Genomic DNA, 113,471 nt, shown 5'->3' with positions numbered 1-113,471 from the left:
CAGGAATTCATTATTAGCTTATTACTGGCAACAATCACCTTAAATTGTTGCATGTAATAAGCTGATACCGGTAATTAATTCCTGTCATTAAATTGTAAATTAAAATGTGTGTGTGTGTGTGTGTGTGTGTGTGTGTGTGTGTGTGTGTGTGTGTGTGTGTGTGTGTGTGTGTGTGTGTTTGCATGAGGATGTAATGGGTCACACCACTGCCCAGAACATTAGGCACCATAGTTAACTGACTGTGTGTAACCTGCTCATGTACTGTAGTGCTTCAATAGGATGAAAAAATTGCACTAATTAAGTGAGGGGCACCTCAGTTGAAAAATAATTGGCTTCGGGTTGAATTCTCTTCCTTTAGTCTTTCCCAGTGAGTGAATTACAGGGTGTGGATGTACGTATGTGGTACAGATAAACACTATACAGAGAGCCTCTGAACTGAATCACAGACGTGTGTGGTTTAACAGCGTGTTATCTGTGATGAGTTTAATGGCCAGACCAACCTTTGCACTTCTCTTTTCTCTCCTTGCCCTCCTTTCCCTAGGCTGTCTTCCAGAAATTTACAAGCTGTGTGTGTGTGTGTCTGTGTTTGCAGGTTGCCTGTCTCTGACACATACAGTGAAGACACTCACACAAACACACATACAGGGATGCTCCGTCTCGTTGGATGGACTCAGATTTTCCTCAGAGAAAAAAAAATTATTTATGATTTGGGGGGACACTGTCCCTTTAACCTAAACGTTGCAGAGTTACCTCCATGCTAAGGGTGCAGAAACAAAATTACATACAGATATATAGCTAGGTCCTGGTAAGGAACAAGTACATTTACCAAAATGTCAGTAGTGGCCAAACGGTGGAATCACAACTTCCATAACAGCACGTGATGCCATGGGGCCCCAAAATACTTTTTCCTTTGTCTATAAATCAGTAGATAATTTTTTTTTCCAGGATCACAACTCCCGTGAAATTACCTGTTTCACTGTCAGAATCTGATCCATTTGGCAAGATAACATTTGGGAAGTCTAGAAGAGCTGCAAATTTTAATTATTTAATCCCCATTCAAGTTAGCCAGAGCGCTAAACCAAAAGTAGCTGGCTCGGCTGGCGGAGGTCTCTAGTGTGCCTGCTCTATGGGCCCCTTAATGCTGAAGCAGTGCCGGTCATCCAGGTCATTTTATATGCAGAAGTTGAGTTTTTGGGGTGCACAGATAGCTCAGTTGGTAGAGAGGGCGCCCATATAGAGATTGTTTACTCCTCTATGCAGGGCCGAGGTTCGACTCTGACCTGCAGCCCTTTGCTGTATGTCACTCCACCTCTTTCTCCCGTTTAATTTCTTTAGCTGTCCTCTCAATAAAGGCCTAAAAATGCTCTTGATCTTTAAAAAAAAGAAGTTAAACTTTTAAGGCTTCAAGCATGAATAAGCAACTTTTATAGGAATGAACAGGGCTCCGCCTCCAATGCTGTATCCAGTTCTTATTATACACCCATGGTGGAGACGCATCGTCTTTCTTTACCATTCAGACCATTTTACAGTTGTGAACATAAATGGCCTAAATGGCCCCAAGTTGATTTACTGTTGCAATGTATGTGAATGACATCAACTGACAGGAAGTCAACCATAGCTATAAAACAACGAAATTAACAAGGGGCCAGGCTGTTGCCTAGAAATGAAATTCCATTGAAAAGGTCTATACAGATGTTGTGAATTCCTTCTGTGCTCACCAAGTAAAACATGATTTTAATAAGCTTTAGTGACAGGCGTGTTCAGGTGTACTCTGCACCTTAGGACTTACGTTATGTTCTCAATTCACAGCTAACACACTTGGCAATAATTTTGTTCCTTCATGTTTGCTGCCAATGTGAGTTTCAGGTCCATAAGCACACAGTATACCACAGGACTAGTTCCAGATACATTTCCAGAGGTGACGTGTGCAAGGCCTCACCATCACCCTGCTGTTGAAGGTCAGTGCAGCTTATTTTACATTACACTGACCTCAAATATCCAGTTACTTGCTGAACTGCTGTGAAGAATAAGATCATTATAGGTGTTTTTTTCCTTTAAAATGACCATTCTTTGTAAAATATATATGTATATTCCCAACAAGTTCATGACCAGCTACAATCTGTGCTCTGTGTGTTTATGTGTTTGAAGCTTGTAAATTACGCAGACCTTGGCACATTAATAGTGAGAATCTTATATGACCCGCCTATGGGTCTTTAAAGGTTGTATATTAACGACTTGATGCGGAAAGGACAGGTAAGCTGCCACTGAGAGGAACAGAGGGAGTGTCAATGTGAGAAGCAAACGACTCAGTGAAGACCACAGACAAGTGTACTTGATGTTGCTCTTGTAAATAATCTTTAGGTTCTGGAGCGGACGCTATTTCATTTCTGGAATTTACAACAACAATTAAGAGGCCGTTCTTGGAGTGTTTGGTGACTTTACTGCACCATAGTCACACTGGACTCTGGAGCAGGAGTAGTGACAAAACCAAACGCTGAAAGCCTTTACCAGATCACGGAATCAAAAAAAAGCTCAAAAATATAAATGCTCGTAACCTCCGAGCTGAAAATGGGACCAAGGTGGTGGTGGTTGTGTGTCTTGGGGATTCTTGCTGCTCCGTGTCGGGGCATCAGACAGTGTCTGGATAGTAATGCAATCAATGTGATCCTGCTGCAAGATGAAGAGTCTCCCTGGAGTCTGAATTTTGTGGAAGGACAAATAAAGAAGGCCTTAGAGACAGACGCAACCATTAATGCTGCAGAAGGTAATAAAGTACAAAATTACAACATAAAGACATAACATCATTTTGTGTACACATGCAGATCTGCATGTGTACACAAAATGATGTTACATTATGGGCTCAAAATTATTATTATTGTTACTGTTGATTCTGCTGTAGAAATTTGGGACACAAAGGTATAGTAAGTGATGTTAGTCAGATACACTTTTTGTCAAATTCAGCGAATATCTCCTCACGGTCACCTAGCTCTCTATTTTCTGTGTGTGCTGAAAAAATGTGTATTAATACACAGCCCTGGCTGTGAAAGGAACATAAAGGATTGCAAGAGCCACAAAACACTATTCCAGCCAATTGACAACAGGCGGCGACAGTTGATGTTGGGGGGGGAGGGGGGAGGCGGCCGGCCAGTATTTATCAGTCTGTTAATCTGGGGGGCAGAGCTTCTGAAGGGGGGGTTGTATTTGTTTGGCAGTTGAGTTCAAATATCAACAATCTTTGCACAACATCGCTTACTGCACCTTTAAAGATACATTGTGTAAGAATTTCTCCCATCTTGTGGTGAAATTGTATATGACAACCAACTGAATATTACTTTATAACCCCTCCCCCATTCCGAGCGCTGTGTAACTCCTATGGTGGCCGTATTATTCCAAGAAGTACGACTTTGTCTGTGAAAGTTCCTTCCAGTGTAATAATAGTTTTACGTTATTTTGGTACCATTTCATTCAACATCAGCTATCAGGTTCCCAAACATATGCAAGCTTATGTTAGTAAAGTATCAGTGCCATTGTTATTTTGTATATTGTACAAGATTAATAGTGTAAGGCAATGTTTACAACATAGGAGAGAAGCAACGGAGGTTTGTGTTTTTAATATATTTCTCTGAACAATGTCAATGGAACCAAAATGAGCTCTAAGTATCTCCATCGTTTACATGTAGCTGTTCTAGCTGTAGCTAGTCTGTGTTACAACTGCACATGACGTGAGTTGTCTGGCAGGGAAATCACGACGCATATGATTACATTTATGTTACAAGGTAGACTTAATTACCATCAGTGACGCGAGGAAAAGTATCCTAGACCTCGTTGCTAGAATACATTGGAGAGAGTCGCCCCAATGTATTCTGAATGATTCTGAATGCCAGATTCTACGCGTACGAGAATACTTTTATTAGTTGGTGGAAGTAGTTATACATGAATGAGCACATATTTGTGAAAGAACAAAGGCTAAGAATCAACTCAAAAAATTACACAATGGAGCTTTAAGTTTTGATTTACATAGACGTGGCTGGTGGCTGGATATTATCCTGGGCCACGTTCAGCCCCCGATAAAACGTAGCACTAGCAACACGTTTTTTTTAAACTGAAACGAGGGTGCGTTGAAAACCCTGTTGTGTGTGCAGCGCTCTGCCTTTTTATTAACATTAACATTATTATTATTATTATTATGTTACTAGTACAGACTAAATGACACAGATACAAATTAAACATACAAAGTAATCCATTCCCGTCCCCAGGACATTATGTATATGTATAACTATGAATGAAAATTAACTGTAAAATACATTTTATTATTAAGAAAAGTGTCCTGCACACTGATCTTACAGCAAATTTAAGATATATAATTTAAAACTACCGAGGAACACTGAAAAATGACATTTGATACATGTCCCTACTTCTAACACTACACTTTACTATAAAATATAATGATTAAAATCTTTTTTTTTTGCATTGTTGACTCCATATTCCATCTATGCTTTAAATCAGGGGTTCTCAACCTTTTGCAAGCTGGGCCCCCCCAAAGCTGGTTCATTGCAGTTTGCCCCCCCCCCCTCCAATTTCTTGGCGAAATGTCTAATAAACGTAGCCTCAAATCATCCTCGATTTGTGCACGATTGCGGTATTTCGTTTTGAGTGCAGTCATTTCTGAGAATCCTGCCTCACAAAAATATGCCGACGTGAAAGGGAGGAGGATCTTCAAGGTGACGTCACAGAGTTGAGAGTATTCCTGCATCAATGCCGCCCAGAATGACGAAAGAGGGCAGGAGGTCAGGGCGTAACTAGCCAACTCCGGGCCCCTATGCAGGATTATCAAGGCGGGCGCCCCCCCTACAGCACGTGATGACGGCGCAATATGTCCCGAGTAGGCTACCATGAATAGGACAGGACAGGATCATAGAGACACAGCATATACTGTAAGAGATGGGATGACTGACAAAATCAGGAGTAGCCTATGCGCACCACAGCAACAAAAAAACACTGGTGAATGCGCATCATAACACATGAAAAAACACACAAGGGCAGTCCCTCCAGGATTTCACTGCCTTTTTTTGAGATTGTTGCGGCCCAAAATGCCTGATTTCACGGGAGCTTTTGTTAAAAATTGCGATAAAAGTTGTGGTGTCTTTTGTATGTGTGTTGCAATTAAGTTGCAGAAGACAGTGAATTTTTTTTTATAGTTCTTTAAAAATAAAAAGGAAACTTGTTTTAGGGAGAATAATAATTATTACTATTAATTAATTACTCTGGGCTGAGATTTCCTAGGAACCTTAAAAGGCTCTGGATGCTGCAAATGTTGGTATAATAGGAAAATGGCTGGTGGATTTAAGACAAAAAATTATAATTCATTGAGTGAATCAAATATGAACATATCTGTCACTGTCAGTGGCTTGTTGATCTTTACATTGTTAGTTAATGGAAATGGGAGCAGCAGCCCCGCCCGCTGCAGAGAGCAGAAAGTACTGAAAGAGCAGCCGCTTCAGTGACTATATAATGAAAAAACGTTACAGCGTACATTGATGTTAAAATTTACACACGTTGGCAGTAGAGTCTGAAATGTTTTGCATGGTCTTTCGCTGTACTTTTTGTTGGTAAATGTGAGATGTTCGAGTCACACACACGATCATCTTCATAACAGAAACAAGGAAATTAATTTGACCCGTTCTCACTCCCGCTTGGTCAGTGGCTGTTTTCTCATTGCTGACAGGTGCTCAGACGGTGATTGAAATAGAGAGAAGTCGTGTGACGTGCCTGCATCAGCATAGGCGCGGGAAGTAGGGGTGCTGGGGTAGCTGCAGCACCACCTGTTGGTGGCAGCACTCCTTGTTGGCAAACTGCGATCAAGCCCGTATTACCCAATGGGCATTAATCATTATGGTGATAATTATCCAATCAGAATAAAATAAAAGTTGTTTAATGTAATGATTGGGAGAAGGCCGCATGCACTGTGTAGATTGGCTAAAGATAAAGGTGGGTGGGCATAGAGCAGGTTGTTTACATCGCACTGATCCAAGATCAGCTTTCTAAGAACGAGTTGAGATTGAAAGAGTGGAATTAATTTGTAACTGATCCACGGTCAGACTGGGTTGTATCAGCGAGTGAAAGTGTGGAAAACGGAGAGAAAGAAGCGGCTGCTAGAAAAATGTCCCGCGAATAAAAAGCGTTTTAAAAAGAGCTGGGAATGACGAAGAGGAGGATGTCGAGGAGCTAGCCAACGTTAGCTTGGAAGAATCGCTGCCTTCTACCAGCTACACTCAGCCACAGCTAACGGTGGCTAACGTTACCGTTAACTTTAGCGAAGTTGTTGTGGAAAAAGACAGAGATGAGGCCGGCGGTCATCAGCATTACAGAACAAGGTAATGGCCCCTCAGGTACCATCATCTCTGAAGACCCTGCACTACGGGGACCGATTACAGAGACCGTCCGGGAGGAAGTTATACCCAGAGGGATATTAGCCTTTCAGAATCGGGCGGCTAAATGTCCAGCATCTCGGTGGGGGGACGAGGCTGGCGGCAGAAAGACCCGCTCTCTCACTAACGAGACACTGACCCGACACCTTCACAACGGTGAAACGGTATCACGGGAGTGGATTCTAGATCACGGTCCACCGGAGACATTTGTTGCGTTGCCTGTAAAGTGCTCCCAACACACAGCAGCGCATGTGTAGTAGGGTTTAGCGAGCTGCTGAGAGAGCTGGACTTTGAGGATTTGATCTGCGACTTTGCGAAGAAAAAGACAAGAAATTAGAACTTTTAAAGGTAAGAGCTATTATGCTATCTGTAAATTGAGTATGTTAATATAATCTGTTGTGACCGTGTGACCAGATAATGCACATATTTTGTTTAGTTTATTGAAATGCCATGCATATCAGACGTATTGCATCATAATTTTGTGATGCTGCTATAGGCCTGTATGAGACAGTTGTCAAGTGCAGTAGCCTATATGTTGGCTTTTGCAGTTTGTGAAGTTGCAGCTGACTAAGTGACTGTTATTTTACAACCTGCGCTCAGCTGTGTTGTGTGATGGCATTGTTGTATCTTCAGTCAATCACGTTTCAGAATTACTGTTGTGCTTTCTGCTTGGGTGATTTTTAGTGAATACTATATCGCCATAGTCTTGAGCCATACAACGCTTTGGTATGATTTAATTAATTGTAACATTGTCTTGTGATGTGTGAGTCAGATGGCAGTACTTGGTTTATTGAACTGGAAAGGCATACTTGATGCCTGCTCAGCTGGACTAGTCATTCATCTTTTTTTTTTTTTTTTTTTAGTCGATAGTGACAGTGGATAGACAGGAAAGGGGGAGAGAGAGGGGATGACACGCAGCAAAGGGCCGCAGGTCGGATTAAAAACCGGGCCCCTGCAAAGGAATCTTTTGACCAGTAGTGATTGGCATGTGATTTAGTGCCCATTTAGTTTGCACCATATGTAGCGTACTTCATGGAGGGGGGGGGAGGCAGAAGTTGAGTCGTCTCCCCCCCTCTGACAGCTCCCCGCACCCCCTGCTGAAAATTACTTCCCGCGCCTCTGTGCATCAGTGATAAAGTCTGCAAGGCTGGGGAACATGTCGCTGTTCCCTCGACTGATGCGGCCGTGCCAGAAGTCAAGTTTTTGTGTGAAGGCGTCCACTCTGTCAGCAAGCAAAATCGGAGTTTATACGAGAAGTGGTGTGTGTCTCCTCTCTGCTCTGACTGCAGGCTTGGACTGCAGCGCGAGGCTACTGAGAGACTGACCGCCTGTGAGTGCTTTTGGACGGGGGCATACCCTATGTAGACCACACTCTATAATTTACCATATGGTTCAACCAAAGATCCTCTGTACTTAGCACCCCCGTTTCAGTTTAAAAAAACGTGATAAGTACATTTCGGGGCAGAACGTGGCACTTGTACCCTAACACATTCCCCCTATTGAAAAATTTGGAACATTCCAAAAGTGACATTTTCAACAGGAAGTAGCATAATTTGGATCTTCTGAAGGCCACAGGAAGACCAAAAGTATGTTCTCTCATTTTCTTTCCTGTATACTTCATGCCTTTGTAACTATGACTGAGAAGGTCAGTCTCAACGTTCTGTCCTGTTACCTAAATCATTTCTTTCTTCTTTTGTTTTTGGATATTTTTGGTAAAGCACTACAATGTGCTTAGTGTCCACATGCTATTAGCATGGATGCCATGTGGCTATATTTCATGTATTTGCCAGATGTATGTCTTTTATTTCAGTCCTGTTATCAATAAAGAGTAACATGACTGAGTATCAAAAACAGGAGTGTGCATATATATAATGTTTTTTAGTCAGAATAATCAATTATTTGAACATGTAACCAACCATTTCTTTAAAATAAACACAGTTGCTTGAGGGGATAACAAAGGAAATAGTGTCATGCTTTTAAACATGCTTTTCAAATGACACATGAGAAAGAAAAGAAAAATGGCATAGTGGACTGATTTTATTTTTTTAATTAATGAAATGTTTTTCTGCCTTTTCATTCTTTTTACAAACCACAAAAAGGTGCAAGGTTTAATCTCACGGCTAACTATAGAGGGTTCGACACAACCTTTTATAAACGTAAAGGCTGCCAGAGTAGCACCTGTGAGGGAGTGGAGGAGCTAAGGATGCTAATGGTAAGTACAGTTTTACATCCACCTCAGATTCATTATATACTTTTTAATAACATATAGGCATAATCTTGCCTGTGTGTGTGTGTGTGTGTGTGTGTGTGTGTGTGTGTGTGTGTGTGTGTGTGTGTGTGTGTGTGTGTATACAGTCTATGGCGTGTACCTTGAAAATAAAAAGCTATATCCACTAGGGAGCAGATCAGTGCTGCATCATTCTGATTTTGCTAGTGTTAATTTTATTGTTGTTTGTTTCAAGTCTGTTGCTCACTTCATTGCACCTTGTAATGTAGACACATAAAGTTAATTTGTGAACACACGTGTACAAGCAATGCTTCGAAGAAAGCATTCACAGGGTTCACAGGGGTAGCTATCACACGCATGTTAAAAGCGAGTACATCTGCAGATTCAGCACTCCTAAACTTAGCCATATAGCCACAGTGACAGACAGACAAGAACTCACACTCATTTGTATTCTCTCTCAGGAAACAGGCGATCTGGGATGTGCAGTGCTTGGGCCCACCTGCACCTACGCTACTTTCCAAGTGGTTGAGTAAGTGCATTTTTTCCAAGGTCATACCCACCTCTGTGTAGACACATAAAAAAAAAACAGGGGTTGACATAAATGTGGAAATGGTGTATGTGGGATCTGTAGCCTACCGGAAACTCGATTTTTCAGGGGATGGGACCTGAGCAATCAGGTTTCTGGTACGGATCGGGTAGTGACAGGATCTACTTCTAATCTGCGTCTATAGCAGACCTGCCAACATGTACGCATTTTGCGTACTTGGCACGCATTTTGACCCTTCAGTACGCTTGTACGATTCGCTACTCTCTAGGTAGGCTACGCATTTTGTTGCATCTCTCATTTCTCCGGTTTCAGTTTCTATGCAATCTAGCCTACATCTATGACGTTGATTCTGCCGCTGCGGAGTGGAGTGAAAAGCTTTCGGCCAATCAGAGCGCTGCATTTAATCGGTATACTACCGTCGGCTACTTTGATTCAATTTTAATTGGGTATTTTTCATTTTCTCCTACTTATTAGGCTACTTCTAGTCCACCACAATTCAGAGTCAAGTATGCTATTGAACTTTTTACTTAACTATTTATTTTATAGCTTTAGTTACTTTGCAGCGTCAGCTTAATAATACAAAATAATATGAATAAATTATGATGTATTTCATATTCACAAGCTACCTGCCAAGAATACTTCTGCTTCTATTTTGGTGAAAGTAGCCTAACTCAAAAGTAATGCAAAAGTAGTGTAGTCATTACAATTCAGAGACAATAATATTGTAATATAACTAATTACTCTCAAAGACAGTAACTAGTAATCAATAATGTATTACATTTTGGAATTAACTTGCCAACACTGGTGTCAATAGGCTAGCCTATCACACCGTCCATCCTTCCCATTAGTTGGGGGCAGTTAGAAAAGTGGTGGAATGGCTAGAAAACTAAAAGGTTTTAGAAAGGCCAGGTGCTGATTAACGTCAGATAAAGGTAACAGTTAGGCTATTTATGTGATGTGATGGCAACTGACATAATGCAATGTCACCTATGTCAAATTTGTAAAAGCGTATCTAAAATATCTGACCCATGTTATTTATTAGCCTATAATTGTGTCATAAAATTTCTTCAAGGCAGGTCTGCTATAGCTACATGGCTCCACGATCCATCTTACCATTTTTTCCATCCAAGTTTATGTCATGCTTATGTAGAGCTGGACAATATATCGATATTATATCGATATTGTGATATGAGACTAAATATCGTCTTAGATTTTGGATATCGTAATATCGTAATATGGCATATGTGTTGTCTTCTCCTGGTTTTAAAGGCTGCATTACAGTAAAGTGATTTACTTTTCTGAACTTACCAGACTGCCTTTTCCCCACTTAGTCATTATATCCACATTACTGATGATTATTTATCTAAAATCAAAGTGTGAAGATATTTTGTTAAAGCACCAATAGTCAACACTACAATATCGTTGCGGTATTTATATCAAGGTATTTGGTCAAAAATATAGTGATATTTGATTTTCTCCATATCGCCCAGCCCTATGCTTATGTATTTCTCTCTCTCTCTCTTTCCACCCCTTTCCACTTCTCTGTCTGTCAGTGTGGAACAAGGTCTGAAGCTCAGTACGCCAATCCTCTCGGCAGGAAGCTTCGGTCTCTCCTGCGACAACACTCTAAACCTGCAGCGCCTCCTACCGCCGGCACGCAAGATCTCTGACTTTTTTATAAGTTTCTGGAATGAAACCAACAAGATCAAATCTAATTGGAAGACTGCCTATGTTTACAAGAAACAGAGCAACACTGAGGATTGCTTTTGGTGAGTAACCTAGGACAGAGGTTCTCAATGTTTTTTCAGCCAAGGACCTCTTACAAAATAGAGAATATACCGGGACCCCCTTATGTATGTCCCTTGGAATAATTTGATGAAGCCTATTTTTTATATTTCTATAGTTTTAGTTATGTCAAAGAATAACACAAGATACGTATTACAAAGATATTAGACATGTATTTAACATATTTGCAGATTCTAAGAGTTATAGATTTAGGTTCAGATTAGAATGAAATCGATGAACCACTATAGATTCAAAAATGAAAATATTTGTTGAACTATGAAACCTTATGTAAAGAAAAGTCATAATTTAAATGAATGAGTCTCAAAACTTTTCAGGGATTGCGTGTATGTGTGTGTGTGTGTGTGTGTGTGTGTGTGTGTGTGTGTGTGTGTGTGTGTGTGTGTGTGTGTGTGTGTGTGTGTGTGTGTGTGTGTGTGTGTGTGTGTGTGTGTGTGTGTGTGTGTGTGTGTGTGTAAACCTATGACTGTCTTTTTCTTCAGTGGCTAAATAAATCTTGTTTTTTTTTACTTGAATTCTAAGTGATGTTCTTTTACAGGTATATAAATGCACTTGATACAGACTCGGGCGACTTTGCCCACAACATTATGAGAGAGGTGCTACGCGATCCAGGAGAAGTGAATAAAATACTATCATCACCCAAAAACATGACAAGCAACTGTAAGTATTTTCTTTGAAAAAAAAAAAAAAACACACAACACATGGATGAAGTGCATTTAATTATTGTATGATTTTGCAAGTTTTTACAAACTGTCAGGGAATCAACTCACAGCTCAATCAAACTCACAGTTTACAACATGGCATCAAGTGGACATGACAGCAGTATTACAGTAGAGTATTACTTGTACAAGAGTACAAAGGCCTGCAGTGTATTCAGACTGTACTTTTAAAAGCACTTGTAAGTTAGATTTTCAGAGGTCCATAATGAAAAGTTAGGACAAATTAGCTCAATAGAACTATTAACATTTGCAGAGGGTTGAACTTTGGGTTGGACTCTCCCCAATGCTACTATACTACAGTATATGCTAAAACTGCAATACTTGTCTGGTGTTACATACAGCTTCTCTTTTTGCAGTGTTCATCATGTGTGGATCGCCAATGGATCTAGAGGAGGTGAAAAATGGCTCCATAGTGGCAGACAGCAGGGATATTATCTTTATCCTTATTGATCTTTACAAGTCAGTGCTCTTTGATCATTTAATGTCTTTTTTTCTTTTTTCTCATCTTGGTATTTTCTGCATGTGTCTGTCCTGTAGACATCTTAACACTTTGACATATATAGTACACAGCAGTGATTTCCCAACAAGCCTTGCTTGTATCCTTTACAGCAGGAGTGTCAAACTCAATTCCACGAAGGGCCACGCTTGAAAATAAGGATCACATCCAGGGCCAGACATGTTTAGGTTTTTCACATGCTTTTATTTCATCGTTAAAGTCAAGCATCTTTTATTGTATTATTGCATGTCTCATATAATCTCCTCACTTACAGCTTGGTCGACATAAAGACCCCAAAAAGTCAGCAAAAAAGTAACTTAGCCATCAAAGAAAAGACGACAAAAAAAGTTGAAAAAAGCAACAAAAACATTGGGGAAAAAACGTCGTAAAACGGGCCAAAAAACATTGGAAAAAACGGGAAAAAAAGGTCCGGAAAAAAACATTGAAAAAAGCTACAAAAACTATGTGGGCCAAAGTCTAGTGTGAACCTAAATTGATTTGCGGGCCGGATCAAAATCTGCGAGGGGCCGGATTTGGCCCGCGGGCCTTGAGTTTGACACGTGTGCTTTACAGTCTATGCATCTATGCCAGGGGGTACTTCTGCAGTTGACAGGGGCAAGGACGAACCTGGAAAAAAAATGTGGAGTACTTCAAGTTATAAAAAAATAAATATAATATAATTTATAATAAAGACCTAAAGTGTATAAAAATAGATGGCAAGCGAGCAGAGAGGTAGTTAGCTTAGCTTCAATAATGTCCAGATAAAGCCAATTCAAACACATTTGTACCATGCTAGGTGTTGATGAAGGAGTACTTAGTTCATCTGACAGCTGTGGTGGGGGTATGTCTGACAAAACGTTTTTTGGGAACCAGTGGTATACACTACACAGCAACACATATGTAACTTCTCCATCCAACTTCATGCTAACATTTCACATTTTTCGTTGAGAATTCCTTTTGTCGCATATCGTCCATTATTTTTTTTTTCTGTAGGCTATCTCTAGAAATTTTGCTGCAACAAAATGTACAAAATGAAATGATTGAGTCAAAAGATTTGCCCAAATCTGCCAGCTTCAGATCCAGCACTTATAAGAACGCCTCTACTGCCTCCTCTCCACAGCGATCAATACTACACCAACACATCGTCACTGCCGTCCATGAGGAACGTGTTGGTGCTGACTATGCCAAACACCAGAAGCTACACTATCAACACAGACCTGAAGGACAACAACACAGTGAGGACACATTTCCAAATTACTCAACGTCCTTCTTCCTCAGACTGCTGTTTTACGGAATAGTTTGACATTGTGGGCAATGCAATTTCATTGCTTTTTTTTGCTGAGTTACAGTAATAAGTGAATAATCTAGAGTTCTTATAGGAACTGCATAAAGTAGTTACAACATCAATTGTTCTCTCTCTCTCTCTCTCTCTCTCTCTCTCTCTCTCTCTCTCTCTCTCTCTCTCTCTCAGATGAATGATTACATGGCGGCGTACCATGATTCCGTGCTGCTAGTAGGCCAGGTGATGAGGCGTATTGCTAAAGAAAATCAGTCGGAGATTCAGCAGATGGAGTTTGTCAATGCGAATTACTTCAGAAACATCTCCTTTAATGGTGAGGAAGGAGGAAGAGAGAGTGCGATGAGAAGAAATGGAACTCTAATGCACATTCATGCCAGCGGTCAAGTAGGGCCGTGATGCTGAACGAACCATTTTAGATCAGTTTCTGGGATGAGACACTTTGATAATAGAAAAAAAAAGAAATCCAAGAGGAAAAAAAAGAGTGAAAGAGATGTAGGCTACGTGGTGGAGAAACCAACAAAGTGATGACTGATGACATGACCTCAACGGCCCAGACAGCAGCCCTCAGCCCCCTACATTGCTTACTGTTTTGCTTGACGCCCGACAGACGCAAGCTGTCAACTGCTGTCACTGATTTGTATTTTCACTGACAAAATGAAGTGAGAAATATGAAGTGATATGAAGTGTTAAAGCTTGCAGGCAGCAGCTATAAGTAGCTTGTGTGTGTGATTGGGAGAACCGTTTCTTCTGTCAGGCTCTGTGTGTTTTTTCAGGAAAAAAAATCCCAATGCCAAATTAAATGAGTTAACACTACACAGTACACTAGTTTACAGTAGTCCCAACAGTAACTATTAAACGGTAAACAAACAACAGAGGCTGATTTCTGGCAAAGCTGTGGTGAACAAAGTGTCCACCATATTTTTTTGTGTAAAGACATTTCTACGCTTGTGCTCAGGAAGTGCTGGGAACTACAAGCTGGACAAGCATGGAGACCGAGACGTGAATCTCTCAATCATTTACACCACTACTGACGACAAGGTACCTTGTTCTCCTGTGTTAATTATTGTGCAGTTTAGCAGGGAATAGAATAAACACAGATCCCTTCTTCTTTGTGTTAGCAATGTCTCAAAAAGGTCTTTAGAAACAAAACCCCTATGTGGTCTTGCTGAAATGTGTACTTTTTCCTCCTCATGTGTTTCTCAGTACCAAATTTTATTCACATTCGACACCGAGACCGACGTAACCGAAGTGGTTGAGACACACCCTTCGTTTATCTGGGGAAAAACACTTCCTGATTTCACACCAGACCTAGGTCCAGGTAAAACACACACACACACACACACACACACACACACACACACACACACACATGACTAATGATCGTGTCAGATGGCTGTCACAACCTTTAGTCATAAACCATCGTTCTGCTCACTTTCATACCCATAAACCGACACATAGCACACCTGTTACAGTGTTAAGTGACCATCAGCTGTTTATTGCTGTCAATAAGATGAGTTATCTGCAGTGGAGTGTTCTGTGGCTAAACTCCAGATGTGGTTTTACTGTCTCGAAGGAGAAGTGGGAGATGTTCCAGATATATAGATATATATATATATATATATATATATATATATATATATATATATATATCTGGGTTAATATCTGGGTTAAAATCACATTGCATTTGTTACAATACAATCAAGTAAAGTTCAAATGTTTAGCATCTTAGAAGCATTTTCACACATGCACATGGGTTGAACCCAGGTTAGAGGTCACTGTGGAGTGTTCTTTTAAACCCACTGTGTGCATCTTTGAGGTTTAACCAATGTGTTGAATCCATATTCTTGCTTAAAAAACATTTGCAAAGCAGACTTTTCGCAGACTTTCTTTGCATATTACTGCCACCAAGAAACCGAAACATTTGAAAGAGGTTCTCATCACATAAAGATTCTACACATAGTGGCCTCAAGCTTGAGCACATAAGCACCATCAAGTCACACTATCTTTCATATTTGGTGGCACATGTAGACCTTTCTTGCAGGTCCTTTGAGACATAAACCTGGATGAGTCAGGGTTAACTAGAGAAAAATCCCTAAACTTGAACATGTAAGAGTTTTTCTTTTTTTGTGCTCTCTCTCTTTCAGGTTCATTTAATAACATCATTGTCAGTGTGTTGGCTGTGACAGTGGTTGTAGTGGCCACCATGGCCTTCATTTTCTACCGGTGAGTGATTAATCTACTTTAGTGCATTTGTTATCATTATCGAACCATAAAACAACTGTCACTATGCAGGCTTAGTATTTGAGATATTTATGGATGCTTTTTTATCTCATAGTACATAATGTGAAACATGATTTGTGATAACTTTCATATGTATAAATTCTATCTACTTCTGACTGTTCTATAGATAGATGTAAATAAAAGGCAGTTGCAATGCATGAGTATTGGGGTCATTTAAAATCATAACAGAAATAAAGCGGCAGTTTTCTGGATCTCTATTTTCTGGTCAGCTTGAAGCATTTCAAGTCAAATGATTTTTGTCTTTATTTCAGAGCCAGGTTTTGTGTAAAATGTACAAAATTGGAAGCTAAATAGGGGTGTGTAGATATTAAAAGTGCACGTCTCGGGTGACCAGGGATGAGGATCTCTGTACTATAATGTGTTTCATGATTGTATTTTTTCATGAGTAGACAGACCAGGAAAGCGCGGCGGGTCAGGAAGCGCTGGTCCCATATCGCCTCTGATCTTATCACACCGCTGGAGAACAACCAACTCAATGTCATCTCTCTTAAGGTAAATAAAGTGTAAACCTCTCAGTCAGCATGGAGGCTCTTCTTCAGGACTCTCTTACTTATTGACCCGAACAGGACAGTATACGGAAGCCCTGAGAGCTAGTGAGAGAAAAAAAAGCTTTCTGGTGATCCATTTTTCTAAATTATTCTAAATTGTTTCCTTTTGTGTGTTTATGACTTACAAACCCCAATTCCAATGAAGTTTGGACGTTACGTGTAAAACATAAATCAAAACAGAATAGAATTATTTGCAAATCCTTTTCAACCTATATTCAATTGAATACACTACAAAGACAAGATATTTAATGAAATTTAATTTTTGAATTGAATTAATGTTCAAACTTTGTTTTTTTTGCAAATATTCACTCATTTGGAATTTGATGCCTGCAACACGTTCCAAAAAAGCTGGGACATGGGCATGTTTACCACTGTGTTACATCACCTTTCCTTTTAACAACACTCAACAAGCGTTTGGGAACTGAGGAGACTAATTGTTGAAGCTTTGTTGGTGGAATTCTTTCCCATTCTTCCTTGATGTACGACTTCGGTAGCTCAACGGTCCAGGGTCTCTGTTGTCATATTTTGTTCTTCATACTGGCCACACATTTTAATGGGAGACAGGTCTGGACTGGAGACAGGTCTGGACTGGAAACAGGTCTGGACTGCAGGCAGGCCAGTCTAGTACTCTTTTATTATGAAGCCGCGCTGTTGTAACACGAGCAGGATGTGGCGTGGCATTTTCTTGCTGAAATAAGCAGGGACGTCCCTGAAAAAGGTTTGCTCCGAAACCTGTATTTACCTTTCAGCATTAATGGTGCCTTCACGGATGTGCAAGTTACCCATGCCATGGGCACTAACACACCCCCATACCATCACGGATGCTGGCTTTTGAATTTGTGCTGATGACAATCGGGATGGTCTCTTTGGCCCGGAGGACATGACATCCACAATTTCCAAAAACAATTTGAAATGTGGACTCGTCAGACCACAGCACACTTTTCCACTTTGCGTCAGTCCATCTCAGATGAGCTCGGGCCCAGAGAAGCCGACAGCGGGTGTTGTGGCTTTCGCTTTGCATGGTAGAGTTTTAACTTGCACTTACAGATGTAGCGACGAACTGTGTTAACTGACAATGGTTTTCCGAAGTGTTCCTGAGCCCACGTGGTAATATCCTTTACATAGGTTTTTAATGCAGTGCTGCATATGGGATTGAAGGTCACAGTAGGTTAGGGTTAGTCATTCAATGTTGGTTTTTGGCCATGAAATTCAAAATAAATGAATATTTGCAAAAGAAACAACACAAGTTTATCAGTTTGAACATTAAATATCTTGTCTTTGTAGTGTATTCAATTGAATATAGGTTGAAAAGGATTTGAAAAATCATTGTATTCTGTTTTTATTTATGTTTTACACAACATCCCAACTTCATTGGAATTGATGTTTGTAAAAACACGTGAAAAAAAAGGTTTTGCCAGGACAATCTCTCCAAGTTAAATTTATTTTTACTGTGAAACGGCTGGAAAAAAAGGTCTTGCCAGGTGAGAACATTTTGTTTTACCAGGATAATGTTTCTAGGTTACTTTTTTTCTGTGAAAATAGGGTTAGTGTTTGTTGTTGTAATACTCATTTTAGCCACAAGAGGCTGAAGTGCACCACTACTCCATTTTCTAAATAGGATTAAAAGCATTCATCTTTTCTTCCAGGTGAGTTTTCTTTCTTCTTTTGGCTAGAACTGTATTTTAATCAGAGAATCTGCCATTTTAGTCCTATTTAGAACATGGGGTAGTGGTGCACTTCAGCCTTGTGGCCGAAATGAGTATTAAACAGCAAACAAACAAACAAAAATGATCCTGGCAATACTTTTTTTACACCTGTTTTTTGAGTCATAAACAGGTTAGAAAAACAATTTAGATCAGACTTAGAAATAGATTTTTTTTTCTCACTTGCCTCTCAGGTCTTCCGTAGAACAGTGAAGCTTATCCTGCATTTAGAAATCTATGATCAAGTGAAAGGTTTCCACAGCTCTCACAAGCTTTCTAACCATTTGTCTCTATAAAGTGCTTACATTCACCTTGTTCCTAAACATGAATGCACTAGAGCAGTGGTCTTCAATGTTTTTTAAACCAAGGACCCCTTAACTGAGAGAGAGAGAGAGAGACGCAGCAGAGACCCCCTACTACATATTAAGTTGCCTATTAATCTGGGCCTACAATATCGTGTGGGCGGCCTAAAGCCTGTATACATTCCTTTTTAGTACATAGAATACTAAGCTATTAAAACAATAATTGTTGGAATGATTTAATGAATCATGTTTTAATGTTAAGAAATACTTGTGGCACAGTAAATCCCCAGGATTAACTGCATATATGGATGGCTTTCCTTACCTATAGGCTAATAATAGGCTGATTTATTTCTGCTATTAATATGTTGGATTCATGTTAAGACATTTAAAGTTTTGAAAAAACTTTTTTTTAAATTAACAATAATTTGGAGGACCCTCTTCAGTAAATCTAGAACCCCCTGTTGAAGCTCACTGCACTAGAGCACACATAAAAAAATGTCCTGATAAAATGTCCTCCTTCTGACCCATCAGATTGAAGACGAGAGCAAAAACATGAAAATCCAGATCCGCCGTGCGCTCTACGATAAGAAGGTAGCTGGACACAACAGTAGTTTTCAAATCTATCAACATGCTTTTCTGAACATGTAGATTTGGATTTCTAGTGTGACTGATGCTGCTGCAATTTTTTTAGATTGTGATTCTAAAGGAGCTGGAGCACTCGGATGGGAACTTTAACGAGACCCAGATGATAGAACTTAATGATGTAAGATGTCTTGACGCTTCCAGTCCTGTGTGTGCCTGTCCTTTTGCGTTCATGTTTTTCCAAGCTAGCCTCTGTGCCATTGAATAACTGCCACTGTTTCTTCTTTTCTCTGCAGCTCTTGCAAATCGACTACTACAACCTCACAAAGTTTTATGGCACAGTGAAGTTTGATGAGGGCGTGTTTGGGGTGTTTGAGTATGGAGAGAGGGGGTCACTCTGGGTACGTATGGCGATTGCTCACGTGCCGTTCAAGTCCATTCAGGTTTGAGTGGATGTTCAGTTTGCACATAAGAAGTCAATACTATCAGTAACTCAGTACAGAGCCAGCAAGAAGAGATCAAATATCCATTCATAATAAAATAATACAATCTACCAGATTTCATGTCCCTTTCTTCTTCTAGTATGTGCTGAGCGATAAGGTTTCTTACCCAGAGGAGACCTTCACGGACTGGGAGTTCAAGATCTCCGTCATGTACGACATTGCCAAGGTGAGAGAGAAACTCTGGGCTCTTCTGATGATGAGTCACGTAACTCTGAATTGCACCATATGGTCACCTTGACACAAATGCACATAAATGTGTTATGACATCACACGGTACTCAGACTCACAATATGAAAGACATACTCAATTTTGTATTATGTTCCTCTTATAAACTATAGTACTCAGATTTACTTTTTAGAATTAAAGGTCCCATATTGTAAGAAGTGATATGTCCATGTCTTTATTATAAAGCAGGTCTTGGTGCTATATCAATACTGTGGAATTATCATGACGCTCAATCCACAGAGAAATGCTCAAAGCCCATATTCAGAAATGGTGCCTTTAAATGAGCTGTCGGGACTTCCGTACGGTTGTGACGTCACAACTATACTATACGTATATAGATAGAAAGTGCCGCTACAGTGCCGTTACAGTCATTCCCCGGCTGCAGTGACGATGCAGAGAAGCCAAGAGTACAGATGTGGGAAACCTGGAAACGCTGACCAATCAGAAAAGACGGGAGGTTTAAAGGGACAGGCACTGCATTTTTTTTTTTATTATTAAAGCGTGTAAACATGCTCTAGTAGAAACCCAAAATACAAGTTTGAACCTGAAAATGAGCACAAATTTGCACCAACTTTTAATCAATTATTACCAGTTGTTTCTTTTCTTTTTTTGAATTTTGTTACCTTTGTATTTCCTACTGTGCATTTTGACATAAACCTGGATTTACAGTATTCAGAAAAGTGGACCTAACACAGACATTTACAGACATTTTAAGGAGCATCATGCAGTAGTGCTTCTGAAACTGTACACGGTATGTAACACAGCAACATTTTATTTATATGTAGGAGGGCTTTTAATAAGGTTCAAACCAAGCCGAATGTTTGGAAGGAATTGATGTTGCAGTTCTCCCTGGCAGCCAGTAGAGACCAGTAAAGATCTGATCTGAGATGACTTTTATCGTAACCCTGTGGTGTTTTAATCCTCTGTGCAGGGCATGTCCTATCTCCATGCCAGTCACATCCAGGTGCATGGTCGCCTCAAGTCCACCAACTGTGTGGTGGACAATCGCATGGTGGTGAAGATCACAGACTTTGGCTGCAACAGCTTTCTTAGGCCCGGCAGAGGTAAAACAACAGCCACGGTGTATGTCTCATACTAAGTCCTCCCTCACTGAGTTTATGTTTATTCCTTCACTTTCTTACATTCTCCCTTCTTTTGATTAGGAAAGTACTGGTTTTTTTTTGGACAGATTTTGTTGTGTGTTTTTTAAATTTTTTTTTTTATTTAGGATTTTCTTTTCTTGACTTGTTTAAAATTTTTGTGATTGTGTTTCTTCTTTGAAATTGGTCCAATAAAGGGACTTTTAAAAAAAAAAAAGACACTCTCCTCTCCTTTCAGACTTGTGGACTGCTCCGGAGCATCTGAGGAGACAGGGCACCTCTCAGAAAGGAGACGTCTACAGCTTTGCCATCATCGCTCAGGAGATTGTTCTCAGAAAGAGCACCTTCTACACCAAGAGCTGCTCCGACGGAGCAGGTGTGACCTCTTACAAAACCACCGTCCAAAATGAAAAAACACACACACACACACACACACACACACACACACACACACAGAGCCCTGAAAAAATCAAAGAGTGAAGAACATGATTAGTTCCAAAGGGACTGTATGGAAATCTCACTGGAGGGCATTGGGATTTGTTTGCGGTTTGCTGTAATACACACTCAGTAATATTGTGAATTAATGTCTGTGTGTCTCCTAACAGAAAAGCTTGCCAGGGTCATCATGTCTTACTTCAGACCCGATCTTAACTTTGAGACGGCTTCAGAGAAAGAATTGGAGGTGAGTTCATGCCAGTTGCACGCCTTTTATCTATGATTAGGTGTATATTGTGTGTCCGCTGGGTCTTTGAAGCTTTGTGTCCTCCGTCTCGCAGGTGTACATGTTGATAAAAAGCTGCTGGGATGAGGATCCAGAAAAAAGACCTGACTTTAAGAAGGTGGAAAACTGTCTCGGAAAAATCATCAGGTAGGTAATCGCTGTGTTTACTTCAATGGGTTGTTGTTGCCGTTTTAGCCTATAGAAGCTGAGTGATTCAATATTTGGAGCTGGTTTTAGTGAACGTTTGTGTTTTCTCACATTCCTTTTCTTCTCCTCCCCTTCCATTGCGCTTTAGTAAAATTCATAACCAGGACAATGAGAGCTACATGGATAACATGATCAGGCGGCTGCAGATGTATTCCAGAAACCTGGAGCACCTGGTGGAGGAGAGAACGGCCCTCTACAAAGCTGAGAGGGACAGAGCAGACTGCCTCAACTTCATGCTGCTTCCTCGGTCTGTTTACAATCAAAGGAGCACGCCGCCTTTTTAAGACACTGGCCTAAGAACACAGATAATATAATGCTAAACGCATGTTTACCTGAAAAGTAGCCCACATGGGCAAAAACTAGAGCCCGACCGGTAAAGGATTTTTAAGGCCGATGTCGATAACAAATATTTGGTGATTTAAAAATCCGATATTTCAATATATACAGGCCAAACAACAACAAGTACAGGCCAAAAGTTTGGACACACCCTCTCATTCAATGCACATTTTCATGACTATTTACATTGTAGATTCTCACTGAAGGCATCAAAACTATGAATGAACACATATGGAATTATGTACTTAACAAAAAAGTGTGAAATAACTGAAAACATGTCTTATATTTTAGATTCTTCAAAGTAGCCACCCTTTGCTTTTTTTATTAATAAGGGAAAAACTTCCACTAATTAACCCTGACAAAGCACACCTGTGAAGTGAAAACCATTTCAGGTGACTACCTTATGAAGCTCATTGAGAGAACACCAAGGGTTTGCAGAGTTATCAAAAAAAGCAAAGGGTGGCTACTTTGAAGAATCTAAAATATAAGACATGTTTTCAGTTATTTCACACTTTTTTGTTAAGTACATAATTCCATATGTGTTCATTCATAGTTTTGATGCCTTCAGTGAGAATCTACAATGTAAATAGTCATGAAAATAAACGCGTTCAATGAGAAGGTGTGTCTAAACATTTGGCCTGTAATGTGTACAGGTTATATATATATATATATATATATATATATATATATATATATATATATATATATATATATATATATATATATATATATATATATATATGTATATGTGTGTGTGTATATATATGTATATGTGTGTGTGTGTATGTATATGTGTGTGTGTATGTATATGTGTGTGTATGTATATGTGTGTGTGTGTATATATATATATATATATATGTGTGTGTGTGTGTATATATATATATATATATGTGTGTGTGTGTGTGTATATATATATATATGTGTGTGTGTGTATATATATATATATATGTGTGTGTGTGTATATATATATATATATATATATATATATAAAAAAAATCCAGAAATGCGTAACAAAACAAAAACAGATTTCCCTAACATTAATTATTTACGAGTCCTCACTAAAATAATATGATAATGCAGTTTAAAAATGAACTTGTTTTATTGTCAGAACAGAGGAACATCAAAATATATTGAAGTTCTGATAAATAAAATGTATAAAAATACAAACTTAAGATATGAAACTTAAAGCCCTTTGAACAAAAACACAATAACAACAAAAATCAAAGAGTGTTGCCAACAGGGACGTTGTAGAGCGCCCTCTAGTGGACAAACTATACAATGGCAACACTCACAACATGGTTGAAGGATATTTTGTCCGTTTTTATTTTATTTTTTAAGTATTTATTTATCGGCCATTATAGATGCCGATACCGATAGTTTGGAAAATACCTAATATCGGCCCGCCGATATATCGGTCGGGCTCTAGCAAAAACTCTCGATCTGGCAACACCTTGTGGGGGTAAATCTGATAAAAAAGCCACAGGTTTAGCTGATAAATAGTTTAACTAACAAAAGTGGCAAACTGTGGTTGCCAGATTTATGTACTCTTTTTGTGTTTCTGTAGTGAAAGCACAGGTGGACCCTCCTGTTTCATCTGTCTTTGTTTCTCTCTGTGCAGCCCGGTGGTGAAAAGCCTGAAGGAGACTGGTGTGGTGGAGCCAGAGCTGCACGAGGAAGTGACGATATACTTCAGCGACATTGTCGGTTTCACCACTCTGTGCCAGTACAGCACACCGATGGAAGTTGTGGACATGCTCAACGACATCTACAAGGGCTTTGACAGCATTGTTGACCACCACGACGTATACAAGGTATACACACGGGGGTGAATTTCAACAGAGAGACACACTTGACTGACTGACAGGCAGACCACAGACATCACCATTTCTTCCATCTGCCACTCAGGTGGAGACGATTGGGGACGCCTACATGGTGGCCTCTGGGCTTCCGAAGCGAAATGGGAACAGGCACGCGGTGGATATCTGCCGCATGGCGCTGGACATCTTGGCATTCATGGGAACCTTCCAGCTCCGACACCTGCCCGGTATCCCTGTGTGGATACGCATCGGCATTCACTCTGGTAGATGACACTAAACTCTGGGCTGTGCTCATTAGCTTATTTCTCAATTTTCCAATAACAAAATGACACATTGGTAAATGGAAGTGAACGCTCAAGAGCTAAGACGACAAGATTTTTAAATGCAGTGTGAAGCCACAACCTTCGAATTGTTTTAAAGGTCCCATGGCATTAAAATTTCACTTTATGAGGTTTTTTAACATTAATATGCGTTCCCCCAGCCTGCTTATGGTCCCCGAGTGGCTAGAAATGGTGATAGGTGTGAACCGAGCCCTGGGTATCCTGCTCTGCCTTTGAGAAAATGAAAGCTCAGATGGGCCGATCTGGAATCTTCCCTTTATGATGTCATAAGGGGAAAGGTTACCTCCCCTTTCTCTGCTTTGCCCGCCCAGAGAATTTGGCCCACCCATGAGAGAGAGAGAGACATCATGGCTTGCAAACGAGCAAAGTGGCAGTTGGTCAAGGCCACACCCCCACCCTCCACCTTGCCCTCCTCTCTCCTCCTCAATAGCATTTAAAGCTACAGACTCAGAAATGGCACATACTAAGGAAAGCTCATTGTGGGACTGACTCTAGTGGCTGTAATTCTGCATCAAGGCTGAATTTTGGGAAACAGGATACAGTATTAGGGGACCACTAAAGTCTATATAAAAGAGACTTCAGATACAGTATTAGGGGACCACTAAGGCCTATGTGAAAGCATCCAAAAAGCAGCATGTCATGGGACTTTTAAAGGTCCTTCATAGCCAAGTGCATTCTTTCCCCAATCATTTCTAAAACCTTTACGCAGCTGATTCATCTCCACGTATCTTGTAAACGGTTGCAATGATGGAAAACTGACAGACTATTTGTGTGTGCAGGTCCCTGTGCAGCGGGTGTCGTGGGGCTAAAGATGCCCAGATATTGTTTATTTGGGGACACGGTCAACACGGCGTCTCGTATGGAGTCTACAGGACACCGTGAGTAGAGGACTTAAAAACATGCATACCAAGAGACATTTAATGAGCAAAATGTTAGTGCTGCCAACTATTATGGTGCAGTTCTGTTCTGTTTATTACTTTTGTGCAATCACAGAAGCTACCAATCAACCTAACAAAAATTAATTTACCACAGGTAAGCTTTGGTAAAAAAAACCGGATGCCTGTTGTTTTATCTTTTTATATCCTCCAGCCCTGCGCATCCACGTCAGTCAGCCAACTATAAATATCCTGCAGAGGACAGACTATAAGTTTGAGTATGATATCAGAGGAGAAACATATCTGAAGGTAAAGCTGGGCCTCTTCATTTAATTTACTAAACATGTCAGACAAGTGGAACCATTTTGAAATAGAAGAACTAGAAACATTCAATTCTGCAGAAAGCACCAAACGTGGCAGTCTGCAGACTTCACTGCCACACATGGATGCAAAATGTTTGTAAAGGTGTTTGTTTTCCAAGGGTAAAGGCACGGAGACAACCTACTGGCTGACAGGCGAGACGGGCAAAGACTACGACCTCCCAGCTCCACCCACAACGTAAGCAAACCCTCCACCCGCTGAAACGTGCTCCTCACAAATGTCTGTCTTTCACGGAAGAGAATTAGGTGAAAAATGTATTTGAGTTCAGAATTCTGACTTTAAACTCAGAATTCTGACTTTATTCTCGGAATTCTGACTTTAATCTCAGAATTCAGAAAGTCAGAATTCTGACTTTAAACTCAGAATTCTGACTTTATTCGCAGAATTCTGAGTTTAAAGTCAGAATTCTGAGAATAAAGTCAGAATTCTGAACTCAAATACATTTTTCACCAGTGGCCCTATTCCTCTTCAGTAGTCATTCCTACTTTCACTACAAACCTTAGGTCATGAAGCTTTTTGTGCTGCTTTTGTGAGACTGATGAGGTCAGCAGGTTACAATTTTCTTGTTCTTTTTCTGAGATTTAAATACCCACTCTCAACAATGCCTGGTGTTTCTTTAAAGGGATACGCCACCGTTTGTTGAAATAGGGCTTATCACGGTCTCCCCTAGCTGTAGATACTGTAGGTGGGCCAACGCATTTTTTGTGCATGCATCGTTTTAGTCCGGTGCAACACCGGCAGCGTCGCCGCTAGTTAGCTTAGCGTAGTGAATGGAATCCTATGTTGCTGGTTAGCATGGTGTGAGTAAAAGTGAGCCAACAAAAGACAAAAAAACAACCTAATTACTTGCACTGAGACAAAAAATGCGTTGGCCCACCTATCTACAGCCAGGATAGACCGTGATAAGCCCTATTTCAACAAACGGTGGCGTATTCCTTTAAATCTGCATCAGGCATGATCTTTTTTCAAACATACAGTCTGTAAAATATGGGAAAGATGCTAATGCAAATATATGAAGCTACAGGCAGCAGCCGGTTAGCTTAGCTTAGCATAAAGACTGGAAGCACGTGGAAGCAGCGAGCCTGGCTGTGTCCGAAGGAAACAAAATCTGCCTACCAGCGCCTCTAAAGGCTCACTAATCAACACGTTATCTTATTTGTTTTAGTGTTGTAGATGCTAAACTGAAGATGTGACTCGAAAACATGTATTTGGTATTCTACTGCACATTTCCTGTAGCGTGACAGGCCACCTAGACTGGTTTAAACCAGTTCCTCTGTTCATGTACTGGTTCCTGCGCTTCCAGGGAGAACTTCCAGCGGCTCCAGCAGGACCTCGCCCACAGGATCCTGGCGTGTCTGGAGCGGCGCTCTCGAGGCTCCATCCGGAGGAAGAAGACGCTCTTGAGTCAGAGCAAGGAGGAAGACGACAAGGACGGGGAATCAGGGGTGGAGTCTGAGAGCGACCAACCTGAGTACCTGCATCTGGCCACGGTGGACAACACCCTCAGTACCTTCCTGTAGTACACACCTACTGTTGACTACATCACTGCACGCTATTACTTTATTTCTATGGTTATTACACTATTCAGTGAGACTGGGAAGGTAACCAGCAGGAGGCAGAGAGGGAAACTAAGGACTGTAGCACTGGTTAGAAGTACAACAGCAAGCAGAGAGATGTGAAGATGAACTGATCAGTTCCATCCATTTGATTAAAGTCCCGACTAAATCAAAGTACTGTTCATGTACATATGGACCTTTCTCCTGCATATTCTTCTCAGGTTCACTGATTGTTTAAATATGCAATTTATTCACTTTGCTTGGTCTAAAATGGGGTAATAAGGAGCTAAAAGGATCCTGGGTAAAATGACAAGACATAATAGTGCCAATATTCCTTAAATGTGTCTTTCACATATTTGAAAGGAACTAGTGTGTGCATCCCTGTTTATCAACCGGACAGTATGAGGGAAGAAGTAGAATAAAAATAAAGAGCAAAGATGTAAATGTAACTACAATGTGCCAGAAGTGACGAGATGCAACAGAACTCAACACAATGGCAGTGAAAGTATGAAGTAGTGACTTGGTAACCTGACTTCACTAACAAACATTAGATTGGGTTCAAATCTACAGATCCAGGCCTTCTATTTATCAAACAAAAAGTACACTTAGTGCTAACTAAAGAGACTCACAGCAAGGTACAGGAATAACTTCCAAGAGCTCTTCTCGTATTACATGATTAATCACATGTATGCTTTGAGGATTTAACCTATATCAGCTTTATTGTTCATTCTTAAAAACATCCTGACATTTTACCCAGATAAGTGTTATTTTAATTTTAAAAAGTTAATATTATGAAGACAACTGCTTTTGGAAATAACTTTAATGGAGCACTGGCTGTACACCACAACCACTGAGATTAACATGAGATGGTTTAGGATGGAACTAGTGCACATGCTGTATGCTACTGTTGGCTGTTCAACCACTTTTGTTATACCATCAACATGTGGGCTCGCTGTAACGTCTGCCTACAAACGACATTTTCAAACCTGTATTTTAAACCAAAGGAAAAAAGATTTATTTAGTTGAGAATGGTGACATTCATTTACATTAAATAAAAAATAAATTAAAAAAATCACCTCCTGTCACATTGTTGAAAATGTTGTATGTTGTTCAGGTGAAATACAGTTAAATGAAATCAAAACACACAGCGTTTCTTAAAGCCTGTACAGGGTGATTTGAGGCGCTACAATGCATGTGTCACATTGTTTTATGTATACAGACACGGAGGCTCTATGGACAGCAGAAGAAAAAATAAATAAACCTCCAGCATCAGATTACAATGTTTTTTTCTATCCACAGCTGCCTGGCAGATGTTTCTTTTTTGCACAGAATAATGAGAGAGCACTGCTAAGTAGACTTTTACACATTGAGTGTTATGTGAAAACGCACTCTACTGTACAGCAGAAACAATTCAACACAGTGTACAAATAAGAAAATGAAGTGTGGATCCAGCAAACACAAGACTACATACAAATGGAGATTTATAAAAGTGACCTAATGGCAACACATTTTCATTGGAGGGACAAACTCTGGTCTTGTGGAAGCAACAGCATTTATGTGAACTAAAACTGACTAAAAACTAGCATATTTAGGAAAACTGATGAATATATTTCTATATACTGTTGAAGATCATCATATTAGTCAAAAGTAAAAAAATAAAATGAAAGAAAAGCAAGTTACCCGAAGCTGACCGTAAACCCTCTGCCCCCAACAAAAAAATGTTATCGGTAACATTCAAAAAGAAACGTTGAGAATAAATTAGACAACCGAACGTACAAAATAAAAAAAAGGCATGAGATTTTATACAAAACAGTGGCCCTCTGCAAGAGTTGCATTAAAACAGCGTCACCTCATACACACAGCTGCACGTACTTCCTTTATCTTCTTGGAACACCTTATGAAAAATAAAAATCTCAGAACAAACAAGCACTGGAAGAAATGTTCATAAATACCAAACCTGGATTCTCAGTGAAATTGTAAACTACCCATTCAACAGTTGACTAAAATATAACAGCCATTTAAAAAATAAAAAAAAGCATGTAATAATAACCTATGATCATTTTGACAGTCAGCCTTTTGACGCGTCACATTTGCTGCTTGAACTCAAGGCACCGAATGATCCGAGTTAAAAGAGCCACAAGAGAAAGCTGAAGTGACAAAAACGATAAACAGTCTTCTCCCTCCTGCTGAAATCACGATTATGATTAGCATAAGCGTGATGAGTAACATCCCTATTCTAACGTGTATTGTATTCTGCTAATCCAGCGAATAATGTATTGCAAGGAACCTTAAAGGTCTAGGATAACGGTGTCTATTTTACACTTCAAATGGACGGGACAATTTATCTTATGGACGCCCACACAAACACACAATATTGTATTTGCAGACTATTTTTTTTTTCTCAGATTTAATTATCAAAATGTTATCAAAAAAGTCACCAAGCACGATCTTAATTCTTGATTGTCTCACTCTTAACTGCTTATTGCCTTCATAAAACAGCCCGAGTGTGTTAGTGTGTTTCCTAAAGCATGTTGCCTTTCAGTCAGTGTTACACAGGAGCTAAACAGCAGGGGACATAAGCTGCTGACAGCCAACGCTCAATATGGCTGCAGAAATCTTCAGAGGCAGAAGTAATCTCTCTGCTTGAGGTAAACCTCAGCCTCAGCAGCCGAGCCAAGGAACTGTAGCTTTTTTAGGGTCAGTGCGGGACAGCTAGAATGACAAACCTTAAAGGAAAAGTTTCATTTTGTTTCATTTTTATTTTTTTTCTAGTCAACAAAATCCATAAAAATGAACTATGAATTTATCAACCAAATGTGTTTTAATCTGTGGCTGAAATTAAACCTGAACAAATGCTATATTTACCCGTTGGGAGTCACGTTAGCTAAAAAACTACAGTGCCCAGCTGTTCTAGGGATTTCTTCATCATGCCATAAGAGGATGTTGGAGTGCTGTTAGACATCTTATCTAAACAGCTATTGGCTAGTATAACTAATTTAGCTAGTATGGCTAACTTCAAATTGGAATGTCGACTGGATTAACCAGCTAACATGGATAACTAAGTATAGTTACTACATGAAAGTTAATGAGAGTATAATGGTCATTTGACTAGTTCAAAAGAAAATGGCGCTCAGCACCGTGTGTTGGCCATAAAAAAAATAGAATGAGTTAGCCCGCTTCAACGGTCACAGCTCTTTGCAATGGCAACGCTACACAAAATAATGGCTGCTGCTCTGATCATCCTGCTATGTTGATTTGAATGGAATGTCCTACTATCATTCTATTTCTATGGCTTACCCTTTCTTCTTTTCCCTTTTGTGTTGTAATGTTTTAATGTTGTTTGGCTCCTACCACTGCAGATGAACTCTGGATGTTAGGTATTTATGCCTCCAGGAAATGAAAAATCTAAAGGGACCCGGAGTCCGGCCCAACTTCCACTAGCATCTGTTCAACAATGTATTTTCATTAAATGATAAGCTACGACATGACACTTGGTTATTGTAGATGTCTCCTAGGCTATATGCCTATTTACACATTTTATTACCTGCTGATAAAAACGGAACACCCTGTAATTTTAAGTTTATTTACCAACATTCAACAACTACGCCTCCAGCTAAAACCTTGTGGTGGGTGTATTTGCTGAATGATTATGATGGTATAATGATGATGAACATTCGAAATGAATTAATTTCAATACACAGCGTTATACAAATTTGATCTGTGGTGCAGTTCCCACAAGTTAGGAACAGAGGTTGTTAAAAGTCACGCATGATCTAACTACCTGCTTCAATCACACAGCTGCGCTGCGGCAGATCTGCTGTTCCTTGTACTAACAAAGATGATGACAGAGGACACTGTGTGACTATCACTATTACAAAACAAAGATACACCTCACCCTCCTGTCTCACCCTCTCCTCCTCAGTATGATTCCCCCCCCCTCTACCCTTCTCTGTTCCAGCCTCATGCCAACATCTCTCTGGCTCTGGATCCCAGCCAGGTGCGGCTGACTGAGACCACGCTGCTGCAGCTGAGCATGCACCGGCGTGAGGTGCTGCAGGTGTGTACCAGTGCACAACAGGGTGTTGGTGCAGGGGAAAATGTAGAGCAGTGTGTTTTTGTCGGTGCAGGGTGTGTGCGCTCTCTGCTTTCACTTTGAGCTCGGTTGGACAATGACTGTTTCCCTGTCTGACAGTCTGTAGCCAGATGGAACCTTTGTAAGGGGACCAGTAAATCATGCAGTGGTGATACAGTACATATCCCACAGCAAGCAGTTTCCATCTGTCAATTCAAAGCCAAATGAACCAAGAAATGGCTAAGCTAACAGCTAAGACCATGAGGTCAAACCAGCGTTAGCCCAGGATCACACTGAGAGCAAATAAGTAGACCTGCGAGCTGGTAGATCTGGGTCAACGCAGCGGACGCAACTCAGAACCGAAGGCTTCGCTGACTCGCGTATGAGCCGAGCACACTGCCAAGATCTGCTCTCGCCCTGACTCCACGGGCTGTGGAGCGTTCAACCCTTTTCACACTGACAGCAACAAATAAATAAAATGACCATCATTATTTCCTACAAGCTTAATAAGTAAAGTTGGTCCTGGCTGAAATGTTTGCAGTCAACAGCTGGTGGGGTCACTGTGGCGGTTTTGTTTCCCGGCCGGTTTTGTTTTTGTTCTCGAAACTTCTGCCTCAAGTGCAAAATAAAGGAGAAGACTATGGGAACAAAGGCCTTGTGTTAACATTAGGTAATGTAATAATCCGAAGATGCAACAACACAGATGTAATCCAATCCGTTCGCACCATTCGTCGTCTATCACATCATAGTGACGAAGATTTTGGGTCAGCACCCTGGTTCGGCCAGCTTTAAACTGGATCTTTGGTTAGAATTTACTAAGCTCCACTACAGCCCGTGGCAATATAACGCTTGCACACAGCAACACATGAAGATTTCTACTAATAAAATTTGTTTCACTGAAAAATTGTTTTGGAAGATATTGTTGTGCCCAACTGTGAGATTTAAGATTGAGAGAGATTGAGATTTTTTTTCCTTTTTGGTCATTTGGTAATCTTTCTAAGTGGCATTTTGTCAATGACCTGATGACAATGCTACAAATCTGTTTTGATGACTGCGTCTGTTGACGCACACATACAACAATATGTCATATTAAGCCTAGAAAAGAAATTACTTTTATAATTTTACACAAATTCTTGTGATTTCTACATCCGGGACCCATGGATCTGGAAGAGCTGTAAAGTAAAGAGAAAAAAAAAAGACATTAGGGATTGTAGATCCATAGCAATCTAATCTATAAACATTATATACAATCTATGCTATGCTTTGGCTGTGATGATGCTGATAATGATGATGCTGATAATGATGATGATGAGGAAAATAGTGATAGAACGAGAGCAAATTACTTTACTGACAAAAACAAACACAGCCATGTCTTAACCAATTCTTTTAAAATGTGTGCCCCTTTAACATTTACTTGATTTTGTATGTTGAAAGGTCTTTATATGTGGTGGGTGTGACTGTGTGTGGCTCTACAGTGAGACATACAGTATGTACAGAGACTGGAAAGGATCTAACACTACTGCTGCACCGAAAGCTCAGGGATATTTCATGTCGCAGCATTGGTAATGTGAGCCCATAGAGACACTGCTCAGTCAATATCTACGTAGTATAAGGCTATCGAGCCACTGAGGGACCAGACTGAGCATGTCTGTGTTTATGCACATATGCAAGAGGAAACATTTTCAGCGGTGGAAGTAAAAGTGTTTGAAAAATGATCGGCGTGTGGAAAAAAAAATTCTATTCCTAGCAAAAGATAGGATAGCTTTTTTTCTAATCAATGTGGGGTCTTCCGTTTGTGATGCCTGTTGTAAAAAAGGACAACGGAGTCAAGAGATGGCGGTTGTTGCGGGTCAGCCTGGTTCACCGGCAGAGATCATCAGTACACAGCATCCGCGCTGGAGGGCTGGGACGTAAATAGCACGGCTGAGCGCTAATTCAACATTTCTGTTACTTGTCTCTCTGTGCAACTGTTATTAGATAGTATAAAGATAGTAGGGTTCACATGTCTTATGCTCTACATCAAGGAAATAAACTAAACTAAAATCTCTCTCAAAATGATATCCATGAGGAGAAATGTTAAACAATCTCTATTGTGTCTTGGAGATCGGGTCACAAATGTCTGTTACCCCACTGAAAAGTTGGGACTTATAGACACTAAATTTTGTATATATATATAGGCGCAGGCTCTACCTGTGTGAAGGCTTCTCAAAATAAAAGAATACTGCGTTGCAGGATACTGCATCTCACTGTTTGTACTTGCCAATCCTTCAAACAGTGTCCTGTGTGATTGGGCCAGAAAGCAGCTAGTAAAACATCTTTACCGTGGTGTATTAATGTTCCACGTTGGTGCCGATGTTTAAGATAAAGATGTGTGTTCTATTGCCTGAGAATGTTGCTGTTATGAATGAATTAAGTCGCTTTTTAAAGGTCCCATGGCATGAAAATTTCACTTTATGAGGTTTTTTAACATTAATATGCATTCCCCCACCCATGAGAAAGAGAGAGACATCATGGCTTTCAAGCGAGCAAAGTGACAGTTGGTCAAGGCCACACCCCAACCCTCCACCTTCACCCCCCCTCTCCTCCTCAATAGCTACAAACACAGAAATGGCACATCCTAAGGAAAGCTCATTGTGGGACTGGCTCTTGTGGCTGTAATTCTGCACCAAAGCTGAATTTTGGGAAAGAGACTTCAGATACAGTATTAGGGGACCACTAAGGTCTATATAAAAGACTTCAGATACAGTATTAGGGGACCACTAAGGTCTATATAAAAGACTTCAGATACAGTATTAGGGGACCACTAAGGTCTATATAAAAGACTTCAGATACAGTATTAGGGGACCACTAAGGTCTATATAAAAGACTTCAGATACAGTATTAGGGGACCACTAAGGTCTATATAAAAGACTTCAGATACAGTATTAGGGGACCACTAAGGTGTATATAAAAGAGACTTCAGATACAGTATTAGGGGACCACTAAGGTCTATATAAAAGACTTCAGATACAGTATTAGGGGACCACTAAAGTCTATATAAAAGAGACTTCAGATACAGTATTAGGGGACCACTAAGGTCTATATAAAAGACTTCAGATACAGTATTAGGGGACCACTAAGATCTATATAAAAGCATCCAAAGAGCACCATGTCATGGGACCTTTAAGCTAGCAAGTGTACACTTGCCTTGGCTAGCTAATGCATTTGTTCATAATGATTATTTTAAATACAAGCCGTGTTAGAGGCTCATTTGAGCTGCAGAAAAGTTCCGTGTACAGTCTTTGTGTTTACACTGCATTTGTCTGTTAGGTATATGTAATATACACTGTTTACAGTAAGCACTGGGTATACTGAGGGACAATTTAGAGGTCATACTCAATGCAGCGCCATGAAACACCCCTGATCTCTGTAGACATCACACACACACATACTGTATACACACACTAAAATCTACCCACTAGCACATCTATCGCACAGTTCCTCACCCATTCCCGCCTCTCTTTGGAACAAAGAAACATGACTCCCTCATTCCCTAAGCCACTCATTTGGTGTGGTATCTCTCCCTCCCTCCTCCTCCTCCTCCTCCTCCTCATGCTTTGCGGCTTCCTCCTCCTGCATCTCCGCCGGCTTCATTCAGCATGAACGACGGCAGGGAAAACACATACACACACACACACAAAAAAAAAGAAGACAGAAAACGACAAAAAAAATGAACACGCTGATGAGTGTCAGTGAATGGATAGTGATAGAGGTAAATATAGAGAAAGGCAGATATATATGTATATATCCATATGAAGGAGAGAGAAAACAGACTGATGCAGTGACAGAGATAGACAGGAAGACAAAGTGAGAGATCGATAATAGCAGGAGAGAGAGGGAGAGCTGTGTAAATGTGTTTGTGAATGACATTTTGAGGCGAGTGACATTTGGAGCTTTGAGTGGAGAGCGCAGGATCAAAGCACACTCGCTTCCTCTTCAATGAGAGTAGATACCCCTCTTTCACACACACACACACACACACACACACACACACACACACACACCACAACAAATTTAGAAAGACACACATACAAAACATGAACAGGACCACACACATGGACACGCAGCCTTGCAGTTTGATCCTACAGCAACTCTTTAAACATATATTATTTGTGTTTTTGAGACGATGAAAATGGACAGAGACTCACCTTGGTTTTGTGGCTCTGTTCAGTAGCCAGTCCCGATCCCGGAGTGTGAAGCTCCTTGGACACGACGCACAGAAACTCCGCCTGGTCCTCTGTTCCATAGCTGTATGACGAGCCGATGTTCACCATCTAGAAAAAGACGGGGACACAGGTGCAGAGAGACGTGCAGAGGAGAGAGAGGGACAGGGAGACAGAGTGAGTGTCAGCAGAGAAAACAAAAAGCAAGAGAAAGAAAGTAACGGAGAGAGCTGAGATCCCAGACTAAAGTGAGGAAAGAGTTCCTTTGCTCATGCATGGCGGGGGGGGCAAATCATAACTGTGTAGCATGCAGTGGAGCTTGGTGCCAAAGCAGTGGGAAGGGGGGTGGGGGATTCTACATGTGATGTTTAGGCTACAGTATGGCTAGGCTGGCCTGAACTACAGCCTCTCACCTTCAGAGACCACCCTAAAATAATAGAATGTTAACACTGACAGACTTTCCTCTATTTCTGATGTACACTGACTCAAAAGATCAATACAATTGGGCCTGTTTTTTCTGTGTTCACACTGTGAGCAGCAAGTTGCTCTACTCTAACAGACTTAGGCACTTCAAAATTTTAACTCTTAAGAGTAGGCTGCAACTCATGATTATTTTATTTTTAATTAATCATTTGGTCCGAAAATACCCATCACAATTTCCCAGAGCCCAAGTCAACATTCAAATTGCCCATTTTGTTTACCTAGTTCAGACGACCAACAAAACGGCAAAATTGAGAAGTTCGAATCACTTTATGATTCATCAAAATTATAATGAATTAATTTTCTGTCAATGAAAGCCAAGAAAGTCCAAACAAAGGAAATGAAAACAGAAGAGAAAAGTGTCACAGCAAAAATGTACATTTCTCAAAATGTATGTAGTGGTCTTAGTCTGCTGGTTGTGATATATCAATGCATGGGCATTAGCTCAGCCATGCAAAAAAAAGTTCCATGCTTCCACAACAGAAGCATAAAACTAACTAATTAGTATGTGATATATTGGATTTTGTAGCTCACAATGTGAACACACTTTGTTAATAAATGTGTTTAAATCCTGTAATCTATAATAGACTTAATTAACACATAGAGGGCATTTGGTTGTCCAGGACTTTGATAAATAAACAGGAAATCTAACAGCTGTAGGCACACCTCTTTAACAAAGACAGTGACCCGGTACTACTCCAGTACCACTGCAGGGTATGGGCCTTATCTGGGTTCTGAACCCTTCGTAAGAGGCTGAAGGTAAAATATACTGCAGATTGGGTGCTGTGCCTGTGGCACATGGTATGATGTATTTATGTAAGTAGAAGTGCAATAAAGAATCTTTCAAATTTTACTTGTTGGGTATATCCGTGAAAAAAATGTCAGCATACATGGACTCCTACTTAAAGTCAACAAATCGATCTAGACTATGCAAACTACTGCAATCTGGGAGTCCTAAACTAATTTTGGGAGTGCAGACAGCAGGGCTCAGGTCAGGGCCAAGGGTCAAGATTGAAGGGTCAGCAGCAGCGTGAGTCCAACCCACAGTCCAGAGCAGTCCGGTGCGGGGCTTTCTGCAGGCGCGCACGCTGACCTGCTCAAACTTCCAGCCGTCCGACATCGTGGAGACCATCTGGGTGAGCTCCTCCTCCTGGCACTGCAACACTCTGTAGACGTGCTTCGGAGGCACCTGCTGGGGGCGGGGGAGGGGGCGGGAAGAGAAGAGGGGGTTGAGAAGACAGGATCACTCCTCGCCTTGACCAAACCTTCGCACCGTGACACGGAGGCAGTGGACAGCAGTCAAAGAAAAAAACATTATGTAGTCGTGGGCTTGCTACAAAACCAGCACTTCTATTTTCATATATTCATATATTCCATATTTTAACCCCAGCCACTAGCAGTGAGTCCAGTAAAGTACAGTAGAACACGGGGAAAGTGGGTGTATGTTTGAGAGGGCAGTGGGATTATGTAAGAGTAAGTGCAACCATCCTGAGAAAAGAAAAGAAGCCTGATGTACAGCAGAGCTCTCTTTAAGGAAGCGCCGAAGGGTGAAATCACTCTAACAAAGAGAAAATTGCACTTACACCACCACCAGAGTGGTGTGCCATGCAAACAGTTTTGAAATATGCAGCACAGTACATATTATAACTGCTAGACGCAAAACAAAATCCATTATGGTCTAAGAATATTAATACAACTGTTGTGTTACACGGTATATTTCACAATATATACACGTGATATACTGTATTAGTTTCATTAAAAATGAATGCAGCGACGGAATTGAATTTTGAATGCCCTTAGATTAGAGTGAAGCCAACGGCTCCATCATAAAAACACTACTAACAAGTTCTGTGTATACCTGCGTGGCTTTGGAGTCCCTCTCCACGATCCTCTCCTTGACCAGTTTGATCAGTGGGGTGATGTTGTAAAACTCCGCCTCCTCCAGGACACCTTGGAACAAAAGAAAGCCACGACTCAGCTCCTGGGTGCATACTGAAGGAAAGTGACTCCCAACCTTTTTTGTCGGGCATAACCCCACAGCCCTGTTAGATGAACTCAAGATTAGGGTTGGGTACCGAAAACCCTACGCAACCAGTAGGAATCGGACCGGATTAAGAACGCAAATTTCGGTTCCTCGTTTCGGTTCCACTTAATGTGTCGACTGAAATATTTTCCTTCTGTCGCTCCGAAAAGGACATAAAAAATATCACCCTTTCTCTGTAGTCTACCGTTAGCTAGCTACCGTAAATGTAGGCTACTTTTAAAATGCCAGATTTCCCCCTCTGGGCTCACCAAAATGGATGTAAAAGCATATTAACCATTCACTGCACATGATCGCTAGTAAACTTTGATGTCATTTTTCAGTTTTTCAAGAATTTGTTTAGGAATCGGACTCATTTAAAAGTACCGGTTCAGCATCGGAATCGTAAACATACAAACGATACCCAACCCTACTCAAGATCCCCTTCATCAATACTATCAAACATGTTACGTACGTCTTCATTTGACATATTTTAAACAAGATATTATCTAAATATTAATGATATACAAGGGGATGTAATTTTTTCACACAATGGAACTATTTTGTATCTACTACTAACTATTTCAACTGTTTATCCAGTACTTTTAGCTAACTGTTGAGGCACACAGTATTTTCTAGGCATTTCCTTATTTCAACCTGCCCAAACAAAATAAAACCATGCACCCAGGAGCCTGAGCATAGTCAAAGCATATTAATGACCTTCTTCAGCCAGCTCCTTGTTGTAGACCAATTTGCCATGCCGCAAGTAGTTGAGGATGGGACCGAAGTAGGTAGGGTCTCTGTCAATCACATAGGCTCCCGAGTCATCCTGAGAGAGAGACGGACACACAAAAAAAAACACTTTCTATTAAACCAACACCACATCTGCATGTATTTATATTACTGCGTCTTTTCTTGTGTTTATATACATGAACCATGGAGAGTTTTTATTGACCTGAACTAGGGTGGTACTCAGTGTAATCATGTTATTCTATTATAAGCTGTGCATATTGGAACTTGTTACAGTAACCAAGACAACTTTTCTGTAGTCACGTGCAATGTGTAAACATAGGATGTGACTACTTTTATTTTTGGACCATTAATGGGCCTCTTCTGTAATTTATTGATTATTTTTAGACCAAAATGCACACTAACTGGAAAATAACTAAGGCTATTTTTATCATAAGGAGGCAGTACTGGCTGTCCAGAGCGGAGGCACATATGGAAGATGCACTGCAGAGGACTCTGTCTCCAAAATAAAAGCCCCCATAAAGTGGATGTACAAATGTATAATGTATTTTTCCAATTGCAATTGCTGTGTACAAAAGGCAATGAAACTATTGGTAGTCAGATACAAATGTTAACGTTTCAGCACTGATAATCAAAAGTTCTAGTATTCCATAATATTCCATTAAACCCTGTTGCAAAATACAAAGTTGCTTTTTGACCTCTCGAAAGTTGTTGCTGACTTTCTTAACACACGTGTCTCGACAGGCTGCTTTTCTCCCACTTCCAGGCTACTTCTGCCACGCCTGCCTGCCCCTCCAACACACACACACACACACACACACACACACACACACACACACACACACACACACACACACACACACACACACACACACACACACACACACACACACACACACACACACACACACACACACTTTCTCGTGATGATTGCTTGAAGCAGAGCCCTCTTTTTAGAGTTGAATTCACAAAAGAGCCACTGCTGGATAAATCCATACAAAAACATGCAGGCCTTTAGGAGATTCTAGCAGAGTGATAAAGAGGATAGAAATAAGAGGAATTGTTGGGAAATGTATTAAAGAAGAAGTTAAATAACATCAGTTACATCTGCTGATGTGTCATGATGTGTCATTAAACATACGGCTCAATGGTATCTGTAGAAGCATACAGGACAGGCAGGAGGACAGAGGCTAAGACAACCACACATGTATTTTGGTTCCCAAGTTGAAAACTGAAAAACTCCAGAATTCACAAACCCCTTTCACCACGTCACACCAACTCTACGTTACAAATGGAGCAGGCCTTAAAAAATAATGGCTAAAGAAGGTGGAAAATGAGAAACTGAAGCTTGATGAAGCAGACCTGCTCTATTCACATGACTGATTCTTTTTATGGTTGGCTGAAGTGGAAATGGACAACCTTAGCCTCCAGTAGCATCTTAGACAGATGCATGTCATGGTTTTTATCAGCGAGTCCATACTCATTCACACAGTACCACTCGCCCTAGCTGTTCTTCTATTATTTTATTATAACCTTTACCTCAAAGGCTGAATCCAGTCAGACATCCAGATATTGTTTACATTGTTAAAACCCCAAATTCTGCCAATATATTCCTGGTCCAGTTTGGTGGTGTATTTTGACCACTGCAGGTAGACCTGATTGGGATTTGGCTGTTTTACATTTTTAAGGGGCTTAACTGAACTTTCATGTTGTTTATGCAAATACCAGTTTGTTTATTTGGTACTGCAATGCTATCAGCACCTACCCTCGGTCTGAGGGCTCCAGGTCAACAGTCCAGTTGTCTAACTGTCATACATACGCCACTTCATGAGATCAGTCTGCATATTTAAATAAAATTGAGTAATGCCTAGATTGAAAAAAAAGATTGAAAGTTTATCGTCTTGTGTTGCTTGTTATGGTCCAGTGACTTCCTGGACAGCAACAGATATTTCTGGGTTTTTACTGGCTAAGACATTCCGGTTTTAATGGTGTAACCCCATTTAGTAAATCACTTGTTTGAAACTAGCTACTGGTTACAGATTCTGCATGCCAGTAAAGCATCCTCCTCTACATCTGTGTCTACTATAATGAGCTCTAACACATCGTCTCCAGTGTGACAGACTAGTAAGAGAAGTAATCCCAAAAGAAAACCCACAGTCAGACAGACAGAATCTTGAGAATAGGAATGGATATTTTTGAACGATAGATGGTGTGTTGTCAACCCAATTTCTAAGAGTATCTCTGTTTCCCTGTCACCCCATTTCTTCCAGTCCAGCCAATCTTTGCTGGCGTATCGTGACAGGAGCTTCTGATGAGCCGCTCCCAATGTGAGAGACATACACACACGGACTGTGGACGCAGACTGGAAAGCAGTCGGTAGGATGTGCGATGCGATTAGATGAGGGATGGATTAGTGGAGAAAAAGACAAACAGGGGAGAAATAATGAAATAAACAGACGGGGTTGGGGGGAAAAAAACATATGACAAATAACCTCCCATCAGAAATGACGAGTAGTCTCACTTGCAAACACTTAAGACAAAGACGCATAGAGGGACACTGCCGTAGAGACGGAGAATGAACACACATGAGGTTTCTGTGTTTGTGTGTGTGACAAAGAGACAAAAAGAGAGGACGGAGACAGACATGATGGAGGGATGGGATATGAAGACCAAGCTTGTATAGACACAGCAGCACTCATAGAGCACGTACAGATGCACCCACACACCTCCTAAATGAGTGGAGCTGCAGTGGAGGACAGGCCAACGCCTCATCAACGTGACTTGACTTGACAGCACGGGCATGACAAGACTGGGGAAAAGCTTCCTGAATGTGTCAGAGCCCAGTCTCTCTCTCTCTCTCTCTCTCTCTCTCTCTCTCTCTCTCTCTCCCTCTCAAACACACATACAGAATTAGTTTTGTTATTCATTACGACAGACCCGTTTGCAGCCGCAGTGCATTCACTTTCTCACAGGATGATATTTTCAGTTGTTGACAGGTACAATAGTTGGTGTGTTATTGGTTTACAGAGCATTTGTTCAGGGGAATAAGATGTGACTCCACAACATCTCCCTGCAGAGGTAATTACATCCCACGGGCTATCACCAATAGCCAAACAAAAGCCCTGTTCACTTCTCAAAACACACACACACACACACACACACGCCTGCCTGCATTCTGCTGCTTGTTTGAGCATGTGTAAACATTAGGGCTGAATGATAATAAAACATAATTTCTTTTTTGCATTATCCAGTGTGGCATTCTATAAACTTTACTTATGTGTATGCCACTTGTAACTTCAGGATGTTGAGGATTTAGTTATTCATATTTAGAAAGCCCGAAGCAGTGCCAATTGTTATTAAAGGTGGGAAACTACAGTCCATTACTTCCTTGTAGCATTTCCACGATCCCTACCTCTGCCACAGTGTTTTTGATACTAAAATATATTTCATCACATTGTTGCTTTAAATCTGGGGTCATTAACTTATTGACCAGATGGACAGTTTACCTTTACAATAAGCCATAAAATAACGAACTTTGTCACATTTAATTGTCTATAAATGGCTTCTATAGAGTACCACGTGGGTTTAACTTGACATATCACGTTGCCTTTGCATTGTTACTATAACATATGTGTTAAATATCAAGTTTCCACCTGACCTGCCTCATTCATGGCCTGTCAATCACCATTGAAACCACACCCCTTTCCAAGCTTATATAACTCCGCCCTTCAGGCCTGTAACACTCTTTTTCCCGGCAGAACAAAGAGAGGAGTGATGTGAGTCTAATGAACTTTTTCGCTGTATAATACTTATATTTAGCCACACTGAACACTATGCCTGAAAGGTTGATGTATATTGTTTGGTTATGTTAGATTGCAGAGTGAAATCCTGTTTAAAGTTAAGAGAAAAACCAAGTACAGATTGTGGATGCAGTGCAGACTGTGGCTGCATTACTGATGTAAGTCGAGCTGAAGCCAACCTAATTTGTTATGATTGATTGTTCAAGGCTGTTTAGAGATCGGTTACATTTTCATATATATATTTATTTGTTTAGATCCATCCATCCATCCATCCCTCCCCAGTGTAAACCTTTTCCCTGCATTGACAACAATAAAACCTTGGAACAGCACTGGATCCTGTGTTTAAATGTGCACACCACATCAGATGTTCAGTGAACCAACACCATCAGCACCTAAAAGTTTTTTTCAATATGCATACATCGATGGTGAGCCTGCTCAGCCTTAGTGAAAAATGTGACACACATATTTGGCCTGATCCATAGGGGGGTAGAGTTGTAAAGAACCTCTGGACATGATTTCTAATTAGGGATCAGCCTAACTTATTATCCCCAGCACCACAGATGGTGACCTTTGGGTGTAGCAGTCATCACAGCAGCTCCACACAGAAACACAAACTGCTCCTGGCTGGGTGAATAAAACTGCTTTGTGGATTTAAAAAAAAGAAAGAAAAGTTGTTACCTAAGCTCTTAAAGGTGCAGTAGGTAAGCGTTATAAAACTAACTTTCTGTCATATTTGCTGAAACTGACCCTATGTTCCAGTAGAACTACATGAAGCTGGTAATAAAAAAAAGAAAAAGAAATCCAGCTCCTCTGGCTCCACCTCCAGCCTGTAGTGTGATTTGCAGAAATCCACCGCTCCCTGTTCAGATGCACCAATCAGGGTTGTGGGGGGTGTCTAACTGCATGTCAATCACTGCTCATGCACACTCATTCATTCTCCCTTGTGGGGGGAGGGGCTTAGGAGACCGTTTTGGGCTTTAGCGGAAAGGGGGGAGGGACTGAGAAGTTGTCCACGTTCACATTTTTTGGCAAAGTCCTGGATCTTCGCAATCCTACCTACAGTACCTTTTAAAAGGGCTTGTAACTAACTCTCCAAAGTTGATCTAGATAGGTTTAATCTCTCGTGAAAATATGTTTGGGGGCGCAAATCTTTCCAAAATGGCAACCACGTTTATAACTATTTAAAATGGACTTCTTTCCCTTGGCTGCCACCTAATATTACTTTTCTGTATTTATTAAAATAAGTATATTTAAGTAAACAAAACAGCAAAGCAGTTAAGAAGATAATAAAGAACTGTGGTAATAAATGACCTTTTTTTATGTTTCTTCCTAAGAAAGGCTTGTGGATTTCAGCCTGGATTCGAACTAAATACAAAGTCTTATTGCGTGGACCAAAACCAAATGCATGTACCCTGATGGTAGAAAGGGAACAGTTCACACAACTCTGTACTGTTTACGATTAGGCATCGCGCAGAAAAGATGAGAAAGTGAGTCCTGGCATGTTGTATCCAATTCCGAGACTACGAGATGGGGCAGATAACCCATATTACAGCATCACGCTATCAAAAACTCACCTATGTGATCCCTCTGGTATTTCATATGAATTAAGCCACTAATAATCCCAAATCTGTGGTAATGCGATTATGTGGTTATAATCCGCAACTGGCCGCCCTGTAACACCTGTTCAGCTAACATCATTTAGCATCGTCAAAGCTGAAACTTGGCTACATAATGTAATTGGCGTGGGACGGTGGAAGGTCAGTTTGTGTAGCATTAACAGCAGATAGCCCTGGGTTTGGTTCTGTGAGGGGGAAGGGCAGCTAAGGTGCTGGTAATCTCATTAAAACGGTCACACACAGCCAGACAGTCTGTGTGTATGTGTGGGTTTAAAAACAGCCCAAAACCCTGAGCAGAAACACTCTTAATGCCAGCGTATTAGTGGCGACTCCAGCGCAGATAAAAATCAGCTTCAATCCTGAGTGGGAGAAGAAACCACACAGGCTGAACTGCTCCTCTGCGTTATTCAGCTTCAGATTGTTCTGGGCACTAAACAACTCGAGCAGAGGCTGGATTCAGCCTGATGTCCTCTGGGAAAGACAGTATGCTAGCACAATGAGCCCCTTCAAAGACACGTCATACTTTTTTCAAGACTTCATTTTGGGACAGGATCTTGCAGTGTGCTCAATTTATTGTTTCGCTAATAGAACAAGGAACATTGCAGGAAGCCAGTGACAGCTTTTATTTTGGAAAGTGTTTAAGCAGAGGTGGTAAGAAGCCCCCCCCCCCCTAAAGTTAATGTTTTCTTTCATTAAAGTGTATTCCCTTTGTATGATTTTAGTGGAGGTGAAGGGAAACCTGTGCAGTATCATCTAGAGTTTGGCAACATGACGCCACGCAACACTGATCTGCCACATGATTATTGTTGTGTAGCCATCTGTATTGGTGTGATATGTGCAGTCAGCCGGTGTTATGATATGGTTCAATTTTAGCAGGCATCTTGTACTGGTTGGTCTGTAAAATTAACTTTCATGTGTTTACATGACTTTGACAATCTGAGAGGAATAAACTGCACTTGCTGTTGAACGCTTCCTCTAAGAAGACACAAAGTTGCATCTGGGTTGCCTTTTGGATAACGCTAAATTCACGATGAGACAGATTTCTGTCTTTTCAGTAACTGTGCACCCCATCTGTTGTATCATCATTGCTTGTGTGCATTCACAGCTGTTAAGGTCAGTGGATATTACTGATTGAAAGAAACGTTCATCATGAGGCTAATGAGGGTAAAACGGCTGAATAAAACAATTTTAAAAATCCTCCCGATTTCATATTTCTACATTTCAACAGCTATGCTAGTTGTTGGCACTTGACCTTATACATGTTCATTACAAACTAACCCAAACAAAAATGACAATGGGGGATACAGATTAGATTTTTTTTTTTATAATAAAAAGGCATGTACTTCATAGGCTGTGTACTTGTGTTACTACCTTATCTCAGTCACATAACTGTGATATAACCAAGAGATCATTCATTTAAAACTTTAATTTGTATAAAAAATGTCCACAGGTCACAACTCACAGAGGATTCAGAGCTGAACTTCCTGCTTATATGATGACATCAATGTGATAGAGCAAGAAAAAGAAAACACTAAAGTCTCTCTGTGTCCCTCTCCAGATTCTTGTGATAAATAGCAGAAATAAACGTGTGATAAGCACTTATCACAGTGAGTCCGCTGTTGAGAGCGAGGATGAGGAGAGGACAGGACGATGGTGAAGGAAAGAAGAACCAGATGGAGGTGTGTGTTTGTGCATGTGTGAGACAGAGAGAGAATGTGTGTGTGTGTGTGTATGTGTTTGTGTGTGTCTGTCTGTGTCTTCAGGCAGTGCAGAGGGAGCTCCTATCAGGTTGTGCCTAAGGTCGCACGAGAATACTCTTTCCACAGAGTGGAGTGGTGCAGCAGGGGAACAGTCATCGCTGCTGTCGGGTAAAAATCTCCTAACTCCAATTTTGGTGGGGTTTTTTTTGGGCTTAGTCACTATAGCTGTTGAGGTTGTTCTTCTGCACATCTAAAGCACACGATAGTGATGCTAAACATCACGATGTATACTGTAGGATTATATAAATGTGTCAACTGTCAGGTATCCTGCCATGGGTATTTACTGTGGTTTAGTATCTCCAGGTGTATTAGATCATAATGCGTGAAGCTGTACATCAATGATTCTGCAGCAATAATGGATTTTTACAAAACGTGATTTGACTTGATTTTTCTGATATTTAATTTTAATTTAACTGTCATTATTGTTGTTTTATCCATAAACAGTTATTCTATTGATTTAAAAAAGAAAAAAAAACTTACTAGGGCTGCTCATGCCCACAGTCACTTCTTCAGATGTTTTATTGTTGCTATTGTTAGTTGAAAATGACTTCTCTCTATTACAGTGAGCTCTCTACTATTCGAGTTTAATAAAGGCATACGGTACAATGGCCTAAACAATCCACATATATTGGTACCGCCGCATTAAACTACATATACCGTGACTAGACATTTTATCCATATTATTCCCTCCTATGGCTAATTTTCTTACAGTAACTAAAACAGGTGACATTCGTGAGATAAGAGCTTTTCACCTGACAGCAACAAAATGTCAACTTACAGTAGACACCAGGCTGCAAGGAAGACATACCCCCTTCTCTCTCTGTCACACACATGCACATCAAAGGCCGCAAAGCAAAGCATGATAGAAATCTGCATCATTCATGAGTCTTGCCAGTAGTGTGTTCAGCCTAAATGTGACTGGGAGACACGTAATCTCTCTCTCTCTCTCTCTCTCTCTGTCTCTCTCTAACTATAAGATGCCAGCTGTACAGCTACTGACTATGCAGCTCCCTGCAGAAGGGGAGGCACGTGTTCATCCATCTGACCTAAGCTACATTCACACCAAAAATGATGATACACACACACACACACACACACACACACAGAGGAGCGAGGGAGAGAGCTTCATACTGTGCACATATATAGTGTATCAGCTGGTTATTAGACAACTCTAGCCTGCTGTGGAGCTGCAGGCGTGCATTTCCGGCACAGAACAGAGTTAGTAATAGGGTTTGGGAATTACACACAGATATAGTTAGTTCCTTTAAGGCTATACCTTAGGAGATACAAAAGGTGCACAATTCAGTAATTCTTGTTTTATTCTTCAGTCTATATTGGATAGATTGTTCTATCACCAAGACCAAATCTGGCTTTATTCCATGCCAAGACCTACACACAGATCTTTGCCAATCTCTTAAATCAGGTTAGAGAAAATCCACCGTTCAAAATAAATCATGGGGATAAATTCATGCAAAACTTTAACCACCTGCCTAGGGCATGATAGGGGTGAAAAACACACCAATGTCTAATCTAAATCCACTTCTGAGAGAATATGTGAGTCACTACAGGAATGCTGATAAAATGTTTGGTTACACTTTACTTGAAGGTATCTACATAAGAGTGACATGACACTGTCATGAACGTGTCATAAACATTATAAGCAAGTCATAAACGTTTATGACATAAGGCTTCTTTTAGTAAGTGTCATTCGGTTTTTGTCACGACAAGTTAGATGTTAGGGTTCATGTGTCATGACAGTGTCATGTGTTCATGACAGTGTCATGTCACTCTTATGTAGATACCTTCACGTAAAGTGTTACCATATTGTTAACAGACCGTTGGGTTACACATTAGGCATTTCACGTTAGGCCAATACCTTATTCTTGAATATTCCTGTATGTATAAGGGATATTAACGTTAAATGTTGGCTAACTGAGACACACAATGTGTAGAAGAAGACCATGGGTAGCATATTACTGAAGGCCACATTGCAAAGGCTACTGTTATAACAATGTAATACTTATTTTTCGTTCACCGGGGTCAATGTCCTGTTCGGACTCACCGTGTCTGAGTGGAGGTCCTGCTGTTGGCACAGCCGGTACAGGAACGAAGTTTGCTCTTTTAGGAGGGTCTGCCGCGTTGTGAGGAACACCGTGCCACCGACGTTCAGCCGTACCCACTTCCCGTTGTTCCCCCCGTTGGGGTTGATGACCGAGCCGTTACACATGCTCTGCGACACCGTCCCGCCTGATGGAGTCGTGCTGGCGGACGTCGCGCTCTCACCCGCCTCGTTGTCTTTGTTGTTGTTATTGTTGTTGTTGTTGCTGTTGTGGTGGCAGCCGTGGTGCGTCGACAGCGCAACAACGTCCTCCGGTTCCCGCTGCTCGTCGGCCGTCGTTGCCATTTAGGAAAGAAAAAAAAAGCCGCTAGACACGAGATGAAGACGAGCGAGGACGTCCGTCCGTGCGTCCACTCCACTGTTGCCTCGGCTTTTTTTCTCCCCGCCCCCAAACCGCACAAAATCATAGCGTCAAGTCGCGTTAAGGTACAGTAAGTGAGACATAGTGCATCCGATAATTACTTTCAAAATAATAGTTTGATATTTAAGCAGGCTTTATTGTACATTTGTTCTGTGGGCTGTGTGTGCAGCAAGCGTATCTTCAGATAAAGTATGCAACTTAAGAAATCTACAGTAGTTTCCGAAAATTATTAAATGATACCAATGTTACTTGCATGATATAACCTTTGCACAAACACTGCCACAAAGTTGGGTTTCTATTAGCAACAGGCAGGGTAATGCATAGTCCTACTCATTTGGAGGGGAAGGCAACCATCTTGCTTTACAATATATCAAATGGTTTTGGTTATCTTTTAAGTGTTTAAGATGTTTTAAGAGGGTATAGAGGTTTTAAGGGTCAACAGAAGGAAAAGACAAACAGTGCGTAAACCCTGTTTCTCATCCCAGGAGATGGTCCAGTGGTGAAGGACGCTGACTGGGGATCAGGGGACTTGGTTCGAAGCCCCCCTAAAGCCCCTGACACACCAACCCGACGATGCAGAAAAGGCAGTCGGACTGATCATTCGGCTCCCCGAGGTCCAAAAAGTGTACGTTCTGCGCAAGATGTAATACAAAAAATGAAAACGACAACGCATCACGTGGGTATGGCTTCTCCAGCCGATAGTAATGGCCGCTTGTTCGAAATACGATCTCGTATTTTACGAAAATAGTTCACTGAAACGTGTTTAAGCGAGAAATAGGCCATATGGTTGCTGAATCTGTCTTCATTTCAGATCGACAAAGATTTTGAGAGGCGTTCGTCACTCATCCCGCTCGTTATTTCCGTGTTAGCACTCCACCGAACAGACTCGAGTAACCGACCTCGCCAGACTGTCCGACGGCCGATTATCAGCTTGGTGTGTCAGTGCCATAAGGTAGCCTGGATGCCAGCCAAATTTAGCCCCGCCCACAACATTTGAGGTCGGGAAGTTCGGTCTGGACTTGATCCATTGTGGAACAACTATGCTCGAACCAGAGCTGTTCGGACCAATCAAATTGTCAGGGCGGGCTTTATACAATGATGGACAGATGATCAACAGTAACATAATCAACATCACCAAAGAGCGCTTGGGTTGAATTTGTTTACAACAAAGATGGCTGCCGCTGGAGAGTTGAGATGTGTAGACTCCGCCATCGCGTTTGTTATAGAATATATCGACAGTGCATTCATTTTAAATGAGGAACAGAGAACCGCAATCACGTATGTACGCTACACACATTGCCACACCCGTCCCCACGACACGGAAACCGCCTGCCTTTGAAGCCTGCCTTTGACGTGCAGCTTCTGTGACGTCTCTGATTGGTTGTAGGTCGTGCTCTGATTGGTTGTAGGTCTATCCAATTGAGTGCAGAGGCATTTTCTTTCCTGGTTCGGTTGAAACGCACCATAATCACAGCCCAATGGAGCAGTATCAGAATCATATTCTGACTAGAATCTGAGTATAACGACATCAGGTACACCACACAGGAATTATTTGTGATGAATGGATGTGGTTTCATTTGTATGAGTCACTATCAACATGCAAATTTCCAACATCGATTTCAACTAGTACATTTCTAAATTTAAAAAACTATATATTTACTTGTTATCACTTTAAATTAGTTTAAGTCTGCATGCTGCGCAGTGGAAATTATTAAAGTATTTTAAAGTGTAACACATGTACAGACTAACATTACAGGTAAATGGACTTTGTGTCATGTGACTTTCAACACAGAAATAGAGATGATTAATATTAACGAGACTAGCCTGTGGTTTGGAGGACTGGTTGAGCTATATCTTCATCAGGAGGCAGGTTGAGGTGATGGATAGATCAAACAAACGCAGGACTTTCACCCGGGAGAGTGGGGTTTAAGTCCCGAATCATCAATCAAGCGTCAAAAAAACGAGTGCCATTAAAAGGAATTTACATGAACTTATTATCACGTTAATTTTGACAGCCCTAATATATATACATATACATACATAGTTATGGTGCCAAATCATAACTAAAGTTAAACAAAAGTGGTATAGTAATTGCCCATTCAAATGTATGTGCACATCCCAAATTAGCAGCTATTTAGGCCAGTTTACTATATTGGTTAACATGTATAACAGCCTACTGGTAAAAAAAAAAAATTAAAAAAATGTGTGCAGTATATTTACAAAGAACCAAAGTTAAATATATTTCAGAAGGAAATGTGGAGAGTCTTGATTTGTCATACAATCATATTTTGTCTAACTTTATATTAATTTAAATGTTTTATTTTGAAAGTTTCCTGATTTTCAGTTCTGGTCTAGTTCTTTTAGACAAACTTGACAAAGACCAAAAATACAGGGTCTTGTACTAAATGTAAAACTATTTTGAATACTAAATAAAGATGAAATGCACCACAGTTTACAATATCTGAATACTTTATTGTCGTTATTATTTAGTTGGACCGTTTTGTTCAACACTGTATAAACCTGAGGAAACATTCCATATAACTTAAAACAAAACCAAAAAACAAACAAATAAATTGATTTCAAAATTTAAAAAAATTAATAACATTTCCCTGATGTCTAAAATCCAAAACCTTGTGCAACAAACTTTTACACAGGCTGTGGAAAACCCTCTTAATAAATCCATAATCCTCACGTTAATTAAGAGTCATAAAGTCCTAATGCTGCCACTCTTGGATGGATACTGAGAAATGAGAGCAGTAGTGATTCCATTAGGGTCATCTCTGTGGCTAATGGTTGATGTTAAGATAAAACAAGCAAGTTGATTTCAAAATGCATTTTAGCATTATGTACTAATGGATTAGTAAATAGTCCTTCTACCTCAGACGGGCATTCATCAGCTTTAAAATAAATAACAGTTAGTTTCACTAAATTCAAATGGATTGCATATTGACAATGGGAAATGGTCCCGTGTCTGTATTTAACCCTTCAACAACCAATTCTTAGTTGTGACGATGCACTGTCTGAATTTAAACTGTACTTATATTTCAATTATATATATATGACCAAATTAAAGGGATATTTTTTATCATATTTTGCTAAGCTTCTACATTGTGCCCAGTAATCACAGGTGCACCAGGACTCAGGTGTTCAGTACATTGGTTCTTGATTTGAACAGGAAAGTATGACCTGTTCTACCTAGATGGTAGGATATTTTTTTTGTATCTGTGCTCTCAGGGACGATGCAGTGTGGGCCTCATACGGAGGAAGGGAAAATTGTAGGTGTGTGGGAGACCCTGATGAGTTGTGAGATTGAAGGATTGCCATGAGAACGGACGCAGGCCCTGCGTCGTGGGGCCGTTTATTGCCTCTGCGGCAAGCTGGACAGCCATATTGTAGTCCGTCACCTGTATCATGAGATAGATATGGGTAAGAAGGGCACAAAGGAAGGAAGGAAGGAAGGAAGAAAAGGTCATTTAATATGGTTCAAATATTAAATAGACATCCATGAAGGCATTTCTGTTGCCATTAATGGAGGTGAGTCATTCAAAACCTGCACTTCACTTATAAAGTTTGGGTTCAACTAATGTGGTATGACATTTTAAAACTCCTAGTAAAATTAAATCTGACCTTTTAAAAGCCAGAAATGAAAAGTGAAGAGTGGAACAGCAAAGTATGAAGAAAAGCTACAGACTAACAAAGTTATGTCCATAGCAGCTCTTTCAGGCAGGGTAACCCAGTGTACATATCCTCTGGCATCTTGGATCGATAAAAAAGTTAGTACTTTTTACATTAATTTAAACATGTAGTTATCATTGTCACTGTGAGCATGTTTGCATGCTGACGTTAGCATTTAGCTCAAAGCACCACTGTGCCTGCCGATAGCTAGCATGACTGTAGATGCTTCCTGAGTCCTGTTAAACAAAATAAATAAATAAAAAAACTAAATTATTAAACAACTAAACAAAACAAAAGATAATACATTACAAACATTTTAGGAATTTGAAAACACAAAGGTGGTGGCTATAGCCAATTGGCCTCGTGAGACCGTCCTGATCTCGCAAGCTCCAGTTTTCTACTCACAGATCAGTCTGGCATCTTGAGATAGAGAAAATTTGGAGCCGTTCGCAAAACGACCGACCAATCAGCGTTGGTTTTGAGGCGGGTTTAGGTGTGACGCAATGAGAAGCGACATATTATTCCTAGACAAAAACACATACTGTACATGCACCTATAAATTCAGCACAACACTTTTGTAATAGCATGTTCTACTTTCTACTTTTTCAGTGCATATTGTAAACTTAATCCTGGCACTAATGTTTTGATGGCCTCTGACCTTAGTGTCATAGCAACCTCCTGGACGTGGTCTCCTTGGTCTCAGGTCGTTACGGCAACAGATGGTTTTACATGGATGGCCCTTGGAGTAGGGGTCTCTCTTGTAGTCTGTAACAGAATGTTTTATGTGCATTTTGTGTCACATCTCTAAAGCCCTTTGAGTTCAGGAAAAGATAGAAAATGTGATTAATGCAAGAGTTATTGCTTCACCTACTGTTGTATCTCATGATGAATTTGAGGGAGCCAATGTCAGACACCTTGGCCTGGTCCCTGCGGAGGATTTTGGCTCGGGGACAGAGGTCGTAAGAGAAGTCCTGTCCGTATCTCTTCCACATCACACCGTACCCACTCAGGTTGTAGATTTCAACATGAAATGGTATGTTGTAGGATGGCCAGTAACCTGCCAAATGTAGCATACTGACGGTGGAGGTTGTCCAGACACATTACTACCTAAAACAGCCATCCTGTAGCCTGACAAGCCAGACCCACATCAAGATGTTGGGTCTGGGAACTCACCATTGACGGGGCTCAATCCTAGGGGCGGGATAAACGGTTGTCTTTCAAATTCCCTCTGCACGCAATAGGATAGCACTACAACCAGGCAGAGCAACGAAGAAGGTAGAGAAGCTAGTTGATGGATTAAACTTTTGCCGTATCCGGTCGGCAGAACTCCGAACACATCTGTGCTGTTCTTTGTTCTTTTCTCAAAGAAAAGCTTAACTCCAAGTCTTCCAGAAGACCGCTGTTCCCAGCAGCAGAAACCATAAGCCCGCCCACCGACTCTATACACGATGTGATTGGCCTGACCAAAATTTGTTTTTTCCAGCTTGCAAGCCAACGGAGAATGCCTAGACCCCCCCTGGCTGCAAAATAAATTTGCTGCAACTAGGGTGTGTCTAGATTTCTAGGCTGGCCATCCTGGGTCAAAACTGAACAATCTACAGTATATAGATATGTTTGTTTCTCACCTTTGCGTAAAACTTGAGTCTGATCAGAGTGCATCACCTTCCCGGGAATCTGCTCCACCACAGTCAGAGCTCCATCCGTGATACTGTGACCCAGAGAAACCCTGCTCAGGTCCACCACCATGTACTGGCTGTTATATGTACCTAAAATACAGAGGAGGGGGATATGCTCGGTTTCCTGCCTTTACAGACACAGATAATCCCCATGGGTCAGTATCACCTAATACTAAAAGGACTTTTCTAAACAGTTTTGCATGTTTTAACCACACACGTTTTACACATACTTTACATATCTGCTTGCCACTTCCCTAAGCAAAGTGAGTTTTCTATGGCAGGCAGTGGTTTCACTAAAATCCACCTGGAGAGACTTTTAATAAATAGGTCAACCATCACAGTGAACAATTTGTTGTCTTTATTATTATTATTGGTCACAATAACCACATGATTGTGTGGTACTACAGTTGCGAGCAGAGATCAGCTTCAGAACTGCCCGTGCCGCCACTTTTCTAGGATACTCTGACAGCTGAGATGTGAAGTTGCTTAAAAGGAGCTGTTGTTGTTGTTGTTGGAAAAGAAATACAGAAGAAAGAAGAGTCTACAGCCACGCTAGCAGCGCTGGGTGGCTGCTTTGTAACCTTCTGTGCTTTGAACTAAAAGGTTACGTCAAGTATTGGATGAATTAAAAAGATTTGACCTGCTGGTGGCACTAAATGAAATGTCACAGGATTACCAAAGTCAGTAGGCTTCATCCTCTGGGGACTATGAATATCTGCATACAGTGTCACTGAAATCCATAAAGCCATATCCAATAGTTGTTGAGAAATATTTTAGTCTGTACCAAATTGATGGACCGACTTCCTAGAGCTGTGCTGCTAGTCTGGCTAAAAGTTCCTAAAGCAGGCTGCTGAACAGGAAGGTTAAGCAGCACAATCATCCAAATATCAGATGTCAACGCATCCTTGAACACACCAACAGGTAAACTAACCCTAACTCTGTATTGACTTTATCCCAACTTTCTAGAAATAAGGAAATCGATCCTAAAACTTACTTTAAACTATGCATGAACATTACATACAAAACATACATGACTTGGACCCAAAACAAGCCAATCCACCACAACACCAGGGTATTAAGAGGTTTTAAGGGGCAGAAGGAAAAGACAAACTGTGTGTAAACATTGTTTTAAAATCCCGGAGATGGTCCAGTGGTGAAGGACGCAGACTGGGGACCAAGGGATGTGGATTTGAAGCCCGCCTAAGGTACAACACACAGGAAATGTTTGTGATGAATGGATGTGGTTTCATTGGTATGAGGAATTTTCAACATGCAAATTTCCAACATTGATTTCAACTTGCGAATTTCCAGCATCGATTTCAACATGCAAATTTTCAACATCGATTTCAACTTGCGAATTTTCTACATGCGAATTTCCAACATCGATTTCAACTTGCGAATTTCCAACATCGATTTCAACTTGCGAATTTCCAACATCGATGTCAACTTGCGAATTTCAGGACTTGCGATGCAAATTTCCAACATCATTTCAACTTGCGAATTATCAAATTAAATTTGTTTAAAAACGTATCACTTTACATTTTTTAAGTCTGCATGCTGCTCAGTGGAAATTATTAAAGTATTACACCCCTTAACATATACATAATAACATTACAGGCAACTGCACTTTGTGTCATATCAACACAGAAAGAGAGATGATTAATGTTAAAGAGCCTATCCTCCCCCAAGAAACGCTCCCAATGGTTGTTTGTTCAAGCAGCAATTACGACCTATATTACCATTAATAGTGACCATGCCCTCTAGTGGCCATAGTAGTTATGACGTTATACGTCTTATAGTGACGTATAAGAGCACCAAATTTCCTTGTAAGGCGGCATGTTGGGGTGGTGAATGGGTCAAACAAACAGGACTTCACCCAGGAGACCGGGGTTCTGTTTGAATATATAATTAAAAAATGTTTTAACTTAACGAACTGAATTACATTCAGCACCACATGCGTAACTGGAAGTGAATTAATGTCTGATTCAAACAAACAGGACTTTCACCCAGGAGACCGGGGTTCATGTCTTTATCTAAACTTAAATAGGTCGTTATTGTGCCTTAACCTAACCAAATTGTCTTTCACAACGTTAAAGATGTGTTTAAAACCAATGTGGTTCTCTGGTTTAGATTTACGGTTGTAAATATTTTAACATGCTGCTTTTTGGATGCTTTTATATAGACCTTAGTGGTCCCCTAATACTGTATCTGAAGTCTATTTCCCGAAATTCAGCCTTGGTACAGACTTACAGCCACTAGAGCCAGTCCCACAATGAGCTTTCCTTAAGATGTGCCATTTCTGTGTCTGTAGCTTTAAATGCTATTGAGAGGAGAGGGGGGGGAGGGGCAAGGTGGAGGGTGGGGGTGTGGCCTTGACCAACTGCCACTTTTGGTGCGTTCTTTTTGTCTTGTAATCGCTACTAGTAGCTCGAGTGTGACGTCACATCCATGTCGGAAAATTAATAACCGTGGGTTGTTGCGTTCTTTTTGTCACACAATACTCTTAGTCGGAGAAAAGATGGATTTTTGTAACATTTTTAGTAACATTTAGGATTCTATTCACCCAATTATTGACATATTACACAAATATATTTCACAGTTTGATACATGAAAATTACGTTTTGATTAACGTTAACGTTGGGCTACTGCTCTGCTTTCTGCTCAAGACTCGGCTTAAAGCCATTGTTGTCATATAGCGACCAAGTGTCTCTAGCCAATTTCAGCTGCACAAGCTACAAAATAACTAATTAGGCGGTATTTAACTCCTAATAAGACTGTAGCGACATGCCTATGGGTAGCAGTATACAGTGCTATGTGTACAACTTCTTCATTTGGTTACAACAAAGACAAAAGTGCTTAAAATTGTTGAAAACCCCAATGTTTACTACGTGTGATGCACGACGTAGCCATCTTTGAAAGTGATCTCGGGGTCCTCTGAGTTTAGACGACTTGACGAGTCGTATATACGACCTCGGTGGCGTTCTTTTTGCAACTTCCGGTTCGTAACTCCGGAAAACAACTCGAAAACAATCGACTTTGGTGGACAAAAAGAACGCACCATTTGCTTGTTTGAAAGCCATGATGTCTCTCTCTTTCTCATGGGTGGACCAAATTCTCTGGGCGGGGCAAAGCAGAGAACATGGAGGCAACCTTGCTCCTATGACCTCATAAAGAGCAAGATTCCAGATCGGCCCATCTGAGCTTTCATTTTTTCAAAGACAGAGCAGGATACCCAGGGCTCAGTTTACACCTATCGCCATTTCTAGCCACTGGGGGATAGGCAGGCTGGGGGAACGCATATAAAGTGAAATTTTTATGCCATGGGACCTTTAAACCTAATACTTTATTGAATTGAAGTTCCAACTTTCTAGAGGGAAGGAAATCAGTCTTAAAATGTACTTAAAGTATGCATGAACATAAAACATACATGATCTGTGCCAAAACAATCAAAACCACCACAACACAAGGGTGACTACAGTATATCTAATAAAAGACCAATTATCTAGGTGCATTGCTATTAGTGTATGATGGGCACAGGAAAACCAACATGCACAGTCTTGCATGTGCCTGAGGGATCTGATACGAGAGGAAGAAACACGACAAACTTCTGGAGTTACCGAATTGCACAGAGAATAAATTCTAAATCCTAACCCAGGCCACCACAACAGTTTGGCAGGACGGGGAGAGTATGAGAGCGGAGCTACTGGGAGATGGCAGGACTGTCTCAAGAACACTTTGTCCTTTTCTCCTATGCCTCTCCCATAGCAACATGACGTGAAAGATCATGGCAGCTGGCTAATTACCAAAGTTTAATGTAATGAGAAGGATGGTCTGTTTGCAAGTCTGTTAAATATCTATGGAAACTTGACATAGCCAGTGGTTTAGTTCCTGAAATGTCTCTGTTGGATAGATTGTCATGATATTTGGTACAGACATTTATGTCCCCCTCAGAATTAATTGCAATAACGTTGGTGATTCCCCGACTTTTTGTTATTGGATATATTTGGATTGTTTATTTAAATTGCACTTGTGTATAGTCTGTATGCAGCTTCTATGCATCGACACCTGGTAGGCTACTGTCAGCTAGCACTCAGTAGTCATGCATTAGTAGTTTGTCAGAGTGTGTTATGGAGTTAACATTTTAATACCTGGAAGGATTTAAAGGTTTAAAACAGATTATTTTCAATTGAAGAAAGAAAATCCTTATATGTGTTTAAAAAGTACGTAAGAACTGTTCTCACTCTGGTCCGTCTATGCTCTGGTTTTAAACAACTCCCCCCTTGCCTCACATCAACAGGAATTCACCTGAGTTGTATTTGGAGAAGATGTGCGCCCACTCCTCTCCGCTGTGCGCCAGGCTGTTGGCCAGGCGGACTCTCTGCCAGGCCAGCAGGCTGTGAGGGTCCAGCTGGGAGAACAGAGAGACGTTGAAGACACCGATGGAGGTCTGAGTCATCAGCAGGCCGCTGCCAAGCAGGTAGAAGTCATCCAGAGACACCAGGAAGCCTGGAAGAGGGGTTAGGAGGATGAAGGGTAGAGGAGGGAGTGAGGGGACAAGGTTTTAGGACAAATAATAGCAATGGAATGTTTGAGATCACTTATTATCCTCAACTACAACCTACAGCTTGCATGTAGCTGTCTACCAGCAACTTAAACAAAATTTGAAAAGTTTTAGCCAGGCTAGCAGTTTACCGCTAACACGTGTATATTTATATTACTATTGCTACATACAGGAAGAATAAATACTTCTTTTAATATTTATGCTACTACCATTATATTACAATTACTAGTATGTCTATTAGTACTAATTCTGATGCTGGTACTATTAAAGGTCCCATATTGTAAAAAGTGAGATTTCTTTTTTGATTATAAAGCAGGTCGAGCTGCTATATAAATACTGTGAATCAAACTGCTCAATCCACAGAGTACTCAGAGAAGGTGCCTTTAAACAACTTCCGTACAGTTGTGATGTCACAACTATACTATATATAGAAAGTGCTGCTACAGTGCCGTTACAGTCATTCCCCGTCTGCAATGACGGTGCAGAGACTCCTAGAGCGCAGAAGACCTGGAAAACGCTGACCAATCAGAGCAGACTTGGCTTTTTCTGGAGAGGTTCTTATAGAGACAGGAGCTAAAACGGAGCACTTTTGACAGAAGGTGAATACAGACAGTATTAGAAAAATAATGTGCTTTTTTAACACTAAAAGCATTTAAACGTCCAGTGTGTAACGTGTTTAGTTGTTCATTATCAAAATCTGTGTTACCCGTTCACAAACTTGTCCTTTTTTATGATATATATATATATATATATATATATATATATATATATATATATATATATATATATTACCACCACCATCAATTCCAAGTATTCCTTTTGGCTTGAAATTTTACATTTGCATTTGCATGAACTGGGGTAGATGCTCCATATTCATGCGCCATCTTGAAATACGTTAGCCGGTAAGGGACATACAGGGCATACTGCTCAGACTTTCGCGTTTTTCGCTGTCCCGTGATAAACTCACAGGTGCTGCTAATGTTGCTAGTGGGTATCGTAGCTTCCCGGCCCCGGCAAGTTTGAAGGAGGAACCATGGAGGACCACACGTATTCAAAATCCAAATTTCAGGAACAGGAGTCTCCTTCTTTGCCCAGAAAAAGAAAAAGGATATTGGAAAGAGCAAGAAGCGTGAAGGCTACCGTAGCTGTAATACGTACTTTGAACTGCGTGGCGCAAGAGAGTTGATTGCGATATATGATCTCAACGCTAGATGGGAGAAATTCCTACACATTGGACCTTTAAACATGTTCTAGTAGAAATCCAAAATACAAGTATGAACCTGAAAATGAGCGTAACATAGGACCTTTAATAATACATTTACAGTACTGCTGCTGTTATCAATAATATAAATCATAGGCAGAGGAATATGTCCACTACCCTCACTTTCACCTCTACATAAAGTATTTGTATGGCATTTATTCTTGTTCTGTTGGCCTTGACCTGCTGTGTGTGCTAAATGTTTCACATTGTCAGAGAGAAAGCAGTTTAGGAAGGCTGCAAGGGTCACACATCACCTCCAGTGGCAGGGGTGTATTTCATCTCCTCGTTTTTAATATAGTGAAATGATATCCTTGGCCTGCCGGCCTCTAAAAATAGTGCATTAAAACCACTTGTGTTCTGATAGCAATGGAGCCTGTAAGAGGATTTTTATGGCCTGGACCACTTGGCAAATCTTTGCCCACAAAATTACTCCACCTCCTTTGACTTGACAGTGAAGGGATAGATTTCATCACGGCTCTGTTTTGTACACACACTGCAGGTGGATGTCTCCCCGTCACTGACTAAGCTGTGTGCTAAGCAGGAGAATTACTTTCAGTAGAGAATGTACGTTGAGGATTTGGTATAAAGTCCTTGTTGTCAGTGTTTATATTTTCCAAGATGAAAATGAAATTGTGTGGATTAAGGACAAGCACAATTCAGAGCTTTTACAAGATAACAGCTTGCTGTACTGTTGGTTGACAAACCCTACTGTTCAAAATGCAGGTCATGTATGCAGGTCATGTACAGACTTATACAAGCTGTCAATCTCACTTTTGCCTACTTAACTTATGCCATGTCGTTTGATGATTTATTACAATATAGTCCTGTGCAGTTCATATGTGTGATACCGTACTTGTGCGAGTGTGTGTGTGTGTCTGTGTGTACCAGGGTAACTGCTGAACGACATCTTTCCAGTGGCGGTGTGTGTGTCAGACACCCTGAAGTCCCAGTGTTTATAGATACGCATGGTGGCTGCATACGTATACCAGCTAGAGTGGCCAAAAAGCAGGTTCTCAAAGCCGGGCAGCACCTTGGACACAGAGGAGGGAGAGAGGGAGGGTTGTGCTAGTTTTTTGTCTGACGTCAATAAAACAATGGACTGGTTAGGTCACTCTTGAATGAATTTCTCAATTCCCAATACTTTGGTTTATGACCAAATACCTGCAGAACGAATGACATTCCCACCAGCTGTACTTTGTGTTTAGTGCTAATTAGAAAATGTTAGCATAATAACACCATTAAGGTCGCTGTAATCAAATTATTTTAAAACCAAATAATATAGTATTTCTGACAGCACTCACTCAGTGTCCTCATTCCATTTGCACTTTGTTTTGCCAAAATGAGCGTAAGTGAAAGAGAACATATCCTCCTCCCAATGGCCTTTCGCACTCACGCACTCCAGAAGAGAAAAACCCCATGCACAAGGACCCACAATAAATCGAATTAGCCGTTGAGGCTTCCCAAGTTCTCCCCTTTCAGCTCAAGCCAAATGAGCTTGGCCTAACCTTGATGAGAGCAGTGCAGTGGCCCATTCCTGGCATCCTGAAAGTGCCGGCCCCTGTGGAGGAGTTGGAGCGAGGCGTCAGAGCTGGGACGAGGTCCAGGAGGTCGCCAACCCCATTCAGAAACTGCAAGGCGAATGCTGAGAGAGGCTGGGAGGAAGTTGGAAGTGGCAGAGATGAATGAGATGATACTGTGACAACTCTCTCACCGTCTCTCCAACACACTAACACACACACACACACACCTCTCTGTGTTTGCTTTTGGCCCACTGTGCAGCTCCAGCGTGGAGTCCGTCCAGCTGGGCCAGGATCAGTCCCAGATGCTGCCACAAGGGCTCGCTGTATCTCCTCAGTCTCACCTGCTCTCTGGCCCACTGGTCCTGCTGGCTGTGGAACATTCAGAAAGCTGAGAGCCACTTTGGGCTGTTTCTTTTACTAATTAGTGCATTTGGCTGCTTCTCAAATCTGCTGCCTGATTTTGTTGTGCATCTAAATTCCTAATTACGACAATCACTGCATGCACGAATGTCATTTTTGCATTTAGCATAGACTAGTGTTTGGCAATACTGGCAAAGCTGACAATATTTCATCAATCAACATCTTGCCCACCAAGAAACCTATTTAGGCCTCTGAAAAAGCATTAGACATGATAGCTCTTCATGAAAACTCTGAATAATTAAACTCTCCTTGCTTGCATGTTTTATTGTTTCTCTGTAGCTAAAGAGAGGAACCTCTGGAACAGTATATTAAGAATAAACACGATAAAGACATGATAAAGCCATTATTAGACCAAGTTCTGGTTTAATCACAGTGTGAGCCATGAACGTGATCAGATGAGACTGTACCTTAAAAACCTTTTCAGGGGATTCAAAACCTTCTCATCCTTCAGGAGTTGAGGGTACATGTTGGAGTAATGACTGAACATCTGTCTGCAGAGGAAGAATTAGAACAACTGGACTGTAATCCAATTCATTAAACCAATGATGCAATGTGCATCATTGGTTTTAAAAACAATTAATTAAAACATTAAAACAATGTGCAGTAAACATATTTCAGCTTTATACATACAATTGGCATTTGTGTTACATTTTATGAAGATGTACAACAGCTAGCGTATTTTTTACATTCCTTTTTCTTTTGTTTTTTTGATTATGAGTACTCTTCTAATACTTACACATATTCAACACCCACAGGCATTAGCCTATGGAGACTGATCACTGAAATTATGCTGATTGGCCCTGACTGAGACTTCATCATTATGGGGGATGACATGTTTATTTATGAGCATGCCCTTGAAAAGAATATATTTTGTTGAATTTTCTGATTCTGATTCAATATCTAGAGCACAGGCTTGAATTGACAATGTATGTAGGTGATTTTGTCCATTGATAGAAAACTACAGGTGACTTCACTCTTCACTCTGTATTTGCAGTTCACTACAAGACCTGCAACACTCACCCAGCAGTGAGATAACCTTCCAGGTACCCAGCCAGGAAGAAGGTGGTCTCATCTTCCTGTGTGATCCCTCCATGACCTGCGCAGATCTCCAAGACGCCCCATCCAGAGAGGAGCAGAGTGTCATTGAAGTAACCATAAGCTCCCCCCTCTGTCTCCATCACCCCCTCCTTCAGGATCACACTTTTCTGGGCACCATCCCAGTACACAGTGGCCTCTTGGAGCTCTACCATTATAGGAGGGTGGACAGGGTTACAGGGGTTGAGGTTGGATAACACACATTATGTTACATAATGTCATGACACCAATAGAATGAACCATTAGGAAAATACAGCTTATAAATAGTCTAAAAATAGTACATATTATCATATGTTGCTCTTTAAAGACTAGCACAAGGGTTCAAATTGATTTGTGTAGTTACTTGGACATACAGGTAGAATAGATAATAATTTAGCTTACTATTTGTATTTGAAACTAAATCCAATTTATTGTATATAGTTTGTACAAGGTTTTCTCCCAGTAAACATAGAATGTATAAAATAAGAAAATACATGAATAAAAAACAACAACAATTTAAATAATAATATGTCAAATAGAATGGTATAGTGACGAGCAGAGTAGAACTAAGTTTGCATTATATAACGTTGGGTGCCACCATGATCTGTAGGCTATCCGTTTGTCACACGCGATTTCTACGTAAACAAACAGCTTTTTTTCAATAGTAGGTTTAATTTAGTTGTATTGGATTTAAAATAAGATTCCGTTATGTTTGAATACACTGCGGAAACGTTACTTACGGTAAGTTTGCACTGATGCAGCCAAAGTGCTCAGCAGTACGCACAGTTTGATGCTCTGTTTCTCCATGTCTGTCAGCTGATTTTATCTCAAAAGCCGATGAAGCGCTGTTTTTCGGATGCTGGTAATTTTAATTGCTTGAAACATTTCTCGTCATCGTCATCATCGTTGTTCATCAAAAACAAAAGCTTTCACTCAAAGCAAAAATAATCACCCCAGATGGGACTCGAACCCACAATCCCTGGCTTAGGAGGCCAGTGCCTTATCCATTAGGCCACTGGGGCAGTATATGAGAAGGGCGGGGTCACGGTTATTTGTATTACGAAGACCCAATGTTTTTTCGGTCTTAACTATAGAGTACGTATTTGTATCGCTTAAAACCTCAGTCTTGACAAGCTAAGTTTCTGAAACAATATTTTTTTCATTGCTTTCTCTAAATACACAAATTATTGGAAAGGCCGGGTGACGCGATCACCATGGTGATGCGCTTACGTCTAACGGATGGTTCCATTATCTCCTACCAATAGGGGTATATTAGGTTATCCTTATGCGACTTTGACTATTCAAATATGCATACAAGGTCCAACGTACAAGATTCAAGGGCCGAGTTACATTTTATATGTCGTAAACTTGCTGGTGTTGGCAAATCCCTTCCAATTGCTTTATATTAAAGCCGTGCAATATTTCAGAGTGTTGTCTATTTTACCCAAATGGAACCTTCTTACTTGCGCAGTAGCAGCAAGTATGGCTTTGTTTGGAGAGAAATAGTTTAAACCACCACATTAAGAATTTAAATACATAGTCTGTATGGAGGTAAATATATAAGATTCATATTGTTGGTGACAAAACAACTACTAACCCACCTGTGAGGCAGTCTACACGTTTCAATAAAATGTCAGGTATGAGTAGCTAGCGTGTTAGCCACCTAGCGTTAGCTCGGTAATGTACCATTAGCTGCGATCGTATACATAGCTATGAGCAACGCTAAACACAGTTACTGTGGCTACGTGATACTGCTCCCTATAAAATACTAATGCTACCATTGGTGTACCATCTTTTATAAAGGACCTTAAGAAATCACTCAAGATGCCGCTCTTTGGAAACACATTTAGTCCGAAGAAGATTCCACCTCGCAAATCTGCATCTCTGTCCAGCCTTCACACGGTGAGTTTAGTGAACTTACTTTTATTTGGCAACATCATTTGCTAAAGGTAAAGCCAACACTCGTATATCTCATTGATTCCTTATTTTATATATACTGGTCCCTTAAGAGGATATACAGAGAGATCAACAAAAGCAAATGATTTCTATAACGTGTTTTGAGACAGCTGAGGTGTAGTTGTGAAAAAGGGGCTGCAGCTCAACATTGTGAGTTATTGTTTATTTGGTGTGCATGCAGACTGATCTATTGGTTGTTGTTTTTTTTACCCCTGAATCTCTTTTAGTTGGATCGTTCAACAAGAGAAATAGAGCTAGGTCTTGAGTATGGACCTCCTGCAATGAACCTTGGCGGTCAGAGTTGGAAATTTGAAGAGGGACAGTGGATATCAGGTAATGAGTTGGAACTGCTTCTACGGTTTTTAAGTGCAGAGAACCTTCCCATGGTGATCAATCACTGTTGGTCTCTGAATGGCCAAAACCTATTTCTCTGTCTTTGTTGAAACAGAATCTGGTGGGAATGCGTCTGGTAGGGAATTGCAGCGGCTTAAGAAAAGAAATGTACAGCTGGAGGAAGAGAACAATCTCCTGAAACTTAAGATTGAAGTCCTCCTGGACATGGTAAGAACTCCACAGCTTTGATGATGCCCTTAACGTTCTCAATTGCATTAACCATGCAATATGAAAGTTTATTTTTGCCTCATTTTCAAATGTATTTTAGGAAGATGCAGTGACTTTGGATAAACCTATGGTTTTCATGTATAAATGGACAAATGATATTAGGCATTTTTGGACCAGGGGAACGTTTTGATTATTCTATCCGCAAGAACAACAAATGATTGTTGTTCTTAGAAAGCCGTTTTGAAGGCCTTTTTTCGCTCCTACTTCAAAGCAGGCTTTCTCCCAGCACAAGAGGAAATTTGTATAGTCATTGGTCCAGACATGAGTGTACGTCGATGATTGATCACATGAGCTAATGCAGCACCAGCAACAGCCATTTTAACCGCTAGCTAAATAGCCAGCTGCTAAAAGATTACAATTCAACAACTTAATGCTTGAGCTACATGCTTTTGTCACAACATAGTGTAGCAAGTATGACGGAATTAGCTAAGTTAGCTTGCTAGCCTGCTAATTCCACCATATTAAGGACCTGTACGTACGCCTCCACGACACTGAGGCGGGAAAAAATTGTAGCCGGTCCCTCTCACCCCGGACACAAACTGTGTAAGGTGTGAACCTCTCCCCTCTGGCAGGAGGCTGCGGTCCATCAGGACCAAAACCTCACGCCATAAAACCAGTTTCTTCCCCTCTTCAGTCAGCCTCATCAACAAGGCCCCGGACATCCACTGACACTGACTCTCCTACCCCCATCCCTAGTGCACTGACCTTCATTCTGGACTATACATCTGCCCATTGCACATACTACATATTTTTGGCATTGTGCACTCAACCCATTCAGCCTCCTTTTTCTTACGCTAAACCGCTATTTTGCTATTTGTTTCTGTTTCTGTGTTTATTTCTTATTTATATTTAATATGCTTGTGTATGTATGCAACATTCATCAAGACAAATTCCACGTAGGTGTAACTTACTGTGGAAATAAACCCTTTTCTGATTCTGATTTTGATACTTTCATGTTACCCCAGTTAATGAAAATGAGCCAAACGGCAGGCTAATAGTCAGCAGTAGTCGGGCGCTCCACCTCACTCCCCGCCGCTTACTTTGTCAGTAGGGCAGCAGACGGTCTCTATAGCTAACTAGCCAGCTCCGCAGACGGACAAGCTAGCTAGCTCACTGTCTGCCAGTGGCGTGGAGTGAGGCTGACCAAATTGGCCTGCTCACTTCACTTCAGCGTTCTCGGTAAACCTCCACAGTGGGCAGTTCCTTTTAGGCAGTCCCCAGAACCGTTCCAAAAATGCCTATTATCTTCCTTTAGGCTGCATGGTGCTTGCAACATAGGTCTAAACACTGCCTGTATTTATTGTAAAAGCTTGCTTCATACATTTTAATTGTGCACTTAATTACCAGTTCAATTGTAATTTAGTTTCTTACCAAGTCTGTTGAATAACTGATATTTAATCTTTCCCTTCTAGTTGACAGAGACTACCGTAGAGTACCACATGATAGAGAAAGAAGTGCAGGATATAAAGACTCAACATCGAAGGAAGAAATGACAATCTGATCCGATGCCTTCATCACAGGAAATCTTCTTCATTCTCAGTTTGAAGTTTGTTGATATAAAAAAAGTGGTACTTTGTTTTTAGTTTTTTTTTTTTTTGCTCATAAGTAAGTTTTCACATAATTAAAAAAACATAGGGTCTCGGCCCTACTTGTTTATTTGGAAAAGCAGGGGCACGTTTAATCCGGTTCAATCTTGAAACGGTGCACAACAAGCTTTGAGGTATGTTTTCTCTCGTTTGGTGGGTGTTTCCCAATCAGCAGAGACGTGTATGTAAACTTGTGGTAATAAAAATGCAGTGCACTTGTGCATGCGGCAGGGTGTTGAATGCACCACCATTTCAGTTTAAATAAACGTTTTGCTATGTCTTGTCAGGTTTGAACATGCCCCCGGTACCCCTTGATCTGATTTAGTGACTACTTTTATTTGTTCTGTCCTGCATTTGTAACTGTAAATCTGAAACAACTGTGGACATCTTTGTTCAATACACAGCATCATTTCTACATCTTTTACATCTGTATTGCAAGTGTTGGTCGACGTTTTCAATATTTTTTCTATTAAGTGTATTTTCTATTCAGTTTCAAATTAAATTAATCACAGAGTGTGCATTTTTTTTATTCACATTATTGAGAATTTTACTGTAACCATTAATTGGACTGCTACTTTGTTGAGTCAAAACTAGTGACACATTCAAAAGAAGACAAGGATAAATCTGAGTTCCGCAGACTGAGCAATAATGCTGCCATAAATAATCCTGGTTTATTCTTGACTTTGGGAACAGGATTTTGACAAATATCTTATCTCAAGGTCCACTTACTAGCTTTTGCAGAGCTTTTACTTGCAACTCAGGAAAGCAAAGTTTTTTTTTTTTCATTACGAGATCGTGATCATGTAATGTATCTACTTAGTATTGGTTTTATACCGACCAGGATAGAAAATCTGGTGTGTTGATCTTCTGCATCACTAATATTTGTACTACACGCAATATACTATGATGCAACTATCATATCTCTGTCCCTTGTGAAATGTAGTTTAGGATTTCAATTTCTTTGTGTAAGAATGTATTTATATTAGAATTTATTTTATAGTAGAACTGAGCATTGATAATAGTGTGTATTCAAAATGGGTTCATGTCAGTCAAAGGTACGGCCTTTTATAAAATAGTTTTACTCTCTAGGTAATTGGTGTTAATCTAGGACTCTACTTAATCTGGATAGTTGAAACAAAATGAAGAAATTGATGGAAGAAGAAGAAGAAGGGTAATTGGTGGATATACATGTCAGTCAAATGCGCAGTGCAGCCATTGGTTGAATAGTCCTAACTGCGCAGGCGCATGCTATCGTGAGTTATTGCAGCGTTTGCGGTTGTGCTTCGGACAGCGGGAGAGACGAAGTAGTTTCTAGTCTTTTTCAGCACTTTAAACCGCCTGTTTTGTTTGTACTACTGTCAGATTATTTCGCGATATAGTAGCGGACTTGATCTGTATACACATCACTTTTAATAATGCCACGGGGCGGTAAGTGTTAATATTCAAATAAATGTAACATGCTAATGTTCAGCAAGCTAATTCTAGCTAGCGAATTGTTAGCTACAGTAGTATAAATTCCCGTTGAACTCTCACATGCTTAGCTTTTAGCATGCTAACCGGTTAGCACAGTGTATTTGCGGGTATGAGCGACTCAGGAAAGATACACAATGTACCAATAGTGAATAATGAATGCCTTCACACGAACACTTGTTGGTAATTTCAGAATCTGAACGGTTCGAATGGTTCGATTTCTGGCCATATTAGTTCAACGTTATCCGTCAGCACCATGTGCACAACAGGAACGTTAACGTTAGACCGCTTTACGTAAACATTTATTTGAATTCCTGGTAGATAGCTAACTGTTATCACTATCACCAGATGTGTCCATACGTATTTTGTTAAAGTACTCCATAGCTTTGTATCTGGCTGTTTTTGCTGTCACGTCGTCATAACACTCAACTAGCCATGGCATTTACCGTGAAGGTAGCTGGCCCTCGGTGTACGTCATGGGTGACTGCAATTGGCACCACACAGACACACTATCGCTGTCCCTATTCACACTTTGCAAATAGCTTTAGAACTTCAATGTAGAATTCTAATAACAGGTCTAAACTGTATTGGGATCTTATCATCCAGACCTGGTTAGTAACGGATGTACATAAAAACAGCAACACCTGCTGCGCCACACGATCCAATATTGCACCATCGCAAAGTCTTGAATGACGAAATGGTTATAGTGTCTAGTCCGGTCCTCTCAGTATGAACAAAAAGCGTCACCAAGACTGTATTCATTCAATACCCACATATTTAATCACATTAGAAACAAAATCCCTTTATTCTTAATCGTCACACACAACTAAACGTACAATGTAGTGAAATTCGATCTTTGCGTTTAACCCATTCTAAGCATTAGGAGCAGTGGGCACATAGGTATACAACGCCTGGGGGGAAGCATTACTTTGTAAAGCTGTTAGTGTTGTTGAGTTGATGTAACATGAATGCAAATATGTCCCTGTACTGAAAACGATTCCATCAACTTTGCAATTGACAACTTGTAGAATGGACACACTTCAAAAACAGTTGGATACAGTTGATTTGGCAGTAACAACTCTTACAACTGTGTTACAGGGAAAAGAGGCCACAAGGGCAGGGGGAAGCAATTCAGCAACCCTGAGGAGATAGACCGACAGATGAAGGCACAGAAAGAGTTGGTAAGTGAAAGATCTTTTGTGGCAGACATGGTGTTACTTTCAAACCAGAGGGCTATTTCACAAAACCAAGATAAGGGATTGAGCCGGGGTTTCCCAGTTATCCTGGCTCACTTTAGCCTTGACTTGGTTTCACAAAAGCAGATATGTATTCTTTACAGCCCAGCCTGCTCCCGACCAGGCTAACAGCCAGGATTTATTAATCCTGGAGCCGTTTCTGTTCATTCATCAGTGGTTTTACCCTATTGTTATCAGCATGCATTAAAATACATGTGCATGTTGCTGTTCAGTTAAGCACCGTAATTATTTAAAGTTTTGACCATTATTTTTTTTATAATTATTTGTCATTGTTACGGTTATATTGCTGAATTAAGACTGCTGTTAATATTGTTAGAAGTTTGGAGAATATATTATGGCAGTTTCCAAATGTGTTACTAAGGTCAATATATAAAGTGCTGAACATGTGTTTCTATAGTGGACCAATGCACCTTCAATTATTTTAGTTGGATACATTTTTTTGTTGTTGTATTTAACAACAAAGGTTTCAATAAATTGGCATTCTTAGCACACCCTTTGTGTTGTCCAGTAAACTAGGACTATAATTTGGAAGGATTGTACAATTATAAAAACCTATCCTAATTGTACAATCCTCCTTAATTATTATTATAGTTCAATGAACCAGTATCTATCTAGTGTAGACTATACTGTACATTCAGGTAACAGGTAGAGGACACCCCAACGGTTTTTGACCTTAAATTTAGCTGGGGGGAAATAACTGAGTATACTGTTAAATTCATGTTTACAGTGCGCATTATATTTATCACTTAATTTATAGTATATGTGTGTGTGTGTGTGTGTGTGTGTGTGTGTGTGTGTATATATATATGTGTGTGTGTGTATATGTATGTGTATATGTATGTGTATATGTATATATATATATATATATATATATATATATATATATATATATATATATATATATATATATATATATATATATATATATATATATATATATATATATATATATATATATATATATATATGAGAAAGCAAAGCATATAACATGTAAAGAAGGAAACTTGCTCTTAACTGGAACCATTCAGTAAATCATTTGCAAACAGTTGTATGCTTTGCAGTGGAAGTTATTATGACCTAGGCAATTTATATTTTAGCCCATGAGAGACAGAGTGAGAGCTATTTCTGCATCATATTCTAGCGTTGTAGAAAATTGATCTTCATGGTAAATCTCCTGAGTAACATTATCTTGTGCTTACTTTTAAGGCAAAGAGTACAACTGTTCATTTGTGCAAATGATTAGTAGCCTAACTCCTTGAATGGTATGATCATGACTGTTTGAATACAGAGCAGTGGTCAGTAAATGTATACCGTATATTTAGGCTACTTCTACATTCAGTCGTTCCGTGATCGTCTGCCACGCTTTCTCTCGCTGTTTCATTACAGCACCCGTGTTTCTTTTTTTACAAATAATGTGTTTCACTTTATCATACTTCTACAAGAGGCTGCTGCTCACTCTGTATAAAGTATGAACAATGCATATTCTCCATTTTAGCATCAGTAAATCTGTTATCGACCTTGCGGCCTGTTAAAGAAAGCCGTGAACGCGCATCACAAATATCCAAATTACTATTGCTCCTCCTCAGCCTGGCTCGACCTAGTCGCTGCACAGATTACACTAGGTCAAGCTTCGCTTTATCGGTTATCCCGGATTTATAAATTCTGCTTTTGTGAAACAGCCCCCACGTCTGGTGTGATTAAATGTGTATGTTTACAGGATGAAAATCCTGGTGCCGAGAAGGTGGACTCTGCCGATTCTGAGGAAGAGAGCAGCAGTGACGACGACACTGAGGTGAGTGAGAGCGGGGATGTAATGTTGCCTTGGTCTAGAACTTGGTGGGGTTGAAGGACTGACACCACACCTAATGTTTAGTGTTTGGCCTTGCTGAAATGCATTCAGCTTAACTCATTTGTAATGGCTTTCAGTATCTTAATGTAACATTGTTGACTTTTGGCATCGGAGGGAATTAGAAAGTTCAGAGTGAATGATCAAATGTGTCAGGAAATGTGTTTTTTAAAGGACAAAACTGCACCCAAACAATGGTTGAGTGTTAGTTTCTACTGTAGCAGCCACAGTAGCAGGTAGACATGACTCACTGATGTTACAAATGTCTTTGTTTTTGCACACAGAGGAAGAGAAGTGGGGTGGAGGGTCTTATAGAGATTGAGAATCCCAACCGTGTGTCTCAGAAGAGTAAGAAGGTGACTGAATTAGACGTCAGTGCTCCCAGAGAGCTGTCTCGCCGGGAGAGGTAGGTGTCACTCTATTGCTATTGTGTTTTTGTTTAGCTTCTGAAATTATGTATTTGTTGCTGGCGCCAGGCTTTTTAGTCAGGTTAAGTATTCCTTAAGCTTATGTGTATGCCCTCCTGTTCTTTTTGCCAGAGAAGAGATCGAGAAGCAGAAATCAAAGGAGCGCTACATGAAGCTCCATCTTGAGGGCAAGACTGACCAGGCCAGGGCCGACCTGGCCAGACTGGCCATCATCAAGAAACAGAGGGAGGATGCTGCCAAGAAGAGAGACGAACTCAGGAAAGGTGAGAGGGCACAACAATTTACACATCAAACAGTTCTGTAAAGTTAAACCTTTGTGTAATAGAGGTGGAAATTAAGCAGATTTTCCCTCAGTTCTGTGTAAACATTTGTGTTTAGCTGAAAACTCACATCTGTACAATTACACATCAGCAATAATCACATCTGACTAAGGATTTCTTATTCTCAGTTCAGCTTGAGGATTTGTAAGATTTCTTCATACATCGTGTGTGTGTGTGTGTGTGTGTGTGTGTGTGTGTGTGTGTTGTGTGTGTGTGTGTGTGTGTGTGTGTGTGTGTGTGTGTGTGTGTGTGTGTGTGTGTGTGTGTGTGTGTGTGTGTGTGTGTGTGTGTGTGTGTGTGTGTGTGTGTGTGTGTGTGTGTGTACAGACAGGTCCCCAGACCATGCAAATTAATTTAGTTAAATGTGTTTTAGCTTAGTAAAGTCCCAATACATTTTGTCAAATGTAGTATGCAAACAAATCCAAGATGTCTTACAACATCTGGCCGCTTTTCTGGTTATTCTGACACACAATCCTCTGCGTAGCATATATGAGCAAGAGGGTAAAGGTTCAAGGCACACTGACTACGTTTACATGCACATAATATTAAATTTGGTGCCCTTATTCCGAAAAAGACGATATTCCAACTGAGCTGTTTACATGGCTAATGATAGTGAATATGCCACCAATATTCACGTTTACATGCAGCCATGCAAAATACCTCGCTGCAAGTTTCCGTTTTGATTTCAAAAGTAATCATGAAGAGGACACGGCAAAGTGTGCCATGGGACAATTTTGATTTAAAGAATAAAATTATTTAGTTCACTGCAAACACGGAGATGCCATGTATAAGTACAACACGGCCACAACTCAAATGATGTAGCCTACCACTAAACAAAGCGCATCCGACCCTGGTTAATGTTGGTGGTAACTCGGTGTTAGCACGGAGGAGCTGCGATGCACAACGAGCAGAGAAAATTACCCAAGGGACCTGCAAGTTCATTGAGATGGATAATGGAACCAGCATATCACATTTCGTCACGACGTACCATCACCAGACTGGTAGAAACTCACTACGAAGAACGGAATAAGGTTCCCAGGGCTGGCCAAGTTAGCGCGGAGGTACGTGTGAGGTACGTGTGCATCCCGGCAACGCGGCTGGACTGACGGTCACCAGGTCGCGTCTGACCCCACATCATGCTTATCTTTCTCAACACACATCAGTAGACTGGTGCAGAAGTTGTATGTGAGTTAGCCTACTGGTTATTTTTTTATTAGGCTTTGTCCGTGTCTTGGATAGTTTTGAGTTACATTTTGACAAAAACCTGTCAGATCTAAGTATTATGTTTTTGGTTAAGTTATTATTTAACATGATTCTTTTTATTTATTTTTTTTGGAACAAACGAGAGTCTCTGTTTAAGAACGCCGGCTCGCAGCTGCAGGTTCTGCTGCTTCAGAGCACCGCAGCGCCTATATCTATGATCTGTATGTATAACCTCCAGCTTAACTGCCACAAGTTGTTCTTCTTGTAATTAAGATCTCATTGAGGAAAAACACGCTGTATTTTTTTATTTTATAAAAAGTTAAATAATGAATTTTAATATAAAAATATTAATGATTAATCGTTAGTCGATTGTTAATTCTCCCGACGATCGACTAAGAAAATTTAATCGAATACCCATCCCTACTCTAAAACCCCAATAATACCGGAATATCCCACGTCTCAATCGGAAAATGCTATATTCGGAAAAGGGCATTATTATTATTATTATTATTCGGAATATCCAACCAAATATGCTGTTCACATGACCTGTATCAAATTCGGAATATTGTCACATTCGAAAAATAATAGTGGAATATTGGTGTGCATGTTAACGTACTCAGTGTTGTGTATCAAAGTAGTATGTCCCAATTGTATGCATACTGCATGCAACGGTACGTACGTACGTAAGGGCAGCTGCAGTACACACACAGAGCAAAAAAGAAAAGCTGTGATTTGGAACGCAGCTTTACACAATTCTCTATGTTGCTTCTTATTTTTTTTTTTCATCCGATTTTTAAAGATGCTGAAGACTCCAAAGCAAAGCGCTAGTCCTCCATCTGAAAGCTTCAACACGCACTTCAGTCTCGGAGGGATGGAGAGGGCAGGAGATCTGGAGGTGGAGAACTGGGGAGGGGGACCAATACCAACGGCGTCGGATCAGGAGTGCTCCTGAACTCCTGTCCCCTCATTTCAAATCAGAGGAGCGCGGGTCTTCCTTAACAGATGGTCAGGACCGGGGGGAAAACGGGTGGATCAAAGTGAGATAAAAAGGAATGCAACATTTGGGATGCCTCTTTGTTTTCTTCCTCAAGAGGAGACAATCGCAGGTTTACCAAGTGCTTCACTGCCTCTTTACTCCTCCCCCTGCCCACCAGGGTTTTAATTCTGAAGCTGCTGAAGTTATTTCCATTCTGTTTGATTCACACATTTTTACAAGGTCACCTAATACGAGTTTACTTAGCAACTGAACAGGAATTAACCGTGAGCGTGCATGGGGCTTTACCTTCCATCTCGCCTGTTTTTATAAGAAGGCAAATCAGTGACAGAACACTTCAGAGGATAAACTGATATATAGGAATTATACAATGTATTTCTAGTATTTGTGGATATGTTGCACAAGACATTGGTATAATTTTCTAAAGATATGAGTTTTTTTTTTTTCTTCACCCCCACTTCCATCATCCAAACATGACTATTCTGCGTTCTCGGCCAGCTTCTTTTTGTTCCGGTTTTGGTTTTGCCATGTTCTTAGCTACATTTTTTTTTTTTTTTTTTTTTTTTTTTTTTTTTTTCAAATAGGAAATTCACCATTGGAAGAATTAGCTGCCCTCAACATGTCTAGGAAGTAGAACATCTTTAGTTTCTTTTGCTTTTTCATAGATCTTTTTCCCCCTAAATTGACACGTTGCTCACTTGAATCATCTTATTGCTGTCAGTTCAAAAGTGTTTCAGAATGTGTTTTGTAATCCCTTGCTCAAAGCACCTGGAATATTACTTGAGTTGCCTAGAGTAAGCATTTTTAAGTTGTTGGACATCAGTGCTGGAAATGCATTGTCTCAAACCTGCCTCAGTAACTGTGGCCTTGCCCTGTTTCTGATGGGGTCCTCTGTGGTTCTATAGGACGGATTGTGTCTTTTGTTGCCTTTTACGAAGTTTACACAAGACCAGTTCACTGTCTTTCTCCTGTAATAAAAGGCCTACAAAGAACCTACGTTGAGTTGTTTATTAGGTACCCTTATAAGCTAATGCAATCCTTTACATAGGCACCACTAATAACGGTCTCGAAAATGACCACAGACAGCTTAGCTCTCTGACAGCGTAAACAAAAAACATATTATATACACTTTACAACGAGAGGATTTACTGTAGGGCTTTTGTATTGTTTAGACTGCACAGATGTACATGATGAACTGGTAACTCTGTATGTGGGTGGGGGGGTTGGAAATGCCTTGATCAGGAAAACAGTGATCCCTATAGCTATATTAAAGAACAAACCATTGAAACCCCCAAAGTGTAGCCACAGCCTCAAATTATATTCAAGGTTTCCATCATGTGTTTGAAGTCATTTTTAAAAATAAATTCATTAATAAGTGACTGTTGTGTTTTTATATTCAAATTGTAAATGTGTTTTTGTAGTTATTTGCCTAAAGCAGCTGGAATTTGGAGTTGTTCTGATTCATTCGGTTGTGTAATTTTAACCTCAGATGTTTTGACGCCAGGCTCCAACAGTAAGGATAGCCTGGGGTCAAGTAAACATAACAACCCACTTACCCGTTCCATCATAATCATATCATAAATCACGCTATCGTTCTCCCCTCCCCTTGCCCACGTCGTAGAATGCTTGTTGAACGTATTGGTAGCCAATCAAGAATCGAGTTGACGCTAGTCTATAGCAACAATTTTTCATTTCCGGGATTGCTCAAGTGCCGCTGGAAATTCCGCCAGATGTCCCTCGTTTTGTCCGGATGACCGTCACCTTCTGCTTGCTTTCTGTTGGCATTTTATGCTGCGTTCCAGACACAATTTTTAGCCCATAAGTTAGGACTTCAAGTCACGACTTTGTAGCGTTCCAGGCAAAGTCGCCACAAACCCTTCTAGCTAGCGTTAGCGGCTACCTAACGTTCGCGTTAGCTTGCACTAGCTGATACTAGCGATTTCTAATCTGCGACATTTTGGATTTCATTTAATAAACATAACCTGTATTAGTACACAATTGTATGTGTATTGTTTTGATTACAATGTGTGTGTTTATGTTGCCTATTTAGCTATGTCTATTTATTTCTATTTCTCACGGTTAAGTCACCGGCGTCTGTACAGCATCAACAGGGGTCATCGTCGTTTGTGTGTGTGATGTCAAAAACTAACTGGGAGTACAACGATCTGGTACAAGTTCACGGGTAGTAAGTTACGGGTTTGACTGCCGTTCCAGGGCACTTTCACGGTAGAAGGTTGTAAAAACACGAGTTACGGGTTTCCTGGAACGCAGCATTAATCTCCGGTGGATTTGTGAGGACTTTGGTTAACTGCTCCTCAGATCTCTGCAGGGTAAATCCAGACAGCTAGCTAGACTATCTGTCCAATCTGAGTTTTCTGTCGCACGACTTAAATAACCTTTGAACATACACACGTTCCACCGAAACAAGTTCCCTCCCCGAGGCTATTTGCAGCGGCACCGCGGCTCACTCCAGCGCTTAGCACCGCCCAAGACTATTCTGATTGGTTTTAAAGAAATTTCAATAAATCGGAGGACGTTTTTCTCCCATCCAGGAGTGCTGTGTGGACTAGCCAGACCCTCTTCCGCAGGAATTTTCTTTGGTGGCAGTAGAGGATGTCTATTAAAAACAACTAGTGTTTTGCGAAGTTTGAATCCAAGGCAGAGAAAAGTGGATCATTTTTCAAAGGAACGTCTTGAACGCTTGAATTCCCCCTTGGGGATCAATAAAGTATCTATCTATCTATCTTAAGAATTATTTGATAAACACTAATGAAAAAATTGTATAGGTACCAGTCAAAATTGACTTTGGGCGATTGAAAACAAAAAAAAAACCTTAATGTCGAACCCTGGACACGGTCCGATCCAAAAACAATTTAAAGTCTCGTATGACTCCAGACATGGCAGGCCATTGTTGTTAGCTCGGTGCATTTTGCAGTTGCAACCACTAGACTGCAGCATCTGACAGTCACCAGGGTTACAGCCTCCACCCGAACATCTGTGTGTCAGCAAGAGCTCTTGCTGCACTGCCGTGTTCAGCAATGCAGTAGAATTACATTTAGATGCCGTTTTACCACAATCCAAATGTAGCCACAGAAGCACTCGTAAAGATGTATAGCTCATACATCTGCAGAGCCATGACTCGGGCTGTACCGTTCATTAAAATGTTTCAGGGTTGGAAGTGCAGGTATATCACATCCTGTTTGTTAAACTGTATTATACACCGAAACTTGAACATTTAACAAGGCTTTTTGTCAAAATGAATCTGTACACATCTGGCGAATCAAAGTATGAATACTCACTGGACACTAAGTTACACTTGTTAAACTGCTCGTTAAAACAACTATGTGATTAGCCAATCACGTGGCAGCTGCTCAGTGCATTTAGGCATGTACTGTAGACACGAGCTGCATTTCCTGTCATTTGATAGCTCATCGACTCCTTGGTCCTAGGCTGAACCGGAAGTTGTTCCGTCCCTCCTTGGTGATGGCTGTCTCGGAGCTCTTATTTCTGCCCCGAGGAGAGATCGTCAAGGAGCTGTAGGCGTGGAAACGCAAGCCGTGCAGCTGAAACTAAAACACATTTGCTCGTTTCCTTTCTCCTCCGATGATTTTCCCGCGTCTCTCCCGTGCCTCCTCGGTGGGAGGGACTAAGACGTGAGGAAGGGAGGCAAGTGGAGGAGTCGAGGAGGCAATTTAAGCGACGTGAGAGGCATCTATGGTCAAGACGATCTGCTGAACTTCAAACAGCATCAGAATGGGGAAGAAAAGTGATTTTAAGTGACTGAATTTGGCATGGTTTTAAATCATTTAGAAACTAGATCTACTGGGGTTTTTTACACACCCATCTCTTGGGTTTACAGAGAATGGTCTAAAAAAGAGAAAATATCCAGTGATGGCAGTTGTCTTGTCGCCACAGCCTACCTAAATGTTATTGTTGACCATGTCCATCCCATCTTCTAATGGCTGCTTCCAGCAGGATAAAGCATAGTCTATATCCACCACGTTCCACTTCCAGCATTGCTCTCGTTCTGCTGGAAGTTCAGCCCGATGTCACTCTTTTCGCCTGGATGTCCGTTACCTTTCAACGCTTTCTTTGTGTTGTAATTTTAAACTCCAGTCAATTTTTTGAGGACTATGGCCAATCGTGAGTTTTCTGTTGCAGTACTAAAACAACACTTGAACGTACACGTTCCACCAAAACAAGTTCCTTCCCGAGGCTATTTTGCAGCGGCACCGTGGCTCTGTCCAGCGCTTAGCACCGCCCAAGACGACTGTGATTGGGTTAAAGAAATGCCAATAAACCAGAGCATGTTTTTCTGCCATCCCGGAATGCTGTGTGGACTAGCCTGACCCTAGTCCAAGCACCATGTCACATAGCTCAAATCATCCCATATATATATATATATATATATATATATATGGGAATACATTTATTTATTTTTTTATTCTGTTTTAAATTCAACAAAAAGGCTTGGGAAGAGCCACATTTAAACATAATCTAAATTTGTTTTGTTATTGCTACCACCAGCAGCAGCACTAATAGTTTCCTCTTTTTGGCCTTTTTACATCCGTTTAGCTCTAGCCCCTATAGTTAGCAGTTACAGAAGTGTGTACTAACCACAGCCTGAGGAAGTGTAAGCATCATTCTAATGGGATGCAAATCTGCAAACGTCTTATTTCCATCCAGAAATACGACATATAGATTTACCCTCTCATAAAGTTGGAGGATAAAGTACTTTGTTGGCTGAAAAACCAAATTAAAAACCAAATGTTCTGCCATTATGCCTTTTATAATCTCAGGGTTAACACCGTTAACACCAATAATAAGTGAATTTCCCCATTGTGGGATAAATAAAGTATTATCTAATCTAATCACTTATTGCGCCCTGTGAACGCACCGCAGTGGGATGTCTATCGTATTGGCTAAGTTTAAAATCATAGTGTGACAGTCAAATCTGAAAGAAAATCTCTCTTCCCCCTCACAGCTGACACTTGAGTGCAACTTCCTCATTCGCTGACTTGTGTTCTATGTGGCTTTAGAGTACACTCCTGAAAGGAGAACGAAATACTGCCAAAACACACACACACACACACACACACACACACACACACACATAAACGCACTAAAACAGCAAACGACCAAAGAGGCGACCTGCGTGTACCTTTCCCCTGATGAAGTAGCGCAGCTGGACGACTGGAGCAGGGTACCTCGCGGGACTGAGCGGGACTAAGAAGGTCGGGTAGAGAATCTGGTCTGACTCCACTGCCAGCATGCTGCGCCAGTCCCTGAGCATCCTCATGCAGTTTGGCTCTGCGGCAAAGTGAGTGCTTTAAATCTAATATATCTCTCTTCTGAGTTGTGTAGAATATGTTGGATTGAAACTGTATGGTGGACATCAAGGCTCTCACACTCGCATGTACACACAACTCAAGCTTTTAAGAACCCCTAAAGTTTCATGTTTTGGTCTAGGATAGGATTTTGAAATCACGGCTTAATTGGTTGTTTCTGTTTGTGTCATCACCGTTTAAGAAAGAACGACAATCTCCGTCTTATAAATGAAAAGTTGAATTTATAAGCAACGAAATGCACCCTTGTTCGAGGCAGAACACTTGGTCTGGAATTGACCAGTAGCTTTTTTTTATAGTGACTCATGTCATCAGACTTTAGAAAGATATTGCTGTAAAACCGACCGTTTGACTGCCTTCGCTCTTCTCCACTTATGCAACAGTTACACTTTCTCATCATTTACCCTCTTCCCATAACTGTCAATTGCTGGCTCATTGTGCTGCTGCTGTGAATCTACATCTTGTCAGGATTTCTAAATGTGAATCTTAGGATGGATCATTTCAGATAGAAAGAACTTTTATGGCTCGTTACATTTTTTAAGGACTTTCACAAAGCCCGTGGGAGCTCCTGTTCTACCTGCTGCCATACTGGAAAGGTTTACGTTTCAGCGTAATAGTCTGCTTTGAGGAAATGTTGAATTCTCCTTTGGTTTCCATGTTCTCGTTTTGTTGCAAACCCAATGTTGAAAAAGTGTGTAATGCTGGAATGACGCGGTTGCTGGTTCCTCTTCAAAGTGAATCATGCTGTTTGGGTTTTGATGGTAACCCCCTGGGTCCTTTCAGGCGTTCTTGCCAGTGGACAAACTGAATCCAAACTGAAACTGAATCCAGTTGGTGGTACATGTTGGCAAGACATTCTGAAGGCAGCGGTCTACCAAAAAGCAGTTGGTGCTGTTTATGGCATTGTGGCATCTCTCTGCGAGGAAACAAAACTTTGAGACGATAAAAAAATGATTTCTTGCAGCTTATTTTTTGACATTTCAGTCATCCCACCATCAAGTAGGTGTCACTTTGTTTCCTTGTGCTAAATAGGTTGAATACCTCTCACCTAGAGAGTTTCTATCTGTGCGTTTGAGTGAGTGTACACCCTGTCTGGTTTTGTTGGTACAAACATGCATGCAGCAGGTGGGTGTGTGTGTGTGTGTGGGACACCATGCTACCTCTGGTGCACTTAATAATAAACCTACACCGCGTGCATCTGCAGCAGAGCAATGTTGGCTTCACCTACCACAGCAGCGCTTCCTCCAGTTCTACTGACGCTGTGACCTTTGATGAGAGAAACACATAGGCCCAAAAATAAAACACATGCACACACTGAAGTATTTACATGTCCAGTAACTACAGGAATACATTATGTACGAATAGAGCAATTTTGTTTATGTTGAATACCCCCAAAGTGTAACAATACATAGATCCTGATACAAATCATTCTTAATGTCACTCTGGTCAACCTCCATGATATCAGGAGTGAACAGCACTTGGTATAGACATACACACCAACACAGACACCAACACAGACACAAACATACACTTTTTAAAATTTTTTCTTTAAAGGGATACGCCACCGTTTGTTGAAATAGGGCTTATCACAGTCTCCCCTAGCTGTAGATGGGTGGGCCAACGCATTTTTTGTGCATGCATTGTTTTAGTCCGGTGCCACACCGGCAGCGCAGCCGCTAATTAGCTTAGCGTAGTGAATGGAATCCTATGTTGCCGGTTAGCATGTTGTGAGTAAAAGTGAGCCAACAAAAGACAAAAAAACAACCTAATTACTTGCACTGAGGTAAAAAAATGCATTGAAACACCAATCTACAGCCAGGGCAGCCCGTGATAAGCCCTATTTCAACAAACATGGCATATTCCTTTAAGCATACGTATGCGTCTGCTCACATGCTCTGATGTGTGGAATAGTTAAATTTTTCTTTTCAGCCGCAAAAGGAAAAGTTGAAATGAGAGCGAGAGATGAAAAAGCAAAAAAAAGGAACTGGCGTGCGTGGTTCAAACACATTGGGGGAATTCGCCTCTTTGTGTTTTGAAATGTGAAGTGTTCACTGGAGGAAATAAGAAACTACACCGTGGAGGTGCTTGAAGCTCATCTGACCTCTTTGCGAACTTGGGTTGGGTTTCCTTTGGGTGTGACACACACAAGATTGGTGTTCACACACAAGGTTGGTGTTCTCAACCCTGCAGAGAAGGCTGGTTTCACCTCTCTGTCCATCTCCTTCCCTCCTTTTTTGTCGCAGCAGAGATGGTGTGTCTGCTCCTCCCTCTGCACAGAGCTGGTACCGGTAGCGGTTTTTGGCACGGGCGAAGCGCGCAGCCACCACAGGCGGCATTTTTTCATGACACAAGTGGCACGAGACAAGACACGAGCACTTTAAAAAAAAAAAAAATCCTCCAAGCAGTTTTCTAATGTCTTATCTATCATTTCACCGTGTGGGGAATTGGCAAACTGGCGCCCCTGCTTGTTGAGAAGGTAGCCTACCATGCACACTGCACAGAGAAGCTGTGTGAGAAGGGGAAAGGGGAGGGGGAGGGGGGGGGACAGTTGTCAGTTAAACTTTTCATCTCCAATCCTATCCTGAGTTGAAAGCCTACTTTACGGCTTTATTATCGAGTTGATAGGCGTGTGTGTTAGTGTCGGCTGTCTGAATTTTTTGACTACTTTTTTTTTTTTTTTAAAGCCCGTGCTCGAAGGGGGTCTCGCCCTGGGTGTAATTCAATGTAGAACCGCCACTGGCTGGTACTGAACTAAAACCCCCACCATCAGCCCTTTATGCTCCAGGTTTAGATCGCTGGCTTTGTCTGTCAGGTCTAAACATTTTCTAACTTGTCAGCCGGCAGATATATTGAGAGCTCAGAGCAGAAGAGGTGTACTTCCTGTATCTCAGACTCTCCCGCCAGCACATGAGTGTGCAGCACATTCATTTAATTGTGTTTCAAGTGTAATAGGCTACATAGAAACCATTGATACTTAGTGTGAAATAGTTATTCTTTAAAAGCTAATTTACACTTGCAACTTTTTTTTAATCACTTTATTTCTTTGTCCATTCCATTGTAAATTAATTTTAAATATGATCATGAGGCAAAGTGTTCTCATTGCCATCAGAGAAAGCTTCAAATGACACTGTTCTGTCCTAAAATGTCTGTGCCTCCTTTTTTTTTTTTTTTTTTTTATTTATTTTTTATGCTTTTCCACCTTTATTTGATAGGACAGCTAAGTGAGAGGGGAGAGAGAGAGAGAGAGAGAGAGGGAAGACATGCAGGAAATCGTCACAGGTCAGATTCAAAACCATGGACCTCTGCGTCGAGGCATAAACCTCAAAGTATATGTGCGCCTGCTCTACCCACTGAGCTAACCCGGCCACCTTCTGTGCCTCCTTAAAGGGACAATTCACCCAAAAATCAAAAATACATATTTTTCCTCTTACCTGTAATGCTATTTATCAATCTAGATTGTTTTGGTGTGAGTAGCCCAGTGTTGGAGATATTGGCCACAGAGATGTCTGCCTTCTCTCCAATATAATGGAACTAGAGGGAACTCAGCTTGTGCTCAAAACGCCAAATACATTTGAGAAACACAGAAGCAGTGTCTAGAAACTAAAATCCACAAGCTAGCAATGTTGGACCACAAGCCTCTCGTCCATGAGTAGGCTACACTTCTTTCTGGCGGGTGTAGAAAGTAGAAAAATAGATCCTACATGAAACAGCCAGGTCTTTGGATTATCTTGAGTAACCGGGTCACCACAAGCACCAGAGTGCCCTCTAGTTCCATTATATTGGAGAGAAGGCAGACATCTCTACAGCTGATACCTCTAACTCTGGGCTACTACCACCAAAACAATCGAGACTGATAAATAGCACTACAGGTAAGAGGAGAAATATGTATTTTTGATTTTGGGGTGAACTGTCCCTTTAAGAAACACTCTATTAGTGAAGTTTGCGATTCTAAGATGGCATCCTCAAATGTGTTTTGTCCAATAACAGTCCAAAAACCAAAGATATTTCATTCATAACACTATAAGAGAGAGCAAAAGCAACAAATCTGGTTACACTTCACTTGAAGGTATCTACATACATAAACGTTTATGACTTAACGCTTCTGTCATTAGGTGTCATTTGGTTTTTGTCATGACAAGTTAGGGTTAGGGTTCATCTGTCATGACAGTGTCATGTCACTCTTATGTCGATACCTTCAAGTAAAGTGTTACCACAAATCCTCACTTTTGAGAAGCAGCAAACGGTTGGCATTTTTGCTTCATAAATGACTTAACAGTTATGATAGAGATTAAACAAATAGTTTGACATTGCGGGAGATATGCTTATTCACTTTCTTTCCGGAAGTAAAAGGATATTCACTTATCAAAGGTGTTTTTGCCACTGCTTTTGACAACAGGGTTGTTTGCCTGTATATTCACTAACCAACACAACATGCACTTCTGCAGGTCACAAGATGCCACTGAACTTCTACATGAGGACCTGGTTTTGGTGAGGAAAAGAGAAAATTCCGTTTCATCCCTACAGCATCCCTACTTTATAATTCTACTGCGAATGACTTCTTATCAACAAGGGATTACTTTATAGCTTTAGCTGTATATTGTTTGAATTCAAACTTTAGAAGAAACACCCACCTGAATTCAGTTGAACTTGTTTTCAGACATCAATCATTATTACTGATTTATTTTTCATGATCACTGAGCCCCACACCACCTAAAACACACACACCCATTAAACACATGACTAATCACCACCACATGCATTTTTTTGATACACCAGTTTGTGTAGAAAAAGGACAGGAAACATCAGACGCTAACACATTCACAAGCTTTGCTGCAGGTTAACGGAGCACTACTCTGTGTGTGTGTGCGTGTGTGTGTGTGACTGAATGAAGGTGGAGCAGCGGGTGGAACCGGCCAAGAAGGCGGCTCAGGTCCTTCACAAGAAGCTGCTGTGCTGCATGCAGAGTCAGACAGGCCTGGACGCTGAAAAACGAATGGTACGTCTGGTAAAACTATATAGCAACCATGAGGACAGGTCCGTAAACATTTGATTGGTTGCTGAGAGGTGTTAACGTCTGCTTCTGTGTCCACAGAAAAAGCTCCCCCTGATGCTGCTGTCCGTGAGCATGGCAGAGAGCCTCAAAGACTTTGATGCAGACTCGTCTATCAGGTGACCATTATCCACCCCTCCCTCCGTGCTCTTTACCTGAACTCTTGACTGATAGCCGTGTTGACTGCTGTCATGTGAAAACCTCATAACTTTAGTACGGTGGTTTTCAGTTCTGGAGGAAGAAAAAAGATGATCCCACACACAGTCTACAGCTTGTGACTGGAATTCTATTCATGTTTTTTTATTTATAGTTTTTAGGCTCTGATAGAGTAGCTATGTGAGTTACATGTCACTTACTCTGTATGATAATGTTTCAATTGGTTGTTTTTTTTTTAATTCTCCCCCCATATTTGAGAGATATTAAACACATATCTCTCACATGTATAAATTGCAAGACAAAAGTTGACTGTGTGTGTGTGTGTGTGTGTGTGTGTGTGTGTGTGTGTGTGTGTGTGTGTGTGTGCGACAGGAGGGTGCTGGAGATGTGCTGTTTCATGGAGAAGATGCTGGCCAGCATGCTGGCAGACTTTGAAATGAAAGTGGAGAAAGACGTTCTGGAGCCACTCAACAAGCTCAGTGAGGTGAGAATGGCTTGTTCAGAACAGAATCTGAAAGAATACTTTTGATCGGCGTGCTTAATGTAAGCCAGTCTGTGTGTACATGCAGGTTTGACCACAGCTGTAAATACATGCCAGAACATAAACAGAGGGATTTGGAAATAGAGCAATGTTTAAAGCAGACATATTATGGGAAACTCACTTTTTTCAGCACATGTACATCGGGGTATCTGGAGTGCCTACTAATTACAAAGAGTGAAAGAAGACAACCCAGTCTCTCTTTTTTTTTGTGGGCTGCCTAGATCAGAAAAGGGATTCAACAAGCCATTCAGACTTGGCTCCTCTTCCTTATGTCACATGCAGGCTCATTATATACCAACCCCAATCTTAGTATCTCCACACACAGCTTGAGAACGGACTGATGGTTTTGTATTGCATAACATTGTATTATTGGGTGTTTGTGTTATTTTGTCCATCCTCAGTATGTATTTATCTAGAAGTGTATATATGCACGTGTCAATGTCTTATTATGATGTTCATTTTTGTCATCGTACATTGCCATAATAAATGAAAGGACGAACTACCTAAATAAAATAGCAAAATATGAAGAAAAAAATTATATTAAATAGCCCTTGTGCCAATTCAAATTGAGTTTTTCCTCAAATGTCCCCCCCCCCCCTCCCTCGCCTTCTAGGATGATTTACCAGAGATTCTCAAGAACAAGAAGCAGTTTGCAAAGCTCACTACAGACTGGAACAACGCAAGAACCAGGTGAGTTACACAACCTCAGTCAGGGCTACGTGTGTTATAGTTTATCCAGCAACAACTAATTTGTGTGTGTGTGTGTGTGTGTGTGTGTGTGTGTGTGTGTGTGCGTGTGCGTGTGCGTGGCCGTGTGTGGTCAGGAGCCAAGCCAGCACTGGTCCCCAGGCAAAGCAGGATGGGCTCAGGGAGGAACTGGAAGAAGCTTGGAGGAGGTTGGAGAGTATCAAGGTACCAGTGTTTTCTCTTAACAAATAAAAACTCACTCAATCAAGTAGTGAAGTGGTCTAGCAGGCTGATTGGTGAGCAACAGCCTAACGTGGAGACCTTGTACACAAAACAGGTACAGCGCCTAACTAGTTCAATTTTAAACTGCACACAAAATTCCAGCTTTTACCCTCTGGACGTAAGTTTATGATCCCCAGGTGTAAAACAAAAAGACACAAAAACAATTTTGTTCCTGTAGCCATTACATTGAGGAACAAGTTATAGCTATATTTTGCACAAGTGTTTACTCGTCTTTGTGTAGGTTTATGTATTATCTTATTCTGGACCGATAAGAACTTTTCTGATGATGTGTGATAATGTGAGGATGTGGGATAATGTGATGATGTGTGACTTTACTGCAAACAAAATTGCAGCAGGCATCCGCCCCTGCTGCAGCGTGCACCTCCGCCAACTCTGTGGAATCAGCACAGTAGCCTCGACCTCTGACCTCTTTGTTTCTCTGTCTCTGTAGGACCAGTACTCTGCAGATCTGTATCACTTTGCAACTAAAGAAGATGACTACGCTAACTACTTCATCCGTGTGAGTTGCGGTTGTCATGGCTTGTTATTTCTTTGTCTAAGGTGTGTGATCAAAATTACACCTCTCCTGTGGCCGGGTTAGCTCAGTTGGTAGAGCAGGTGCGCATATACAGTATAGAGCAGTGTTTCTCAAAAGGGGGTTCATGCAGGCTTTTTTCCCCCAAAATAATGCTTTGCGCTTGTCAGGGGGTACTTGGCACAGAGAATATTTCACAGGTGGTACATTATTGAAAAAAGTTTGAGAACCACTGGTATAGAGGTTTACTCAAAGTCAAAGTCAAAGTCTCTTTATTAGTCTCCCAAAGGAGAAATTCGTTTTTGGACAGAGAGAAATTGCTGCAAGAGTAACATAGACACACATCAAACACATGGTTAAAACAGTTAGACATTGAACATGTAGGCTACTCAAGTAGTAAAATTACAAGTTACCATTTTCTAAAAAGGCAGTATAAAAAAAATAAAATAAAAAAAAACCTCCTCGACACAGTGGGTTCGACTCCGACTTGCGGCCCTTTGCTGCATATCATTCCCCTTCTCTCTCCCCTTTCATTTCTTTATCTGTCCTGTGGAATTAAAGGCCTAAAATGCCCCAAAAAATAATCTTAAAGTTTTTTTTTTTTTTTTTACCTCTCCTGTTTCTCCAACCATAGCTTCTCGAGCTGCAAGCAGAATATCACAAACATTCCCACGAGTTCCTGGACAAAAACATCAGCGAGCTCAAAGAGAATCACAGTCAAAAAGGTGAAGTTAGTCTGCACCAGCTTATTTGCTACACTGTCACTGCGATATTTCTACGTGTGTTCTTATTTCCTCTGGTGCTTACTTATCTGATTCCGCAGGGCCTCCGCTAAACCTCTCTAAACAGAAGGTCTACGGGGAGCCTCTGCTCGCTCATCTGTCTCGAAGCAACAGAGAAATTGCTGCGCCCATCCAGGAGTGTATTCACATGCTGTTGAAAACGGGCATGACTGAGGAGGTAGGGCTTTTAGGTTAATTCCTCACAAAGCTATGCACCTAAGCATCATCCCAGCATGCATGTTTTGTTTCTTTGTGTATTTTGAATTAGACTGTTCTCATTCTCAGGTACTGCTGGATGTTGGTTACTTATTCCCTTTAGAAATGTGTAGTTTTGTTAGATTTTGCTAGATTTATTTTCTCCTTGGCACTGTAAACTGGTTTCAGCTGTAGAAACCAGCATGTTTATGATCCTTAAACGGTTATATACAAACACACATATAAATGTATGGGACTGGGCATTATCGTTACATTGTTAAGAAATGTACCCTATTTCTTTGTGAAAACAAGACTAAAGGCCTGTGCTAGCACCTCAGTGAAGCTGTACCTTGGTGCTTTGAAGTAAATGCTAACTCAATCGTGTGAACGTGATCCCAATGACCAGGAGCCCAGAGGCACACTGGGACCTCTCCAGCTACCAATCCCACTCTCTCTACTTGATCCATGCGGGGACTTGAACCTACGATCTTCCGCTTCATAAGCCAAGTCCCCACGGACTGAGCAACTCATAGAATATTGAGTTTAATAAAGACTAGAACCTCTTTAATCAAGTTGTCTTGAGTCATTTGTTATATAATCAGTGGAGGAAATGGCCCATTTAGCATCTCTGTTTCAGGAATATGAAGGATGTGCAGATATTTTATATTACATGTATATTAATGTGTATTTTTCTATACACAAGTGTTTGTGACAAGCACTGCCCTGGGCATGGCTGGTCTTGACTACAGCCTTGCTCCTATCTTCAGCGCTCACATGTAACAACAATTTTTTTTTCTCCACCTTTGTCTTGTTTTCTCTTCCTCCTCGCCCCTCAGGGTCTGTTTCGTCTGGCGGCCGCTGCCTCAGTGGTAAAGAGGTTGAAGTCTTGTTTGGATCAAGAAGCAGTCGACCATAGCGATTTCAGCATGGACCCTCATGCTGTAGCTGGTAAGGATGTGTCCGCTTTCTTTTCCTTAGATTTCCTCTTAGTGGAGTTTACAGTGTCTGTGGAGAGCACTCTTCCTCGCCAGCGTGACTTTCGCCGCTCATTCTAACTGCCCAGTTCCTCTTCTGCTTAGTCCAAATACAGCCCACTGTTGCGGCTTCCAGTAATGTAAAATGCATAATTTCCTGAGTGTTAGAGAATTTTTAGAACAGTATTGTAAAAGCTTTCATGACACTGAGAGAACAGTGAGAGAAAACATCATCATAATATCACCATTACAATATATATTATATCTACTATTATATTTAACCCCACAAAAAGTGGGCGGTAATTAAGTTAGCGTATTATCTCAGCTCGTTTCAATGCAACTGATGATTTATCTCTGAATGTGACAGGAGCTTTGAAGAGTTACCTGCGAGAACTTCCCGAACCTCTAATGACCTTTGAACTCTACAATGACTGGTTTAAAGCAGCAGGGTGTGTATAATATCTACACTATATATTTCTTACTTCTACTCTGGTTTCAAGTCTGTTTCTTGAATTGGATCTCTTTCTTCACAGGGAAAAAGAGCTGACGGAGAAGCTGGAGCAGTTCAGAGTACTACTGAAGAAACTGCCGCCTGAGAACTACAACAACCTCAGGTGTGTACAGAACCACATGATCAAAAGTCATAAAATTGCATGTCACTGCTGTTGGGCAATAGGCTATGTATCTGAAAGGGTCAGCATTTCAGAAACAAAGAAGGACCACCCTAATATTCAACTTAAACGTAATGCATTTTTATGGATAGTAATGTCGTTCAGGCTTTTGGTCCAGACTTAAATATCTCAACATTCGTGGACTCTCAGAGAATGAAGCTTACCTGTAATTAGCTGTAATTAGCTAATGCAAGCATGCTAACACACTACACTAAGAACATGGTAAAGCCTAGACTGTACAAAATGTGTGGACTAAGCCACCATGACGTCGCCCATTGGTTTGTGGACCACCGTTTTGAAGCCTCGAATATGACATTTTGGCCGTCGCCATCTTGGTTTTGTGGAGCCAGAAGTGACCACATTTGGATGAGAGGGTGGAGCTGTGGAAAAGCTTTAAGCTAAACGCTAAATCACCAGCTAACGCTAGCGCTAGCTAGCTAGTATGGTCAGCAAGGTGCAGCTGTAATAGTAATTGGGATGCTATTTTGGCTAGAAAAACAAAATGTACTTACTGGAATAAATGAACAGCCGACCTGTTACGGTGAACGAGATATTTTTAGGCGACCAAATTGTTACAATTAGCTTTCATTAACTGAAAACGCATCGTGAAAGAATCAAAGCTCAAAGATGAAAACACAGACAACATCCAAAAACAAGTTCACGGCTATTTAAATCAATATGCTCTATGACTTATCTATCACATATTTATCTTTCTGAACCGTCTCTGTTTAAATGTACTCCGTGCCATGGATTGCTAAGCCTCTATTCTGATTGACACTTTGCCGCATAGAGACTTGTCAATACCCTGCTTTATCGTCTATTTTACTCAAAATGAGACAATAATTTTACAAAATGAAAGTCATACTGTAACAGAAGACTCCTAACTAACGATTGAGACCATAAACTCATTATGAATATGTATAATGTAATATAGTTCACACCTGATAGCATTAATTTGTCATTTAAGTTTCATTCTGTGCACCATAGGGCACCATAAGTGTTATTGTTACACTGTTTAACCCACTGGACTACAACCTTTTCAAATCAGTTTTCACCAGCTTTATACTGCTCTTTGATTTCCTCCCTTTACTACCTGTTTTTACCCCCCTCTCTCTCTCTCTCTCTCCCCCTCTCTCCCTCCCTCCCTCCCTGTCAGGTACCTGGTCCAGTTCTTGTCTCTGCTGTCTGAGCAGCAGGCTGTAAACAAAATGACACCCAGTAACATTGCCATTGTCCTGGGGCCCAACCTGCTCTGGCCACGAGCTGAAGGGTGCGTGGTGACCTGTTTGTCTTTCTGTCTTTACCCTGCATTTACTATTACTGTACTCCATTCACACATGTTCAGCCCATATTTCCTGCTCTTCCTCTTTCATCATCTTTGTGTCCTAATATGAAGAGATGAGCATCGGTGACATATTTCATCAACAAGACCTCCTGGTGACATAAAACGGAACAGCAGCATCCTGTTTACAGATAAAACACGATTTTGGCCCTGATTGGCTAATACTGTGATGCGAGTGTGATGATTTTTTTTATGGTGTGTATTAATAGCATGAAGTACATATCTGGCGGTCAAAATACTCAGTGGTTTGACCTCAATGGGAATTTTTTTTACCTGAATGACACACCATGGTTGAATTAAAATAACTTGTCTTTCTCTAACTGAAAAGAAAAAGTGAGTGTGCCCATATTCGGCAGTCTGAGCCTTTCCTCTGTGCCTCTGTAGGGAAGCGGCTCTGTTTGACATGGCGGCAGCTTCTTCAGTCCAAGTGGTGATGGTCATTGAGCCTCTTATTCAGTACAGCTCCAGCCTCTTCCCCGAAGGTATACAAACACTGATGTGCCCTCTTCATGTGTGAGCATTTAGTCTTTAAAGTGTGATTATGGTTTATTACAACTTGAATTTTAGTTTTGTAGTTTTATTAGGATGATTATTTGGCCATTTTCAGCTTTTATTTTGTTAGGACAGCTGACGACATGAAAGGGCGCCCGCTTTACCAACTGAGCTATCCGGGCGCCCACATTGTACTTTTTTAAAGTCATCGCTAAGATCTAAGAATATGGATCAAACAAAGGAGGGCCTCGGTTCATGGTAATTACTTCATGGCACCTTATTTAAACCCAGATATATTTAGGAATGTGTACCATACAAGCACAAGGAATAGAAATAATATTCCATGGGGCGCCTGGGTAGCTCACCTGGTACAGTGTGCGCACCATGTACAGAGGCTCGGTCCTCGCCGCAACGGAAGCGGGTTCAATTCCGACCTGCGAACCTTTGCTGCATGTCATTCCCCCTCTCTCTCCCCTTTCAAGTCTAAGCTTTCCTGTCAAATAAAGGCTTAAGAATGGCAAAAAAAAGAAGAAATAACATTCCATGTTTAAAAACATAATATTAATGTAATACATTTTTTATGTTGTGAAACGTTACTACAATATACAATAAAAAAAAAAAGAACAAACCCTTGGCTTGTTCCCTCTCTGGAAACTGCTAATCTGAACAATTGTAATTGTATAGGATGTGAAACTGAAAGTCAGCGCACTCACAATAACAATAAGCACTAACTACTACTGCACACATACAGCAAGACAAAGTTGAACCAGCAAGTCTGTCTGTAAACTCTGATAAATGTTTACAACAGGCAGCTTGGATTGTAATTTTACTTTTCCAAATACATTTAGCTTACATGTGTGTTTGTTTCAAACCTGCTTGGCCGTTTGATTGCTCCCATTTCTTGCTTGCGTGGACGTCTTGTTTAGTGATGTCAGATCTCGGCGATAACATAACTGAGTGCTATTATGATATTATTACGAATGAGAAAGATGGCCAAAACGAAACAAATGACCTAAAAATGTTGTCTATTTGCTGTAGCACTCATACATTGGACTCTGTTTTGTTTCGGTTTAGCTGTATCCTTTGAGATCCCAGACCTTCCAGAGGTCCCGGATGCGTCGCTGCCAGTTGCCCAGTCTCTGGTCTCAGAAAAGGAGAAAGTGAGCAGAACAGTCTCCTCCTCTTCATCCACAGCCTCCTCCTGCTCCTCTCATCACCTCCCTATCTCAAAGACAAACAGGTATCACCAACGGTGCAGCATCAAATCATCATTGTGATGACAGCACAATCATAACGCACCTAGGTAATGACATTATGACAAGCTGCTCTAGCTTTGCACACTAGTGGCTCCAAATGGCAGCAAGAGGTGATGGTTTCAAATAGTTAGAGCTCCTTTCTGGAATTTTTTTTTTTTTTTACAAACAAAACATGAACATTTGGGTGTTTCTTTCCATCAGCACAGCTTCTCAGGACAGTGGTTGCTTCTTCCTGGTGAAATCTGGCTCTGTGAGTCGCAGTGGCACCTCCACATGGGCCAGCCCGGTAGCTGACACAGCGGCACCAACCCATCAAAGCACAACATCCAGCAGCTCCTCCTCCTACGGTCCCAGCCCCTCTGTGGTCCCCAACTCTTCCGCTGCCTGTAGCTCGACAGCACTTCCTAAAGCAACGGGATCGTTGCCAACCCCAGTTCAGATCAGGAGTCCCACCCAGAAGCAGTGCTCGGATCAAGGCCTGCTGGAGCCAATTTTGGAGGCTCCTCCAGACTCTCCGATAGCTTTTGTGAAGATCACTTCACCGTATAAACGTAAGTCCAATGTGCCCAATGGCTGCCCAAACCTTAGATGTTGACTTGTTCGGTCACACAAGGCACTCCTGGTGTTTTAGCATTGATCTTTTGTTACTAAGAAGAGACATATTTGTAAAAGAATGGTCCAAATTAAAACAACAGAAGCTGAGATGTCAAAACTTTTAGTTCCTAGTACGTGGCAAGCTCCAAAATCACTGGATCCTACATTTCCCATAATGCAAATCAACAGTGTCTTTTGTTAATCCCCTTAACTTAACACCTCAAATTCACATTACAGGCTTTCTGTTAAAAGTTAATCCAAGCTGACATAACCCTGATGACATCACTATGACATAATCAGGGTTATTTTCTCAGATTTTAGAAAGCTCCTTACAGAGCCACAGAAGACATTTCAACTGTTTTCACAGGTTGGGAAGTATGTCAAATTGGTTAGATGGCCCAAAACATATTTCCCTACAGAAGCAGCAGCCCCTTCATTCATTCAGTTGTTTTTGGGCTGAGGGCACAAGCATGTCTCTTAGTTTATGTCCTTTTCTATTGTGTAACGTCCTGTGCAGATTGTTTACTTCTATCACTTTCCTCTCACTAACTCAAAGTGTTGGCTTGTTAGGTCAAGCTGACAGAGAGAAAAAGAAATGTACTGCTCTTGTAACAACCAGTAAGTACACAGGAAAAAGGAAGTCTCACACCCCTGACCAAAAATATAAACCTCTAGGGTAATGCATCATTTCTCACAGTATGTGAGAACCCTAACCCTTAGTGCTGAAGGCCGAAAATACTTTTTCTGATAAATCGTCTCATCCTAATATGTTTGTCTGACTACAAAACGTCAAGTTCTTCAAATTTGAGTATAGTTTTGTTCCAGGATTGATTTGTTTTCAAAACAAAGTAGAATTGCAAAGCGGCACTCTTTAGCTGCAGCCAGTCAGACAAATGTTAAGACTTTCTTCCTTGAACTTGAAAACAGCGTAGCGGTTGTCTAAACACTGATAAGCACCTAAAAATGGCAATTCAAGATCCAATTCATTTGAATTAATTTAATTCTTTTTTTTCCTTGTTGAGGTATTTAGAGTTTTATGTCAAATGGGCTGCATCTAATAGTTGCATGTTGTTTCATCACGTTAGTCTTTAAAATTGAGTTTAAAGTGAAATTATGTAACCCCCATAAACGGCTGCACCTGTGGCCACATGTGTGACAAGTATGGGGATAATCATCACGCTAAAATAATGCAATGCTAAAATGTCAAGACGAGTCGTAGAGTCAGCAAACTATGTCAAGTTACACAGCAATAGTTATAGTCATAAAGTAATCAAGTAAGGCTGCAGCAGCAAAAGCCCTGAGTATATGCAATTAAGTGAGGGTGTCTTTAATTGCTTATGAATTCAATGTTGTTGTTTTTTTGAGAGAAAACTAATGTTATTTATTTGGTGAAAAGCTGCATAGTCTGACTTTAACTACAAGCACCTAATAATGCAGTGATTTAATATTGAACATTTACAGCATTAGTACCAGGCAGTGGACAACCGTGAATGTTTAAATTCTGCTTTATGGTGCATCTTCCTCCTCAGTTTCACAGATAACATGTAATGTAGATGACCATCTTGCATCACAACTCTCTCTTTTTTTTTTTTTTTTTTTTTATCTGATCGTTCTCAAGGCGCCTTCCTTATAATCCTACTATCTTCTTTTTCTCATGCTACAGCCAAAAGATCTTTCAACCCGACCAAAGCTGGCCAAGCTAACGAGCAGTTGACAATTCAGTACTCTAAATCCAGACCCTCACCACCTCCCAAGCTCCAGGCCCCTCCTACATCCGCCCCGTCCGCTGTGGACACAGGGACCCACCCGACACCCGCGCCCCGAGCTCAGTCGGCCGGCCACAAAAAGCCTCCTCCGAAAAAGCCTGGACTCAGAGCCCCAAAGTGCCCTCCACCACTTCCTCCGCCATTACAGGCAAAAGAGATTCCTTCTTTATCACAGTGAGAAAACTTAACACAGCTGAAAATCTTGTTTTTGCTGACCTCCAGTGGTTTCACTTTTTGACCTTTTGTTGGGTGTGGTTACATGTACAACCAATGACCACACCCAACCACACCGATCACTGACGCCGGCTTCGGTGAGAGGTGAAACAGGCTTGAATCGTACAACCAGAGAGGGCAGCAAAAACAGTGCTTTTCAGCCTGCTGTTAAATTCCTATTTAAACATGCAAGCTTTTTGACATTGTCTAGTCTATATCCAACAACGTTCCACCTCCGGGATTGCTCCGGTGCCGCCGGAAATTCCGCCGGATGTCACTCTTTTCGGCCGGATGTCCGTTACCTTCCGCTTTCTTTGTGTTGTAATTTTAGACTCCGGTCAATTTTGCTAAAGTTGGAGACAGACGCCAGCAGAGCAGAGCGAAGTCTCAGTGACTGGAGCAGTTGAATAACGTCGCTCGCAAAACAATGTCTGATTATTTAAATGAAATGAGCTGGTTTGGCCATGGAGATGCAAGAAATATGCACTAGTTCACACAGGATGTTCTTCCTGTATTTACTTTCTTTCTCCTGCCCCAGACACATCCGACCAATAAGAGGAGTGCATTTTGGTTCCCTTGGATTATTCCAAGTGTGAAACCAAACCAAACCAAGGGGAAATCACTCCAAGTTTACAAACTCATCAACTGATTCGGACCAAAGCAAACAAACTATAGGTGTAAAAACGCCTATAGATAGTAAACAAATTCTGAACGTATACGTTTTGCTGTGGGGACTAGCCAGACCCTCCTCCGCAGCGCCGTGGAGGAAGGTCTGGAAATGCGAGACTAGAGCTGTCAATCTGTGCTGTCCGATATCTTCCTTCAAGTGTTGCAACTTAATTCACTTCTTTTTTAGTTTTTGTAACCAGCTTCATTTATTTATTCTTCAGTTACTGATGTGTGATGTCCTATATTTCCCAGAATGCAAAGTAATTGCTGGAAAGCAAGTCTTTCTGGTCAAAATAATAGCTAATAATAATGACTAAATCCTGCTGTTTGTGGTGTTTTTAGGATGGATTTTTCCATAAATATACAAAATAATAGTGAGACATTAAGTATGAGAAATTAAGTATGAGGAAAATCATTTTATGAACCTTAATTATGAACTGAGGTTTAATGTAAAACGTTTTACAACCACTTTTCAGGTCTACATTCAGTTTTTTGTGTGTGGAATATTTGTTTAATCCAACTTTAATCATTAAACTATGTAAATAAATGCATATTCAACCTAATTAGAAACATCTTTATTGTCAATTTATATCATCATAATATATCATTGGTATTGACTGCAGCATATGGATGTGAATTGCACTATGTACTGCAGGTGCTCATACTGTAAGAACATATTTATAGGAGGTCAGTAAATATTTGTACAGTTGTATAAAAGAACACATAAATGACAATTGAAAAGCAATACAGGAGTCGGACATAATCACAAAAGGTGCACAGGAGTCTCTATATAGAAGGTCTGCAGCATACAGTGAGCAATTATATGGTTCAGCTTTAGTTGGAACTAGCAAATACCAGTATGACTTGTCATGTTCCTTCAGTCCATGTAGTTTAATAACTGAGATGTTTGTGTTTCTCTGGTTTATCTAATGATGCCTGAGATTCTAGATTTCTTATTTCCCTTCCTTTTTGTGTTCTGGTAATGTATTCCTGAGTGAAAGGAGTTGACAGGAGATTGTAGTGAGGCCCAATGGTTGTAATACGATGAAATCCAATTGTTCTAATCCCCACTTCCTCTCTCATTAGTGACCGACGGGACTAGCACAGAGAATCTTTCCACCCTAGAATGTGTGTGTGAAAAGTGTAAAGTGAATGACAGGCCTTGTAGCTTCTACATTCTGTCATGTGTGTGTTTCCTTTGAGACAATCTTAACTACATTCTCTGGCACATCCTTTCTTGCCACACCTCTTTGTTTCAGTCCCTTTTAAATCCTGACCTTTTTAAAAAAGAAAAAGAAAAAAAGACTTCTTTCACTCCCTTTAGATACATTCAGCAACAATTTTTTGGCATCAAAACTGTACATCCTTAAAGCACGATTGTATAAAAGTAAAGAATCAAATACCGAGGATACTGGATTGTAGTGGTCATGGTCATCCTGTCAAAAGAGCCGGCCTCGTTGACCACAACATTTTTCTTCAGATGATTGATTGGAAATTAGAGATAAATCATACATGAGAGAAGTTTTTTTTAGAGTCAAAACATCTCGGCTCAGACTTTAATTTCATCCTCGTCGTCCATGTAACTGTAGGACATTTTGTTCTTGGGCTGGCCGATGATCATCATCATTGAATCGGCCCCCTCCATCCTGCTCTGTCCCTTTAAGTGGCTGACGCCATAGTGGCGCGCGAGCACATCTGTAGCACTCTGGAACCGCTCGCTCTCCATCCCCATCCCGAACCGCACTCGTTCAGGAGACCCCATCGCCACATCAGCTACTTTAACGGAAAGCCCGACTCCGTTCACCTCCATCCCTTCCTCCTCCTCCCATTCGGCCCCATGGGGGCTCTTCCTGCCCCCGCAGTCCTCCCTCAGCAGGGAATCCACGTATGAGATAGTAGCCGAGTCCATCTCTGATCCCTCATTGGTCAACCCACACGCTGACCCCGCCTCCTCTCCCTCCCAGGCGTTGCCATGCTCCCCCGGGTGGCCGTCAATCAGGCCAAACACCTCGCTCATGAGGGAGGGCCCGAGGTCAAAGGTAAAGGTGTCCAAAGAGGTGAGGGAGGGAAGGGAGTCAGAGTACGCGGTGTAGGTGGGCTTGGGGTCAGAGGTCACAATGGAGGCGGAGCAGGTGGATAAGATGGCGTCAGTAGGGTCGGTCAGAGAGCCGCGGTGGATGTTCGGGGAGCAGGACGTGGGGAGGGAGATGGAAGGCTGCTGGCGCTCAGAGCGAGAGAGGCGAGGCAGAGTGACGAATCCAGACTCCAGACCTGAGGAGAAGACACAGAAATTCAGCATGAGGTATTTTGTATAATCCAGTCACACTCTTCACATGGTTTATCGTCCAACAGGGGGCGATGTTAACCCATCGGAGAACATCCTGCCTGACGATGACGGGCCAGTAAGTGCTGAGTTGTTCTGCTGTGTAAACAGTGAATCATCTGCCCTTCACTGCCAGATCACTTAAGGAGTCACACGCTCGCACCATGACCCAAACGGCTAAAATTACCACCGCACCTCTTGATGCCAGCCGCAAAGGGCCTTAGAGTCTGGAGGTTTATACCAACCAAAGAAAACAGCGTCTGATTTCACAGATTAACACCCTTTAACCAGAGAGCGAGAAAGGAGTAATCGGTGAAACCAGCTCATGGAGGATTTGGTTGGATGAAAACCTGCAGACTCTCCTATCCATGTGTCATCATGCATAATTCCTGGAGAGTAAAGTAGCTCCAGATATCACTACGAAAGTACGCTGTGAATTGTGAAATTTTTGTTGAAGATTTTAGATAAAAATGTCAGCGCACACAAACTTGTAAATCCACACACACACACACACACACACACACACACACACACAGGGGAGGTGAGACAGTATGAGCCATAAGCGTGGTGTTAATGTGAGCCTCTCAGACAGCTTGTTGCCAACTCTGTCTGGATCTCTGTGTGTTATCAGTGCGAGCTGTGCCGATTATGAGCCAAGGTGATTCATGAGGACATCTGGGGCAAATCTTTCTCGATTACTGGGTAGAACTGATGGATGAGTTTCACTGCAGCTCTTCAGACGGTTACCACTTCTCTGCAGTTTTCAGTTCACACCGATTAAGTCGTCGGACATTTGTGTTTCCCTTAGTTCAGCAACAGGGCCATATCATTTAAAAGAAACACCTACATTTAATCTTAGGGGCCATTTTGGGGGATTTGATGGTGCATTTTTCTGAATCCTCGAAAGACTGGGCAAAACAATGTATGTCATGACATCATGTCAAGAAATTTCCAGTAAAGATATATTGGACTTTTTTCAGTGATCCAAGACACTGTTGGTGTTAGTCCCTCAGAATTAAAGAGCAACAGCTTCTTTCAACCCAATCAATTATAACACTAGAAATTCACTGTAAACGACACATTTTCGCATAAACAGAAGCCTCAGTAGACCACTCACAATGCATCTTGTGTAACAACAGTAAGGTTATTTTCCCGCTCGTACGTGCAGGTAGCTTACAGTGGGTTTATTTGAGCATTTTTGATATAAACAGCTGCCTACTGCATCTAACTTAAAGATGCTAAAAAAAAACTGTCAAGACGTGAGGGGAAGTTTGGGTAATAATTCTCTGTGGGTTCATCACTTTAACGACCCCTTTTACTACCCCTGATTATTCCATTGTTGGTGTAAAAGTATTGATCAAAGCAGCTTTAATAAAAAAGAAAATCACCATAATCACCATAAGAGCTTTTCTTCTCCTCTGGTGTGCTTTGAGAACTGGGGAAGAGCACTTTAGCAGTAGGACTCCCATTGGGCATATCCACATCCAGCCTGGGGAGGGAGATGGCGTTCTTGATGATGGGTGAAACGACGGGAGGCGGCGGCGACAGATCCTTGGGTCCTCCCGTGGGTCGGTTGTCAGACCCCCTTCGGATTTGACGGATCGTCCTGGAGAAGAACGCACCGATCTTGTTGTCAGGGGAGGAGATAGAATCCGTTTCCCCGTTGTTCCCATTGGCTGTGCCGCCATGGTTGCTAAGGAAGGAGGTGTCCCCGAACACATCGCCGCCACGGCCCACGTGCATGGTGTGGCGAAAGTCACCCAGAGGAGGGCTGATCATGTCCAGCGTGAGGTCGCCTTTAAAGCGGCGCTTGCTGTGGGAGTGTGAGACCAGACCTTTGAGGCCTGACAGCTTTTCCTGAAGATTCATGGTCACAAGAGGTAAATGGCTTAATATTTCTTGAAAATCAACCTTAAACAATGTCTGGAATTGCTTTTAATACCACTGAAAGACAAAACTGAGCAAGCAAAGTTCAATGTTTCTCTTCTTAGATTTATGCCAGAATCAGTTACAGTTGAGCTGTCCAAAGTACGGACCTAAAAAGTCATCTGAAAGGTTATTCCAAGATCTTGAAACCGTGTAATTTCTGTAAAGTTGGACTCCCGGCCTGCAGCGCCAAATAGTTCACTGGAATATTATCTCTGTTTATCATGTGCAGGCCAAACTCTGTCCCACTCTTTGTAGCTCGTTGTTATGCATAGCTGGTTGAATTAAACGGTCATAAATTGAGGAGAACACTGTGCAGTTGTGTTCCTGGAAGCTGCCGGGCCAGTTGGAGTGTGGTCAGGTCGCCTGGTTTCCCCCGCTTGCCTTGGGCTTTGGCTTTGTCGATATCAGCTCAGAAATAGGTCGGAGTCCAGCTGCAAATGGTTGTGCGGTCGCACCACGGAACCATCTATGGAGAGTAAAAACAGGGGGAAAACATCTATCTTTAAAATGTAGACAGGGATGTATTTGATTTAGAGGGATGTTGAGAGAAACATAAGACTTTTGCAGTTTATTCTGTGTTTCTGAGACCACTGTGCTTTCCTATTCTGAATACTGTATGTAGCTACACTAGATTGGTCTTTCTGCAGGTTTTAAGGATTCCAAAGGTCCACTGGTCTGGAACCATCTAAATTTAGACCACAGTCACTCCTCTGTGCAACAAACCAAAGTCTGCCTTTTGTCCATAAAATGGGTGGACATTCAGGGAATTCCTGCTTCCATTTTGTCTGGCATGAAGGTTACACAAAGTTCATTTTACGTTTCGCTGAAAAGTCTTATCATGCTTTTCAAAAGCCGAGCAGCAGTCCTCATTCAACGGGCTTAGATTTGTTTATAAACAGGCAAAGTATGCTTAGCGAGGAAGGAAGAGATAATGAAAATGTCCGGATAAGAACATCCCTGTTGCTACTTGGCTGTACTGCTAGACTGCATGTCTACAGAGTATTTTACTCTTTCAACTTTTACAGGGAACATCTATTCCCTATTTTCCTCATCCAACTGTTTCTATTAATGTTTGTTTTTTTAATTGTCTGTGTGTGTTTAGGATAGATCTGTGTGGCTAGCTAGCTTAACTGAAAGCTATGAGTGAAATACAATGAGCACCAGCCTTTTCAGCTAGCTACTTAGCTGAAGCTAACCTTTGTCCGGGTAATGTTAATAAGCCATATATACTTCTGTAGCATTAATGTATAAACTCTCGTAACAGTAGATAAAGCATTTTGGCCGACAAGCTAACGCTAACAACGTAGGCTAGCTAGCGTAAATTAGCATTCTCGGACACCATATTTCTGTCTCCACAACATTATTTTCCATTAGCTGCATCATTGCACCTTCTCTATTTTTTACCAACTGATTAGAGGTTAAAGCTTTATATTTCTTGGTACACTTATTTATTTGACTAATAGTATTCTTAATTGATACGTTCAGTTATTTTTGACCTGACTGGCCTTTGACTGCCTTTTGTTGGTTTTTGGAGCTCCTACCTCCGTCAGTCTGTAAGTCTGTAATGAAGGCAGACAAAAATTGGCTTTTTCTCATGTGTTGTTCTTTGCCAGCAGAGTAATGGATATCCAATTCTAAAATATTTTGATAGCATAAGGCAGCCCTGACAAGGACCTCTGGTTCTCTTTAAAAGCTTTCCACTGCAGCAGCTAAATTTCGGCGGGCCTCCCACGCATGCACAGCCCCGTCTGGCTTCATTAATGACCTGCTATGGTTCAATAGATGGGGATTGCGTCAGGTCCAAGGCAGCCCTTCTAATTTGCTGCTGACCGCAGTCCCAGGCCATCCGCTCCACTTCCCCTGGCTGGCGTTTTAAGAGGGGCATCTGGGAGCGGAGAGGGAGGAAACACGGCACATACCAGCACTGAGCGGAGCCATATCAAGGCTCACAAAGAGACGCCGGGGACCACAGTACCGAGGTGTGATGTTCAATCCAAGATGGTGTGAGCCTGCAGGGACCTTGTGCATGTTCCCATGAACGACTCTAAAGCAACAGGCCACCTCTCTGATTACAACTCCCCAGCGACAGCGGCCACAGACACAATGGCTCTATGCTCTTCCAAGTAAAGGAAATAGTTTGTCTTGCTATAAGGTTAAACAAGAAAAACCTCAGTCTAATTGAAAACCTACAGTATCACAGGAATACACACAGGGCCATTAATTACTCTGGCTGTGTGCTTACGGAAAACCATGGTGTTTTGTCTTTGCTTGTAATCCTGTTAAAAACCTTTGACCACAGCTCAGGGGGGGGGGGGGTTGCTCCCTCTAACTCCTGTTTTATGTATCTGGATCCTCCGGGCAAAGCTAATTTTATCTGCACATATGCTTCTATCCTGCTGAACTCCCCTTCCCTCCTCTCACTGATCCTTCTTTGCACTTGCTCCTCTGTTTTCTGAGTTATACAAATAGAGCAGTCAGCGACCTCAGGCCTCAGATGAAATGGCTTGAAAAGCACCATAAGGACAGAAAACCCCCAATATTTTGATTCTTTAAAAGGTAATAAGTTTAATGCTTTAATCCCAGTAGCAGCCTGCCTGCCTGCATCTTAGATATCACCCCTAAGAATAGGGGACCTCTCGACAGGAGGGACTTGGACGTACCCTGGATTGTCCTCTAATCCTTCATCTCCGCCGTTACCCCCGACAGGGCGCCTCTTTTGGGCAAGGCCTGGCTGCTACCACCCTGGCCGGCTACTCCGTTGGTTCTGATTCCTGCCAGAGAAGAAATAAAATACAGAATGAGTTTGAGGCAAGGGAGAGAGTCCATTCAAACTGAAACGAGGCGGGGTGAGAAGTGATGTAAGGAAGCAGGGGATGAAAAAAAGATTTAAAGTTCCATTTCCACAAAAAGGAGTGCAGGGGGAGGATGGCAAAACGGGGCAGAAATAGAGATGACCATAATGGATGCTGAGAGATTTGAGAAGAAGAGAAAAGGTCAGATGAGGAGAGGAAATGAGGGGATTGAGATGTAAGTGGAGGATGGAAGATCAATAGAGGAACGTGAGAGAAGAGAAAAGAAACAATGCATGCTGAGGAAGACAAATAAAAGAGCTAGTAAGATTTCAGTGAATGGCTCCGATCAGTGTAGGAACACATATAATCAGATTGGACATCTTTGATATTAGCAGCATCAATAAGCATCACTGATGACCGCTGACACCCATCTGATTTCTATGTTTCTTTTCCTTATAATTTAAATAATTTATAACTTTTGTTGGTTTTGTACCATTTTTTGGTGATCCCCTGACTTCTCCTCTAGCGCCACTATGACGTTGACATTTGTCGTTTTCACTCAAATGTCTCAACAACTATTGGATGGATTGCCATGAAATTCGGTTCACGTACATTTTAACCACAGGATGAATGGTAGTAATTATGCTGATTGTTTTTCTCTAGGACCATGATCAGATCTAACACATTAGCCTAGAAATCTAGACGCACAAATTTAATTTGCAGCCGGGGGGAGGGGCCTAGGCACTCTCCGTTGGCTTGCGAGCTGGAAAAACCAAACTCTGGTCATGCCAATCACATCGTGTAGAGTTGGTGGGCGGGCTTATGGCTGCTGCTGCAGTCTTCTTGAAGACTTGGAGTTATGCTCTTCTTTGAGAAAAAAACAAAGAACGGCACTGAAATTATTCTTAAAAAAAGGAAGCTGTGTTCAGAGTTTTGACGACCGGATACGGCAAAAGTTTAATCTATCAACTAGCTTCTCTACCTTCTTCGTTGCTCTGCCTGGTTGTAGTGCTATCCTATTGCGTGTAGAGGGAATTTGAAAGACAACCGTTTATCCCGCCTCTCGGATTGAGCCCCGTCAATGGTGAGTTCCCAGACCCAACATCTTGATGTGGGTCTGCCTTGTTAGGCTACCGACACATGGTTCATGACCTGACATTGTGAGCATGTTAGCATGCTTCCATTAGCATCTTTAAAGGTCTTCAAAGGTTGTGAGAGAAAACAGAATTACCCAGAATTCTTGCAACAAGACATCAGTAGACCAGACTTAATCACTGTTGATGGGAAAACGTTCTGTTACAGCCCCCACTTTGTGATAAAAGGCATTTTTTTTACCTTCTTTGTCTTTCTGCTGCTGCTTTGAGTTGCTTTCTTTGGGCAACTCACCATACAGGGGATTTCGGTGCGTTCATACATAAAAGACGGACCCATAAAATATTTCCATGTCACTATGTACAGTATTTGCTTGAGGTGGCTTTGCTGGATATAAACCAGAGTAACCACAGTCTAATAGGAGCCGTGTGTGTTATGTGGCGTGTGCACGTACGAACACGTTCCTGAGCAGAGCATCGGTCGGTTGAGTCTCTCTCTCTCTCTCTCTCGATTACGACCATCAAACATCCTTCTTCTCAACCTCGCCGATGATTGAAACCACGTTTCGGTCTGAATCATCAATTTTTTTCCCCCTCTTTTCATTCTCTCTTCTCCTCTTTCCTCCCTTTTTCTTTCTCTTTTTGTTTCTCTCGGATCGTTCCCTCTCATTTCTTTTCCATTCTTGCCTTCTATGTTCCATGTCTTCTCTTTAATTGTCTCTCCTTTTGTCTTCTCTTTCCTTCCTTTTCTTCTCACTTTACACTCCTTCCTCTTATTTATCTCAGATTCCTCCTCTTTCCTATTTCTTTTTCTTCAGTTCCTCTTTTCTTCTGTATTTGCCTCTCTTTGAGGGTCTTGACTGACTTAGGCAGTCTGAAACAGCTGTTGGGCCCACACACACACACACACACACACACACACACACACACACACACACACACACACACACACACACACACACACACACACACACCCATTAATCTCTTTTTTTTATGATTTTAACTCAAAAATGTTTACTCTGCTATAGTTTGTCTTAAACTTCAAATCAGCGATGGATTTGTTTGATGTGTTTCCCCTCCCTTCTCTCTGCCTGTCTTCTCATGACCTTCACTCACTAACCCCGCTAACCAGGTGAACAAACATACAAGATAAGGCCACATTTCTAAGGCTCACTCTTTGACTTTCAATTATGTTCCTATTTTCGCCGTCCATGCTCAGTCTGAATCCAAGCAAAACACGGCTACACTTCCTCCTCGGCCAAGAAAACTTTTTCATGCTTCAACAAATATCCATACTCTCCGAGGCTCTCTGCTTCCTGCATCTGCTGGAACTGGCAGTCCCAATTTTCCCTCTTTGTTGCCTCTCTCTTTCACTTTATAGCTCTTCCGTGCTCGTACTGAAACTTTTTTCATTTCCTCTCTCTTCTTTGGATTTTACAGGTCTTTAAAGGAAGTTTTAAAATGGTCAGTTTACCTGTTAAGTGATGAGAGCACATAGACACTGCGGACAGACTGAAACACGTACATGACTGATAGAATCGACCAATTTTATCTTATCACATACAATACAGTACGGTATATTGATATCATTTTACAGAATGTCGACGATATGTTTAAGAGCATTTAGAAACAGTGTCACCATTACATAGTTTGTCCACCAGAGAGCACTGGCAAGTTTATTTTTTTCCAGCTCTGTATCATGGTCACAAGTCTTTAAAGGACTATTTTTCACATTTTATAAAATACACTCAGTTGCTTTTGATTGCTAAGAGTTATTGAGAAAATACATGCTACTCTCATGCCTTTACAATAAATATGAATAGAGCCAGCAGCTGGTTAGCTTAGCACAAAGGCTGGAAACAATGGGAAACAAGATATAATGGGTTAACTAGTGAGCGTAAGATGTGCTATCAGGGAAATATGTGCTTTTTTTTGTTTTCTTTAGGCAGATTTTATTACTTTTGGACAGAGTCAGGCTAACTGTTTCCCCCTGTTTCTATTCTTTGGGCTAAGCTAACCATCTCCTGGCGTGTAGCTTCATATTTACCAAACAGACATGAGAGTGATATTTATCTTCTCATCATCTAGAAAGCACATTACCATATTTCCTAACATGTCAAACTCTTGCTTTAACTAACTTACTGGAAGAGATCCTATTCAAACATGTGTTTCTGTTTAAAAAAAAAAGGCATATCAGCTGATATTTCTTTACTCTTAAATACTGATATCAGTATCGATATTTGGCCTCGAAAATGTTGCAAGAGCAACATAATGCTACTATTTCTCAACATGAAGCCTCAAACCCACTGATTTTGTTGTCTATGTTCTTCACTGACAGCACAAACTATTGTAATATCAGTTTCATATGTTTCAGGGAGAACAGATAGCCAGAGCTGGGGAAACTTTACAACCATCCACATCGATCATCATCTGAAAAGTTCACATGCAGTTCCATTTTGGACCGCAGCCAATCAACAAACAGACCTGTACCTATCCCTGTTTTTCAAACTAAATCACCATGGTGGCTCAGTCAAAAAAAAATCTGTTCCTCCATCCTAAAATATATAAAGCGAGTTGCTAAATAGTATTTTTTAACTATGATAACTAACGTTGTTTATGACATTTGGAAGAGTTTGCCCACATTTCCCTCCATGCTTTTTTTTGATTGATTGATTTATTTCTGGATAAAGACAATAAAACAGTTATCCAAAGGATAACATGCTAAAGTAAAATACTTATTTCCAGCACGGTCCTTGGTGTTTCACATGTAAAACAAATATATATATATACATATATATATATATATAAATATTTATTTGTTTTACAAATATATATATATATATATATATATATATATATATATATATATATATATATATATATATATATATATATATATATATATATATATATATATATATATATATGCAGCTGACAGCAGTGACCAGTTGGCTGTTGGCTTTTGATGTATCAGTTTATAAAAAAAAAAACGTGGTGTATTCTTTTACTCGGGGGTTTGGATCACGTGGTTAGATGTCGTAACCATTTGGTGACAGCAGACCATGATGGAGCCGTTTTCCCAACATTATCATGTGTGGCAAAAGAAAAAGAAAAAAAGCAAGGGAAGCCTGCGGTGTGAAAACAAACACAGCAGCCAGATTCAGAGTTCGCACCTCTGCAACTAACCCCTTCCTGGTAGGTTGCGTCAATGACACCCAAAGTTCACAAAGGGTCCCCCCCTCAGAGGAATGTTGAACTCAGGTAAAAAAAAAATAGAGAAAAAAGGAAAACCACAGGGAATGTCTGCACTCACTTACTTCATCAAGTAGCGTATCATTAGTGTAAATCATATGAGGGGGATGTACAGGAAACATACTACTTACATGTGTTAATCATCTGCTGCTGGCTGAGCTGAGTGCATACAGAAGGCCGACATGGAAATATCAAAGCATGTACTCAAGGAAGATATACTGTGTATGCCTATTCTGGAGAGCCATGAAAAAGTTCCACAGTGTACAAGTGGACTGAGTTCATCAGTGCTTATTGTTTATTGGATTCTGTGTTGTTATCTCTGAAGCAGGCTGGCTTTTGATTGATCACCACTGTGCATGTTTATTATCGGCAGGCTTTAGCGGGCCAACAATCAATGGCTGTGTGTGTGTGTGTGTGTGTGTGTGTGTGTGTGTGTGTGTGTGTGTGTGTGTGTGTGTGTGTGTGTGTGTGTGTGTGTGTGTGTGTGTGGTATTTCACATGGTGGCCTCCGTCATGGCTTGCTGGCAGGTTGTAGGGGTCAGACGGCCACTGCCCCCAACTTGTAATAATCCAACACTGCGCTGCCTGTTTGTCTCCATAACTAAAACACCTCGAGGCCACCAACTTCACCCCATCATGTTCCGCTAAATCACAGTAGTAGTATATCTCTGTCATCTCAATGACATGTATGAAAATTGATGGGTTATGTCATATAACTGCTGTGATTACAAGGCAGAGTGATTAAAAACACATTGAACCACTGGCAGGCAGAGTTGATTCTGACCAAGAATATACTGCTGCTGACTAGCTATGAACAAGTTACAGAGCGGATTGAGTTTCATGTCAGACATCTGAGACACTTGCAACACTGAAACAACTTACACAGCGACAGTACAATGTGACCATTGGCATGGTCTGATAACAGCTTGGTTTCAGTCAACATTTTTACAAGTCCTAATGTTACCTTATCTGAAACTAAACCTAATATGTTTGCCTTCTTTCTCTGCTCAGCAGGAGGCTTTTTTCTCTCTCCCAGGGGGCCTATTAGTTCATCTATTCAGTAATAGAAAAAAAAAAATAACATGGCTAATAATTAATCCCAAAATATGCAGCAAACAATTAGGCTAGATCAACAGACAATTGATAAGTTATTTCCTCTCCAAACAATGACAAGTAGCTGAGGATATAATACAAATATCACAGGTGAAAAAAAAAACTGTTAGGAATGTTATACAAATGTTATAGGAATATATTTTGTAATGTACCCACATTGATGAAATTACTTTGTAGAGATAAACTGCTCAGTAGGCCATGCACTGAAAAGTTACTACAGATTCAGTGTACTTGCTGCAAGCTCACTCAAAGTCTCTAAATGAACATGATATAAAATAGAACTTAAAATAGCGCCTATAAAAGTCACCACTGACTTGTTACTGAGTAGCCTATTACAGACTCACTGAGTGTCTCTCTGAGAATTTTATTGAGTAATTTTACGTCAAAATTGAATATAAACTCACCCAAGGGAACTGCGACACGAGGAACAGGAGATCGCTCGACTCCGGTTTAATTATCTTTCCATTACAAATGTATTTTCGGTTGGCGTGGTCCGAGAGAGCCGGTGGTGCAGCCGGACTGTCCCGCTGGTGCGCCGGGTGTGCTGAGCGGCGCAGCGCGGAGGAAAGGGGCGGGCTGTGTGGATCAAATAGCCTGCCAATGAAACCATCAGAGACAGAGAGAGCCACACCGGGAAGCTCCCACACTGCCTCATCATGGTTAACACTTCGGTTTGATGTCTCTGTAAAACATGCCAATTGGCCTGTCAACACGATTTGAAGCATATAAGTAAACAAATTAAGCAGTGTTTTTTTACAGCCAAACTAGGTGGCGCTGCAACATGGCCTCTAAATCAAATGGGCACTTTTTTGAGGCTCCTTAAAAAGACACATTTTGAGTCAAGAATACATTTTTAACAAGAGAGTGAGCCAACCAACTCTTATCATCAGACTGAATCAGCTGAGTATCTGCTGACTTCAAGCTAGAGGGAAACATAATTATGAAATTGTTTCATAATGACTCAGCTTGCTTTAACATCCAATAACCACATGTCAGTGTGACATTATTTAAAGCTAACAATTACTGTCTTTATAGGGCTTATGTGCATCGAGCTAACACAAATGAAACAGTAGCTTTGAAGATAAACAACGGTAGTGATATGAGCAGTTGTAGCCTATGTAGACTATTTTTAGAGGAATAGTGTGATGGATTGGGAAATACGCTTTTTTTTCTTTCTTTCTTGCCAAGAGTTACACAAAAAGATTGGTATCACTCTCATGTTTGTACAGTTATGAAGAAACAGCCAGGAGACAGCTTAGCTTAGCTGGAAACAAGGAAACAGCTAGCCTGGCTCTGCCTATAAGCACCTCGAAAACGAACTAATGAACATGTTAATGTCGTTTGTTTAATCTGTACAAAAACTGAAGGGGAATAGCCTCTGCTGTAATATTTCTTAAGAGGTGATGGTCAGTTGATTTGTTTACCTTCAAACAGAGCCAAGTTAGCTGTTTCCCCCCTTTCTTTATGCTATGCTAAAGCTACGCTTATCGTCGCCTGGTTTCAGCTTAATTTTTAATGGACAGATATGAAAGTTGTATCGTTCTTCTCCATCCCCTCTCTGCAAGAAAAACAAATAATTATTTCCCAAAATGTAGAAATATTGTTATTTTAATCTTATGTATAAAATTATAGCTACCAATATGGTAGTGGTTATGTAGCCTAGCTTTTGTGATTGAAAACCTCACTGTGGAAGCTAAAACTGCACTATGGGCAGATTTATATGATGTCAATGTTTCATGTAGCCTAGTCTATATCCTTGATGTTCCACTTCCGGGATTGCTCCGGTGCTGAAGGAAATTCCGCCGGATGCGTGTATTTTCCGTTTCCTTCCGCTTTCTTTGTGTTGGAATTTTAAATTCGGTGGATTTCTGAGGACTATGGTTAACTGCTCCTCAGATCTCTGCAGGGTAAATTGAGACAGCTAGCTAGACTGTCTGTCCAATCTGAGTTTTCTCTCGCACAACTATTTAGCATCGGCTCTTTGCAGAGTTAAGCACCGCCCATGAGGATTCTGATTGGTTTAAAGAAATGCCATTAAACCAGAGCACATTTTCCTCCCATCCCAGAATGCTATGTGTAGTAGCCAGACCCTCCTTCAGCGCACTTTGGAGGAGGGTCTGGCAAAGCGAGACTACATGGATCTTAACTGTTTGAAAACTGAAATCCTGTAAAAACAAAAAAAGACAGTTGGCTCATGTTTGTGAAGATTCAACTAAAGGAAACCGAAGTTGAGTCTAGTCAGTCACTGGACCAATGGCTCATAAACTGCTGTTTATGATCCACTTTGTATTTTGCTCTTAACACATGATATCTAAATAATTCAGATATCATGTATTCAGATTACATTTCATTTAAGCAAACAATCTACAGTGTAGCATTGCCATTACAGGTATATGTTGATTTTCATCAATTGCAGACTCACTCTAAGGTCTATGATGATCAGGTAAGTAGAGTTTTACTTTTAACATCTCAGCAGGTTCAGCTTTAAACTTCAGTTAAATTAACCGACTGCTGTAAAACTTCATCCAACACTCAGAGAACAACAGCCGTCCGAGTTGTAGCCCCATAAAGTGCACATGTGAGCAGTCCCACGCTGACCTGGCCAACAGGAAACAGTGCCTTATCAACAGGAACAGAAGCATCCTCACGCTGCCCTCAAAGGCTTCTAACAGGTCAGTCTGTCTGTCGTTAAAGCTCCGAGGTGGCCTGTAAGGCTGCCAGCGTACACCACCACCCATAACACCACAGCCACACGCCACCTCTTAGTGCTACTACTCCCTCCCACACCCCTGCTATACCACACACACACACACACACACACACACACACACACACACACACACACACAAACACACACTTATGAGCTCACATGTAGGCAGGCAGGCGGAAGTAAACACAATCACACACAATCCTGAAAGCGGCCATCATTCAGTTTCAAACAACACCCTTCCTTAACTCACCATACTTTGTCCTTTGTTTACTGTTTTAGGTTTACCGTTTGAGTGGTTAAGTTTGTAGCTGTTGCATTTTTTAAATATCCACAGTCTTTTTACAGGAAGTTTCGGACTAAATCCACTATTCTTCTTCTTCCTGATTGGCTTAGAGCATGTATGTATTACCAAAATCCATCCAGGACACTTTGCTGCATTTGAACCAGAACATGTTCAATCAGTAGACGTACCTCCCGGTCTCCACATTGTCCATCTGTTCACTCCTTCTCACACTGATTGCACTTTGATGGAACTCTGGGGGAAATTATCCGTGTTGTTTGTCTGTTTTAGCATTTACAAAATGACTATGATTGGACAAAAACAAGTGAAACGTGTTTACTTGTTGTATTCAGTATTACTATACTAATTGAATTATTCAATCAACCTTATCATTAGAGCATCAGGTGATTTAAAGTTTGTTAGATTGGATGTCCTTGGATTACACAATTATCAAAACCTTACACTCAAGGAGCAAAACGTTGGCCCAGATGTACACCACCATAAGCACAATGTCAGCTTCACACTTTTTGCAAAACACTAAACACACTTGTATACATTAGACACAGATGTATCATGTATCATGATGTCACTTCATTGCAATTCCAAAGCACTGACTGTCAAATTACCACACCTATGAGACAACCTGTGAAACACAGCCATCAGGTGAGCAAACGCATGATTGTTTACAGTAATCGTACTAGACACACCAATCAGGTTTACAGTTTTTTTTCCAATTGCTAACACACTAAAATGACATGCATAGCACAATTATTTAAACTGACACACAGAGAGCAAAACCTCTTCTCAAGTCTCCAAAAGTCTAAACACATTTTCTGCTTTACACACATTTTGCATTTCAAAATGGCACTTTTTAAATGCACTGAACACGGTTCTCTGCATAAGACAGAACAATCTGACATAAAGTCACAAGTCTGCCATTTCAAAACACTGCCATTCAAAATGACATGAGCTAATTTGCCAATATATGTGCCACCTGGCCAAACACCTCAATGGTTAATTGTTTGTTAGTTTGCAAAATTGTGTTTTAGTAATTGGAAAAAAAACTGTAAGCACTATAAAAATGCAGCAGGTAAGTCTAGAATTTACTGTACTGTATTTTCTGTTTTTTTCAGATCTTTTTTTTGTTTGTTTGTTTTACTGTAATTGTAACCTGTACTGGATACAGTATTTTATGTTTTTCTGTTATTTGCTGAGCTTACAGTGTTATGCACGCTACTGTAGTAGCATGAAAACTGGGACATGTTGTCGTTGGGATTCTCCATGTTGACATGTTGACTGATTTGGGTATATGGAGAGAAATAAATGATATTTTCCTCAGTCTGCAGCATTGATCTTGTATAGTGTTTGGTGAACTTATTGTATATTTGCACTTTCTCTGTGTACTTCATTTACAGTAGTAGAATTGCTAAAAGTGTTTTAGGTTAGCATCAGCAGTGTGTAACCGGTTCAAACTGAATTAAGTCATTTGAAACGTGTGTTTCATATGGTAACAAAATATGTGTGTGTGTGTGTGTGTGTGTGTGCGCTCTTGTTTAACTATATTCGTGGGGTCCAAAAACCGGGAGTCCAGTATACTAGTGGGGTCCGGACAGCTTTGTGGGGCCAAAATGCTGGACCCCACAACTTTAAAGGGCTGTTTGAGGGTTAAGACTTGGTTTTAGGATTAGGGTTAGAATTAGGTTATGGTTAGGGTGAGGGTAAGGGTTAAGGTTAGGCATTTAGTTGTGATGGTTAAGGTTAGGGTAAGGGGCTAGGGAATGCATTATGTCAATGACGGGTCCCCACAAAGATAGTGCCATGCACTGTGTGTGTGTGTGTGTGTGTGTGTGTGTGTGTGTGTGTGTGTGTGTGTGTGTGTGTGTGTGTGTGTGTGTGTGTGTGTGTGTGTGTGTGTGTGTGTGTGTGTGTGTGTGTGTGTGTGTGCATTCCATGCCCATGTGTGTCAAGCAGCATGTCTGTATTTGCTCTGTCTTGTCTCCAGCTGCCACCTATGCCCACACTTCTCGGGCATGAAGGGCTGGCACGCCCGCTCCGCCTTCACTGCAGCTCCAACAGACATTCATTTAACACCGCCAGCAGCCAGGCTTCACCGTGCTTTCAGCAGATTCACTAGGTGACATTCACTTTGCATTTGCTGACCTAATTTCCTGGCTTTTTGGCTCAGGTGGCCAAAAAAAGTTGCCGTCCAGTTTTCAGTCAGAATCAACAAGCTCTTTTTCTTACAAAAAAAATCACATTCATGTACTGGTTTACATTACTTCTCGCTTAGTCTATATCCACGACGTTCCACTTCTGGGATTTCTCCGTTGCAGATGGAAATTCTGCCGGATTTCACTCATTTAGAT

At 41.0% G+C, this 113,471-nt stretch overlaps 7 protein-coding genes and 1 non-coding gene across 14 annotated transcripts; 4 read left to right on the top strand and 4 right to left on the bottom strand.

The window, feature by feature from the left end:
- The first annotated feature begins 1,840 nt into the window (after window positions 1-1,840).
- On the top strand, window positions 1,841-28,721 carry gucy2cb (guanylate cyclase 2Cb). Its single transcript, XM_028568583.1, has 27 exons — window positions 1,841-1,958; window positions 8,528-8,640; window positions 9,117-9,184; window positions 10,756-10,971; window positions 11,544-11,665; window positions 12,081-12,183; window positions 13,341-13,455; window positions 13,692-13,833; window positions 14,476-14,558; window positions 14,724-14,838; window positions 15,665-15,743; window positions 16,211-16,313; window positions 18,906-18,965; window positions 19,066-19,137; window positions 19,253-19,357; window positions 19,539-19,625; window positions 20,616-20,748; window positions 21,023-21,160; window positions 21,390-21,466; window positions 21,561-21,652; window positions 21,801-21,959; window positions 23,667-23,859; window positions 23,954-24,128; window positions 24,986-25,084; window positions 25,296-25,390; window positions 25,563-25,639; window positions 26,766-28,721. The coding sequence occupies exons 1-27, from the start codon at window positions 1,841-1,843 to the stop codon at window positions 26,980-26,982; spliced, it is 3,156 nt and encodes a 1,051-aa protein (XP_028424384.1). The 3' UTR covers window positions 26,983-28,721.
- A 1,050-nt stretch (window positions 28,722-29,771) lies between these two features.
- On the bottom strand, window positions 29,772-48,195 carry kctd17 (potassium channel tetramerization domain containing 17). Of its 4 annotated transcripts, none has more exons than XM_028568187.1 (7): window positions 47,781-48,195; window positions 38,513-38,621; window positions 37,631-37,722; window positions 36,818-36,964; window positions 35,278-35,403; window positions 34,576-34,717; window positions 29,772-32,262 (listed from the first exon to the last, which is right to left on the bottom strand). In XM_028568187.1, exons 1-6 carry the CDS (start codon window positions 48,120-48,122, stop codon window positions 34,616-34,618), a joined length of 918 nt encoding a protein of 305 aa, XP_028423988.1. In that variant the 5' UTR covers window positions 48,123-48,195; the 3' UTR covers window positions 29,772-32,262; window positions 34,576-34,615. The 4 variants fall into 4 exon arrangements, with proteins under 4 accessions (XP_028423988.1, XP_028423989.1, XP_028423991.1 ...); XM_028568188.1 differs by having other exon boundaries at window positions 36,818-36,961; XM_028568190.1 differs by having other exon boundaries at window positions 36,866-36,961.
- Window positions 48,196-50,688: 2,493 nt separating this feature from the next.
- plbd1b (phospholipase B domain containing 1b) lies at window positions 50,689-63,359 on the bottom strand. The gene is made up of 11 exons (XM_028567594.1): window positions 63,126-63,359; window positions 62,332-62,554; window positions 61,719-61,802; window positions 61,119-61,260; window positions 60,877-61,023; window positions 60,257-60,401; window positions 57,855-58,055; window positions 53,499-53,639; window positions 52,745-52,930; window positions 52,532-52,638; window positions 50,689-51,602 (listed from the first exon to the last, which is right to left on the bottom strand). The coding sequence occupies exons 1-11, from the start codon at window positions 63,190-63,192 to the stop codon at window positions 51,429-51,431; spliced, it is 1,617 nt and encodes a 538-aa protein (XP_028423395.1). The 5' UTR covers window positions 63,193-63,359; the 3' UTR covers window positions 50,689-51,428.
- cby1 (chibby 1, beta catenin antagonist) lies at window positions 62,964-67,068 on the top strand. Of its 3 annotated transcripts, none has more exons than XM_028567590.1 (5): window positions 62,964-63,126; window positions 64,189-64,287; window positions 64,569-64,674; window positions 64,790-64,902; window positions 66,375-67,068. In XM_028567590.1, the coding sequence occupies exons 1-5, from the start codon at window positions 63,094-63,096 to the stop codon at window positions 66,453-66,455; spliced, it is 432 nt and encodes a 143-aa protein (XP_028423391.1). In that variant the 5' UTR covers window positions 62,964-63,093; the 3' UTR covers window positions 66,456-67,068. The 3 variants fall into 3 exon arrangements, with proteins under 3 accessions (XP_028423391.1, XP_028423392.1, XP_028423393.1); XM_028567591.1 differs by lacking the exon at window positions 62,964-63,126 and adding an exon at window positions 63,829-63,936; XM_028567592.1 differs by lacking the exon at window positions 62,964-63,126 and adding an exon at window positions 63,833-64,022.
- On the bottom strand, window positions 63,335-63,407 carry trnar-ccu (transfer RNA arginine (anticodon CCU)). The gene has a single exon. It is a non-coding gene; the product is annotated as a tRNA-Arg (tRNA).
- Window positions 67,069-67,772: 704 nt separating the features above from the next.
- Window positions 67,773-73,987, top strand: pdap1a (pdgfa associated protein 1a). Its single transcript, XM_028567498.1, has 6 exons — window positions 67,773-67,976; window positions 69,117-69,199; window positions 70,992-71,066; window positions 71,405-71,526; window positions 71,660-71,811; window positions 73,871-73,987. The coding sequence occupies exons 1-6, from the start codon at window positions 67,964-67,966 to the stop codon at window positions 73,897-73,899; spliced, it is 474 nt and encodes a 157-aa protein (XP_028423299.1). The 5' UTR covers window positions 67,773-67,963; the 3' UTR covers window positions 73,900-73,987.
- Window positions 73,988-79,099: 5,112 nt separating this feature from the next.
- On the top strand, window positions 79,100-95,229 carry sh3bp1 (SH3-domain binding protein 1). The gene is made up of 18 exons (XM_028567219.1): window positions 79,100-79,385; window positions 83,856-83,898; window positions 84,302-84,406; window positions 84,503-84,579; window positions 84,989-85,100; window positions 85,771-85,847; window positions 85,982-86,069; window positions 86,578-86,646; window positions 87,296-87,386; window positions 87,485-87,621; window positions 88,475-88,586; window positions 88,980-89,061; window positions 89,146-89,226; window positions 90,440-90,553; window positions 91,010-91,107; window positions 92,192-92,357; window positions 92,575-92,924; window positions 94,631-95,229. Exons 1-18 carry the CDS (start codon window positions 79,336-79,338, stop codon window positions 94,909-94,911), a joined length of 2,133 nt encoding a protein of 710 aa, XP_028423020.1. The 5' UTR covers window positions 79,100-79,335; the 3' UTR covers window positions 94,912-95,229.
- Window positions 95,230-96,174: 945 nt separating this feature from the next.
- On the bottom strand, window positions 96,175-108,661 carry cdc42ep1a (CDC42 effector protein (Rho GTPase binding) 1a). 2 transcript variants are annotated; one of them, XM_028567220.1, is made up of 4 exons: window positions 108,520-108,661; window positions 102,528-102,638; window positions 99,327-100,333; window positions 96,175-97,886 (listed from the first exon to the last, which is right to left on the bottom strand). In XM_028567220.1, exons 3-4 carry the CDS (start codon window positions 99,805-99,807, stop codon window positions 97,165-97,167), a joined length of 1,203 nt encoding a protein of 400 aa, XP_028423021.1. In that variant the 5' UTR covers window positions 99,808-100,333; window positions 102,528-102,638; window positions 108,520-108,661; the 3' UTR covers window positions 96,175-97,164. The 2 variants fall into 2 exon arrangements, with proteins under 2 accessions (XP_028423021.1, XP_028423023.1); XM_028567222.1 differs by having other exon boundaries at window positions 99,336-100,333.
- Window positions 108,662-113,471: the final 4,810 nt, after the last annotated feature.

This window comes from Perca flavescens, chromosome 21 (genome assembly GCF_004354835.1).
Source record: "Perca flavescens isolate YP-PL-M2 chromosome 21, PFLA_1.0, whole genome shotgun sequence".
NCBI classification, from domain to species: Eukaryota; Metazoa; Chordata; class Actinopteri; order Perciformes; family Percidae; genus Perca; species Perca flavescens.
This window is presented reverse-complemented; position numbering and strand designations above follow the sequence as displayed.

Coding starts and splice junctions, on each gene's coding strand:
- gucy2cb (XM_028568583.1), top strand. CDS start 1,841: ATGTTTGCTGCCAATGTGAGTTTCAGGTCCATAAGCACACAGTATACC. Junction 8,641..9,116: donor AGGAGCTAAGGATGCTAATG/GTAAGTACAGTT, acceptor ATTCTCTCTCAG/GAAACAGGCGATCTGGGATG. Junction 21,467..21,560: donor CTTCAGAGAAAGAATTGGAG/GTGAGTTCATGC, acceptor TCCGTCTCGCAG/GTGTACATGTTGATAAAAAG.
- kctd17 (XM_028568187.1), bottom strand. CDS start 48,122: ATGGCAACGACGGCCGACGAGCAGCGGGAACCGGAGGACGTTGTTGCG. Junction 38,622..47,780: donor AGGACCTCCACTCAGACACG/GTGAGTCCGAAC, acceptor TCTCTCTCTCAG/GATGACTCGGGAGCCTATGT. Junction 37,723..38,512: donor CAAGGAGCTGGCTGAAGAAG/GTCATTAATATG, acceptor TTTTGTTCCAAG/GTGTCCTGGAGGAGGCGGAG.
- cby1 (XM_028567590.1), top strand. CDS start 63,094: ATGTTTGAATACACTGCGGAAACGTTACTTACG. Junction 63,127..64,188: donor CTGCGGAAACGTTACTTACG/GTAAGTTTGCAC, acceptor TCTTTTATAAAG/GACCTTAAGAAATCACTCAA. Junction 64,675..64,789: donor AGAGGGACAGTGGATATCAG/GTAATGAGTTGG, acceptor TTGTTGAAACAG/AATCTGGTGGGAATGCGTCT.
- plbd1b (XM_028567594.1), bottom strand. CDS start 63,192: ATGGAGAAACAGAGCATCAAACTGTGCGTACTGCTGAGCACTTTGGCT. Junction 62,555..63,125: donor TGCATCAGTGCAAACTTACC/GTAAGTAACGTT, acceptor CTATAATGGTAG/AGCTCCAAGAGGCCACTGTG. Junction 61,024..61,118: donor CCAAAAGCAAACACAGAGAG/GTGTGTGTGTGT, acceptor ACTTCCTCCCAG/CCTCTCTCAGCATTCGCCTT.
- pdap1a (XM_028567498.1), top strand. Junction 71,527..71,659: donor GAGCTGTCTCGCCGGGAGAG/GTAGGTGTCACT, acceptor TCTTTTTGCCAG/AGAAGAGATCGAGAAGCAGA. Junction 71,812..73,870: donor GAGAGACGAACTCAGGAAAG/GTGAGAGGGCAC, acceptor CGATTTTTAAAG/ATGCTGAAGACTCCAAAGCA.
- sh3bp1 (XM_028567219.1), top strand. CDS start 79,336: ATGCTGCGCCAGTCCCTGAGCATCCTCATGCAGTTTGGCTCTGCGGCA. Junction 86,647..87,295: donor ACGCTAACTACTTCATCCGT/GTGAGTTGCGGT, acceptor CTCCAACCATAG/CTTCTCGAGCTGCAAGCAGA. Junction 92,925..94,630: donor GATCACTTCACCGTATAAAC/GTAAGTCCAATG, acceptor CTCATGCTACAG/CCAAAAGATCTTTCAACCCG.
- cdc42ep1a (XM_028567220.1), bottom strand. CDS start 99,807: ATGAATCTTCAGGAAAAGCTGTCAGGCCTCAAAGGTCTGGTCTCACAC. Junction 97,887..99,326: donor AAGCTCTTATGGTGATTATG/GTGATTTTCTTT, acceptor TCTTCTCCTCAG/GTCTGGAGTCTGGATTCGTC.